Here is a 108801-nt window from a genome sequence, read left to right on the forward strand (position 1 = left end):
ATGGCGACGGGGAACAGGCGCGCGAGGCGCAGTAGGTGGCGGCGGCGAAGTGTGGGCAGTCCGGCGAGCATGGGCAGGCGCGCGGCCTCCGGCGAGGTCACGCCGGTGAGCGCAGGTCGGAGGAGCAGGCGCGCTTCGGGCCAGGCGGCGGCCGGATCTGGGCCCGCGTGGGCCCTGGATGGGCTCCGCGTGCCGTGGCGGCGCGGGGAGAGAGAGGGCGCGGGTGCGGTTGAGGTGGCGCGCCGTGGTTGGGCGAGGCGGCGGTGGAGCTGACGAAGCGGCGCGCGATTGCCCGGGGTGAGGTGGCCGGCGGACATGTCCGGCGGCAGAGTGGAAATGTCCGGCACGCGGAGGAGGAAGAAGACTAGGGTTTCAACCGTGAATTTTGGAGGGGATCACATATATATAGGTAGAGGGAGCTAGGAGAGTCCAAATGAGGTGCGGTTTTTGGCCACGCGATTGTGATCGAACGACCGAGATGATGGAGGGGGTTTTGGTGGGTTTTGGGCCACTTTGGAAGGGTGTTGGGCTACAACACACACGAGGCCTTTTCGGTACCTCGGTTAACCGTTGGAGTATCAAACGAAGTCCAAATGGTACGAAACTTGACATGCGGTCTACCGGTAGTAAGCCAAGGTCGCATGACAAGTCTCAGTCCAATACGAAAACGTTTAACACCCGCACACGAAAATAGGTAGAAAAGGACACCGGATGACAGAGAAGCGCCGGATTGCAAAACGGACAACGGGGAAAATGCTCGGATGCATGAGACGAACATGTATGCGAATGCAATGCACATGATGACATGATATGCGATGCATGACACACAAGCAATGACAAGGCAACAACAGCGAATAACTGGAGGACACCTGGCACATCGGTCTCGGGGCGTTACAACACTCCACCACTACGAGAGGATCTCGTCCCGAGATCTAGAATGGCACCGGAGGGAAAACGGAAGAGAAAGAGAATAGGTAAAACTAAGTTGCTTCTTTGACAAACGAGTGAAACCACGAGCCTTGAGAGGTTGAAAAAATTGAAAAAAAGAATGCAACGAGAATGAGCGAAGTTGAAAACACTCCGTTAGGACAAAGAACAAGGAATAACAAATTCGGGTAACACTCTGGTTGAAAAGAGATGCAAGGCTTGATAAGGTGAAAAGAACTTGTGCAAAAGGGGTACAACACTCCGGTTTAATGGATAGGCATGAAAAGAACATGATATTTTCCAAAACGAGATGACGGGTGAAAGAACAACAACACAATGCCTATGGAACGAAAGAATAGAAGATAGATAATTGAAATAGGAGAAATGAGGAGAAAATGCCAACTTCTGCCAAAAAAGAGCTTGAGAAGGCATCCTTAGGAGAAGGGTCGAACAGAGTTGTTGGAACACCAACAATGAAAAGAGTAAGCTTGTTGTGGGCTTATGGAAAACATCTCAACACTGGGATGAAATTCTGCCACTGACAAAAAACGATAGATTGGATTGATATACACAAAGAGACTAGACTATTTCGCCGGGAGGATAAATGAAGAACTTGGGTCGCTTATAATCACCATAAATAGCAGCAATCCTTAGTGAAGGCTTTAGGTGGAATATAACCCAAGATAGCTCCAACGAAGAGGTTGATGGATTTAAAATACCCCATTCTTAACAACCTGTGAATCATGAAACATGAACTCAACTTATCAAGAATGACATAATACCATCTCAAGAAGATAAGAGAGAACAAATGCACTCCGGATTGCCAGAAGAAGAATGCTTGAGGTCATTAGAAAAGAATCTCGATGACAACTTCGAGAAGGAAATAAATCCTTTATGAACCATCATGTAGAACCTCCATGATGGTGTCCGGTAAGAAAAGAATAGTCAAACGAAAGGAAAGAGAAATTGAAAACACAAGGTGAAACCTTGCGATGATTTAGATGGATCTTCATGATGAGAAAATTTAGAGAGCTTCGAACTCCGGGAAAAGAAAGATGAATCCATTGAAACCGAGAATTAGATGAACCTCCGGAATAAGGAATTAACATATGGATGAAACCACCGGTAGGATTGGAAAGAACGAATGAATTGATATGATAACCAAGGAAGAGAGATCTTGAACGAACCACCGTAAGAATAGAAAATGAACGAAGAAAAGATAAAGAAACACCGGGAAGAATAAGCAAGTGAACGAAAATGTTTGCTAGGATTTAGATACATGAGAACGAAGAGATCGAGAATTGATTAGAGAATATTTGAATGATGCACCGGTGAGATTTTGAGAACAATAGCTGAAAGCTGAGAATGAAAAATTATGATATGATGGCCTCCGGAGAATCAAACTGAAAAGAATCTTGAATTACTCCGGATAGGGTGAAAAGAATTCTCACAATCGAATACAATGATGAGATAATGGCAATAAGCTAGAATCATGAATCTTTGAGGGAAACGGATAAGATTTGAGAGAAAACAAAATCTTCTTTAGTCTTCAAATGTTGAGAATGACGATGAGAAACACCACCATTAATTGTTGAGATACTCCGGGATGACGAATAGAAAGGTTGAACCAACGGTTAAAAGAATTTGACAGATCTTGGAGAAATACATATGACTTATGATAATTCATTCTTACGTCAAACTTTGAGATGAATTTGAAAAGCTACGGGAGAATAAGAAGAGTCAGGTAAGATCCTGGAAAAAGACCTGTGGGTTAGGGCCCACTCAAAAGAAACACCATTGAAAAGATTACTTTAAAAGAGAGATTGCACCGGTTGAATTAAATGGCTTGAATGAGATAACATCCTCGAACTAGGTTGAATGGATCTTGAATGACAAGACGAGCCTTTTGCGATATCTTGAGTACTCCGAAACAAATGAATAGCGGGAAGTGAATTATTATGAGGTGCACCGGTATGAGAAGGCATTTGAAACGAGGAAAGGAATATGATCAATACCAAAAGCTTAATTTGAATCCACCGGAGAAGAAAAAGAATGAAGTATGATGAACTTGTAGAGCATCTTCATGATAATCACCGGATAAGAATATTGACGGAAAAGAATGGAGAGACTTCACGTCAATAGAAAAGGATACTTGATTTAAAAAAATCCGAGTCCTTGAAGAAAAGGGTGGGAGGGAGGGACAACAAAGACAACGTGGGACAGATGAAACGAACACCGTTGAGAAGACTTGAGTTGATCTTGCGGATGTTGAAATGATTGGATCCACTTGAGGAGGAGCACGTCGGTCGAAAAGGATTGTCATGACAATCTCGATTATCATGAAGGATTAGTATTCACATAGGAGTATGAGAACACCACTTAGGAAAGGTATGGAATCAACATTTGACTTTGAAGCAACTCGAATACCACAATCAAAACAAAACAAGGATTGGCTTGCAAACTAAGCCGGAACAAACATATGATAGAGATTTCGTCCGAAGTTTTCGTGGTGGGGCCTACACGGGCTCGATCGTACAGCACGATCATGTACAAGGCAGTGCACATGACATACAAAGCGTCCCCGAGTCAGCATAGCCAAGGACTCTTTAAGACACAACGAGACCACTGTAAAACCAACCATGGATAGGCGGACCACTAGACGTCGAACCCCAATTTCATATCATACATCTGTCGGAAGGATATACTAAGAGCTACTTGAATTCCCACTTATAAACTCCCGAAATTTTCCGGTTATGCAATCAGGTGTTGGGGATACAGGGGAAGCATAATATCTCACCCAAAACTAGCAAATCCTACATCCAGCTGTATCCATCCTTCAACACATAACCAAGAAACCTTCGGAAATCGGTTACCTCAACCTTCGAAAAGCATCCGTTATACGAGTTATGGCAATACTCCCGAACTCCCGCCCCAGTACTGGGTGGCATCGAGGTTATCTCACCAACAACTGCATAAAAGAGATTTTCGATGTCGGCGAAACTCAGGTATTCCAGAACTGCAATGATAAAATTGTGACGAGAACACCTCGGAGCTCAACTCCCCGGGACACTGCCAAAATCCCTAAATGTCAGGAGGCACCAAGAACAATGTTCTCGTCACAAAACCATCGGAACGATTCCAAGATACCCGCGTGATCCTAAAAAAAATTAGTGAAATTTTAGAAGAGAAGAGTCAAAACTCTACGTCAGGATGCCTCACAGAGCGACGAAGGGACTGAGGAGTAAAAAGAATTCCTAACTCTCCGATATATATAATCCTAAATGACTCAAAGCATTTTTCTAGACTCAACAACACGAGCGATTCGATCAAGCAGGGGGCTCCTAAAGTCGGGGAAGGCTCTGATACCAACTTGTAATGCCCACGATGCGGCTATATCGCCCACGTGTCGAAGCACGACTTAGAGGCATGACCGCATTGTAAGCAATGTCGCAAGTGAGATAATCTTCACACGACCCATGTAATACATAAGGGAAAAAGATACATAGTTGGCTTACAATCGCCACTTCACACAATTACATGAATAAAGCATTACATCATCCAGATACACTCAAGGTCCGACAATGGAACCAAAATAAAAGAAGACTACCCCCAAGCTACACAGATCCCCGATCGTCCCAACTGGTCTCCACTACTGATCAACTGGAAAACGGAACAACACAAAGGACAAGATCTTCATCCAGCTCCTCCTTGAGCTTGGTTGCGTCACCTGCTCGGTAACATCGGCACCTGCAAACTGGTTTTGGAAGTATCTGTGAGTCACGGGGACTCAGCAATCTCACACCCTCGCGATCAAGACTATTTAAGCTTATAGGAAGGGTAAAGGTATGTGAGGTAGAGCTGCAACAAGCGACTAGCATATATGGTGGCTAACAAACGCAAATGAGAGCGAGAAGAGAAGGCGAAGGCACGGTCGAACAACTATGATCAAGAAGTGATCCTAGAACAACCTACGTCAAGCATAACTCCAACACCGTGTTCACTTCCCGGACTTTGCTGAGAAGAGACCTTCACGGTTACACACGCGGTTGATGTATTTTAATTAAGATCAACTTCAGGTTTTCTACAACCGGACATTAACAAATTCCCATCCGCCCATAACCGCGGGCACGGCTTTCGAAAGTTCAAATCCCTGCAGGGGTGTCCCAACTTAGCCCATCACAAGCTCTCACGGTCAACGAAGGATATTCCTTCTCCCAAGACAATCCGATCAGGCTCGGCATCCCAGTTACAAGACATCCTCGACAATGGGAAAACAAGTCCAGCAAAGCCGCCCGAATGTGCCGACAAATCCCGATAGGAGCTGCACATATCTCGTTCTCAGGGCACACTCAGATGAGACTAGCTACGAGTAAAACCAACCCTCAAGTTTCCCCGAGGTGGCCCCGCAGGCAACTCAGTTCGGACCAACACTTAGAGAAGCACTGGCCCGGGGGGGTTAAAATAAAGATGACCCTTGAGCCGGCCGACTCAAGGGAAACAAAAGGCTAGGTGGCGAATGGTAAAAGCAATTTTGGGCATTGTTGGAGGAGTGTTATTAAAGGCGAACTATCAAGGGGTTCCCATTATAACCCAACCGTGTAAGGAACGCAAAATCCGGGAACATAACACCAATATGACGGAAACTAGGGCGACAAGAGTAGAACAAAACACCAGGCATAAGGCCGAGCCTTCCACCCTTTACAAAGTATATAGATGCATTAATTAAATAAGAGATATTGTGATATCCCAATAAAAATCCATGTTCCAACATGGAACAAACTCCAATCTTCAACTGCAACTAACAACGCTATAAGAGGGGCTGAGCAAAGCAGTAACATAGCCAAACAACGGTTTGCTAGGACAAGGTGGGTTAGAGGCTTGGTTTAACAATATGGGAGGCATGATAAGCAAGTGGTAGGTATCGCAGCATAGGCATAGCAAAAGAGCGAGCAACTAGCAAGCAAAGATAGAAGTGATTTCGAGGGTATGGTCATCTTGCCTGAGATCCCGCAAGGAAGAAGAACGAGTCCCTGAAGAAGACAAACGGACGTAGTCGAAGGGGTCCTCACAAACACGACATAATCGGAACCAACCCGAAGAAGCAACACCGGAAAGAAGCATACAACAAAGTAAACAACCAACACACGAACATGGTTTGATATGCGGGATGCGGTATGTGATGCATATGCATGATTTGGAAAGGAATGATTGAACCTGGCCTCAACTTGGAAAACCAAGAGTGCAACTAGAAAGGGGAGTTGATTTCAGTTGAAATCGATATAAAGATCACCGGATTCGGATGCACGGTTTGGAAATGGCAAGCAAAACAAATATGGCACCGGACTGCGATAATCAGCAAGTGACCATCTAAATGCATCAAGTAAAATATGCTACAGCACTCAAACATGGCAACAAAATACATGGTAGGGATCCACTCATGAAGCTTGACAAAATATGAACACTGAGCTACGGCTAATTCATCCATTAACAGGTTCAAACAAGCATGGCAAAAGTGCAATTCATAACAGGTTACAGACTTAGTGAAATAAACACAAGTCTGGAATTTATCATCAGGAGCAATCTTTAGAGCATGAAACCTACATGCTACAGGAACTTAACATGGCAAAGAAAGGCATGTCATGAAGCTACGCAAAGCACTTAACAAAAGTCCCTTAGTGACCTTGAGCCAAAAGGGATCAGAAAATACAATTGCAAGCATGTGATCATAGCAAAAACACAAACAGATTCAGACTTGGTGAAAAACTGGAGCATGCAAAACAGTTAACGAGTAGGCATGTTTACGAGCTCGATGCACTCACTACAGAGCATGGCATGACAAACTAAGCATACACCCATCAAGAAGACATAGCATAGAAGCTAGACATGGCAAGAACAATAACATAGCATGCACGGATCAATAGCAACATCCTCGGCAAATCGCTAAACATGTCAACAATCTGCCAGGATCATTTTATAGCAAAAGTAGAGCTCGATTGAATCAAGGTAGGGTGCTCCATAATTGCAAACAAAGACATGAATGGATAGAGCACCACAATATTAACAAAACTTCCTTACTGACCATCCTCAAAAGAGGCACAGATCACTAGGAAACAACATAAACATATGGCATAAAAACAGAAACAGGACAAGGGCTTAGAGAAATTCTAAGTCCCTGAAATCAGCATCAACGATTACGCTACATTGCAAGCTTGTGCTAGTCACCACAAATATCACAAAAATACATGGCAAGCACCTCTATAAAGATGACATGGCAATCTACAAAACACATGTAGAGCTCAGGGTCATAGCATGCACACATTAATCATGCCAAAAATGAGAAAATGCCATTTGCTGAAACAGATCTGAAATAATCATCACATAGCCCTCTTCCAACAGCATTTCGGGCATCAAGATGAGCTCAAATGAAAATGACGCAATGATATGAAATGATGTACTCGTCGAGACGAACATTTTGATATGCTACACGCTCAAAACGGAGCAACGGCGATGAAGTTATGATGCAATGAAGTACGCATAAAATTACTGGGACTTGGCAGATTTTTACCCCGCGAAAAAATCAACACAGCGCGGGGATCGAGGATGGCGGCGGATCTGGCCGGAACATCGCCGGAGTTGGACGGAGAGGGTCGGAGAGGTCGGATCTGGGGCTGGAGAGGAGGCCGGAGTGGAGGCGCGGTCGCCGGGGCGCGGACGAGCTCAGACGTTCGGCGGGCGGCGCAGCGAACTCCACGACGGAGCCGCGCCGGCGAAGGGCGGCGCCGACGGGAGGGAATCGCGGCGGCGGCGCTCGGGCATGGTGGCGGGGAACAGGCGCGCTAGGCGCGGTAGGTGGCGGCGGCGACGAAGTGTGGGTAGTCCGGCGAGCATGGGCGGGCGCGCGGCCTCTGGCGAGGTCACTCCGGCGAGGCGGCGGCCGGACGCCGTCGAAGGCACGGCGAGGCGTGCCGGGCACGCAGGGCGGAGGAGCAGACGTGCTTCGGGCCAAGCGGCGGCCGGATCTGGGCCCGCGCGGGCCCCGGATGGGCTCCGCGGGCCGCGGCGGCGGGGTGAAAGAGAGAGGGCGCGGGTGCGGGTGAGGTGGCGCACCGTGGTTGGGCGAGGCGGCGGTGGAGATGACGTGGCGGCGCGCGATTGGCCGGGGTGAGGTGGCCGGCGGACATGTCCGGCGGCGGAGTGGACATGTCCGGCGCGCGGAGGAGGAAGAAGACTAGGGTTTCAACCGCGAATTTTGGAGGGGATCACATATATATAGGTAGAGGGAGCTAGGAGAGTCCAAATGAGGTGCGGTTTTCAGCCACGCGATCATGATCGAACGACCGAGATGATGGAGGGGGTTTAGGTGGGTTTCGGGCCACTTTGGAAGGGTGTTGGGCTGCAACACACACAAGGCCTTTTCGGTACCTCGGTTAACCGTTGGACTATCAAACGAAGTCCAAATGGTATGAAACTTGACAGGCGGTCTACCGGTAGTAAACCAAGGCCGCATGACAAGTCTCGGTCCAATCTGAAAACGTTTAACACCCACACACGAAAAGAGGTAGAAAAGGACACCGGATGACATAGAAGCGCCGGATTGCAAAACGGACAACGGGGAAAATGCCCGGATGCATGAGACGAACATGTATGCGAATGCAATGCACATGATGACATGATATGCGATGCATGACACACAAGCAATGACAAGGCAACAACAGCGAATAACTGGAGGACATCTGGCACATCGGTCTCGGGGTGTTACACGGCTGCTCGAACGCTCTCGGGCGATTGACAACTCTTCGGCCATGGGTTGTCGACCATTGTCAGAGAAGCTTCGTTCGATTTGTGCGGTGAACGCCAGGAGCTGGGTGTGGCCGGCCTCAACATGGTGGGCAGCCTCCATTAGGGCTAAGGCCACGACTGCGGAATGGACAGATGTTGTGCCGTTCTCTCCAGTTGCTATCCCCGACGCTGATGTTGCTGCCACCACCTGAGCAGCAACATCGGCCATTTGGGCTGCCTTGGCTGCACGGTCACAGACTGCGGCCATGCTCACGCAGCTTGTTCACATGTGCATGATGGTTGTGGCCACGCTCTCGCCGGAGTGGGCTGCCGAAGTTGCCCTCAAGACGCGGGTCCACGTCCCCATCTTTCACCGGCAATGATTGAACAGTGAAATGATATTTGGGGACCGAGTTAGTGTGCTTGACGCACTGGTTGTGGGCTGTAGCCGATGAACCTTCCAGCGTAAGCTTATACGTACTACTCCAACGGTGCTCCAAGATATTTGTACTGCATCTCACAAAGTCTATGATAATAAACTGTGTGCGATCTACTTGATTTTTTGTCTTGATTTCAAATACATAATGGGGTCACAACGGCAAAGGAGGTTATTTGAATTGCTAGAACTTTTATCTGTAGCGAACATGCAACTATAGGTGTGTTGTCAAAAAATGGAATTATTCAGGGTTCGTTTTGGACATTTTTATACATTAACTTGGTTTTCTAGACATTTCAAGTGCACAATTCAAAATTAAATTATATGCACATGCTTCAGTGCATCAAAATGGGTTGTAAAACTCATATATGTGTCCATGGGTTGATGCTTATGACCCGTGCAAGAAAATGGGATGAATTTCAAACACCTCGGCACCGTGGCTCGCTGACAAACATTGAGATACTTGGTTTTGAAATTCTAGTAAATCAAATACTCCTCTGAAATTCATGAACCTTAGCATGCTATCATGGAATGGCATCAGCATGCTATGGTAAAAAAAATTGTCCCATTTGGGGAAGGTTTTCATATAAGCTTTTCACAAACCAGAGCTTCTCACAAGCCTCATGGTTCTAGTAAGAAATGTGCCACCTTTTTGGACGAATCAATATTCGTCGCCTCTTCTTGCTTTCAAATTTTTACTGGTGTCAACATAGAACGACAGGAGCATCATGTTAAATTTTGGAATTTTTCGGGGTCCGTTTGGACATTTTTATACGTTAACTGGGTTTTATAGGCATTTATGTGCATAATTCAAATTTGAACTGCAGGCACATGCTCCATTGCATAAAATGGGTTGAAAAAATCAAATGGGTGTCCTTGGTTGCATGCTTAGGTCCCATGCAAGAAATGGGAATGAATGTCAAACACCTCGGCACCGTCGCTTGGCCGCAAACATTGAGATACATGGTTTTAAAGTCTAGTAAATCCAAAACTCGTCTGAAATTCATGAAACTTGGCATGCTATCATGGAACAGCATCAACATGCTGTGGTAAAAATATTGTCCCATTTGGGGCAGGTTCGGGTATAAGCTTCTCACAAACCAGAGCTTCTTACAAGAAACCTCATGGTTCCGGTAGGGAACGTTTCACCTTTGTGGAAGAAACGATATTCATTGCCTCTTCTTGCTTTCAATTTTTTTCTAGTGTCAACACAGAACAACAGGAGTGTTGTGTTAAATTTTGGAATTTTTGGGGGTTCATTTGGACATTTTTATACATTAACTGAGTTTTCTATGCATTTATGTGCATAATTCAAATTTGAACTACATGCACATGATCCTATGCATATAAATGGGTTAAAAATCAAATGTGTGTCCTTGGTTGCATGCTTAGGTCCCATGCAAGAAATGAGAATGAATGTCAAACACCTTGCCACCGTCGTTCGGCCACAAACATTGAGATACATGGTTTTTAAATTCTAGTCAATCCAAAACTCGTCTGAAATTCATGAAACTTGGCATGTTATCATGGAATGGCATCAACATGATGTGGTAACAAAATTTTCCCATTTGGGACAAGTTTGGGTATAAGCTTCTCACAACAAGCCTCATGGTTCCAGTAGGTAATGTGCCTCCTTCATGGATGAAACGATATTCATTGCCCCTTCTTGTTTTCAAGTTTTCTCCTAGTGGCAACATAGAGCAACAGGAGTGCCTGTTAAAATTTGGAATTTTTTGGGGTTCTTTTGGATATTTTAATACATTAACTAAGTTCTCTAGGCATTTTATGTGCATAATTCAAATTTGAACTACAGGCACATGCTCCAGTGCAAAAATAATGGGTTGAAAATTCAACTGTGTGTCCTTGGGTGCATGCTTAGGTCCCATGCAAGAAATGGGAATGAATTTCAAACACCAGGGCACCGTTGCTTGCCGGCAAAACGTTGAGATACTTTGTTTTTAAATTCTACTAAATCCAAAACTCGTCTAAAATTCATGAAACTTAGCATGCTATCATGTAATGGCACCCGACATGATGTGGTATTCTTGTGTCCAATTTGAGAAAAGGCGCACTCGAATCAACAACCAACAAAGGCATTTTGAAACAAACAGCTGCCACCTTATCATCTCAAACATTTGTCTAATTTAAATCATGGGCGTTCTGTTAACCATTCACGTGACGCCACATGTCACACTTTTAATGGCTAGGAGGTGGCGTGCGGACATCTTCTTGAGTACACGGGAGGCGCGCGAGCGCAGTCCGCCGTGCAAGATGACAGGGAGGCGTGCAAGTTGTCCTCCAATGCACAGACTCATCGGGAAGCATGCGAGCTATATGCTGCGCAAGCTCACTTGGAAACGAGCCCTTTGACTTCCATGGCTGCCCGCCTTGCACGCATGATAACCCACAAGTATAGGGATTGTTTGTAGCCTTCTTCGATAAATAAGAGTGTCGAACCCAACAAGGAGCTAAAGGCAGAACAAATATTCCCTCAAGTTCTATCGACCACCGATACAACTCTACGCACACTTGACGTTTGCTTTACCGGGAACAAGTATGAAAATAGTTTGTAGGAGTGATGCTAGAACTACTTTGCAATAACAAAACTAGAAGTACTTTGTAAGATAATAAAAGTTAGGTGTTTAGTAAAAGGGTTTGTGTCAACAAGAAAGTTATTTGTCCCTAGGCAATCGATAACAAGTATCGGTAATCATTCTTGCAACTTTATATGAGGGAGAGGCATGAGCTAACATACTTTCTCAACTTGGATCATATGCACTTATGATTGGAACTCTAGCAAGCATCCGCAACTACTAAAGATCATTAATGTAGTGAAACCCAACCATAGCATTAAGTATCAAGTCCTCTTTACTCCCATACGCCATAACCCACCTATCCACGTTTAGGCTGCTGTCACCCCCGCGACACTAACAATAAGAAAACCATGAACATATTGCAACACCCTACAGCGAGAGCCCCTCATGTTTGCGCGAGACGGAGGGCACCGTAGGACAACACCATAAATATAATATACAATCATACCAACCAAGATCATGATTAACCCATAGGACAAAACGAATCTACTCAAACATCATAGGATAACCATAGATCATTGGGAAATAATATATGGAGTTGAGCACCATGTTTAAGTAGAGATTAGAGCGGGGGGAAGATGTGTTACACCGCTTCATTGAGGGGAGAAAGTTGGTGTTGACGGTAGCAAGACTTGTTTATGTAGATCGATGTCCCGATCGTTGCCCCAGTGGCACTCCGGCGCCACCGGAAGCAAGGGGGAGAGAGCCCCCTACTTCTTCTTCCTTGGCCTCCCCCTAGATGGGAGGAGAGTTCCCCCTCTGGTCCTTGGTATCCATGGCAGCAGAGGGGAGGGAGCCCCTCCGAGATCTCCTCTCTGTTCTCTTCTGTTTCACATTCCAGATCTGGCCGAAAACCGTTTCTTATATTCCCAAAGATCCATAACTCCGATTGCGTTGAGATTTTGATACGATTTTTTAGGATATAAGCTTCCTTGCGCCCGAAGTAGAGCTCCAACCGACGTATGAGGTGGGCACAACCCACCACCACGCGCCTGGTTCAGGGGTCGGATCCTGGTGGGTTGTGCCCACCATGGGACTCTGTTTGCGGTGATTCCAACTCCCAAAAATCACATATATTCCAAAATAATTCTTCGTAAATTTTTATCGCGTTTGGATTTTGTTTGATATGGATACTCAGCGATACAAAAAACATGCAGAAAACAGGAACTGGCACTGGGCACTGGATCAATAGGTTAGTCCAATAAATCATAAATAAAGTTGCCAAACGTATGTAAAAGTTGTATAATATTGGCATGAAACAATCAAAAATTATAGATACGACGGAGACGTATCAGCATCGCCAAGCTTAATTCCTGCTCGTCCTTGAGTAGGTACATGATAAAAAAGATAATTTTTGATGTGGAATGCTACCTAACAAAAACTTGATCATATGTCTAGTCATGGGATGAATATTAAGACATGAGTGATTCAAAGCAATAGTCTATAATTCGACATAAAGACATCAATACTCAGGCATCCCAACAAACAATCATGTCTTTCAAAATATCAATGCTAAAGAAAGATATCCCTACAAAATCATATAGTCTTGTCATGCTCTGTCTTCTTAACACAAAGTATTTATCATGCACAACCCCGATGACAAACCGAGCAATTGGTTCATACTTTTTAAAGCGCTTCAGCTTTTTCAACCCTCACGCAATACATGAGCGCAAGCCATGGATATAGCACTATGGGTGGAATGGAGTATAATGATAGGGGTAAAGATAGAGAAGATAAAAAGTAAGAAAGTCTCACACCGACGCAGGTAACCAACGGGCTATGGAGATGCCCATCAATTGATATCAACATGAGGAGTAGGGATTGCCATGCAATGAATGCACTAAGAGCTATAAGTGTATGAAATCTCAATATGAAAACTAAGTGGGTGTGCATCTAATCCTATAATGGAATATTCACACTAGTATATGAAAGTGACAACATAGGAGACTCTCCAAATGAAAAACATGGTGCTACTTTGAAGCACAAGTGTGGTAAAGGATACTAACAATGCCCCTTCTCTCTTTTATTATTATTTTTATTTTTAATTTTTTTCTTTTTCTTTTTTCTTTTTCTTTTTCTTTTTTTTCTCTCATTGTCCGGAGTCTCATCCCGACTTGTGGGGGAATCATAGTCTCCATCATCCTTTCCTCACTGGGGCATTGCTCTAAAAATGAATAATGATGATCATCACACTTCTATTTACTTATAACTCAAAAGGAAATAAAAATTACAACTCGATACCTATGACAAAGTATGACTCTATATGAATGCCTCTTGGCATGTACCAGGATGTGCAATGATCTAGCATAACATGTATGAAAAATGATGAACGGTGGCTGAGCCACAACTACTATGTCAGCTATATGATCATGCAAGGCAATATGACGATGAATGCTCAAGTCATCAGACGGAAGCGCTGGAAGTTGCATGGCAATATATCTCGGAATGGCCATGGAAAGCCACAATAGGTAGGTATGGTGGCTGTTTTGAGGAAGATATAATAAGGCTTATGTGTGATAGAGCATATCATATCATGGGGTTTGGATGCACCTGCGAAGTTTGCACCACGTCCCGATGTGAGAAAGGGCAATGCACGGTACCGTAGAGGCTAGAAAATTGCGGAAAGGTAAGAGTGCGTATAATCCTTGGACTCACATTAGTCATAAAGAAGTCATATACTTATTGCAAAAGTTTATTACCCCTCGAAGCAAAGTGCTACTAGGGGGATATATTTGTAGGAAAAGACCATTGCTCGTCCCCGACCGCCACTCATAAGGAAGACAATCAATAATAAATCATGCTCCAACTTCATAGCATAACGAGAGACTATACGTGCATGCTTCGGGAATCACAAACCTTAACACCAATATTCCTACTAACCACAACCATTTACTAGTACCTCCCACATATTATCATCTCTATATCACAAAACTATTGCAAGGAATCAAACATATCATATTCAGTGATCCATAAGTTTTATGTAGGATTTTATGACTAACCATGCAAATGACCAATTCCTGTTGACTCTCTAAATAGATCTAAGTGAAGAATGAGATTTTAATTCTTTCTACAAAAGAGCATGCTCTAATAAATATAAGTGAAGCAAAAGAGTATTCTTCAAACAACGGTTTTCTATGTGAAGAGAAACAGGCAATCCAAACTTCAAATGATAGAAGTGAAGCACATGAAGCATTCTATAAAGCCATACTCAAAAGATATAAGTGAAGTGCAATGAGCATTCTATAAATCAACCATGGACTATCTCATACCAGCATGGTGCATAAAGGAAAAGTGAAAACTAAATGCAAAAGACGCTCCAAGACTTGTACATATCACATGAACGAAACGAATCCCAAAACATACTGATACTTGTTGAAGAAAGATGGGATGCCTTCCGGGGCATCCCCAAGCCTAGACGCTTGAGTCTCCTTGAATATTTACTTGGGGTGCCTTGGGCATCCCCAAGCTTGAGCTCTTGCCTCTTCTCCTTCTCCTCGCATCGAGACCTCCTCGATCTTCGAACACTTCATCCACACAAAACTTAACCGAACTTTTAGTGGCGGGGTTAGTGAACATGGCAATGAAATCCCATCATGTACTTCTATAACATTATTGTATAATTATAAACAAACATTACCCACTGTATGCTATCACACATTCTATGAATCCCAAGTCAAGGAGGCTTCAACAAGAATTCAAACATACGCAAATAATGAAGCTATAACAGCAATTTGTGAAAGCAGGATAGTCTGTAAATATTTGAACATCTACCATACTTCTATAACTCAAAAAACTCTGAAAAAATAGGACAAAATAAAAAATTTGTATATAAATACAATGCAGAAAGTTTCAGAACCGTTTGACGTTCCAATAAAAAATGTAAAATCGAGCACTATAGTCAAAGTTTCTGTTTTGCACCGCACAAACCAACAAGCAATCTAATCATCCTAAAGGCAAACCTTGGCACATTATTTTTATAATACAATGGAACTGTACAAGGGGATAATTATTTTTGTGAGAATTTTCATGAAAAATTCTACATTGCTTCATGAGCATGAACACAAGTGTTTAAGGTCGACCCTCACTTCTCCAATGCATAACTTACAATCGCTTCTCTTTTGTGAAAAGGTTTTTAAGTTCCCCTCTATATCTTTTTGTTTTTAAACTTTATAAAAGCACTCAACAGAAATAAATGACTCTCTAAAACTTCCTGGTTGTCTCCCTGGCAGCACTTTCTTTAAAGCCATTAAGCTAGGCATAAAGTGCTCAAGTAATGAATCCACCCGGATCCCAAGGTATATCAAAGCCAATTTTAATTAGCAATGATTTGGCATTTAGTAGTGAGCACAAAACAACATATATCAAGCAATGACAAAGTCTAACTCTCTTCCTATGCATCGGCATGTCATACAAGAACAATTCATGCACATCAAGTAAAGGCCAATACATAGCATGAGTAGTTTCTTGCAATTTTATCGTGTTGGAAACATAGAGAGGTGGAGATATAGTTCCTCTATCATAATAATTGCAAGTAGGAGCAGCAAGCACATGCATATTATATTCATAAAAATCATCATGTGTAATGGTAGAATGCAACCCATCAATGTAATCCTTAACAAGTGCAACTTTCTCCGATATAGTGTAGTTGGGAGAATTCAAAAAGATAATAGGACTATCATGTGTGGGTGCAATAGCAACAATGTCATTCTTAACATAAGTAACTATAGCAAGTTAATCTCCATAAGCATAATTCATATTGGCATCTTGGCCACAAACATATCAATCATCAAGTTCATCAAAAAGGGATATTTCAAAAGAATCAACGAGATCATAGCAATTATCATAGCATTCATCCTTTGGTAAGAACGAAGGGGCATTAAATAATGTATGAGTTGAAGAGTTACTCTCATTAGAAGGTGGGAACGGGTAGCTAATCCGCTCTTCTTCCGTTTGTTCTTCGCTCTCCTCATCATCTTTTTCATCCAATGAGCTTACAGTTTCATCAACTTCTTCTTCCATAGACTCCTGCAAAATATTAATATCTTCTTAGACAGCGGAGGAGTCCTCAATATATGGTTTAACATAGGCATTAGAAGCATAATTATCATAACAATATTTAAGTATAGCAAAATTTTCAGATTTGTAAAGAGTAGCATCATACTTTTCAATCAAAGAAGTAATTTCATAAGCACCCTTAAAAGTAACAAATTCTTCAATTTGTTCGATATCAAAGTAATTATAAACACCTTTGCATAAGAAGATACGATTCCATTATCAATAAACTCACATTGGTAGGGAAGGTGTTTCTTAGAGTCTTCAGAACAACAAGTTACATCATATACTTCACATAAATTCCAAGCATAGCATTGCATAGTATTAATTTGATGCTGTAAAAGTTTCCCTTTTTCAGATAAACGATGCCACACAAAACAAGCATGCTCATCTAATGATTTTCCCTCAACTAAGCTAGTTGGGTTTTCAGCATGAGCACAAATGGATCGAAGATGATCCAAGTAGAAAGCTTCAGTAGTATGATATATTTTGGGTGGTTCTTCAACCATTGGTTTAGTAGGTACAACTATTTTTTTGGTATTTTGCGTTTCCTATCCATAACTAAAGATAGAAAACAAGAGCACAAAATAAATACTACTAAGTGATAAAGCAAACAAGCACACACGCGAATATTCACCCCACGCTATTGCTCCCCAGCAACGGCGCCAGAAAAAGGTCTTGATAACCCACAAGTATAGGGGATCGTTTGTAGCCTTCTTCAACAAATAAGAGTGTCCAACCCAACGAGGAGCTAAAGGCAGAACAAATATTCCCTCAAGTTCTATCGACCACTGATACTACTCTACGCACACTTAACGTTTGCTTTACCGGGAACAAGTATGAAAAATAGTTTGTAGGAGTGATGCTAGAACTACTTTGCAGGAACAAAACTAGAAGCACTTTGTAATATAATAAAATTTAGGTGTTTAGTAAAAGGGTTTGTGTCAACAAGAAAGTTATTTGTCCCTAGGCAATCGATAACAAGTATCGGTAATCATTCTTGCAACTTTATATGAGGGAGAGGCGTGAGCTAACATACTTTCTATACTTGGATCATATGCACTTATGATTGGAACTATAGCAAGCATCCGCAACCACAGAAGATCATTAAGGTCATGAAACCCAACCATAGCATTAAGTATCAAGTCCTCTTTACTCCCATACGCTATAACCCACCTATCCGCGTTTAGGCTGCTGTCACCCCCGCAACACTGACAATAAGCAAACCATTAACATATTGCAACACCCTACAGCGAGAGACCCTCACGTTTGTGCGAGACGGAGGGCACCATAGGACAGCACCATAAATAAAATATACAATCATACCAACCAAGATCACAATTAACCCATAGGACAAAACAGATCTACTCAAACATCATAGGATAACCATGGATCATTGGGAAATAATATATGGAGTTGAGCACCATGTTTAAGTAGAGATTACAGTGGGGGAAAGATGTGTTACACCGTTGCATGGAGGGGGAGAAAGTTGGTGTTGACAGTAGCAAGATTGTTGATGTAGATCGTCGTCCCGATCATTGCCCCGGTGGCACTCTGGCGCCACCGGAAGCGAGGGGGAGAGAGCCCCCTACTTATTCTTCCTTGGCCTCCCCCTAGATGGGAGGAGAGTTCCCCCTCTGGTCCTTGGTCTCCATGGCAGCAGAGGGGCGAGAGCCCCTCCGAGATTGGATTTCCTCCGTGTTCTCTTCTGTTTCACGTTCCCAGATCTGGCCGAAAATCGTTTCTTATATTCCCAAAGATCCGTAACTCCGATTGCGTTGAGATTTTAATACGATTTTTTCGGATATAAGCTTCCTTGCGCTCGAAGTAGAGCTCCAACCGACGTACGAGGTGGGCACAACCCACCACCACACGCCTGGTTCAGGGGTCGGATCCTGGTGGGTTGTGCCCACCACGGGACTCCGTTTGCAGTGATTCCAACTCCCAAAAACCACATATATTCCAAAATAATTCTTCGTAAATTTGTATCACATTTGGATTCCGTTTGATATGGATACTCTGTGATACAAAAACATGCAGAAAACAGGAACTGGCACTGGGCACTGGATCAGTAGGTTAGTCCAATAAATCATATAAGAAGTTGCCGAAAGTATGTAAAAGTTGTATAATATTGGCATGAAACAATCAAAAATTATAGATACGACGGAGACGTATCAATGCATCCTCTCCATTAATGGCGCCCGAGCCGCTGTTTATGACGTGCGACCTTATTGTTCGCCTCCCATTCCCCTACTTGGACCTCCACCAACACCATGGCGTAGAAGGATCATCTACCACTAGTCTTGGAGTTTAGTGAATTCGACTCCGAGCAGGACGAGATAGAAAATAAGGAGGAATGGGGCCTCATGGACATGGCCCTGAACGAGCTGGCCGAGGTGGTTTCTGCCCCCACGCCCACGCCAGCGACCATCCCCGTAGCATTGACGAGCTGGTCGTTGAGAACTATGTAGAGTTGGAAGCCGCGGGCGTCAGCAAGGTCCCCACAGACCCGCATGAGCTCGTGTACATGCCAGTGCCAGCGCTCGTGCCCGTGCATGCCCCTACACCCACCGTGGCACCGATCCTCGTGCGTTTGCCTGCACCCACTATGCACGTGTCCGTGCGCGCGCCCCCCTAAGTGTCATGGGACGTCGTCGTCGACCGCTACCTCACAGCGTCGTGAGTTGCCATCCTCCCGCACCCCATCCGTCGATCGCACAATGATGGGATGTTTGATTTCCAAGTGAAGAACATTATGTGCTGCCTTGAAGACTTCAACAAAGGCGTCCTAGAGGGCGAGCACGACAACACCGGCGCGGCACGCCGCCTCCGCCGCCATCGAAATTAGTTTTTTTGGGTTTAATAATGTATCTCGATTGTATAAATATAAAGTCGCAGTGTGACTGAATGAAACATATCGTTTGAACAAACTTGCATTTTTCTCTCTGAATGTACAGACTTATCAAATGACATTTTTTAAATGTCAATTTTTTTTAAATTTAAAACACTCATCACAAACATTTTAGATAGAACACTCGTATGCAAACCGATAGCTTCCCCAGTAAGCCAAGGGAAAATGTGCCGAGTGGGATTTGTGTAGCTCTTCATCGTAAACGTTTTAGATAGAACACCCGTATGCAAAGCGAGAGCTGTGGTTTTCCCCAGTAAGCCAAGGGAAAATTTTCCGCGCGGGATTTGTGCATCTCTTCATCACAAACAGTTCAGATTGAGGAAGCTATGCAAAGCGAGAGCTATGGTTCCTTCACCACTAAGTCAAGAGAAAGTTTGGTCCCTTCAACGCAAACGATTTTTTCGGATGACCCGTGTGCAACCACGTACAGACAATTTGGTAAAATTTGCATCTATCATATTGGGTATATTACCATTTGTCAAACTGGAAAGATTGACATTTGTCGATCTAGTAACATTGCCCTTTGTCAACTTGTAACACTGCCATTTATTAAAAATTGCAGCTAAAAGTCACTAACACTATCTAATTTTTGCAACTAAAATTCATTAAGTATAGATTTCATTCATAGATTAAGCAGTCGTTCTTTATACAAACGGTTCAACTTGACAGATGAATCGACCAAAATTTTCCCCAATTGTTGCCAACCACATACTGAAATAGCTATTCAACAATATATACTAGCTAATTTTAAGTATGTTGTATAGTTCAACCACATCTATAGTTAGACGAACTGAACAAAATAGCCCCTAAATATTACTACTATGGAGGGGCTTTGTACTACTTCCAGTAGCCTCTCCTCTGCCGAGCGTGCTCAGTAAGAGGCATAGAAGGAGGAGCCTACCGACGAGCTGGACAACTAGAATCTGGTGCCTGCCGCTGCTGCACCTTTAGCGACACTCACCTCAAACGCCCTCTATCGCTCCAGATGACCCCTCTCGAAGCGATGGGACTCCTCATAGATCTCCTCATTCCATGCCTCTGCGGCGGCATGTGCTACGGCCATAGTAGCGGTAAGACTCTTTGTGTGCTCGACGAGGCGCTCCTCCTCCTTCCGTAGGAACTTGATATAGCGTGCAAGGTCATTGACACACATGCAAGGCTCCACCTTCCCCCTTCGGGCGGTGGTGGCAGAGCGGGTGATGACCCCTATGTTCGACGGTGGGCTTGCCGCCTCGGCGGTCAATGGTGCAGTGGCGGCCATAACCTCCACCTCCCGCCTTTGGGCAACGGTGGCACAGTGGGTGATGGCCACGGTGGCTGACAGTGGGGTGGCAGCCACGACAGCCACCTCCGGCCTTCGGGCCATGGTGGCGGAGCGGGTAATGGCCCTGGCTTTCGATGGTGGTGTGGCGGCCACGGCGGCATACGGTAGGGTGGCGGCAATAGCGGCCGGCAATAGCTGCCGACGAGCAGTGGTGGCGGAGCATGTGGTGGGTTGCGCGCACACCCAACAGGGATGCCACACGCACTACACTATGTCAGGGACTTGATTGATTGTATCCGCATTGGTAATTCCCCAAAGAGGAGGGGATGATGTGGCACATCAACGGTATAAGTATTTCCCTCAGTTATGAAACCAAGGTTATCAATCCAGTAGGAGAACCAAGCAACACTATGTAAATAGCACCTGCACACAAACAACAAAAACTTGCAACCCAACGCGTTTGAGGGGTTGTCAATCCCTCCTCAGTATTGGGATAGATTAAGTTCTATGATATTTGATAAATAGATCTAACTAAAACACAAAATAAAATAATAAATATATAAAAGTGCAGCAAGGTATTCTTAGTTTTAATATGATAGGAAATAGACCCAGGGGCCGTAGATTTCACTAGAGGCTTATCTCAAGAAAATAGCATACGATGGATAGACAAATTACTGTTGGGCAATTGACAAAAGAGCAAATAATTATGACGATATCCAAGGCAATGATCATGTATATAGGCATCACATCCAAGATTAGTAGACCGACTCATGCATGCATCTACTACTATTACTCCACACATCGACCGCTATCCAGCATGCATCTAGTGTATTAAGTTCATTGAAAAATGGAGTAATGCAATAAGAATGATGACATGATGTAGAAAAGATCTATTCATGTAGGAATAGACCACATCTTGTTATCCTTAATAGAAACGGTACATGTCTGTCATGTCTCTTTCTGTCACTGAGGTTGAGCACCGCAAGATCGAACCCATCACAAAGCACCTCTTCCCATGGCAAGAAAAATCAATCTAGTTGGCCAAACCAAACCAAACTTTCGGAGAAGAAATACGAGGCTATAAAGACCATGCATAAAAGAGTTCAACAAAGACTGAAATAATATTCATGGATGGATCTAATCATAAACTCAAAATTCATCGGATCCCAACAAACACACCGCAAAAATTCATTACATCAAATAGATCTCCAAGAACATCGAGGAGAACATTGTATCGAAGATCAAAAATAGAGAAGAAGTCATCTTGCTACTACCTACAGACCCATAGGTCTATGGTAAACTACTCACGCATCGGAGGGGCAACAAGGATGGTGAAGAACGAAGCTGTGATCATTGCCCCCTCCGGCAAAGTGTCGGAAAAGGCCTCTAGATTGGATCTCGTGGTTTTGGAACTTGCGGCGACTGGAAAAGTATTTTGTTAACTCCCCTAGGGTTTGGGGGATTTTAGAGTATTTATAGAGGTGGAGGTCGATGGAGAAGCTTCCTATGGGCTCCACTACCCACCAGGGCGCTTGGGCCTCCTGGCACGCCTTGGTGCCTAGTGGGCCCCACTGGCCTCCTCCTGTGTGCTCCTTTGGCTCCCTGGGTGTCTTCTATCCAAAAAAAATCTCCAAAAAGTTTCATGGCATTTGGACTTCATTTGGTATTGATATTCTGCAAAGTAAAAAACAAGCAGAAAACAACAACTAGCACTGTGCACTATGTCAATAGGTTAGTCCCAAAAATGATATAAAGCTGCTAGTAAATGAGTATAAAACATTCAAGATTGATACTTTAATAGCATGGAACAATCAAAAATTATAGATACGTTGGAGACGTATCAACATCCCCAAGCTTAATTCCTGCTTGTCCTCGAGTAGGTAAATGATAAAAACAGAATTTTTGATGTGGAATGCTACCCATCATATTCATCACATATTATTTTCTTTTGTAGCATCACTACTACAGGATACTGCTAACTACGATCAGAGACCCTTTGCTGAAACTGTGCACGATGCAATAATCGCAAACAATGGTGTAAAAAACCGTCAAAAAGGTGCAAAACATTTGCAATGGCAAAGCCATCAAACACGGTTCAGATTTTAGTTGCGTGTGCGATGCAGGACACGCGGTTAATCTATTCAAACTGTCTGCGATGATGCAGATCAACAGAAACGGGCAGCCATAACAATGTGTGTGCGATGCATGACACACGGTTAATCCATTCGAACTATTTGCGATGAGGTAGAACAACAGAAATGGGCAGCCATATCAATGTGTGTGCGATATACGGCATACGGTTAACTCAGACGAACTGTTTTCGATTAGGGGACACAACAGAAATGGTTCAACTTAACAAGATGTGTGTGATATGCGGCATACAGTTCACATGGATGAACTGTTTGCGCTGAGCTAAAAGAACACAAACGAGTTGTGTAAACAAGATGTGTGTGATACGTGGCAAATAGCCGACTCAGATGAACTGTTTGCGATCAGAAATTACAACACAGACGGTTAATGCAGTTACTTCGTGTGTGATTCTGTGTGTACAAAAAACTTTGAAAATGCAAACTAGTTGCTTGCGGTGGCGGAGTATCACACACGGTGCGTCTGCGAGTACTCGTGTGCGATGATTAGTATGTTACACATATGTTTCCTTATGTTAACATGTGTGTGAATTTGCAATATGGACAGTTAATATGAAAATTCCTTCTGGACATCGAGCACACGCTTAATGTCAATAAACTGTGTACGATACTAAAACTTTCCATGAAAATTTATGAACTTGGGTAACAGTATTTGAGTAACATATATATAGTGTTTACACTATTCGACACAAGGAGGATCTTCATAACACGGTTTTGACAACCATATGGTCCATATCTACATACTTAACATAGTAACAACTATCACATTTTAAGAGGCTAAGGGCCAACAACCATATGGTCCATATCTACATACTTAACATATATAGTAACAGCTAGCACATTTTTAAGAGGCCGAGGGCCAACAACCACAACTATCCACTGGAAGCAGCTTGATCACGGTGACTCGGCATCTCGTCAATGAAAAGGAAGAGCCCTCCTGTGCCTTGGTAGAGCATGAGTAGAACAGTGTCTCCAATTTTCCTATATGGATGCATTGCCACGAAAAGCGAGAACTTGTTAATTTGAATGGTTCCATTTCTGCGGGAAATGCAGTACCTTGCAATCACTTTGGCATTATTAGCAGGCACAACTGTAATTCGACCACGCCGGGAAATCGATCCAGGAACTGCTACAGGGGGCAATTTCTGTTGACATGTAGAATAAAAAATAATTGTAACATATTGTTGAACATATATATAGTTTATGAGCATCAACATTAAAATAAGACTTTTTACCAGCATTTCGTGCACACTATTGGTCTTGTTCAGTGTGTGCACCATAGGTCTAATTAATCCCATCCAAAATCCAGCGTTCATACACTGTGCTATCTCTGTCAGATTATCAACAAAGTTTATGACATGCTTCAAGTCCTTCCAGTGAAATTTGGTACGCTTAGTAACATATAGATTGTTCACTATGCATCCAACATATCCTGCTTAAAAGGTGGAAAGGTATTATTTATTCAGAACATGGCAGAAGAATATATAGTGCGCATAAATTGGTAAATATAATTTGTTACTGCCTAGGAATGGAGTCAGAATATGATATCACAATTGGTTGTTTAAATAGTGATCAATTGGTTGCTTAAATAGTAATATGACAGCATGGAGAAAGTTGAAAGGACACTAACCTCGATCAGACTTTGATCGGCTGATGATGTTGGGGAATTAAACATCCATGTTAATTAGACCAGGCTATGGTGCATGCACTAGAATTTTATTGCCAACTTTCAGTTCATAAGACATTTTTCTCCAAAGGTCTGCATTAAAATAGGAGTGACCATCTTTATAAAGTTTTATGCTAACCGTCATTGTAAATCCATGTTGCGTTATCAATATGACATCCTGGGAGTCATCAGCAAAGTAAAGCCCAAGATTTCCTTCTACTCATGTTCTTGCAAAGCAAGGGATGTACTGCTTGAAATAAAAATTAAGATCGTAAATTAGATATATTGAAATAACAGAGCAAGATGCAAATATGGGAGTAACTGATAGAACAGATCCATATATATAGATGAAAGAAAAGTACAAAAATATAGAATTAAAAATAGATAAGTAATAAAGATTTGATGCAAATATATAGATAATGTAGCAACAGACAGTACGTACATGTTCACAAATTTAGGCCATGCCAACCATGGTAGGTTCAGATTGAACATACCGAGCACTCCCTGAGGTCATCCAGAATGATGAGATAGAACTTCGTTTCCGACTGGCCATGACCACAGTTGCCTGATTTGTGCTTGCACTGTGGACACATGCATGAACACCCACGAATCAGCTAGAACAAAACTGATTCCATGGCGATTTCCGCCGGTTGATTAACAACGACATACGGACTGCGATAAGAGATGACTGAATATTTTGCTAATTAAGTTGATTACCTTCTCCATGAGAAAAATCCCCGGCCCAATCCCGCAGAAAACCCCAGTCGACCAGAGTCTAGAATGTAGGTGTAGATAGGCGGCAGAAAGTGGTAGGGGCAAAATCCGGTGCCGTTTGGAGCGCGACCTACGCCCGCCGCCAACAATCGTCGAGCTTAGGGTGCAGAGCTACGGAGGAGTCTGCGGCGAGTGAGTGGGGATGAAGTGGGGAGGTTTTTTTTTTCCTTTTGCATGTGTGAGTGAACACACACGGTTCGCAGAGGCGACGGAGATGAATCTTGTGCAAGAGTAAATCACGGAGATCGAAGGGGAATCCAAATTTCTTTTGTCCTTCATCAATGAGTTTTTTTCTACGATGAACATAAACCCTGCTAATCCCTATGTTCAAATTTGACACTTTTCCGGGTTCATTTACAATATTAAGGGGATTATGTGCATTTTGTAGGTATTAATGCACGTAATTCAAATTCAAATAATCGGTGCATGAAAGGGTGCACAAGAACGGTCTGGAAAAACCATACTCGTGGTATTTAGTAATTTCTCAAGCCTTTTATAAGGAATGGGCAAAGATTTCAATGGAATGTGTGGCAAAATTCAACCACAAACCCGTCATTTACTTGGTTATCAACTATAGAACAATGAAATATGTGCTTGAAAAACATGACGGCTGGCATGGTGCCATGGTATGGCCTCACCGTGCCCTGGTTAAAAGCTGAGAAGGTTTGATTTATGTCATCATGCACACCCTTCATACATCGAACCATCACCGAGGAAGTTCAATGCTTTCGAGAGGGAACTCCCCAAGATTGAAGGGGGATCCAAATTTCCGCCCTGGTTTGTCATTCAGTTTTTTCCCAATGACCAACATACCGCCTCAAATGCAACGTGTTCAAATTTGACATTTTTCCGAACTCATTTACCATATTTAGGGGATTATGTGCATTTTCTAGGTATTAATTATACAAATAATTCAAATTCGAACAATCGGTGCATGAAAAGGTACACAAGAACAGTCTGGAAAACCATGCTCGTGCTATTTAGTACATTCTCATGCCTTTTACAAGGAATGGGAAGATATTTCAAGGAAATGTGTGGCAATAGTCAACCATAAACACATCGTTTACTGGGTTAACAACTATACAAAAATGAAATACATGCTTGGAAAACATGACGCCTGGTGTGGTGCCATGGTATGACCTCACCATGCCCTGGTAAATATGTTGTCATGCACGCCTTTCATAAAATGAACCATCACCGAGGAAGGTTTCATGGTTTCGAGGGGGAAATTACCAAGATTGAAGGGGGATCCAAATTTCCTTTGTCCTTTGTCCACGAGTTTTTTTCTATGATGAACACACAACCTGCAAATCACCACGTTCAAATTTGGCACTTTTCTGGGTTCATTTGCCATATTTAGGGGATTATGTGCATTTCCTATGCATTAATGCACATAATTCAAGTTCAAACAATCGGTGCATGAAAGGGTCCACAAGAACAGCCTGGAAAACCATGCTCGTGCCATTTAGTAAATTATCATGCCTTTTACAAGGAATAATGGACAGATATTTCGATGAAATGTGTGGCAATAGTCAACCACAAATGTTTCTTTGTTGGGTTTTCAACTATAGAAAAAATGAAATAAATGCTTAAAAAACATGATGCCTGGCATGGTGCCATCGTATGACCTCACCATGCCCTGGTAAAAATTTGAGAAGGTTTGGCTTATGTCGTCATGCACGCCCTTCATAAATCGAACCATCACCGAGGAAGTTCCATAATTTCGAGAGGGAAATCCCCAAGAATGAAGGGGAATCAAAATTTCCGTCCTAGTTTGTGATTCAGTTTTTTCTAACAATCAACATACTGCCTCAAATGCAACGTGTTCAAAATTGACATTTTCCCGGGTTCATTTGCCATATTTAGGAGATTGTGTGCATTTCCTAGGCATTAATGCACATAATTCAAGTTCAAACAATCGATGCATGAAAGGGTCCACAAGAACAGCCTGGAAAACCATGCTCGTGCCATTTAATAAATTCTCTTACCTTTTACAAGGAATAATGGACAGATATTTCGATGAAATGTGTGGCAATAGTCAACCACAAATGTTTGTTTGTTGGGTTTTCAACTATAGAAAAAATGAAATAAATGCTTAAAAACATGATGCCTGGCATGGTGCCATTGTATGACCTCACCATGCCCTGGTAAAAATTTGAGAAGGTTTAGTTTATGTCGTCATGCACGCCCTTCATAAATCGAACCAATACCAAGGAAGTTCCATGCTTTCGAGAGGGAAATCCCCAAGGTTGAAGGGGAATCCAAATTTCCGTCCTAGTTTGTCATTCAGTTTTTTTCCAACGATCAACATACCGCCTCAAATGCAACGTGTTCAAATTTGACATTTTCCCGGGCTCATTTACCATATTTAGGGGATTATGTGCATTTTCCAGGCATTAATGGACATAATTCAAATTCGAACAATCGCTGCATGAAAAGGTGCACAAGAACGGTCTGGAAAACCATGCTCGTGTTATTTAGTACATTCAGATGCCTTTTACGAGGAATGGCAGATATTTCAAGGAAATGTGTGGCAATAGTCTACCATAAACGCGTCATTTACTCGGTTAACAACTATACAAAAAATGAAACACATGGTTGGAAAACATGACACCTGACGTGGTGCCATGGTATGGCCTCACCATGCCCTGGTAAAATTTGGAGAATGTTTTCCTTATGTTGTGATGCGCGCCTTTCATAAGTCGAACCATCACCGAGGAAGTTTCATGGTTTCGAGGGGGAAATCACCAAGATTGAAGGGGGGGCCAAATTTCCTTTATCCTTTGTCCTTTGTCCATGAGTTTTTTTCTACGATGAACATACAACCTGCAAATCACCATGTTTAAATTTGGCACTTTCCCGGGTTCATTTGCCATATTTAGGGGATTATGTGCATTTCCTAGGCATTAATGCGCATAATGCAAGTTCAAACAATCGATGCATGAAAGGGTCCACAAGAACGGCCTAGAAAACCATGTTCGTGCCATTTAGTAAATTTGCATGCCTTTTACAAGGAATGGACAGATATTTTGATGAAATGTGTGGCAATAGTCAACCACAAATGTTTGTTTGTTGGGTTTTCAACTATATAAAAAATGAAATAAATGCTTAAAAAATAGGATGCCTGGCATGGTGCCATGGTATGACCTCACCATGCCCTGGCAAAAATTTGAGAAGGTTTGGCTTATGTCGTCATGCACGCCCTTCATAAATCGAACCATCACCGAGGAAGTTCCATGCTTTTCAGAGGGAAATCCCCAATTGAAGGGGAATTCAAATTTTCTTCGTTCTTTGCCCTGGAGTTGTTTTCTACGACGAACATACACCCTGCAAATCATCGTGTTCAAATTTGGCATTTCTGCGGGCTCATTTACCATATTTAGGGGATTATGTGCATTTTCTAGGCATTTAGCGTATATAAATCCAATCCAGCTACAGGTGCACGGGTGTGATATGAGGGACGTGGATTGTCATTCGATCATGGCCCATCCTACAGTGCACACGCGCGATCCGCGTGGCTGGGGTTCCGGCCAATCATAACGCAACACACAATAGGCTCAGCACACACTGTTTCCGGAAGCGACGGAGATGAACCGTGTGAGATAATGAACGAGCAAAATTGTAAGGGAAGCCGAATTTCTGTTGTCTTTTGCCGTTGAGCTCTTGAATACCACTGCATTGTAGGTTGCGCGGCGCCTCCGTCCCAGAGCTCTCTCCAGGTGTCGTCCATGGCACCATGGTGCACAGTAACTGGTAAGGAAGCGATGGCATCCTGCCGCCCGCGATCGCACACGTGGTAAGGAAGCGATGGCATCTCACCGCGCCGGTTCATCACCACCGGTGGCCAGACAGTTACATGCGGACTTTGAGGCTGCCATGGCCGAATGGGTGGTGGATCTAGAGCCAGCCAAAGCTGCACAGAAGGAACGGAAAAGGCAGAAAGCAGTCAAGAAAAGAGAGTTCTGCCGCCGCAAGAAAAAAGAGGCCACACGCCATGGTGAGGAGAGCTTGGCAGAGATCGAAGCACGGTGGGTTGCCGCCTACAAGGCCGGGAAGGAGAACGCCGGCGTCTGGCCAGCATGCCCTGATGGCAGCATGTGAGAAGTAGTTTAAGTTTGTAGTATTAGAGCATATTACCAGTAGTACTTTAAGTTTGTAGTATGAACGTACAATGTCGGTAAGAGCATCCTTTGAGGGCTTTGAGCGTTGATTAGCATGTGTGCCCATGTGCATTTTTTGTGTTAATCATTAGAAGATCACAAAACACATGGTTTCTATGTCATACCCGTCTGCATTTTTTGCGTTAATGACCCATAAGTCAGCTACTGTGCGATGTTTCCTAATAAACCAGGCGTACCATTGACCGAAAAAAATCAAGTACACGTGTACATTTTTTTGGAGATGGGATCTTCCAACTTTCTTTTTTCTTGCACACGAGTATTTTATGCGCTTCGTCCGGGTTGTGTGTTTCCCCCGCCCAAGTTTCAAGTTTTGCACCGAAATTTTCATTATGCGCGCGATTTTAGAATTTATTCCTCCAACCACATCCCTCTCCCCTCAGTATCCCCCCATCCCTCATGCCTCCCCGGCCCCTACCGGCATCTCAAACCGCCGCCGCCGCAACCACAGCTTCAACCACATCTACGTTCTGCTCGGATCTAGTCAGGTAACCCACAGATCTCTATCACGTCCCCGGCCTCATTACTTAAATGGCGCTTGCGAAACATCCTTATGCCTCCAAATCCCCCCGTCAGGAGCTTATGGCGATCCATGGCATGATGGCCGTTGTGCGTGTTGACCCGGAGGAACACCTCTCCTCTGCTGTCGCCGCCGACATGGTGCAGGCTCTGGCCCAGATGATGTCCCCCAGTGACTACCCCCCAGGACTTAACAGGTAAGATCTGACCAGCTAAATCTTACCAATACCACTTGCAACGGCTATGATTTGTATGGTTGATGTATTAAGCATGTTCGTGCCTTGTTTATTTCAGTACTACACACTATGTGATGTTCAAATATTACCATGTCCAGCTCAATTTCACCAATACCAGCAACAAACTTACAATACGCGACTCAAGATATCACTAGAGATGATGCCCACTTGCTATTTTTAGTGGATGCTAACCCTATTGTACTTAACATGCATGTCCATGTACTTACGCGGGGTCATAACGGCCGATGCTTCTGTTTGCCGTCGAGGTGAGCTGCATCCCATGTCTTACAGTATTTGACATAATTTGTGCAATTGTAGTTTAACTTCTACCATTTACTGGTTGCCTGTAGGTACACATGTCAGTGGCACTGATCCATGCTTCGACCCGGAGGAATAGCTCGCCTCCGTCGTCGCTGACTTTGGGCGAGCTCTGGCCAAGATGAAGTGCCCCAGCAACTACCTCTCAGGACTTACCAAGTATGTACTCACCAGTTCAATCTTACCAATACCAATTGCAATTAATGGCTATGTTCTGTACGGTCGATGTATTAAGCATGTTCTAGTAAACATGCCTAACATGTTTTTGCTACTTTCCCTACCTTTTTATAGACATCTGGGACATTCTCTGCTCTGGCAGCACCTGCCTTGTGGTGTTTAACTATGCCAATTGCATTTTCATCAGTACCGGTTTCAATGTCTATTAAACCTATTGGAATTAATAGTTGAATCAATTTTTAAACAATTGTATTTCAATGGCTACAAACTTACAAACCATGACTTAGGATGTTGTTAAGCCTTTGCAATTAACAGTTGTATCCATTTTTTAATCTGTCCATTTGCTACCATGCTACTCTCCGCAATGAAGATATACTTGAGATGTTGCCCATTTGCTATTTTTGGTGGATGCTAACCCTGTTGTACTTAACATGCTTGTCCATGTACTTACGCAGGGTCATAACAGCTGATGTTGTTGTTTGCCGTCGAGGTTAGCTGCATCCCATGTCTTACAGGATTTCACATCATTTGTGCAATTGCAGTTTAACTTCTACCATTTACTGGTTGCCTGTAGGTACACATGTCAGTGACACTGATCCATGCTTTGACCCAGAGGAACAGCTCACCTCCGCCGCCGCTGACTTTGGGCGGGCTCTGGCCAAGATGAAGTGCCCCAACAACTACTTCTCAGGACTTACCAAGTATGTACCCACCAGTTCAATCTTACCAATACCAATTGCAATTAATGGCTATGTTTTGTACGGTCAATGTATTAAGCATGTTGTAGTAAACATGCCTAACACATTTTACCTTTTTTCCCTACCTTTTTTATAGACAACTGGGCCATTATCTGCTCTGGCAGCACCTGCCCTGTGATGTTTAACTATGCCAATTGCATTTTTATCAGTACTGGTTTCAATGGCCATTAAGCATGTTGCAATTAACAGTTGTATCCATTTTTAGAGAGTTGTATTTCAAGGGCTACAAAATTACAAAACATGAATTAGGATGTTGTTAAGCCTGTTGCAATTAACAGTTGTATCCATTTTTTAATCCGTCCCTTTGCTACCATGCTACTCTTTTGAAATGAAGATATCACTACAGATGCTACCGTTTTATTACCATTTGCAATTTTTGGTGGATGTTAACCCTGTTGTAGTTAACATTGGCTTTCCATGTATTTACACAGGACTAAAATGGGCGATATTGTTGTTTGCCGTCGAGGTTAGCTGCATCCCATATCTTATACACCATCTATTCCTAAATATAAGTATTTTTAGAGATTCCAATATAGACTACATAAGGAGCGAAATGAGTGAATGTAGATTCTAATCTAAACTATATCTATAATTCTATATACATCTGTATGTAGTTCATATGGAAATCTCAAAAAAATACTTGTACTTAGGAACATAGGTAGTTGTATTTTACATCATTTGTGCAATCTCAGTTTATCTTCTAACATTTACTGGTTGCTTGTAGGTACATATATGAGCGGTAGATCCACGCTTCGATCCCTTTTGCGTATGGGGCAATGAGATATTCATGAACAAGCGTCAAGTGAGGAAACTAAGAAATATTGTTAAGCAAAAGAAATGGGTGATTGGAATTTAGCTCTTTATTTACACTTTGTCGAAGATAACAATGAACTTTAGGATGGTAAGTAATGTGTTGCCTTTTCCCCCTGCACACAACAAGTTACTCTATTAGACCTCAGTATCTGATATTTTTCTCTTTTCAGTGGTTTCTGAAGCTATTTACTGATGATTACCTTGCAAACTACATGACCGGAGTGGAGGCAACTAAGGTTAAAGTATATAATTCATGCTACCATGATAATGATCTAGAAGTCTTCCTGAAGGCAGTGAAGGATGGGTGGGCGATTGTCACAAGGGGTTGGACAAAAGTGGTTCGTGCCTATGGCATGCAGGAAGGCACATTATGGGCATTCCGCTTCTTCGACACCATCGGCAGTCAAAATGATTTACACTTGTCTCTTCACCTTTACTGCCTTTAAATACTGTGGTTCATCATAGTTAATCCTGTAATTACTGAACATATTGTACTGGCAATTTTATTTATGGATTCGTTGTTGAACCATTGTGCTGAGAATTTGAATTGCACGTTTCATATTTCAAAAATTCCAATTCGAATAATAAATTACAGGCAAAAATAAAAAGAGAACAAACGGTCATGGAACTTTGCAAACGGTTCTGCAGTAAAAGCGCTTGTGATGGATAGCCCAATGCCACACAGTTTTCTACATCAAATCACGTGTGATGTAGTTAATGGAAGCAAACACTTAACCAAGGCTGAGCATGTGTGATAGTTACACCTTTCACACACGAGCGTATACATAAAACTGTGTGGGATGTACATACGAACGGAAACGTTTTCCCTGGATTGAGTATGTGGGATGTACATAAGAACGGAAACGTGTTCCTTGGATTCACCGTGTGGGATGTACATACCTACGGAAATGATTTTCTGGGATTCACCGTGTGGGATGTACATACCTGCGAAAATGATTTGATCGGATTACCGTGTGGGATGTACATACCTACGGAAATGATTGGGTTTCGATGCCTCGCCCGATCGCACATGGCCCTAGCCTCTGTCCCAGGAGGTCCTATCCCCAACAATTTCTGGGTCGTGATGGGAAGGATCCCCTATCTCCCACACTCACTTGGTAGCGATTCCAAATGCCGTCGCGGAAAGGGGTTAAAAACTGTTTGTATAGCACTGATGCGTACTAGTGCATGGACATTTGGACTTTAGATGATTCAAAGAAATAGTCTATAATTTGACATGACGACCTCAATACTCAAGCATATCAACAAGCAACCATGTATTTCAAAATATCAACGCTAGAGAACGCTATCCCTATCCCATTATGCTCAGTCATTGATCCATTCATGAAACATACTCGAATATTAGCTAGATCCAATGCTCAAGTATGATAATAGTGTTCCCTAGTTGGTGCTTTATAAGAGAAGATGGAGACTCAATAAAAATAAAAAATGCGTAAAAGTAATTGATAGGCCCTTCGTAGAGGGAAGCAGAGATTTGTAGAGGTTCAAGAGCTCAAAGCTTAAACTGAAAGATAAAAATTGTTTTTAGAGGCATGCTTTTCCTGTCAACAAAAATGACCGAGAATTCCCAATATCTTCCATGCTAGGTAAATCGTAGGCGGTTCCCAAAATTAAAATAAATTTTATTCCTTTTTCCACCATTCTTTCACAATCCATGGCTAGCCGTATCCATGGGTGCCTTCCATACCAACACTTTCCAAGGAAGTTGCTAGTAAATGAGTATAAAACATCCAAGATTGATACTTTAATAGCATTGAACAATCAAAAATTATACATACGGTGGAGACATATCAGGACTGCACCACCACCGTCGTGTATCCTCCCAGCTGGAGTTGTCCTTTGATGATGGCGAAGTGGCTGAGCGACGACGAAGGTCCGGTGCCATTGGCGATTGTGGGAGAAGCAGACGAGATAAACCACAGGGAGCGAGGGGAAAATGTGATGCGGGACTCACCGGCCGTGAGGGTTTATATAGAAGGCTGGTAAGCATTGGGATTTTGGCGGATTTCACCGAGTCGGGAGGGAAGCTTGCGCGGCTATGTGCGGGAAACTGCGCGGTTGCGCGGGAACGGGCTCACCGATGATTCATTGGCGCCACTTTGAGCCACCGTTTGGCCAAAAGAACGCCTGTGCGCTGCTCAAGTTGAGCTCGAAGCCGTCTGCGGCAGCGGGGTGACAAGACGTGCGAGAGGAGGACGAAACGACATGTACACATACGATTAATAAAAAATATTTGCAATTTAATTACCTACTACCTCCGTCCTAGTTTATAAGTCCTCTTTGTATTTTTGTGCCAAATTTTGACTAGAGATTTAACTAATAAAATACGAATGCATGTCGCCAAAGATTATATTGTTGGATTCGAATTTGAACATAGTGTCCAATTATATTATTTTTATAACATGCATGAACATTTTGTTAGTTAACTTTAAGGTCAAAATATGGCACAGAATATAAAGGGGACTAATAGACCAAGACGGAGCTAGTAGCACACGGCCACTCTCTACGCAATGCCGCGAATGATTGTTCGACCGTCGTGTGATGTGGACCGCGATGTAGTTTCACATCATGCCGCCGGCTCGCAACTGTTGGCCGGCTTGTAGACGACCATTTCCTGCGTGTTCAACTGCTCTGTGCGTGTGGTTGCTCGTGGTTGAGGCGGTCGCGACGCACTCTGCTCTTGCATCCCTTCGTGCACTCTGCATGCGTCCCTCCACGCATGCTGCCAGTGTTTGGGGCCGGTGCATGATCACGTACGTTTGTTCTGCCATTATGCATGTGGTTGCGCTGGGCGCGGCACCACGATGTAGTTAGTTGCTGCAAAAACTGCCATGCGGACATGCCGATAATCCAGGTCGCTGGCCCCCACTTATTCCTATGACCATTTACCTTCATCTCTCGCGCCACATGACACAATAATCACACCCATGACGACACATATAGAGAGGATATCCAACGGTTCCAATGGCGCTCCTAACGGCCGACAATGACAACGGGGGGCAGTTCACCATGCATCACGTAGTGGACACCCACATGAGGGGGAAGGACCTCTCGGTGGTGTAGAAAAATGAGCCGGTCTCGGTGGAGAGCTCCATCCAAACTATGGAGCAATTGCTTGCCAAGGACAAGTACCAAGCAGTCAGCTTTGACCTCGAGTTCACAAGCGAGTGTGTCGTGCATGATCAAAAGGTTGCCGTTGCCCAGTTGTGTGTGTGAGTTGATGTCCTCAACTACCACTACCACATGGCCACAAGGCCTTGCGAGTGTTTCGCCAGGTTTATCAACAGCCCCGACTACAGTTTCACTACGGTGGACACCACCAATGATCAAAAAGCGCTCGAGGTTTCGGGCTTGGCCTGCCAGAACCTTGTTAACATCCGTGACCACTACAAGGTATGGGGCGGTACCAAGAACAAACAGAACTCCCTGGTTGACCTCGCCTCGGCCATCATCGACCCCTACTACATGAAGATGACATATGAGAGCAAGAAGGACAAGAACGCCTGGCACAGTGCCTGGGATCAGAGACTAGATGAAGAACATGTCAAGTATGCGGCCAAGGACGCATACACAAGCTATGAGATGTACAAGCGGGTCATTGACATGAAGAAGTGTCTTCATCCTGCCCCTGACGAGGGATCGAGCCACAGAGGAGTGGTGGAGCGTCACAAGAAGTAGATGACTAGATGATTGTTTCTCCTAGTTTAGAATGCATGCAATTGTTTATTGAGGTGTGTGTGAATGATTTGTACAGTCATTATGTAATCGGATGTTTATTTTAGTTATATATGTGTTGTTCTTCTATAGACAGAGCAAATCACACGGCTTATTAGCAACAACTATCTGTGTTATTATCGGTCTTCGCACACATTTCTGATTATGGACCCATTTGCCGCGTATCACACACATCTTGTTCTATTGAACTATTTTTGTTGTCTTCGTTCATCGGAAATAGTTCATCCGAGTGAACTGTATGCCCTCCATCGCACACACATTGATCTGGCTGACCGTTTCTGTTGTGTTGCGTAATCACAGACAGTTCATCCCAGTGGACTGTATGTCGTATATCACACACAACCTCATCTGGCTGATCATTTCTGTTGTTCTGGCTCATCACAAACAATTCATATGGATTAATCGCATGCCACACATCACACACGCAGCTCTGATTTTAATCATGTTTGATGTACGCGTCATCGCAAACAGTTCGTTTCATTTTTGACGGTTTTCTTACATCACCGTTTGCGATTAATACATCACACACAGTTTCGTTGAAGGGTCTCTGATTGTACTGTCGCGTTTGGACCATCCTGCAGTAGTGATTTCACTATCTTTGGGCCTAAGGGAAGGCTTTGTGGTGTAGTTATTAGATGATGGGTTGCTAGAGTGATAGAAGCTTAAACCCAGTTTATGCGCTATTTCATAAGGGGATGATTTGGATCCATATGTTTCATGTTATGGTTAGATTTATCTTAATTCATTTTTCATAGTTGTGGATGCTTGCGAGAAGGGGTAATCATAAGTGAGAGGCTTGTTCAAGTAAGAACAACATCCAAGCAGCGGTCCACCCACATATCAAATTATAAAAGTAGAGAACACAAATCAAACAAACATGATGAAAGTGACTAGATGAAATTTATGTGTGTCCTCAAGAACTCTTTGCTTATTATAAGAGACCGTTCTGTCATGTCCTTTGCTGCAAAAGGGATTGGGCTACCTTGCTGCAACTTTGTTACAATTGCTAGTTGTTACTCATTACAAATTACCTTGCTACCAAACTATTTGTTACCAATAAATTCAGTGCTTGCAGACAATACCTTGCTGAAAACTGCTTGTCATTTCCTTCTGCTCCTTATTGGGTTCGACACTATTACTTACCGAAAGGACTATGATTGATCCCCTATACTTGTGGGTCATCAGGCACCAACACCTAGCGGCTCCCGGCAGCTTGGGCAGGTGCTGGCGGTGTCAGACGCCACTGCTCGTGATGTCGCCTCGCCATGGACGACAAAGAGCGGGCAGGGTGGCATCGGGTCGCCACATAGGACGAGCTACCGGCATAGGAAGTTGAAGACACTGTCGAGGAGCAGCCCGCACTCCGCATTATGCTCTGATTCTTGCAGATGGACCCGGGCGCCAGAACACAATGCGGAGCGCGAGCTCCTTCTCGTCCATGTCGGACGAGCTTGACGAGTCACTAGCAACGAGCCCCACCAAGTCGATCTCTTCGGAGCCGGAGTCGGCCATGGCAAAGGGGCGATGGGGAGATTGGGTGGAAGGGGAGGAGACGCAGGAGAGCGGAGAGGGCAAGAGGATTGAAATAGAGTGGGGTTTGACTACGGTTTCTCGCTCGGATGTGGTTTTTGTGGGGACGGTGGTGGGTGAGGGAGTCCTGGACTAAGGGGTCCCCGGGTGTCCGGGCTATCTGATATGGGCCGGACTGATGGGATGTGAAGAAACAAGGCAGAAGATCTTCCCCCGTGTCCATATGTGGCTCTCCTTTGCGTGGATGGCAAGCCTAGCGTCTGGATGTATAATTTCCTATCTTTGTAAACCGACTCTGTACAACCCTAGGCCCCTCCGATGTCTATATAAACCGGAGGGTTTAGTCCATAGAGGCTAAGACAAATATATAGGCTAGACATCTAGGGTTTAGCCATTATGATCTCGAGGTAGATCAACTCTTGTAACCCCTATAATCATCAAATACAATCAAGCAAGACATAGGGTTTTACCTCCATTAAGAGGTCCCGGACCTGGGTAAACATCGTGTCTCCCTTGTCTCCTGTTACCTTCGATCCTTAGACGCACAGTTCGGGACCCCCTACCTAAGATCGACTGGTTTTGACACCGACATTGGTGCTTTCATTGAGAGTTCCACTGTGTCATCGACAGAAGGTTCGATGGCTCGTTCGATCGTCAACAACGATGCTGCTTCCAGGGAAACTTTCCTCCTCGGTCAAATTTTTGTGTTCAGCGGCTTCGCTCTGCGTGCCAACTAAAGTGGACACCTCGAACAAATCAATAGCTATGCCCCTGGTCATCAGATCAGTTTAGGGAACCTAAATTATGTCACTGATATCCGAGGAGACTTGATCTTCGAAGGTTTCGCGGCACCGACCACCGCTCTGGCCTTAGATCCGGAGCGAACTGTCGGGTCCGAAGATGGGAGTTTGGAGCCCACCGGACTCTCTGCTATGAAACTCACTATCGGGGATACGGAGGCGATTTTTTCCTCGGCCATCCCGGAGTCAGACTGGGTTCCCCCTATCATTGAAAGGCCGGACTTTCCCCTGGACTATAGCTCTGAACTCTCGAAGCCCGTGCGAAGCGAGCGTGGCCAGGAGGCCTTTGCCCTAGCCAGCCCCGCGGACTCTTGTTTCCCCGTCCAATCCTCGCTCTTAAACGAGGCTCTAGACTTAATGCAGTCCCTCGCCATTACAAAGCAATCACCTTCGAACTATGCCCAGCCCGGACTAGGGTCTGAGAGCAGGGAATTTTATGTCCCACCCACCATCCACTTCATAGCCACCGTCGAGGACTTAACCAACATGCGGGACTACTCATTCGAAGACATTGACGTCATGGACGACGATGCCGGAGATGAACAAGGCCAAGACCCATCGTTTACCGGACATTGGATAGCCACCTCCACATACGATGTGTATATGGTGGATACACCCAAAGAGGATGGCGAAGGCGGGAAGGATCCGGCTGAGGCCAAACCTGCTGAGGCACCACCGAAGTGTCGACGCCGACGATGCCACTCAAAATCGTGTCGTGAAAAAGATAGTAATACCGGCACCGGAGACAATAACACTCCAGAGAATGTTGAAGACCCCGAAGCCCCCGTCGAGCCCACATCCAAACAGGATGATGTGGAGGAGGGGCAAGTTAACCCCGACGATCCGGTCGGGAACGAGGATTTGGAAGATAGAAACTATCTACCACTCTCCGAGCATGATGTCAGCCTCAGCAACGAAGATTTCATCGTGCAAGAGAAACCCCTCTAGCTGGAGTGCTTTAAGCGTCAACTAATCGCCACTGCAAGAAGCCTAAAAAAGCAGCAGCAGCAGCTCCAAGCCGAACAGGATACATTCAACGACAGATGGACCCAAGTCCTAGCTGCCAAAGAATATGGCCTCCAACACCCAATAAAGAGTTATCTGAAGCGTCGGCTACTACCACAATTTGATGATGAGGCCTTCGAGCCAATACCGTCAAAACATGACCACGCTGATGAGCCAGACCGGCCACCACGTGGGCGAGATAAAGCGGCCACCTACGCCAAACACCAACCCGCACCACCTCGACGTAGGGGCAGAGAGACAGCGGCTCCAGGATACACCTACGACCTATGACAAGACATGAGCAATAGAGCAAGCCAAAATAGATCAATCTATCGATCAAGGGGGCGTGCCCCAACGCGAGAAGATGACTGTCAAGCTTGGCACGATAGGCATAACCTCACCATGGCCGAAAATCGCATACGGATGTCATCTGAACTCCGTGTGACGTTGCCCGATACAAAGGCGCCACACACCCCTTATGCTTTACCGACGAGGTAATGCAGCATGATTTCCCAAAAGGGTTTAAACCCGTAAACATTGAATCATATGATGGCATGACAGATCCCGCAGTATGGATTGAAGACTTCCTTCTTCATATCCATATGGCACGCGGTGACGATCTCCACGCCATTAAATATCTCCCCTTAAAACTGAAAGGACTAGCACGGCAGTGGCTAAATAGCCTCTGAGAGAACTCTATTGGTAGCTGGGAAGATTTGGAAGACGCCTTTAGAGACAACTTCCAAGGTACCTATGTCCAGCCTCCAGATGCTGATGACCTCAGTCATATAGTCCAGTAGCCCGGAGGGTCAGCCCAAAAACTCTGGACCAGGTTTTTAATTAAAAAGAACCAAATTGTCGATTGTCCAGATGCCGAAGCCCTCACGGCTTTTAAACACAGCGTCCGTGATGAATGGCTCGCCCGACACCTCGGCCAAGAAAAACCGAAGTCCATGGCAGCTCTTACCGCGCTCATGACCCGCTTTTGCGCAGGAGAAGATAGCTGGCTAGCTCGTAGAAGCAACAGCACCAGTGACCCTGGCACCTCCGAAGCCAGAGATGACAACGATAGGCCACGACGCAACAAACACAAGCGTCAAAGCAACAATGAAGATACCGAAGACACGATGGTCAACACCGGATTTAGTGGCTCTAAACCCGGTCAGCTGAAGAAGCCATTCAAAGGAACAAAGATGGTCCATCCAGTTTGGACAGAATACTCGATTGGCCTTGCCAGATTCATGGCACCCGTGACAAGCCTGCCAATCATACCAACGAAAATTGTAGGGTCTTTAAACAGGCCGGTAAGCTAAACACCAAACATAAGGGGAAAGGGCCGCCTAGCGAGGATGACGATGAGCCTCGCCCAACAAACACAGGGGGGCAAAAGAAATTTTCCCCTAATGTAAAAATAGTGAAAATGATCTACGTCACTCATATCCCTAAGCGGGAGCGCAAGCGCGCCCTAAGGGACATCTACGCCATAGAGCTAGATACCCCAAAATTCAACCCATGGTCGGCATGTCCGATCACTTTTGACCGCAGAGACCATTCGACCAGTATCCGTCATGGAGGTTCGGAAACTTTGTTCCTCGATCATATCATCGACGGATTCCATCTCACGCGAGTCCTCATGGACGGTGGCAGCAGCCTTAACCTTCTTTATCAGGACACTGTCCATAAAATGGGTATTGATCCGTCAAGGATCAAGCCCACTAAAACCACCTTTAAAGGAGTAATACCCGATGTAGAGGCCTGCTGCACATGGTCAATAATGCTGGAGGTAGTCTTTGGCTCACCAGAAAACTTCCAAAGCAAAGATTTGATCTTCGACATCGTCCCCTTCCATAGTGGTTATCATGCGTTGCTCAGATGAACTGCTTTTGCCCGCTTTAATGAAGTCCCGCACTATGCCAATCTAAAGATTAAGATGTGAAAGTGCAACTATCCATGGGTGGTTTTCGTAATTCCTAACAACATATAGCACATTGAGCTAATGCTATTTCAGGATAAATATTTCAGGAAAGCTCAATGTTTGGCATGGCATGGATTAGAAAGTGGACCCCTCAAAATACTAAGAACACATGTTGGATCAAGCTCAAGACTCTACATTTTACTTTTAGTGATCCAAGATCACATTGAGTCCATAGGAAAAGCCAATACTATTAAAAGGGGATGAGGTGTTGCTTAATGAGTTACTTGCTCAAAATGCTAAGTGATATGCTCCAAAACCCTAAACTACTTTCTCATATCCACATATGTTCCAAACCAAAATTCAAACTCGGCCCCACCAAAATTTCCTAGCTGGCGCCACCGAGTTCACTTGACATAGCCACTGCCACAAACCCTAGTCATTTCAGTCTCACCGATAGGGATCTCGGTCTCACTGACATGGGATTGCAACCTCTCTGTTTCCCTTCATAATGTTCAGGTCCAACCGAGATGAGCGATTGGTCCCACCGAGATTGCAATGCAAACTCTCCGTTTCCCCTTCGTAACATTTCGGTCTAAACGAAATGAGCGAATCGGTCCCACTGAGTTTGCCTGACCAACTATCTGTTTGCCTATTACCAAAATCGGTCCCACCGAGTTTTTGTAATCAGTCTCAGTGAGATTACGTTTTGCCCTAACCCTAATGGAATTGGTCCCACCGAGTTGACATGTCAGTCCCACCGAAAATCCTAACGTTCACATTTTGAACTAAATTGGTCTGACCGAGTTTCATGATTCGGTCCCACCGAGTTCGGTGATTTGTGTGTGACGGTTAGATTTTGTGTGGAGGCTATATATACCCCTCCACCCACTCTTCATTCATGGAGAGATCCATCAGAACATGCCTACACTTCCAACATACATTTTCTGAGAGAGAACCACCTACACTTGTGTTGAGGTCAAGATATTCCATTCCAACCACATAAATCTTGATCTCTAGCCTTCCCCAAGTTGCTTTCCACTCAAACCCTCTTTCCACCAAATCCAATCTATGAGAGAGAGCTGAGTGTTGGAGAGACTATCATTTGAATCACAAGAGCAAGGAGTTCATCATCAACACACCATCTATTACCTTTTGGAGAGTGGTGTCTCCTAGATTAGCTAGGTGTCACTTGGGAGCCTCCGTCAAGATTGTGGAGTTGAACCAAGGAGTTTGTATGGGCAAGGAGATCGCCTACTTCGTGAAGATCTACCCTAGTAAGCCAAGTCCTTCATGGGCAATGTCCATGGTGGGATAGACAAGGTTGCTTCTTCATGGACCCTTTGTGGGTGGAACCCTCCGTGGACTCGCGCAACCGTTACCCTTCGTGGGTTGAAGTCTCCATCAAAGTGGATGTACGATAGCACCACCTATCAGAACCACGCCAAAAATCTCCGTGTCTACATTGTGTTTGCTTCCTCAAACTCCTCCCTTTACCTTCATATGCAATTGTTTTACATTCCGCTTCTATACTCTTAGAATTGCATGTGTAGGTTAATTACTTGACTTGTGCTAAGTTGTTAAAATCTGCCAAGACTTAAAATTGGGGAAAAGCTAGATTTTTATTTGGTCAAGTAGTCTAATCACCCCCCTAGACATACTTTCGATCCTACAAGTGGAATCAGAGCTTTGGTCTCCATTTGCTTTGATTTCCATAGCTTTTGGTGATCATAGCCTTGGTTTCACAACCTATGAGAGTATGGCGTCTAGCGAGGGAAATTACCACCATAGAGGTCCTTACTTTGATGGTACTAATTTTTCTAGTTGGAAGCATAAGATCAAAATGCATATTCTTGGATATAACCCCGCCGTTTGGGCTATTGTGTGTATTGTCTTTCAAGGTGAATTCTTTGATGTGAGAGAACCGAACCGTGAAGCTACCGTGGAAGAGTTGAAGATGCTGCAATACAATGCTCAATCTTGTGATATTCTCTTCAACAGATTGTGCCCCGAAGAATTCAACAAAATCAGCCGTCTTGAGAATGCAAAGGAAATTTGGGATACTTTGATTGATATGCACGAAGGTACCGACTCCGTCAAGGAATCCAAATTGGATGTGCTCCAAAGTCAACTTGACAAGTTCAAAAAGAAGGTTGGTGAAGGTGTTGCTGAAATGTACTCTAGGCTTGCTCTCATCACAAATGAGATTGCCGACTTAGGAAGTGAAGAGATGACCGACAGATTCATTATCAAGAAGATCCTAAGTGCCTTGGATGGAAAATATGATATGGTGTGCACATTGATCCAAATGATGCCCAATTACAAAGATCTCAAGCTAACGGAAGTCATTGGAAGAATTGTTGCTCATGAGATGTCACTTAAGGATAAGTAAGAGCTCCACAACAAGTCAAGTGGTGCTTACAAAGCCTCATGTGATGCTCCCACATCATCAAGTGAGAAACAAACCTTCAATGAAGAATTGAGCCTAATGATGAAGAACTTCAACAAGTTCTACAAGAGTAGAAGCAAGGAAAGAAGTTCCAAGTCAAGGTCCTAAAATGAAAAAAGATCTTGAAGTCGTGAATGTAATTGCTACAATTGTGGAAGACCCGGACACTACTCCAATGAGTGTATGGCTCCCTACAAAAGAAGAGAAGATTCTCCCAAAAGAAGAAGTAGAAGAGAAGAATCACCACCTAGAGAGAGAAGGAGTAGAGATGATCGTTATGAGCGAAGACCCTCTCGGAGAAGCAAGGATTCGGAAAGGAAGGACAAGTCATCAAAGAGCTACACAAAACAAAGACATCAAGCTCATGTTGGTGAATGGGTATCCGGCTCCGACTCCGACAATCACTCCGAAAGAAGTTACCACTTCGACTCCGTATACACTCAAGATGAAGGTGTTTCCGGTCTATCACTTGTGTCAACCGAATCCTGTGACATATTTGACTCACCAAATGAAGGAATTGGAAGATGCTTCATGGCTAAAGGCCCAAAGGTATCACACCCCGAGTATGTTGATTTCAATAGTGAAGAAGATGATTTGCTAGGCGATGGTGATTTACTTGTTGACAACTCTAGTTATGAAAACTATGATGAACTTTCTATTAATCATGCTAAACAAGATAAAACGAATGACAATGATAAGAAGGAGATTGAGCGTCTAACTAAAGAACTAAACACTCTTAAGTTAGCTCATGAAACTACCTTGGAAGATCATCGAGAACTTTTAAGGACTCATGAGAAGCTACGCTTTGAAAAGCTCAACCTTGAGCAAGAGCATGAGTTCTTAAAGGCAATCAATGATGATCTTCGCAAGAAAAGTTCTTCTTACATTGCCAAGCATTTACTCTTGTCTACTTACATGCCACAAGTTAAATCTAGCAACAAGAACAAGAAAGATTCTTCTTCTAGTAGTAACAATAATTATGCTAAAACCAATGTTGTTGCTTCTAGTAGTTCTCTTGATTCCACTAATGATTCTCTTAGCCAAGTTAGACTTGAGCAAGAAAATAGCTTATTGAAGGGAATTATAGAGAAAGGTGTTTACAAGAGTCTTGTCAGAAGTAAGCAATTTGAGGAAATTGTACGCAAGCAAGGAAGACACCAGAAGAATCAAGGTGTTGGTTTTGAACGAAAGTTCGATGCCAATGGAGTTGAGTGGTAATAAGATCAATACCCCAAGATGAAGTTTGTTCCCCAACAAGATAAGTATGATCCAACTTCTTTCCAAGGAACACAAGCTCAAGATGATCTTCCACCACAAGACCAAAAGCTAAAGGGCAAGGACAAGCTTCAAGAGGAGATTGATGCATTTGAAGAAGCCCCTAAGGCATTGGTCAAGTGGGTTCCCAAGACTTTATCAAGTACGACTACAACTCCAAGGGTTCCCTTCAAGATGGTGTGGATCCCAAAGAATAAGAACTAGAGAGTTCTTGAGGGTGACTCTGCCAACATACTTCACTCATATCATTTTGGCAAGGACAAGTGCAAATAACTTCCATATCTTGCCCTAGTTCAAGGAGTCACAAACCCTCTTGTTGGTAAGACATGGGACAAGGTAACCTAATGCATTCATGGACATCATCTCATATGGATATCCTTGTTTGTTCCTTGTGGGACTAACCCGTGTAGGTATTGAAAGTGCAACTCACAACAAAGGATTGCTCCAAATGATCTACATCAACTTTGAGGACCTACATCTTCAACACCTACATGAAGTCATCATCGACAAAACACAAGGTTAGTTCATCCCTCCTAGGGGGGATATCACATCTAGGGGGAGCTTTACTCTAATCAATTAAGCTAAAGCAACTCTAACGATGTGAACACAACAATGCATTATGTAAAGTGGTAACCCCACTTGTGCTTAAACGATGAGTATGACCTACGATCAAATGTTCTCATTTGACTCCTCAGTCAATTTACTCATATATAGATGACCTAGTCATCGCCAAATTGCCTAATAGATGCTAGAGTGATTGTGCATGCTTTGCCACATATTTCATTTGCCATCTTATTGTGTGAGCATGTTGGTTGCATATTTTACTCATTCGAGGACATCCATTTGTTGCCTTGATTGTTTGGATTTTTCTCTTTTGCGAAATGGATGGACAAGAACGCCTAAGGACTTCCTCTAGCTATCTATGCTTTTCTCGTATGAAACTCTATTCATGCTACATCACAAAGTTTGATCAAGTCAGATTCGAACCACTCTGAGTGAGGAGCACTCGGAGTCCCCGATTCGTCATAGACTTAAACTTCCAAAACCTCTTTGTGCATTTCGGTATGACCGAGTCATCCATTTCGGTCACACCGAGATCACTAAGTTGATCTAGGTTTTCAATCTCGGTGCAAGAGCAGGACACGATCGGCGGGAGGTCGCAAGAGCAGGACACTAAGTTGATCTAGGTTTTCAATCTCCGGATCGTCAAGGAGTCACACCGAGTTACAGTAACCGCTTGCAATTCTGCATCTCGATGCCACCGAGTTGTTCCACTCGGTCACACCGACAGGGTCGGGATATATATACCCACGGGTGAGATTTTGGAAATTTCTTCAAACTCCTCAGGCCGCGTCTGTGTCCTGCTCTGCCTCCTCGGGTCTCCGGATCGCCTCCTCACCGCCAGCGACCTCCCGCCGCTAGTTTCCATCGCCGTCAACGGAAATCCGCTCCGCCGTTGTCGCGGTAGCGAACTCTCGTCGGACTAGGGTATGGGTTCGACCCTTGTGCTATTCTTTTACCTCTGATTCATAGCACATTATTTTGCCATGATCCTTACCACATATGCAAACACTCTATCCATTAAAAACATCCTTTAGGTTAGATTTCATTTGAAAATTTAGGGTTAGATCTCCGCCGAACTCATCTCGGACCGACCGAGTTGTATAAATTGGTCTCACCGATGTGGCTTAGGCCATAGCACTTGCAATTCTCGGTCTGATCGAAAACTGCAAATCGTTGTGGCTGAGTTCGATTCTCTGTGAAACCCTAGCAGTCTCGGTGCCACCGAACTGTGACTCGGTCTGACCGAGTTCACTAGTTTAGGTTCCAAAAGCTGCTTTGGTATCACCGAGTTTACAAATCGGTAGCTCCAAAATGCTTTCTATGGAGAACTAAAGCTAAGTTTTAAAGTCATCTATTTTGCAAAAAGTCTGCACTTTGTGATGCTCATCCACTCTATCTCATCTACATCTATTCACAGGGTTTGCTGTCAGTGAGTTTGCAGAGATGTCTGATCAGAGTGACAGTCAGAACAGGTCTGAGGAACATGTGCAGCTGAGTGAGGGTTCAGATCCCTCGAGCACTTCTGATGATGGCAGCAGGAGCACTCCAAGCAACTTGCCAAAGGCAGCCACCAGATCTAGGAAGAAGAGAACCACAGAATCTGAGGATGAGGATTATGTTGCCACTAAGGAGGAAGTAAGCTCCAAGAATAAGGTGCTGAAAAAGGAGTATGGCACAACTGCTACAGTTAAGCTAGGAATGAATAAGAAAGCTCCAGCAAAGAGAATTCCTATGTCTAAGGCCAGAGCCTCTACTCAAGAGACAATGGAGTTCACTCTTGAACCCAAAGAAGGTGGAGAAGGCAAGAAAAGGAAGGAGAGGGTCAAGAAGACCATTGTCAGAGTCATTGGCAAGCCCTCCATGATGAGAGATCCCTCTGACGAAGAGGAAGAGGAAGAGGATGCTGGACCAGCACCTAAAGCTCAGAAGCTTATGGGAGATGCTATAAAGTCAGGGGCTGCTCCATCACAGCCCAAGACAGCTCCCAAAGCAACAGCTCAGAATCCCAGTAAGCCCAGGAGGAACACCAGAAGTATACCTGCTGAAGAAAAGAACAAGGCCCTAGTGCCTCAGGCTGAAGAAGAAGATGATGAGTCTCTTATTTTGAGAAAATTGAAACCCAAGATTCTAGACCACAGTGATGCTCATCCAGTCGCTGAGAACATGCACATCAGGAAAGATTCAGGACTGAGATTGTGGAGAGAGTCTGATCCTTATGCTGTGAGGAGGAGGACTGCAGTTGACTACCGGTTTCATACAAATGAACAACAAGACTTTTATGAAACTATTTTCCTTGACAAGAAGCCCATTGTCTGTGACATGAGGTGGGTTGATTGGGAATACATCTAGGAGAATGAAGATCGCTTTCCAGGAGTTTATGATAGCTTCAAAGCATGTGGATCAGATAAGTTTGTTGGACAGAAGCTCACAAAATGGAATGATGAGCTGATCATGCAGTTATACTCCACTGCTCACTTTTACCCAGATGGGAAGATTATATGGATGTCAGAAGGTACTAGGTACCAATCCACAGTTGAAGAATGGGCGAAATTCATAAATGCCCCATAAGAACATGAAGATGACTTGGATGTGTATGCCAAGAAGAAGAAGGACCACAACACTATGGCTAACATGTACAAGGAGATCCCAGATAAAGCTTTGGAGACTCACAAGCTTGGATCTATACATTTCTTGTTGTCTGGTCTGCCTACTATCAACTTGACCCTAAGGCACACTCTGCTACCCAAGTCAGGAGATCACAAGATGATCAGAGGGTACTCTATCAACCTGGTATAGCTTTTTGATGTCCCTCAGAAGTTCAAGGTCATGAGTCTGATTATAGAGATAATCAAGAGGACTGTTGCTGACCAGAAGAGAAGCTGTGGGTATGCTCCACACATTCAGGAGCTCATCAACTCCAATATGGGCACATAAACATATCTGTTGGATAAGGAGAATCTACCCCTGTATCCTGATTTTGAAGATAATATTGTTGTGATGAATGAGGAGGAACCATCATCAGTTCAAGCACAGGAGAAGAGAGCCAAAGCAAAGGCTAAGAAAGCTGCCAAGATGCCAAGTGTTGAAGAGGCATCTCAAGTTTTCCTGAAGAGAAAGCAAGATCAACTTGCATATCTGATCTAGTCTACACTGAGGATTGAGAAGGGCTTGGTGTCGGTGTCAAAACCGGCGGATCTCGGGTAGGGGGTCCCGAACTGTGTGTCTAAGGCGGATGGTAACAGGAGGCGGGGGACACGATGTTTACCCAGGTTCGGGCCCTCTTGATGGAGGTAATACCCTACGTCCTGCTTGATTGATATTGATGATATGAGTATTACAAGAGTTGATCTACCACGAGATCGTAGAGGCTAAACCCTAGAAGCTAGCCTATGGTATGATTGTTGTTGTCCTACAGACTAAACCCTCCGGTTTATATAGACACCAGAGGGGGCTAGGGTTACACAGAGTCGGTTACAAGGGAGGAGATCTACATATCCGTGTTGCCAAGCTTGCCTTCCACGCCAAGGAAAGTCCCATCCGGACACGGGACGAAGTCTTCAATCTTGTATCTTCATAGTCCAACAGTCCGGTTGTCCGGAGACCCCCTAATCCAGGACTCGCTCAGTAGCCCCCGAACCAGGCTTCAATGACGATGAGTCCGGCGCGCAAATTGTCTTCAGCATTGCAAGGCGGGTTCTTCTCCAAATTCTGAATATCTGCTGAGTAGTGTCCGGCTCCCCATAAATGTTTGCGCTTGGCTTTTGCGCCCAATAAGGGCTATCCTCCACGTGTCGAGCGAATGTGAGGAGCCAGGGCATTTTTACATTTGCCACCCTAGCCATGTAGGTAAACTGTCTATTTAAGGAGACGGGGATTCTTAGATCCAGACCACACCATCCTCCCACGGCGAGTATCCATCGGAGCACGCTCAGGAAAATCCATTCCAACATGGCCATCCCTCGCCGCTCCTCCTCTCGCTCCCGTAGTCCTAAGCCAGGTGATTGGGAGAAGTGTTTCGTCCCGCACAGCCAATTAGTAGGGTTACAGACCCATGGATTTCTCCCTCCAGCGTATATGGTCCCCGTTCGAGCCGGGCTCGCCACCTATAATGGCGGGGAGCAAGCGGAGAGCTTCCCCAATCCCTCCAAGGGGGATCGGGTATGCCTTGTCCCTTATTTACTAAGGGGACTTGGATTTCCAATCCATCCATTCCTCTGCGGGCTCCTGGAGTTTTACGGCCTCTAGTTGCATAATTTCACCCTGCTTCCATATTACACATTGCTGGTTATGTTGCCTTTTGTGAGCTGTTTCTGGGCTGCAAAGCTCATTTCGAGCTATGGAAGAGGCTATTTTGCCTTGTGCCCTGTACGCAGAAGGGGTCCATATATCAAGTGGGCGGAGCCAAAATATGGCGCATCACCAAGACCGGATACCTGTCCGATACCCCGAAGAAGATGTCCGAAGACTGGCCTTCGGAGTGGTTTTACATGGAGGACATCCCCCTTCTGGATCCTGTTCGTATGGGTCTTCCCGAGTTTGACAATGCCCCTTTGAAGAAACGCCGAAGCTGGCGCCCACGGAGCCCTCAGGAGGAAGATAACGGAGAAGTCCTTTACCTGATGGGCCGGATAAAAGCGCTCGCTCAATCAGGACTGACAATAATCGAGGTTATGTCAGTATGTATAATGCGGGGGGTGCAGCCACTTCAATATCGAGGGCGCCCCATGTGGCACTTTAACGGGGAAGATGATGCCACCCGCTGCGGGCGTAAGGGACCGGACTCAGTTGCTACTCTAGCGAAAATTCTGTCTGATTTATACAAGGGAGAGGAAGAGGAGTTCATCCGTATTAGACCACGGGATGGATTCTCCATGTGCAACCCCCCAAGCTGGGTGAGCTGTCACTTTTTACTCCCAAAATTCCCGCATTCTTTGTCATAAATACTCACCTTGCCGTTCCATGGCAGGAACTGCAAAAATCTGTAAGGGAGATCAACAGCCCACCTCCACAACCGGAGGACCCTGACCGGGCCCTCGATCCCGGACTCGAAGAGGATCCGTAAATATTTGTGTAGCTGATCGACGGGACATTCTATCAATTGAGCTGCGATGATGCCATGGTGGCCATCATAGCCGACTATCCTGGGCTACTCCCTGCATCGCATGTAAGAAAAACCGGAGTCCCAACTTCCGAGAAGGATCCCCTATTAGGCACTTCACCCACCGTACACATATGGTGTTTTACAGGGAAGGCCCTCGGGATGCCATGCCGCACCCGCAGTGACTCGCCAACAAGGGGCACCGGAGCCGGGTAGGCTAAAAAGGAAGGCTGTCAGGACTAAGACGCCAGCGCAGAGGTATGATATAGAACCTCACTCCATGGTTGCTGTCTTGCTTAAAATATAGTGACACCCCTGTTTCCTAGTAGGAAAAACGCTCGCCGGACTATATCCGGAGAGGTTGTCGATCACGCATCCACCAGTCGGGCTCCAGGGCCGGACATAGAGGCGGAAGCTAACACGGGGCGAACGCCGGATGCTCCTCCTACAGAGGATGCGGATAGGCTATCCGCTACAAATTCCAAAGTGGAGAGCGCCATGAATCACAGGCATCGCCGGGCCGTACTCCATGACGCTTGTATCTCCCAAGAGGCGTTCGATGCCTTCAACTCAGGAGATGCGTACATCCGTGCTGCTCAAAACGGTCTTGCCAGAGCCACGGCCCAGTATGTAAAGGATATACGGGTAAGAAAATCTGACGGTTATATATATCAGTAGCCCCTGAGACTTGAAACAGTTGACACAACTGATTTAAGGATCATTAATTGTGCAGGTTCTTACATAGAAGAATACCCAATTGTCTCAAGAGCTAGAAGAGTGCAAAGCCCAGCTACGGGCCGCGGTTGCCGCGTTGAAGGAGTCCGAGAAGGCCCCCTCTGGTAACACTTGTTTCCATTGCAAATAATGACAGGTACCAGATAGTATGCGGCGGGCATGCAAATCTAACAATAGATGTTGCAGATGACTCCGGAGTGAATCCGGAGGCCGTGCCGGAGAATGCGCAACGTTCTAATCGACAGCTAAATGCTGGCGAGCGCGTGCTTATGCGGGTCAGGCAGGAGAAAAATAATCTCCAGGACACCAATATCCGGCTGGGCGTGGAACTGAAAGATGTCCGAGCCCAGCTTGCAGACTCCATGAAGGAGAACAAGCGGCTTCGACGCGGCATTTTTAGTAAGTGCTTGAATGAACTTTTGAACGAGTTCGGCGAAGAAGCCAGCTAATAGAGTTATGTCTACAGGTATGCTGACGGGTCGTCCCGCGGAGGAGATGCCCGGGTCTGCGGGTGATCTTCTACCAGAGCTCTCACAACTGCACGGACAAGTTCGGTAGGTGATGCAGGGTATTACCTAAGCCTTGTGGCCATCCGCCTCCCCGCCAGGAGGCATGGGGGAGCTTATAGAGAAGCTCAAGGGAGCGCGGCGGTGCTTCCGATTATGGAAGATATCAGCCTGCCGACAAGGTGCAAGGGAAGCCTGGGCCATGGTGAAGACGTGATATACCAAAGCTGACCCAAACCACATGGCCGAGGTCGGACCTGTGGGGCCCGATGGGAAAGAGATCCCCGTCAGTTTGGTGTATAACCAAGTAGAATTAGCCGCAAAGTATTCCCAACAGGATTGTAGGCTAGACAGCCTGTTGGATGGTATAGAAGAAGAATTTAGTCAGTCTTAGTGACTGTGTACTTTAAGTGACAGATATAATGTCCCTAGCCGGATTGTAAATTATTTGTCATGGCGGACCTTTTCGCTTCGACCTCTGGACCTGATAGTCTGGGGTGTAGACCATAACGTAGGACCTTTTCGCCATTATATGCATCGATAGGACCAAAACTTAAGTCATATCGATGCATATAATGGCGAAAAAGGTACATGCGGAAGAATAACACATGTGTGGGGCATAAAGCCCCGAAAAATAGTTATATTAAGCTTCTATATAAGAAGCCCCCAGGTATAGTGAGCGCGGTTAGCGCGTCAAGATTGTGTAGTCAAGACACAAGTTAGTCGTTTAAGGCCTGGAGGAAAATAAAAAAGAAGAGAGAAAAGACAGATAATGGATATACAAAAATTTGACGTGGGTAAGGAGACGAACATAGAGTCCGGCGCTAGGCGTAGAATCTTCGGAGTCTGACTACGTTCCATGGGTTTGGCTCGAGTCGATTGTCCGATGCATCCCGCAGATGGTACGCTCCACCGGTCAGAACCTGGTCAATAATGAAGGGACCTTCCCATTTGTGCTTGAGCTTGTTCTTTTTCTTCTCCGGCAGGCGTAGAACTAGTTCGCCAACGTTATAGGTTTTGGCTTGTACTTCTTTGCTTTGATACCTTCGAGCCTGTTGCTGATAGAATGCGGAACGGGATTTTGCCACGTCGTGCTCGTCCTCTAGGGTGCCCAAACTGTCCTGCCGATCGAGCTCGGCCTCTTTCTCTTCGTACATGCGCACTCGAGGTGAGTCATGAATTATGTTGCAGGGTAGAACCGCATCTGCGTCGTACACCATAAAAACGGTGTGTATCCGGTAGTATGATTCGGCGTGGTCCGCAGCCCCCATAGTACGGAGTCGAGCTCCTCTACCCAGTGCATGTTTGATTCCTTTAGGGACTGCACTAATATGGGTTTGATGCCGCTCATGATAAGACCATTTGCTTGTTCGACTTGACCATTAGTTTGCGGGTGATAGACAGAAGCATAATCGAGCTTGATGCCCATGTTGTTGCACCAAAGTTTTACCTTGTCGGCTGTAAAGTTCGTGCCGTTGTCAGTGATGATGCTGTGGGGGATGCCATAATGGTGTACAACCCCGGATATGAAGTCTATCACTGGTCCGGATTCAGCCGTTTTAACGGGTTTGGCTTCTATCCATTTGGTGAATTTATCCACCATGACCAGTAAGTATTTTTTCTTATGGGTTCCCCCTTTGAGGGGTCCTACCATATCAAGCCCCCAGACTGCGAAGGGCCAAGTAATGGGGATTGTTTGGAGAGCGGTAGGCGGCATATGGCTTTGGTTTTCAAAAAGCTGGCAACCGATGCAACGTTGGACCAGATCTTGTGCATATGCTCAGGCCGTCGGCCAATAGAAACTTGTACGGAAGGCCTTGTTTACAAGGGCCCGGGCTGCGGCGTGGTGGCCACCGAGTCCAGCATGGATTTCTGCCAAAAGCTTCCGCCCTTCCTCTTCGGAGATGCACCTTTGAAGGACTCCGGTAGTGCTTTTCTTATAAAGCTCTCCCTCGTGGACCTTGTAGGCTTTAGATCGCCGCACTATGCAGTGTGCCTCGTTTTGGTCCTCGGGTAGTTCCTGCCTGGTTAGGTAGGCCAGGAATGGTTCTGTCCACGGGGCGGTTACAGCCATTATCACGTGGGCTGAAGGTGTTATTTCGGTGGCGGAGCCTCCGATTGTGTCAGAGTGTTCAGTATCTAGTGTTGTGGTCGGGTCCGGACTATTGTTACCGGTTTCCCCTTCCCATACGGCGGATGTCTTAAACAACTTTTCCAAGAAGATGTTAGGTGGGACAGGGTCGCGCCTAGCGCCGATACGGGCGGTGATATCCGCTGCCTGATTGTTTTTCGGAGCCACATGGTGGAATTCAAGCCCCTCGAACGGAGATGACATTTTGAGGACGGCATTGCAATATGTTGCCATTTTCGGATCCTTGGCATCGAAGTCTCCATTTATTTGAGATATTGCGAGGTTCGAATCCCCACGCACCTCCAGGCGTTGAATGCCCATGGAAACTGCCATCCGGAGACCATGTAATAGGGCCTCGTATTCGGCTGCGTAGTTGGAGTCTGTGTATAGTATTTGGAGTACGTATTGGACTGTATCTCCGGTGGGGGACGTCGGGACGACGCCAGCCCCCAGACTAGCCAGCATTTTAGAGCCATCAAAGTGCATGATCCAATTGGAGTACGCGCCGTACTCTTTAGGGAGTTCGGCTTCTATCCACTCGGCGATGAAATCGGCCAGTACTTGCGACTTAATGGCTCATCGTGGTCTATATGTTATGTCGAACGGGAGGAGCTCGATGGCCCATTTGGCAATCCGGCCCGTGGCATCGCGGTTGTTTATTATGTCGTTGAGTGGTACTTCTGAGGCCACCGTAATTGAACACTCTTGAAAGTAGTGTCGTAATTTCCAGGATGCCATAAATACCGCGTATGCTATCTTTTGATAATGTGGGTACCGTGATTTGCATGGAGTGAGGACAGTGGATACATAACATACCGGCTTTTGAAGTGGGAATTTATGTTCGTACGTCTCTCGTTCGACGACGAGCACTGCGCTTACAACTTGGTGAGTTGCCGCTATATATAACAGCATTGGTTCGCTGATATTTGGCGCGGCCAAGATTGAGTTAGTGGCTAGGATGGCTTTTATTTCTTCCAGTCTGGCCGTGGCTGCGTCCGTCCACTCGAAGTGTTCGGTGCGCCGAAGAAGGCGATAAAGGGGAAGTGCCTTTTCTCCTAATCGGGCGATAAAGCGGCTTATGGCCGCCACACATCCAGTTAACTTCTGCATTTGCTTGAGGTCAGTTGGGATAGCCAACTACGACAGAGCTTGGATTTTAGCCGGATTTTCTTCAATTCCTCTACTGGAGGCGATGAAGCCGAGGAGCTTTCCAGCGGGCACACCGAAAACGCATTTTTCCGGATTGAGCTTAATGTCGTATGTTCGGAGATTGTCGAACGTGAGCCTCAAGTTGTCTATTAAGGAGTCGATGTGTCTGGTTTTAACGACCACATCGTCTATGTATGTCTCCACTGTTTTGCCAATCTGCTTTTCCAGACATGTCTGAATCATGCGCTGTTATGTTGCGCCGACGTTTTTGAGCAGGAAGGGCATTGTGTTAAAACAGAAGGGGTCGTATGGAGTGATAAATGTCGTTGCGGCCTGATCGGAGTCCGCCATCTTGATTTGGTGGTAACCAGAGTATGCATCGAGGAAGCACATTGAGTCGTGTCCTGCGGTAGCGTCGATAATTTGATCGATGCGAGGGAGGGGGAAGGGATCCTTTGGGCAAGCCTTATTAAGGTCCTTGAAGTTGACGCATAGGCGCCAGGATTTGTCCTTCTTTGGTACCATCACCAGGTTTGCTAGCCAGTCCGGATGTTTTATTTCTCTAATGAATCCGGCCTCCAGTAACTTCGCTAGCTCCTCTCCCATGGCCTGATACTTAGGTTCAGAGAAACCCCGAAGAGTCTGCTTGACCGGCTTGAATCCTTTTAGAATGTTAAGGCTATGCTCGGCCAACCTGCGTGGGATTCCTGGCATGTCTGAAGGATGCCAGGCGAATATGTCCCAATTCTCGCGTAGGAACTCCCGTAGTGCGGCGTCTACAACGGGGCTTAACTGTGCCCCGATGGATGCTGTTTTTGTGGGGTCCGTTGGATGGACTTGGAATTTGACTATTTCATCCGCTGGTTTAAAAGATGTTGACTTGGATCTTTTGTCGAGTATCACATCATCCCTTGCTACCTCTTGAGCTTGTGTTGGATTTCCCCGAAGAGGAAGGGATGATGCAGCAGAGTAGCGTAAGTATTTCCCTCAGTTTTTGAGAACCAAGGTATCAATCCAGTAAGAGGCCACGCTCAAGTCCCTCGTACCTGCACAAAATGATAGCTACTCGCAACCAACGCGATTAGGGGTTGTCAATCACTTCACAGTCACTTACGAGAGTGAGATCTGATAGATATAATATTTTTGGTATTTTTGGTATAAAGATGCAAAGTAAAAAGTAAAGGCAAAGTAAAAAAGCAAAGCAAGATTAAAGTGATGGAGATTGATACGATGAGAATAGTCCCGGGGGCCATAGGTTTCACTAGTGGCTTCTCTCAAGAGCATAAGTATTCTACGGTGGGTGAACAAATTACTGTTGAGCAATTGACAGAATTGAGCATAGTTATGAGAATATCTAGGCATGATCATGTATATAGGCATCACACCGTGACAAGTAGACCGAAATGATTCTGCATCTACTACTATTACTCCACTCATCAACCGCTATCCAGCATGCATCTAGAGTATTAAGTTAAAAACAGAGTAACACCTTAAGCAAGATTACATGATGTAAAGAGATAAATTCTTGCAATATGAAATAAACCCCATCTTGTTATCCTCGATGGCAATGATGCAATACGTGCCTTGCTGCCCCTTCTGTCACTGAGAAAGGACACCGCAAGATCGAACCCAAAGCTAAGCACTTCTCCCATGGCAAGAACTACCAATCTAGTTGGCTAAACCAAACGGATAATTCGAAGAGACTTGCAAAGATAACCAATCATACATAAAAGAATTCAGAGAAGATTCAAATATTATTCATAGATAGACTTGATCATAAACCCACAATTCATCAGTCTCAACAAACACACCGCAAAAAGAAGATTACATCGAATAGATCTCCACAAGAGAGGGGGAGAACTTTGTATTGAGATCCAAAAAGAGAGAAGAAGCCATCTTGCTACTAACTATGGACCCGAAGGTCTGAGGTAAACTACTCACACTTCATCGGAGAGGCTATGATGATATAGAAGTCCTCTGTGATGACGGCCCTCTCCGGCGGAGCTCCGGAACAGGCCCCAAGATGGGATCTCATGGATACAGAAAGTTGCGGCGGTGGAATTAGGTTTTTGGCTCTGTATCTGTTCGTTTGGGGGTACGTAGGTATATATAGGAGGAAGGAGTACGTCGGTGGAGCTCCGAGGGGCCCACGAGGCAGGGGGCACGCCCTAGGGGGGCGCGCCCCCCACCCTCGTGACCGCTTCTCTGATGCCTTGGCGTAGGGTCCAAGTCTCCTGGATCACGTTCGGTGAGAAGATCACGTTCCCGAAGGTTTCATTCCATTTGGACTCCGTTTGATATTCCGTTTCTTCGAAACACTGAAATAGGCAAAAAAAACAGCAATTCTGGGCTGGGCCTCCGGTTAGTAGGTTAGTCCCAAAATAATATAAAAGTGGAAAATAAAGCCCAATATAGTCCAAAACAGTAGATAATATAGCATGGAGCTATCAAAAATTATAGATACGTTGCAAACGTATCAGGCAACCCCAAGCTTAATTCCTGCTCGTCCTCGAGTAGGTAAATGATAAAAAGAGAATTTTTGATGCGGAGTGCTACTTGGCATAATTTCAATGCAAATCTTCTTAATTGTGATATGAATATTCAGATTCGAAAGATTCAAGACAAAAGTTTATATTGACATAAAAATAATAATACTTCAAGCATACTAACAAAGCAATTATGTCTTCTCAAAATAACATGGCCAAAGAAAGTTATCCCTACAAAATCATATAGTCTGGCTATGCTCTATCTTCACCACACAAAGTATTTAAGTCATGCACAACCCCGATGACAAGCCAAGCAATTGTTTCATGCTCTAACTTTTTCAAAACTTTTTCAATCTTCACGCAATACATGAGCGTGAGCCATGGATATAGCACTATAGGTGGAATAGAATGGTGGTTGTGGAGAAGACAAAAAGGAGAAGATAGTCTCACATGAACTAGGCGTATCAACGGGCTATGGAGATGCCCATCAATAGATATCAATGTGAGTGAGTAGGGATTGCCAGGCAACGGATGCACTAGAGCTATAAGTATATGAAAGCTCAAAAAGAAACTAAGTGGGTGTGCATCCATCTTGCTTGCTCATGAAGACCTAGGGCAATTTGAGGAAGCCCATCATTGGAATATACAAGCCAAGTTATATAATGAAAGATTCCCACTAGTATATGAAAGTGATAACATGAGAGACTCTCTACTATGAAGATCATGGTGCTACTTTGAAGCACAAGTGTGGTAAAAGGATAGTAACATTGTCCCTTCTCTATTTTTCTCTCATTTTTTTTATTTGGGCCTTTTCTCCTTTTTTATGGCCTCTTTTTATTTGGGCTTCTTTGGCCTCTTTTTTTATTTTTTTATTTTTCGTCCGGAGTCTCATCCTGACTTATGGGGGAATCATAGTCTCCATCATTCTTTCCTCACTTGGGACAATGCTCTAATAATGATGATCATCACACTTTTATTTTTCTTACAACTCAACAATTACAACTCGATACTTAGAACAAAATATGACTCTATATGAATGCCTCCGGCGGTGTACCGGGATATGCAATATGACAATGATGGAGTGTCTCATAATAAACGGAACGGTGGAAAGTTGCATGGCAATATATCTCGGAATGGCCATGGAAATGCCATTATAGGTAGGTATGGTGGCTGTTTTGAGGAAGGTATATGGTAGGTGTATGATACCGGCGAAAAGTGTGCGGTATTAGAGAGGCTAGCAAAGGTGGAAGGGTGAGAGTGCATATAATCCATGGACTCAACATTAGTCATAAAGAACTCATATAATTATTGCAAAAATCTAGAAGTTATCAAAGCAATGTATTACGCGCATGCTCCTAGGGGGATAGATTGGTAGGAAAAGACCATCGCTCATCCCCGACCGCCACTCATAAGGAAGACAATCAATAAATAAATCATGCTCCGACTTCATCACATAACGGTTCACCATACGTGCATGCTACAGGAATCACAAACTTTAACACAAGTATTATTTAAATTCCCAACTACTCAACTAGCATGACTTTAATATTATCACCTCCATATCTCAAAACAATTATCATGCTTCAATCTTTTCTTAGTATTCAACACACTCAAAAGAAAGTTTCACAAATCTTGAATACCAAGCATATTATTATTAAGCAAATTACCATGGTATTAAGAGACTCTCAAAATAATTTAAGTGAAGCATGACCGTGCTCTAAAAGATCTAAGTGAAGCACATAGAGCAAAATTATAATGCTCAAAAGATATAAGTGAAGCACATAGAGCAAAACTACATAGCTCAAAAGATATAAGTGAAGCACATAGAGTATTCTATCAAATTTTAATTCATGTATGGCTCTCTCAAAAGGTGTGTACAGCAAGGATGATTGTGTCATACTAAAACACAAAGACACAAATAATACAAGACGCTCCAAGCAAAACACATATCATGTTGGTGAATAAAAATATAGCTCCAAGTAAATTACCGATGGAAGTGGACGAAAGAGGGGATGCCTTCCGGGGCATCCCCAAGCTTTGACTTTTTGGTGTCCTTGGATTATCTTGGGGGTGCCATGGGCATCCCCAATCTTATGCTCTTGCCACTCCTTGTTCCATAATCCATCACAAGAATTCACCCAAAACTTGAAAACTTCACAACACAAAACTTAAAGTAGAAAACTCGTGAGCTCCGTTAGCGAAAGAAAACAAAAGACTACTTCAAGGTACTGTAATGAACTCATTATTTATTTATATTTGTGTTAAACCTACTGTATTCAAACTTCTCTATGGATTATAAACTATTTTACTAACCATAGATTCATCAAAATAAGCAAACAACACATGAAAAACAGAATCTGTCAAAAACAGACCAGTCTGTAGTAATCTGTAGCTAGCGCAAGATCTGGAACCCCAAAAATTCTAAAATAAATTGCGGGCCATGAGGAATTTATCTATTAATAATCTGCAAAAAGAATTAACTAAATAGCACTCTTAAAATAAAAATGACATCAGTTCTCGTGAGCGCTAAAGTTTCTGTTTTTTACAGCAAGTTCAAGAAGACTTCCCCAAGTCTTCCCAACGGTTCTACTTCGCACAAACACTAACTAAACACAAAAACACAACAAAAACATAGGCTAAATAATTTATTTATTACTAAGCAGGGGAAAAAATCAAGGAATAAAAATAAAATTGGGTTGCCTCCCAACAAGCGCTATCGTTTAACGCCCCTAGCTAGGCATAAAAGCGAGGATAGATCTAGGTATTGCCATCTTTAGTAGGCAATTCTTCGATGAGGCATCTATTTCCCTTAGGAATTTCTTTCTTTCTAGTGATTATCAAACTTTTAGGAACAAGATCGAAAAATTCATTTGTAGCAATTGGTTCCTTAGTGATAGCAAAAAGATTGGGATGAATACTTATAGATTTAAGATCCGCAGTTTCCTTACTAGATGATTCACCCTTATTTTTAGGAACATACATAAGCTTGGCAATTTTAGTAGGAGGACTTGGAGTATTCTTTACGGAAGAAAAAGCGGTTCCCAAGTTTGTAATGATACCCTCAAGTTTATCAATTCTAGTAGAATCTAAGTTTATGTTCTCATTAACTATGGGTTCCTTTTCCTTAATATTTTTCAAAGTCATTCCTACCTTAGATCCATATTGAGTAATTTGATTGTGGATCTTTTTATCTATATTTTCAGTTAATTCAATAGTAGCAACTTTATTTTCAATAATTTCAAGTCTTTGCATAACATGCTCCAAAGTTAACATGGTTCCATTAACAAAAAGAGGTGGTGAGCCAAATAAATTTAACATAGCATTATAAGAATCAAAAGTATGGCAACCCAAGAAGTTCCCTCTAGTAATGGTATCGAGGATATATCTATACCAAGGATTAACACCTACATAAAAATTGCGGAGAAGAACTAAGGTAGGTTGCTTCCTGGTAGATCTATTTTGAGCATTGCAAATTCTATACCAAGCATCTTTTAGATTTTCTCCCTCCCTTTGTTTAAAATTTAGAACTTCACTCTCGGGAGACAACGGAGAAGATATGAGACTAGCCATGATGACAAGCAAACAAACTAGCACACAAGCAAATGAAAAGGAAAGTGAGAAAAGAGAGGGAGGATAGAGAGAGAGGGCGAATAAAACGGCAAGGGTGAAGTGGGGGAGAGGAAAACGAGAGGCAAATGGCAAATAATGTAGTGCGAGAGATAGGGATTGTGATGGGTACTTGGTATGTTGACATTTTCTGTAGACTCCCCGGCAACGGTGCCAGAAATCCTTCTTGCTACCTCTTGAGCATGCGTTGGATTTCCCCGAAGAGGAAGGGATGATGCAGCAGAGTAGTGTAAGTATTTCCCTCAGTTTTTGAGAACCAAGGTATCAATCCAGTAGGAGGCCACGCTCAAGTCCCTCGTACCTGCACAAAACGATAGCTACTCGCAACCAACGCGATTAGCGATTGTCAATCCCTTCATGGTCCCTTACGAGAGTGATATCTGATAGATATAATATTTTTGGTATTTTTGGTATAAAGATGCAAACTAAGAAGTAAAGGAAAAGTAAAAAAGCAAAGCAAGATTAAAGTGATGGAGATTGATATGATGAGAATAGACCCGGGGGTTTCACTGGTGGCTTCTCTCAAGAGCATAAGTATTCTACGGTGGGTGAACAAATTACTGTTGAGCAATTGACAGAATTGAGCACAGTTATGAGAATATCTAGGCATGATCATGTATATAGGCATCACGTCCATGACAAGTAGACCGAAACGATTCTGCATCTACTACTATTACTCCACTCATCGACCGCTATCTAGCATGCATCTAGAGTATTAAGTTAAAAACAGACTAACGCCTTAAGCAAGATGACATGATGTAGAGAGATAAATTCATGCAATATGAAGTAAACCCCATCTTGTTATCCTCGATGGCAATGATGCAATACGTGCCTTGTTGCCCCTTCTGTCACTGAGAAAGGACACCGCAAGATCTAACCCGAAGCTAAGCACTTCTCCCATGGCAAGAACTACCAATCTAGTCGGCCAAACCAAACGGATAATTCGAAGAGACTTGCAAAGATAACCAATCATACATAAAATAATTCAAAGAAGATTCAAATATTATTCATAGATAGACTTGATCATAAACCCAAAATTCATTGGTGTCAACAAACACACTGCAAAAAGAAGATTATATCGAATAGATCTCCACAAGAGAGGGGGAGAACTTTGTATTGAGATCCAAAAAGAGAGAAGAAGCCATCTAGCTACTAACTATGGACCCGAAGGTCTGAGGTAAACTACTCACACTTCATCGAAGAGGCTATGATGGCGTAGAAGCCCTCCGTGATGACGGCCCTCTCCGGCAGAGCTCCGGAACAGGCCCCAAGATGGGATCTCATGGATACAAAAAGTTGCGGCAGTGGAATTAGGTTTTTGGCTCCATATCTGTTCGTTTGGGGGTACGTAGGTATATATAGGAGGAAGGAGTACGTCGGTGGAGCTCCGAGGGGTGCACGAGGCAGGGGGCGCGCCCCCACCCTCGTGACCGCCTCTCTGATGCTTTGGCGTAGGGTCCAAGTCTCCTGGATCACATTCGGTGAGAAAATCACGTTCCCGAAGGTTTGGACTCCGTTTGATATTCTGTTTCTTCGAAACACTGAAATAGGCAAAAAAACAGCAATTCTGTGCTGGGCCTCCGGTTAATAGGTTAGTCCCAAAAATAATATAAAAGTGGAAAATAAAGCCCAATATAGTCCAAAACAGTAGATAATATAGCATGGAGCAATCAAAAATTATAGATACGTTGGAGACATATCATCCCTGTCCACTGTGGAGCGCAGCGCAGTTAATTCCTCCGCTGCAAGGGCTTCGTATAAGGCCTCGAGGGCTAGTGCGGCTGTTTTGTTTTCGGCACGGAGTGCTATGTCCGGATCACTAGCTAGAGTGATGATTCCATTGGGACCGGGCATTTTGTGCTTCATGTACCCGTAATGGGGTATGGCTTGGAAGATTGTGAATGCCTCCCGCCCTAGAAGGGCGTGGTATCCGCTACTGAACGGGGCCACTTGCAATGTAATTTCTTCGGACCTGTAGTTCTCCGGAGTGCCGAATACCACATCTAGTGTGATTTTCCCAACGCAACGTGCCTCCCGACTGGGGATGATTCCTCGGAAGGTCGTGCTGCTTTGCTCAATACGGTTTCTGTCTATTTCCATTTTTTGAAGAGTCTCCTCATAAATGAGGTTTAATCCGCTGCCATCGTCCATGAGCACTTTAGTAAGCCGAAAGCCTTCCACAATTGGACTGAGGACCAAGCCGGCTGGTGCTTTCTACCTCTTGAGCACTGTGTTGGTTTTCCCCGAAGAGGAAGGGATGATGCAGCAAAGTAGCGTAAGTATTTCCCTCAGTTTTTGAGAACCAAGGTATCAATCCAGTAGGAGGCTACGCGCGAGTCCCTCGCACCTGCAAAAAACAAATAAATCCTCAGAACCAACACAAATAGGGGTTTTCAATCCCTATAAGGCCACTTACGAGAGTGAGATCTGATAGATATGATAAGATAATATTTTTGGTATTTTTATGATAAAAGATGCAAAGTAAAATAAAGGCAAAGGAAATAGCAAAGGAAATAACTATGTAATAGGAGATCAATATGATAAAGATAGACCCGGGGGCCATAGGTTTCACTAGTGGCTTCTCTCAAGAGCATAAGTATTCTACGGTGGGTGAACAAATTACTGTTGAGCAATTGACAGAATTGAGCATAGTTATGAGAATATCTAGGTTGATCATGTATATAGGCATCAAGTCTGAGACAAGTAGACCGAATCCTTCCTGCATCTACTACTATTACTCCACTCATCGACCGCTATCCAGCATGCATCTAGAGTATTAAGTTAAAAACAGAGTAACGCCTTAAGCAAGATGACATGATGTAGAGGGATAGACTCATGCAGTATGAAGAAAACCCCATCTTGTTATCCTCGATGGCAACAATACAATACGTGCCTTGCTGCCCTTACTGTCACCGGGAAAGGACACTGCAAGATTGAACCCAAAGCTAAGCACTTCTCCCATTGCAAGAAAGATCAATCTAGTAGGCCAAACCAAACTGATAATTCGAAGAAACTTGCAAAGATAACAAATCATACATAAAATAATTCAGAGAAGATTCAAATATGATTCATAGATAGACTTGATCATAAACCCACAATTCATCAGTCTTAACAAACACAGCGCAAAAAGAAGATTACATCGAATAGATCTCCACAAGAGAGGGGGAGAACATTGTATTGAGATCCAAAAAGAGAGAAGAAGCCATCTAGCTACTAACTATGGACCCGTAGGTCTGAGGTGAACTACTCACACTTCATCGGAGGGGCTATGGTGTTGATGTAGAAGCCCTCCGTGATCGTTGCCCCCTCCGGTGGAGCTCCGGAACAGGCCCCAAGATGGGATCTCATGGATACAAAAAGTTACGGCGCTGGAATTAGGGTTTTGGCTCCGTATCTGATCGTTTGGGGGTACGTAGGTATATATAGGAGGAAGGAGTACGTCGATGGAACAACAGGGGGCCCACGAGGGTGGAGGGCGCGCCTGGTGGGGGTGGGTGCCCCCCTACCTCGTGGCCTCCTCTTTCCTTTCTTGACGTAGGGTCCAAGTCTCTCTGGTCTTATTCGTTGAGAAAATCACGTTCCCGAAGGTTTCATGCCGTTTGGACTCCGTTTGATATTCCTTTTCTTCGAAACCCTAAAACAGGCAAAAAACAGCAATTCTGGGCTGGGCCTCCGGTTAATAGGTTAGTCCCAAAAATAATATAAAAGTGGATAATAAAGCCCAATAATGTCCAAAACAGTAGATAATATAGCATGGAGCAATCAAAAATTATAGATACGTTGGAGACGTATCAAGCATCCCCAAGCTTAATTCCTGCTCATCCTCGAGTAGGTAAATGATAAAAATAGAATTTTTGATGCGGAGTGCTACTTGGCATAATTTTAATGTAATTCTTCTTAATTGTGGTATGAATATTCAGATCCGAAAGATTCAAGACAAAAGTTCATATTGACATAAAAATAATAATACTTCAAGCATACTAACTAAGCAATTATGTCTTCTCAAAATAACATGGCCAAAGAAAGTTCAACCCTACAAAATCATATGGTTTAGTCATGTTTCATTTTCGTCACACAAGAATGCTCTCATCATGCACAACCCTGATGACAAGCCAAGAAATTGTTTCATACTTTAGTAATCTCAAACCTATAAACTTTCACGCAATATATGAGCGCGAGCCATGGACATAGCACTATGGGTGGAATAGAATATAATGAGGGGGGTTATGTGGAGAAGATAAAAAAGGAGAAAGTCTCACATCAACAAGGCTAATCAATGGGCTATGGAGATGCCCATCGATTGATGTTAATGCAAGGAGTAGGGATTGCCATGCAACGGATGCACTAGAGCTATAAATGTATGAAAGCTCAACAAAAAAAACTAGTGGGTGTGCATCCAACTTGCTTGCTCACGAAGACCTAGGGCACTTGAGGAGGCCCATTGTTGGAATATACAAGCCAAGTTCTATAATGAAAAATTCCCACTAGTATATGAAAGTGACAAAACAAGAGACTCTCTAACATGAAGATTAAGGTGCTACTTTGAAGCACAAGTGTGGCAAAGGATAGTAACATTGTCCCTTCTCTCTTTTTCTCTCATTTTTTCTTTTTTTTGGGTTCTTCTCTTTTTTTTATGGCCTTTCTTTTTTTATGGCCTTTCTCTTTTTTATATAATTACTCACTTGGGACAATGCTCTAGAAAATGATGATCATCACACTTCTATTTATTTACAACTCAATGATTACAACTCGATACTAGAACAAAAGATGACTCTATATGAATGCCTCCGACGGTGTACCGGGATATGCAATGGACCAAGAGTGACATGTATGAAAGCATTATGGTGGCTTTGCCACAAATACTATGTCAACTACATGATCATGCTAAGCAATATGACAATGATGAATGTGTCATGATGAACGGAATGATGGAAAGTTGCATGGCAATATATCTCGGAATGGCTACGAAAATGCCATAATAGGTAGGTATGGTGGCTCTTTTGAGGAAGATATAAGGAGGTTTATGTGTGAAAGAGTGTATCATATCACGGGGTTTGGATGCACCGGCGAAGTTTGCGCCAACTCTCAATGTGAGAAAGGGCAATGCACGGTACCGAAGGGGCTAGCAAGGATGGAAGGGTAAGAGTGTGTATAATCCATGGACTCAACATTAGTCATAAAGAACTCACATACTTATTGCAAAAATCTACAAGTCATCAAAAACCTCGGTACTACGTGCATGCTCCTAGGGGGATAGATTGGTAGGAAAAGACCATCGCTCGTCCCCGACCGCCACTGATAAGGAAGACAATCAAATAACACCTCATGTTTCAAATTTGTTGCATAACATTTACCATACGTGCATGCTACGGGACTTGCAAACTTCAACACAAGTATTTCTCAATTTCACAACTACTCAACTAGCACGACTTTGATATTATTACCTCCATATCTCAAAACAATCATCAAGCATCAAACTTCTCTTAGTATTCAAAACACGCTTCAGAAAATTTTACTAACTTTGAATACCTAGAATATTAGGATTTTAAGCAAATTACCATGCTATTAAGACTCTCAAAATAATCTAAGTGAAGCATAGAGATCAATAGTTTCTATAAAACAAATCCACCACCGTGCTCTAAAAGATATAAGTGAAGTACTAGAGCAAAAATTGACTAAGGCATAGCCTAGTGGTGGGAAGGGGGCTGATGCCTTCCCACCCACCCAGGTTCAAGGCACGGTACATGCAATTTGGGTTTGTTGCACCAATTATACTGTAGGGGCTTCCCTTACAGTCTTTCTATCAAAAAAATTATGTAACTCAAAAGATATAAACGAAGCACATAGAGTATTCTAACAAATTCCAAATCATGTATGGCTCTCTCAAAAGGTGTGTACAGCAAGGATGATTGTGGTAAACTAAAAATCAAAGACTCAAATAATACAAGACGCTCCAAGTAAAACACATATCATGTGGCGAATAAAAATATAGCTCCAAGTAAAGTTACCGATAGAAGTAGACGAAAGAGGTGATACCTTCCGGGGCATCCCCAAGCTTTGGGTTTTAGGTGTCCTTAGATTATATTGGGGGTGCCATGGGCATCCCCAAGCTTAGGCTCTTGCCACTCCTTGTTCCATAATCCATCAAATCTTTACCCAAAACTTGAAAACTTCACAACACAAAACTTAAAGTAGAAAATCTCGTGAGCTCCGTTAGCGAAAGAAAATAAAAGATCACTTCAAGGTACTGTAATGAACTCATTCTTTATTTATATTGGTATACCTACTGTATTCCAACTTCTCTATGGTTTATAAACTATTTTACTAGCAATAGATTCATCGAAATAAGCAAACAACACATGAAAAACAGAATCTGTCAAAAACAGAACAGTCTGTAGTAATCTGTAGCTAGCGCAAGATCTGGAACCCCAAAAATTATAAACTAAATTGCTGGACGTGAGGAATTTATATATTAATCATCTTCAAAAAGAATGAACTAAATAGCACTCTCCAAATAAAAATGACAGCAGTTCTCGTGAGCGCTAAGGTTTCTGTTTTTTACAGCAAGTTCAACAAGACTTTCCCCAAGTCTTCCCAACGGTTCTACTTGGCACCAACACTAATTAAACACAAAAAACACAACCAAAACAGAGGCTAGATAAATTATTTATTACTAAACAGAAGCAAAAAGCAAGGAATAAAAATAAAATTGGGTTGCCTCCCAACAAGCGCTATCATTTAACGCCCCTAGCTAGGCATAAAAGCAAGAATAGATCTAGATATTGCCATCTTTGGTTTTCAACATTTTAGCGGAATCAAGCTCGAATCCAGGAGGTTCTTTACGTTTCCCTTCATATTCTGAAATTTTTAGATGTAATGAATCTAAACGCTTATTGCAAAGGGTAATCAACATATTCATGCGGTGAATATTTCCACTAATGTTCTTAAGAGGTTCAAGAGATTTCTGCAAGATTTTAGTAACTTCACAAATTTTTTCAGAAACTTGTGTCTCTTCCTGAGTAGGATGAGGCCCCTTTTTTGAGGTAGTGTTCCCACTATACCTTCTATAATTTCAAGTGCAATATGGGGATCAATTTCAATAAAATTGCCATTGGCAACGCAATCCAAGAGTTGTCTATGAGACATATTTAATCCAACATAAAAATTGCGAAGCAAAATTCTCAGGTTTATTTCAGAGGTACAATTACGATAAGACTCCATTATTCTCAACCAGGCATCTTTTAACTTTTCTCCTAGTCTCTGTTTAAAGTGAAAATTTTCGAACTCAGGAGTCAACGGAGAAGATAAGGGACTGGCCATAACGACAAGCAAACAAACTAACACACAAGCAAACAAAAAGCAAGAGGGAAAAAAGAGGCAAATAGAGAGGGAGGAAAGAGAGAGAGGGCAAATAAAATGGCAAGGGTGAAGTGGGGGAGAGGAAAACGAGAGGCAAATGGCAAATAATGTAATGCGGGAGATAAGGGTATGTGATGGGTACTTGGTATGTTGACTTTTGCGTAGACCTCCCTGGCAACAGCGCCAGAAATCCTTCTTGCTACCTCTTGAGAACTGCGTTGGTTTTCCCCAAAGAGGAAGGGATGATGCATCAAAGTAGTGTAAGTATTTCCCTCAGTTTTTGAGAACCAAGGTATCAATCCAGTAGGAGGCTATGCACGAGTCCCTCGCACCTGCACAAAACAAATAAATCCTCGCAACCAACGCAAATAGGGGTTGTCAATCCCTATAAGGCCACTTACGAGAGTGAGATCTGATAGATATGATAAGATAAGATTTTTGTTATTTTTATGATAAAAGATGCAAAGTAAAATAAAGGCAAAGTAAATAGCAAAGCAAATAACTAACTAATAGGAGATCAATATGGTAAAGATAGACCCGGGGGCCATAGTTTTCACTAGTGGCTTCTCTCAAGAGCATAAGTATTCTATAGTGGGTGAACAAATTATTGTTGAGCAATTGACAGAATTGAGCATAGTTATGAGAATATCTAGGTATGATCATGTATATAGGCATCACGTCCGAGACAAGTAGACTGACTCCTGCCTGCATCTACTACTATTACTCCACTCATCGACCGCTATCCATCATGCATCTAGAGTATTAAGTTAAAAACAGAGTAACGCCTTAAGCAAGATGACATGATGTAGAGGGATAGACTCATGCAATATGAAGAAACCCCATCTTGCTATCCTCGATGGCAACAATACAATACGTGCCTTGCTGCCCTTACTGCCACCGGGAAAGGACACCGCAAGATTGAACCCAAAGCTAAGCACTTCTCCCATTGCAAGAAAGATCAATCTAGTAGGCCAAACCAAACTGATAATTCGAAGAGACTTGCAAAGATAACCAATCATACATAAAAGAATTCAGAGAAGATTCAAATATTATTCATAGATAGACTTGATCATAAACCCACAATTCATCGGTCTCAACAAACACACCACAAAAAGAAGATTACATCGAATAGATCTCCACAAGAGAGGGGGAGAACATTGTATTGAGATCCGAGAGAAGAAGCCATATATCTACTAACTATGGACCCGTAGATCTGAGGTGAACTACTCACACTTCATCGGAGGGGCTATGGTGTTGATGTAGAAGCCCTCCGTGATCGATGCCCCCTCCGGCGGAGCTCCGGAACAGGCCCCAAGATGGGATCTCGTGGATAGAGGAAGTTACGGCGGTGGAATTAGGGTTTGGCTTCGTATCTGATCGTTTGGGGGTACGTAGGTATATATAGGAGGAAGGAGTACGTCGGTAGAGCAACAGGGGCCCACGAGCGTGGAGGGCGTGCCTGGTGGGGGTGGGCGCGCCCCCCTACCTCGTGGCCTCCTGTTTCCTTTCTTGACGTAGGGTCCAAGTCTCTTTGGTCTTACTCGTTGAGAAAATCACGTTCCCGAAGGTTTCATTCCGTTTGGACTCCATTTGATATTCCTTTTCTTTGAAACCCTAAAACAGGCAAAAAACAGCAATTCTGGTTTGGGCCTCCGGTTAATAGGTTAGTCCCAAAAATAATATAAAAGTGGATAATAAAGCCCAATAATGTCCAAAACAGTAGATAATATAGCATGGAGCAATCAAAAATTATAGATACGTTGGAGACGTATCAGTGCTCGGGCTGTTCGGAATTTAGGTTCATCGCTGGCATTGAAGGTGATAGCCGTGTTGCTCCATGGATTTATTGCTGCCATGTGGCAGACTTCGGCAAGGTTGCGGAGTGCTCGCTTACGCCTATTATTTGAGGCGAAGGTCTCGAAGACTGTCAATTGTATTGTTATCCACGGTATGGTGCTCTACGGTGTTTTGAATGAGGAGATCCTCACCGCTCTTGGCCACCTGCCGGAGTACCCAACATGCTCTAAGGTTGTGTGTTGGTATGGTATCCGCTGTACTATGAATTTTGCAGGGCCCATTAAGCCATCCCTCCAATACGGTTCCATGCCCTGTAGTGGGCTTTTGCTTCTTTGTAATTGAGTCGGGTGACTTATGAGAGTGCACCCTTTTAGTTCGGACTGGGGGTTTTGTCAGAGCCGGATTATCCCAAAATTTTGTTTGGGTTTTCCAGGCGCTTTCCATCACACAGTATTTCCGTACTATGGCCGCCAAGTCGGCTAAGTGTGCTATGTCACGGCGACTTATGGCGTTGAGGATTCCCTTGTCCATGCAATTGTTGCAAAAGAACGAAATTGCATCTTCCTCGCGACAGTCCTTGACCTTGTTCATTACAAGGAGGAATCTGTGCCAATAGTGATGTACTGTCTCTTGGGGCTCTTGCCTAATGTGGGAAAGATCGTTTATATCTGGGTGGGTGGGTGGATTTAAGTCCAGACCTTGACCCAATCTGAGACCCAGGGGCAAGGGAGTTTCCGATCTTGGAAGTTCGGGCTCCGGGATGTTGCCCCGCAGGTTCAGGATGCTGCCTGATTCTAGGTTCAGGGTTAGGGCGATGTCCTCCCGTGGATGGGTATCCGGCTCAGATAGCTCGGAAGTCCGGACATAGTTCGTCCTCAGGATAGAGGAAGAATCACCGCATTGCTCCTCCACCACCGCTATCTGATGGGTGACCGGCGGAGAGTTAATCTCCCTTTGGTCGGGTTTAAGCCCAATCCGATCATAGTCCGTAGCGACTCCCAGAGCGGTGATGCAATCCAAGAGCTCGTTCAAAGAGGAGAGCTCCATTAGATCCATCTGCTCGGTGAATTTCGAGCCGATGTGGAGGCTATTTTCGATGACCCGAGAAGTCATCGTCGGCGCCGCGGCCGAGCGGGCGGTCATGACGAAGCCGCCTAGTCGGAGAGTTTGGCCTACAGCCAGGGCTCCCCCAAAGGTGATGTTGTTCTTGACAACAAGACGAGCCATCCCTCCTTATGATGACGACACAGTGGAACTCTCAATGAGAGCACCAATGTCGGTGTCAAAACCGGCGGATCTCGGGTAGGGCGTCTCGAACTGTGTGTCTAAGGCGGATGGTAACAGGAGGCGGGGGACACGATGTTTACCCAGGTTTGGGCCCTCTTGATGGAGGCAATACCCTACGTCCTGCTTGATTGATATTGATGATATGAGTATTACAAGAGTTGATCTACCACGAGATCGTAGAGGCTAAACCCTAGAAGCTAGCCTATGGTATGATTGTTGTTGTCCTACGGACTAAACCCTCCGGTTTATATAGACACCGGAGGGGGCTAGGGTTACACAGAGTCAGTTACAAGGGAGGAGATCTACATATCCGTGTTGCCTAGCTTGCCTTCCACACCAAGGAAAGTCCCATCCGGACACGTGACGAAGTCTTCAATCTTGTATCTTCATAGTCCAATAGTCCGGCCAAAGGATATAGTCTGGCTGTCCGGAGACCCCCTAATCCAGGACTCCCTCACTTGGCCACCCTGACTCAAAACCAGGAGAGCTTGGAGAGGATCATAGAGACCAAATTTTCTGATCTTGATCTGAAGGTAACTGAGATTCAAATAGCAGTTGAGCAGCTTCAGGAGGAAGCGGAAGAGAAGAGAGGCAAGGCAACCACAGATGCATTTCAGCGAGTGCCAAGGAGTCAGAGGTCTGCTGCCGTGCCGGTGACAGATTCTAGAGCTACAACATCAGCACCAGCAGCTACAGCTCCAGTGCCACCTCCAGCAGCCACTCCACCAGCTCCAACTACATCAATAGATGCCTTCGTCCTTGGAGTTCTCTCTACACCACCTCCTGAAGACCAAGCCTGAGAGATGCATAGCACTATGCATATTTGAACTTTTTGGTAACTTGTTGCCAAAGGGGGAGAAATATGTATAGATCATAGGCTTCGAGAGAGTGTTTTGCGTCTTTGTCTTTGGTTGAACTTTTTATTGTGTGAGATACTTTATGTCCTTGTGTGAGATACTTGTGTGATCATGTGATTGATCATTTGCTACCTTAATGCTTGTTTAGATGATACTATCTTTTATATCCATATATGATCATTCACTTGCTTGGTGATGAGTGCATGTGTCACAACCCTAGTCAGTGCATGCATTAGAGTGATGCATCATGTTTAAAATTTCTAGAAACTTGAAATGGGGATGAACCAAACCCCCAGCACCACTTAAACCAACTAGGGTTACTAAAATATATTCTCAATGAACCTGAAATGCCCTTCAAAAATGTTCATCACTTTTGTCTTCGTCTAGAACCTCTGCCAATATTGGTTCACATTTTCCTAGGACACCTAAGGTCACTGGATTAAATCATTAGCTATTTGCATTTGGACATTTGAATGCTATAAAATATTTTAAATGTCCAAATAATTCTGAACTTAAGTGAGGGCTGTTGGAAATATTCCAAACAAAGCCCACAATTAATTTTCAGGATTTTTGAGAGTTTTCTGGCATTTTAAATAAAGCCAAAAACATTGCAGAAAATAGAAAACTGAAATAAATAGAAAAGAGAGAGAGAAAGGCCAGACGCCACTTACCTGCACTGGGTCGGCCCACCTGGCCCGTGCCAGTCATCACCCACCTCTGCCAGTAGGCAGAGGAGGGGGCGGTGCATGCGCGCCGAGCTTGCCACGCACCTCCTTGCTCGCCTGCATCGCCTGGACAGCGCGATGACGCCTCGAAACACCTCCTCGGTGCCGCCCCGACCTCACCGACACCTCACTTTTCCCCATGCCCTCTCTCTTTCCCTCTCTTCGCCATGGCCGACGCAGCCACGTCGCGCCGTCGTGAAGCTTGCAGCCACCGTTGTCCATTCGTTGCCTCATCGTGTCCAAGATCTCTATCGTTGTCCGCTTCGTCGAGCAGGCCGAGCCCCGAGCGTTCACACGCTCTGCACCGTCCTCACCAACCTCATCCCCGACCGCCATCGTCGGAGATCCCCATCGCCGCCCCGACCGCTCCAGCTCTTCCCCGACCTCACTGACTCACTCGTCGAGACCGCTGTGAGCTGCTGGCCATCTCCCCCCTCTACATTCTCTTCCTAGCACGCTGTAGCAACCACAACGAGCTCACCCGCACCCACCGCCACATGTGCTCACCGCCGACGTGTCTCCGGCCACGCAATGGCCCAGCTGACATGTCCACCTTGCTCACCGCACAACATAGAGCACGTAGGTGCCAACCCCACTCCGCCTTGCTCGTCGTAGCAACGACCCCGAGCTCACCCGAGCTCCGGCAGCCGCCAAGGTCATCACCGGCGATGTTTCCAGACACCCCGAGCCCAACCACCGCCACCACTCGATGCGACTCGTCCCCAGCTTCAAGTAGATGGGCCCCGCCGTCCTTTTGGTCGCTAGAGCACGAAGCCCGCGCCCCTCTGCCGCGTCTGCTGCCGCCGGCGGCTAAACGCTGGTGGTTAGCCCCGGTTTGACCATGGGTTTGACCTCCCCTGGGTCTATGACAGGTAGGGCCCAGCCCTGCTAATTAACCTAGGTTATGGCTAACTAAATTTAGTTAGTTTAGTTAACCACTGACACGCGGGACCCACTGGTCAGTTTGACCTAGACCGGCCCCGTTGACCTGGTGACGTCACAGTGAGGCAATGCTGATGCTGTAAAGAATTTTCTGGATTTAAACTTATTCAGAAAATTCCAGAAATTGTTACAAACTTCAAAAAATCACAGAAATTAATCTATAGCTCAGAATGCAAAGATTTATATATGAAAAATGATCAAAAAATCCAATCTATCCATTGGTACTGGTTTCATGCATGTCAAAGCAATTTAACCTTGATGATTAAATGAAATATGATAATGCACTTATATGAGCTCATAACTTGAGTCGGGATTTGAATCTTTGATTCAAATAAGCTCAAACCACCCTGGTTTTAGTTGCATTAGCCCAACACACTCATTTTGCCATGTCATTTTCATGCATCATAATGTTGCATATTGCCATGTATTGATTGTGTTACTGGTGTGATCTGCGTGGTAGGTTCTGCTCCCGAGGATATTCACGAGTATCCAGTTGAAGGGCAGTACCCCTCGACCACTCTGTCAGGCAAGCAACCCCACCCCCAATTGATCATATCGATACAATCCCATCTTCTTGCTCCTGCTCTCATTTACTGCATTTAAGACAACAACATTTCAAACTGTTGTGTGCTGCGGTAGTTGAACCCATTTCCTCTGCATGACCTGTCTTTGCCACAGTAACTAGATGAAACTCACTAGCATGTGTAGGAGTTGTTTGAGCCATGTTTGCGTTTCCTACCATGCTATGCCTGCTATGCTTAGATTCGTGTTAGGTATGGTTCATCTGGGTGGTGGGCTAGAGTGAAATGGTTGTGTCGGTGATGAGAGTGAAGTGTTGAACATGTTTTGGTAAAGGTATCGATGAGAGGCTATGTAGGAGTACATGGTGGGTTGTTTCATTGGAACCGTCCCTAAGAACTGAGATCTGTATGTGTGATTTAAGATCAGCTACTACCATGCATTGGGCCCTGAAATATGACCCCGCTTGACTTATTAACCCCCATGTCCTATGTCCAGGAGTTGCAAGTAGTTTCTAGTGTTTGTAGTTTACTGGAGGCCGTGCGCAGCGCTGACCCGCGGGGTGGGTTGTGATGCGGTGGGTACGTGGCACGGTGTACCGGGCGCCCGTTTGGTGTCTCGGGAACCCTGTACACATCGTTTGGGGCCGTTGAGGACACCCCGGCCGGATTTCCTTGCGGATGGAACCCGAATAGACGATAAACCTGGACTAGAGACTTGTGTGGTTAGTCAGGTCGTGGTCTTCACCCACGTCGGCTTTCGCTTGAAGTCTGCCGAGCACATGTCGTGTGCAGACGCTAAGTGGTGGAAACATGTGTGAAGAAGTACACCCCTGCATGGTTAACATCATCTATTCAAATAGCCGCGTCTGCGGTAATGGACTACTTGGTTGCCCATACAGTTCATAGACAAGTAAATGGAAACTACTAAAAGCCTCAAGACAAGTGTGAGTGTCGTGGATGGCCCTTCCGTAGGATGACGGAAGAGGGTCCGCGGTAGTGTATTGTTGTGGTGAGTAGTGGACTCGTGTGCGCAAAACATTTACAAGTTGTTGTCTCGTAAAATAGTTTAACCAAGAGTCAAAGCTAGCTTGCTGCAATAACCCCACCATCCCTTTATTGATAATGTTGCATGTATGTAGGATCTGATGTAAGTCTTGCTGAGTACCTTTGTACTCATGTTTGCTTAATAAACTGTTGCAGAAGAGAACATCGCCCCCTCCGATGGGTTCTATGTAAATACCGACGTTGACGAGTAACTTGCCACCCAGGTGGTGATCCTGAGCCGTGAAGGGCCTTGTAGATAGACAGGCTTCGTCAAGCCTTCTTGCTTTCTAGTTGTCTGTACCCAGACAAGTTTGCTTCCGCATGTGCTTGTATGTTTGTATGACTTGAGTGTTGGGTTGTGTGACCCCTACCTGTATGGATATGTTATGTATGGCTCTCCGGAGCCTTTTAAATAAAGTACTTGAGTTGTAGAGTTTTGTTGTGATGCCATGTTGTATTTGCACATATCGAGCATATTGTGTGTATGATTGAAATGCTTGGTATGTGTGGGATCCTACAACCTAGTTGTCTATCCTTGGTAGCCTCTCTTATGGGGAAATGTGGTCTGGTGCTTCCACTGAGCCATGGTAGTCTGCTATAGCCTGGTTTACCAGAGTCCTGTTAGCCCAGTTGCTACTGCTCCGGAACACTTAGACTGGCTGGCATGTGTCCTTGTTCGATCCTATGTCTCTCCCTTCAGGGAAATGTCACGCGATATCTTTCGGAGTCATGTTAGCCTGCTACAGCCCGGATTCCCAGAGTCCTACTTGCCTAGTTGCTACAGCCCGAATTCACGCGCTAATGACCGAAATGTTCGTTGTCGGGTTATGTATGCATGTCCCTGTAAGTTAGTGCCACTTTGGGTTCACGACTAGTCATGTCGGACCGGGTTCTCGATCATATGGATGCTAGCGACACTATCATATACGTGAGCCAAAAGGCGCAAATGGTCCCGGGCCAGGTAAGGTGGCACCCATGGGAATAGCGTGGATGAGGCCGCAAAGTGATATGATGTGTTACATGCTAGATCGATGTGGCTTAGAATCAGGGTCCTGACAGCGTTGGCATCAGAGCCGGACTACCTGTAGGTTCATCAAGCCAAACTGGTCGATATCGAGTCTAGAAATGCTTTAGTTATATGTAGGGGAATTGATTGTGGGAGGGAATGTAAGGCTCTATTTACTCCTTTACCTCATGACATTCTGATCTGAGTCAGTCCATTCTTTCCACGGGGGTTAAGGACTAGGATCTCATTTTTCTATCAGGTTCACGTGTTACTAATCCGTAGACTCTTATAGGATTGTTGGTTCTAGGCCTCAGTTCAGTTTCTACTACTTTTAGTATGTTGTCAGTTGAACCAAAACCTTGATATGATGTTGTTGAGTGACTATGCAAATCCTTGTGAATGTCTCAAATCTTTTTCTGAGCATTTACAGCCGTTATGTTGTCCGATTTCTCCTAGGAATTCTAATGCCTTTGCATTACTTCGTGTTTCAGATGGCTTCCCGCACCCCACATCAGGTGATTCGTTTGACTCGGTGTCTTGATGTACTTGGTCACACGGCCATGTTGGTCCGTGTGATGATCGAGGCTGGCTACCGATGGTATCCTGAGTATAACGTCGAGGAGCAGTATCGAGATTTCAACCAGAGCCAGTATCTTTGTATAGTCAGGATATACCTTTCCTATCCTAGAGCCACTGAACCCCTCCATTGCTCATATGGACTTGGGGTTACCATCAAGATGTCCGTGTAGGACACTGCTTACTTGATGATGACTATTATGCGGGCTAGGCTTGCCTTGCTTCGGAACACTGAGTTCCGTTATATGCCAGCGTCACTCCCTGGAGCAGAAGGTTACTACTCGGCTGTTTACACCGACTCTGCTCATGAGGATTCGCTACTCCGCACTACCATAGATTTGCTTGAGGATAAGGACAGCGAGAATCGTGCCTTGCGAATGGAGCTCTTCAACACTTGATCTGACCACTGGGCCACTCTGACACGGTTTGCACCTGCTGTGCAGGCTGGGTATATGGATATGCGGGATTTGTACCCCGTGCAGTCTGGTCTGCCGAATCATATGGATTGGCGTGATGTAGGAGGCATCACTCCTCCCCGTGGACCTTGTCTGGCACCGTTCGTTGGACCCAGGCCACATCCGGGTCCTTATGGACTACAAGCTCCATAGGACCCACTGTTTCCAGATGATCACGTCCAGCTTCCAGGACATGGGGGTAATCTCTATGAAGATTACTACGGAGACGTCTGAGTTGGTAGTAGCAGCACCAGTATTGTAACAGTTGTATCTTCCAAAGTCCTGCGTGACGTGGGATACAACTTGGTGTGTACTAAATTTCGGAGGCGTGGATAAATAATGTAATGGAGCTTGGAATGCCTCTGATGAGATGTATCGCCTTTCACAGCAGTTGTACTTTAGCCTGGGCTTGTACTAAACTATGTATGGTGTGTATGACCGATGGTATATATATGGCAGTTTCTATGTTACCATGTCATACAGATGAACATCTCTGCATTCTGTGTCATCCATTACATTCTGCACTTCCTTGCCAGAATTTTGCCATCCTTGTCTAAACCGTTGTTTTGTTTTCCGAGGATGGCCAATACTCGAAGCAACCCTGCTGCCCAGGAGTAGGGTGAAGCCAGTGGAGCTAGGGATGGGAATCTGCCTCATCCACCTTCCTTGGCTGAAGTCATGTTGGAGGCAGAAAGGAATAAACACGAGACCAACCGTCTGCTGGAACGCATTGAGCAGAACACTGCACATCACCAAAGGAATGACTTAGTGTCTCTCAATGATTTCATCAAGCTGACCCCACCAACCTTCCATCATTCCGTCAAGCCCCTCGATGCGGATGATTGGCTCTGCAACATCACCCATAAGCTACGTTCTGCACGCGTAGCCAAATCTGACAAGGTCACTTACGCTGCTTATCGCCTTGAGTGCCCCGCTAGCTTTTGGTGGGAAAACTATGAGGCTATGCGCCCAGCTGGCCAGATTACCACTTGGGCAGAGTTCATCGAGGCTTTTCGTGAGCACCATATTCCGGAAGGTCTTATGGATCGTAAGAGGGAGGAGTTCTGCAACTTCACCCAGGGCAGGCTAACCGTGGATGCATACAGTAGAGAGTTTGGAAATCTAGCATGTTATGCTCCTGAAGAAGTATCCACCAACGCTAAGAAGCAAGCAAGGTTCCAGAAGGGACTTAGCCCCGAGATTCTCTATGACCTCTGTCTGCACGAGTGAACCTCCTTCCAGAAGCTTGTGAACAAGGCCATCAGTGCTGAAACTGGTCAGACTGACTATGAAGCTACACGCAAGCACTCCCGTGATTTTGGTTCTTCATCCAGTTCTGGCTCTCAGAAGCGCCGTGTGTGGGTTCCAAACACTGCTCTGCCACCTAGATTCACTCCAAGGCCATCCTATGAGGCGCCTCGCCCAACCCAGCAGCATGCACCGCCTAAGGCTTATGGCGGACCAGCCGCTAATGTTGCCCCGTGCACTAACACTGTGACATGCTTCAAGTGCGGAGAGCCGGGTCACTACATTCGAGAGTGTCCCCATAAAAACAACCCCAACCAGTCTGGGAATCCGTTGGTCGTGGTAAGCCAGCGGGAATGGTGTACTATGCCAAGCCAACCACCACTGCACGTGGCCATGTCAACTATGTCTCGGCTGAGGAGGCTCATGATGATCCCAACGTCGTCCTTGGTACGCTCCTTATTAACTACCATCCGGCATCTGTTCTTTTCGATACTGGTGCATCTCATTCATTCATATCTGAGAGCTATGCTCGACTGCATAATACCAATTTTTTTGATATGCCCACTTCCATGGTAATTCAAACTCCGGGTTCCAAATGGAAAACTTCTAGAGTAAGCCATGGGAATGAAATTCTTATCGATAGACTTGTCTTCCTTGCATCCTTAATAGCTCTCAAGTCCTCAGACATAAATATCATCTTAGGTATGGACTGGATGTCAGCCCATTATGCTACGACTGATTCCGCCACTAGAACTGTTCAACTTACTCACCCATCGGGCAAGACAGTGAATGTTTTGACCCAAGTGTCCAAGCGTCAGCTCTACTCTCTTAATGCCAGTCCTCTTCCTGACCTCGAAGACATACCGGTAGTCCGTGACTTTCCGGATGTCCTTCCAGAAGAACTGCCAGGTGTTCCACCTGACAGAGATGTGGAGTTTGTGATAGATCTAGTTTCAGGAGCGGTCCCAATCTCTAGAAGACCCTACAAAATGGCACCCTTAGAACTAGTTGAGCTTAAGAAACAACTCAATGAGTCCTTGAAAAAGGGTTTCATCCATCCTAGTTCTTCTCCTTGGGCTTGTCCCATCCTCTTTGTCAAGAAGAAGTATGATATGGATCGGATGGTTGTAGATTATCGACCTGTCAACTTGGTCACCATAAAGAACAAGTATCCGCTCCCCAGGATCAATGACCTGTATGACCATCTCACTGGATCCTCGGTATTCTCCAAAATGGTTTTGAGTTGGGCTACCATCAAATCAAAATCAAGAACGGGGACATTCCCAAAACGACCTTTGTTACTCGTTATGGCCAATACGAGTACACCGTTATGTCCTTCGGTTTAACCAATGCCCCAGCCACCTTCTCTCGGTTAATGAACTCGATCTTCATGGAGTATTTGGATAAATTCGTCATGGTATACCTCGATGATATACTCATCTACTCCAAGAATGAGGAAGAACATGCCGAACATCTGAGGCTGGTATTGATGAAACTTCGAGAGCATCGCCTTTATGCCAAATTCTCCAAATGTGAATTTTGGTTGCCAGAAGTGACCTACCTAGGCCATGTAATCTCTGGTAAGGGTATTGATGTCAATCCCGAGCGAGTTCAGGCCATTCCTAATTGGACTCCACCTGAATCGGTCAAGCAAGTTCGGAGTTTCCTTGGCTTAGCAAGCTACTGTCGTCGCTTCATCGAAAACTTCTCCAAGGTTTCTAAACCTCTAACTGAACTCCTCAAGAAAGATAAAAAGTTCGAGTGGACCCCACAGTGCGAGAACAGTTTTCAGGAACTGAAAAGACGCCTGACATCTGCTCCCGTACTGGTACCACCAGATTTCTCCAAGGACTTTGTTATCTATTGCGACGCCTCGTGAAAAGGACTATGTTGCATACTCATGCAAGATCGTCATGTGATTGCCTATGCTTCACGACAGTTGCATCCACATGAGGAAAACTATCCCACACATGATCTGGAGCTTGCAGCTGTAGTCCATGCACTCAAAACATGGCGACATTACCTTCTTGGTAATCGTTGTGTAATCTTCACCGATCACCAAAGTCTGAAATACATCTTCACCCCACCATATTTGAATCACAGGCAAAGACGTTGGGTCGAGTTGATCTCAGATTATGACTTAGGGATAACTTACACCCCAGGGAAAGCCAATGTTATGGCTGATGCACTAAGTCGTAAATCCTACTGTAACAACCTGATGTTACAACAAGGTCAACCACTTCTCCATGAGGAATTTCGGAAGCTTAACCTTCACATTGTTCCCCAAGGATTCCAATCTACCTTGGTGGTGAAACCTATCCTTACGGATCAAATCATAGCTGCCCAGAAGCGTGATAAAGGTATATTCTGCATCCAAGAGAACATTGCTAGCGGAGCCACTAAATGTTTCTCTATGGATGACCGAGGTGTTGTTTTCTTTGAGAACCGTCTAGTGGTTCCCAAGAACCAGGATCTACGGCAGTTGATCCTTAAGGAGGCTCATGAATCTCCTCTCACAATTCATCCCGGCAGTACCAAAATGTATCAGGACCTACGCCAGAGGTTCTGGTCGACTAGGATGAAGAGAGAAATTGCTTAATATATTGATAATTGCGAAGTCTGTCATCGTGTTGAAGCAGAGCATCAACGGCCTGCTGGCACCCTTCAACCCTTAGCTATTCCTGAATGGAAATGGGATAAAATCGGTATGGATTTCATCACCGGGTTTCCTAGGACCAAGAAAGGGAACAATGCTATATTCGTTGTCATCGATCGTCTTTCTAAAGTAGCCCACTTCCTGCTTGTTCGAAAGAATATAACCCCTAGCCAGCTAGCAGATTGTATATCTCTCAAATAGTGTCTCTTCATGGTGTTCCATTGGAGATTAACTCAGACTGTGGAAGTCTCTTCACCTCTCGATTTTGGGAAAGTTTCCAAAATGCTATGGGGACTCGTCTCTCCTTCAGCACCGCCTTCCACCCTCAATCAAGTGGTCAAGTAGAATGCGTCAACCAAATTCTGGAAGATATGCTCCAAGCTTCTGTTATCTCATTCGGAATGGATTGCGAGAAATGCCTTCCATTTGCCGAATTTGCCTATAACAATAGCTATCAATCTAGCTTGGGCAAAGCTCCTTTTGAAGCTCTCTATGGACGAAGGTGCTGAACGTCTCTTAACTGGTCAGAAACCGGGGAAAGACAATTTGTTGGCCCGGATATGATCCAGGAAGCAGAAGAGCAAGTTCACGTTGTTCGTGAAAAGTTGAAAATAGCCCAATCTCGTCAAAAGAGCCAATATGATCGCAAACATAAGGCCATGACTTTTGAAGTCGACGAGAAGGCTTACCTTCGGGTTACTCCTCTGAAGGGAACCCATCGATTCGGTATCAAGGGCAAATTGGCTCCTCACTACATTGGACCCTTTCGCATTCTTGCCAAACAAGGAGAAGTTGCCTACCAATTGGAACTACCTCCACATCTCTCCAGAGTTCATGATGTCTTCCACGTTTCTCAACTCCGGCGTTGCTTCTCGGATCCTATCCGTGGAGTGGACCATGAAACGCTTGATCTCCAAGATAATCTCACATATCGGGAATATCTCGTTCGTATCCTTGATCAAGCCAAGCGTACCACTCGATGCCACAACATCAAGTTTCTCAAGGTTCAATGGTCACACCATTCCGAGAAAGAATCTACTTGGGAAAGGGAGGATCATCTTCGACCTGAGTACCCCACTTTCTTTCCGACGGGCCATGAATCTCGACACGAGATTTTTCTGAGTGGGGGTGAGTTGTCACAACCCTATTCAGTGCTTGCATTAGAGTGATGCATTATGTTTAAAATTTCCAGAAACTTGAAATAGCGATGAACCAAACCCCCAGCACCACTTAAACCAACTAGGGTTACTAAAATATATTCTCAGTGAACCTCAAATGCCCTTCAAAAGTGTTCATCACTTTTGTCTTGGTCTAGAACCTCTACCAAAATTAGTTCACATTTTTCTAGGACACCTAAGGTCACTGGATTAAATCATTAGCTATTTGCATTTGGACATCTGAATGCTATAAAATATTTTAAATGTCCAAATAATTCTGAACTTAAGTGAGGGCTGTTGGAAATATTCCAAATAGAGCCCACAATTATTTTCAGGATTTTTGAGAGTTTTCTGGCATTTTAAATAAAGCCAAAAACATTGCAGAAAATAGAAAACTGAAATAAATAGAAAAGAGAGAGAGAGAAAGGCCAGAGGCCACTTACCTGCACTGGGTCGGCCCACCTGGCCCGTGCCAGTCATCACCCACCTATGCCAGTACACAGGGGAGGGGCGGTGCATGCGCGCCGAGCCCGCCACGCAGCTCCCTGCTCGCCTGCGTCGCCTGGACAGCACGGCGATGCCTCGAAATGCCTCCTCGGTGCTGCCCCGACCTCACCACCTCACTTTTCCCCCTTGCCCTCTCTCTCACCCTCTCTTCGCCATGGACGATGCAGCCGTGCTCGCGCCGTCGTGAAGCTCATAGCCACCGCCGTCCATTCATCGCCTCGCCGTGTCCAGGATCTCTGTCGTCGTCCGCTTCATCGAGCAGGCCGAGCCCCGAGCGCTCGCATGCTCTGCACCGTCCTCACCAAGCTCATCCCCGGCCACCATTGCCGGAGATCCCCATCGCCGCCCCGACCGCTCCAGCTCTTCCCCGGCCTCGCTGACTCGCTCGTCGAAATCGACGTGAGCTGCTGGCCATCTCCCCCTCCCTGTTCTCTTCCTAGCACGCGTAGCGACCGCAACAAGCTCACCCGCACCCGCCGCCGCCTATGCTCGCCGTCGACGTGTCTCCAGCCACGCAACAGCCCGGCTGACATGTCCACCTTGCTCACCGCGCCGCATAGAGCACGTAGGTGCTAACTACCACGCCGCCTCTCTTGTCGTAGCAACGACCCCGAGCTCACCCGAGCTCCGTCAGCCGCCAAGATCGTCGCCGGCGACATTTCTGGCCAACCCGAGCCCAACCATCGCCACCACTGGATGCGGCTCGTCCCCAACTTCAAGTAGATGGCCTCCGCCGTCCTATTGGTCGCCAGAGCGCGAAGCCCGTGCCCCTCCGCTGCGTCTGCCGCCGCCGCCGGCTAAACACCGGTGGTTAGCCCCGGTTTGACTATGGGTTTGACCTCCCATAGGTCTATGACAGGTGGGGCCCAGCCCTGCTAATTAACCTAGGTTAGGGCTAACTAAATTTAGTTAGTTTAGTTAACCACTGACATGCGGGACCCACTGGTCAGTTTGACCTGGACCAGTCCCGTTGACCTGGTGACATCACAGTGACGCAATGCTGATGCTGTAAAGAATTTTCTGGATTTAAACTTATTCAGAAAATTCCAGAAATTGTTACAAACTTCAAAAAATCACAAATTAATCTATAGCTCAGAATGCAAAGATTTATATATGAAAAATGATCAAAAAATACAATCTATCCATTGGTACTGGTTTCATGCATGTCAAAGCAATTTAACCTTGCTGATTAAATGAAATATGATAATGCACTTATATGAGCTCATAACTTGAGTCGGGATTTGAATCTTTGATTCAAATAAGCTCAAACCACCCTGGTTTTAGTTGCATTAGCCCAACACACTCATTTTGCCATGTCATTTTCATGCATCATAATGTTGCATATTGCCATGTATTGATTGTGTTACCGGTGTGATCTGCGTGGTAGGTTCTACTCCCGAGGATATTCACGAGTATCCAGTTGAAGGGCAGTACCCCTCGACCACTCTGTCAGGCAAGCAACCCCACCCCCAATTGATCATATCGATACAATCCCATCTTCTTGCTCCTGCTCTCATTTACTGCATTTAAGACAACAACATTTCAAATTGTTGTGTGCTGCGGTAGTTGAACCCATTTCCTCTGCATGACCTGTCTTTGCCACAGTAACTAGATGAAACTCACTAGCATGTGTAGGAGTTGTTTGAGCCATGTTTGCGTTTCCTACCATGCTATGCCTGCTATGCTTAGATTCGTGTTAGGTATGGTTCATCTGGGTGGTGGGCTAGAGTGAAATGGTTGTGTCGGTGATGAGAGTGAAGTGTTGAACATGTTTTGGTAAAGGTATCGATGAGAGGCTATGTAGGAGTACATGGTGGGTTGTTTCATTGGAACCGTCCCTAAGAACTGAGATCTGTATGTGTGATTTAAGATCAGCTACTACCACGCATAGGGCCCTGAAATATGACCCCGCTCGACTTGGTAACCCCCCTGTCCATTGTCCAGGAGTTGCAAGTAGTTTCTGGTGTTTGTAGTTTACTGGACGCCGTGCGTAGCGCTGACCCATGGGGTGGGCTGTGATGCAGTAGGTACGTGGCACGGTCTACCGGGCGCACGCTTGGTGTCTCGGGAACCCTGTACACATTGTTTGGGGCCGTTGAGAACACCCCGGCTGGATTTCCTTGCGGATGGAACCGGAATAGGCGATAAACCTGGACTAGAGACTTGTGTGGTTAGTCAGGTCATGGTCTACACCCACGTCAGCTTTCGCTTGAAGTCTGCCAAGCACAGGTCGTGTGCAGACGCTAAGTGGTGGAAACATGTGTGAAGAAGTACACCTGAGGGAGTCCTGGATTAGGGGGTGTTCGGGTAGCCGGACTATACCTTCAGCCGGACTCCAGGACTATGAAGATAGAAGATTGAAGACTTCGCCCCGTGTCCGGATGGGACTTTCCTTGGCGTGGAAGGCAAGCTTGGCAATGCGGATATTCAAGATCTCCTACCATTGTAACCGACTTTGTGTAACCCTAACCCTCTCCGGTGTCTATATAAACCGGAGGGTTTTAGTCCGTAGGACAACTTCATCATACAACAATCATACCATAGGCTAGCTTCTAGGGTTTAGCCTCCTTGATCTCGTGATAGATCTACTCTTGTACTACCCATATCATCAACATTAATCGAGCAGGACATAGGGTTTTACCTCCATTAAGAGGGCCCGAACCTGGGTAAAACATTGTGTCCCTTGTCTCATGTTACCATCCGGCCTAGACGCACAGTTCGGGACCCCCTACCCGAGATCCGCCGGTTTTGACACCAACATTGGTGCTTTCATTGAGAGTTCCTCTGTGTCGTCGCTTTTAGGCCCGATGGCTCCTTCGATCATCAACAACGATGCAGTCCAGGGTGAGACTTTTCTCCTCGAACAGATCTTCGTCTTCGGTGGCTTCGCACTGCGGGCCAATTCGCTTGGCCACCTTGAGCAGATCGAAAGCTATGCCCCTGGCCATCAGGTCAGGTTTGGAAGCCTAAACTACACGGCTGACATCCGCGGGGACTTGATCTTCGACGGATTCGAGCCACAGCCAAGCGCGCTGCACTGTCTCAATGGGCATGATATAGCTCTGCCGCCGAACAGCGCTTTGGAGGCCGCACACGCACCGGTTCCGACCATTGATTTGGAGCCTACTACGCCGATCGAGGATCAGCGGTTGGATGCTGCCTCAGGGGCTGCGATCTCAGAGGCGATCGAGCCCAACTCCAGCCCTGCACCCCGCATGGCCCGTGACTCCGAGGAGCCGGATTCCTCTCCGAACTCCGAGCCCCCCGCGCCCCTGCCAATCGAATCCAATTGGGCGCTGACAATGGAGTTAACTGCCACGGACATCTTTCAGCACTCGCCCTTCGGCGACATCCCTAATTCTCTAAAGTCTCTTTCTTTATCAAGAGAGCCCTGGCCGGACTACGGTCAGCAAGGTTGGGATACGGGCGATGAAGAAATTCAAAACCCACCCACCACCCACTTCGTAGCCATTGTCGACGACTTAACCGACATGCTTGACTTCGACTCCGAAGACATCGACGACATGGACGACGATGCAGGAGACAAACAAGAACCAGCACCTGTAGGGCGCTGGAAGGCCACCTCGTCATATGACATATATATGGTGGACACTCCAAAGGATGGAGATGGCGATGGAACAGCAGGGGACGATACCTCTAAGAAACAACCCAAGCGCCGGTGTCAGCGGCGCCGCTCTAAATTCCGCCAAAGCAAAAACGGTGATTCCAGCACGGGAGATAATACTACTCCGAATAGCACCGAAGAACACCCCCTCCAGCAAGATTCAGCACAGGAGGACAGAGAAGCCAGCCCTCACGAGAGGGCGGCGGACCAAGAGGTTGAGGACGATAATTATATGCCTCCCTCCGAAGACGAGGCAAGCCTCGACGACGACGAGTTCGTCGTGCCAGAGGATCTCGCCGAACAAGAGCGTTTTAAACGCAAGCTTATGGCCACGGCAAGAAGCCTCAAGAAAAAGCAGCAACAACTTAGAGCTGATCAGGATTTGCTAGCTGACAGATGGACTGAAGTCCTTGCGGCCGAAGAGTATGAACTCGAACGCCCCTCCAGGAGTTACCCAAAGCGCAGGTTGCTACCCCGACTAGAGGAGGAAGCACCTACATCACCAGTGCATGACATGGCCGACCGGCCACCCCGTGGCCGCGACAGAGAGGCCTCTTGGCCCTCCACTCAAGCCATGTCCCGACGCCGCGTCAAGCATACTAAGGCACGGGAAAATGCGCCCGACCTGCGCGACATACTGGAGGACAAGGCAAGGCAAACAAGATCGATCTACGGATCGCGCAGGTGCCCCACGGCACGTGACGATGATCGTCACTCCGGATGCAATAAATCCGGCCGGGCCGAACTCAACAGACAAAGCTCCTTCGAGCTGCGTCGTGATATAGCCCAATACAGAGGCGCCGCACACCCACTATGCATCACAGATGAAGTAATGGATCATAAAATCCCTGAGGGCTTCAAACCCGTAAACATCGAATCGTACGATGGCACAACAGATCCTGCGGTATGGATCGAGGATTATCTCCTTCATATCCACATGGCCCGCGGTGATGATCTACACGCCATCAAATACCTCCCACTCAAACTTAAGGGACCGGCCCGGCATTGGCTTAATAGCTTGCCAGCAGACTCAATCGGTTCTTGGGAGGACCTGGAAGCCGCATTCCTTGATAACTTCCAGGGCACTTATGTGCGACCGCCGGACGCCGATGACCTAAGCCACATAATTCAGCAGCCAGAGGAATCGGTCAGGCAATTTTGGACACGGTTCCTAACAAAGAAAAACCAGATAGTCGACTGTCCGGACGCAGAGGCCTTAGCGGCCTTCAAGCATAATATCCTTGACGAGTGGCTTGCCCGGCACCTGGGACAGGAAAAGCCGAAATCTATGGCAGCCCTCATGACACTCATGACCCGCTTTTGCACGGGAGAAGACAGCTGGCTAGCTCGCAGCAATAATTTAACCAAGAACCCTGATAATTCGAATACCAAGGACAAAAGCGACAGGTCGCGTCGGAACAAACAAAAGCGCCGCGTTAACAGCGACAGCAACGAGGATACAGCAGTTAATGACGGATTCCGAGGCTACAAATCTGGTCAACAGAAAAAGCCATTCAAAAGAAATACTCAGGGCCCGTCCAGTTTGGACCGAATACTCGACCGCTTGTGCCAGATACATGGCACCCCCAAAAATCCAGCCAATCACACCAACAGGGATTGTTGGGTGTTCAAGCAGGCAGGCAAGTTAAGAGCCGAAAACAAAGACAAGGGGCTGCTTAGCGACAACGAGGAGGAGCCCAGGCCGCCGAACAATAGTGGACAGAAGGGATTTCCCCCGCAAGTGCGGACGGTGAACATGATATACGCAACCCACATCCCCAAGAGGGAGCGGAAGCGTGCGTTACGGGACGTATATGCGATGGAGCCAGTCGCCCCAAAGTTCAACCCATGGTCCTCCTGCCCGATCACCTTTGATCGAAGGGACCACCCCACTAGCATCCGTCACGGCGGCTTCGCCGCATTGGTTCTCGACCCAATCATTGATGGATTTCATCCCACAAGAGTCCTCATGGACGGCGGCAGCAGCCTGAACCTACTCTACCAGGATACAGTGCGAAAAATGGGCATAGATCCCTCGAGGATCAAGCCCACCAAAACGACCTTTAAAGGCGTCATACCAGGTGTAGAAGCCAACTGTACAGGCTCAGTCACACTGGAAGTGGTCTTCGGATCTCCGGATAACTTCCAAAGCGAGGAGTTAATCTTCGACATAGTCCCGTTCCGTAGTGGCTATCACGCACTGCTCGGGCGAACCGCATTCGCAAAATTCAACGCGGTACCGCACTATGCATACCTCAAGCTCAAGATGCCAGGCCCTAGAGGAGTAATCACGGTCAATGGGAACACTGAACGCTCCCTCCGAATGGAGGAGCACACGGCAGCGCTCGCAGCAGAAGTACAAAGCAGCCTCTCTAGGCAGTTCTCCAGTTCGGCCTTCAAAAAGCCGGACACTATCAAGCGCGCCGGGAGTACCCTACAACAAGACTACCTGGCACGTTCTGAGCTAGCATAGCAATGCGGCCCCAACCCTAGCCCTCGCGATATAGCGAAACCAGTGCTTCGCGTACATAACTACGCTCTTGAAATACCATGGGCACAGGGGAAGGGGCACTATCACGGCACGCCCGAAATACGGCTTAAACCGCACCAGGGGCCGCCGGATTCCTTTTTTCTTTTTTTCTCTTACTCTCAGGACTCCATACTTCGGATGACCCATTCGGCAATTCAACTGCCGCACAAACGATGCAAGATCCAGGAAAGCAGACAAGCCACGCCGCATTATGGAACTCCTAGGTGGTCTCTATTGCGAGCAGTATACCTGTTTTTTAATACAATTCTGCGGCCTGCCCCTGGCCAGGACATGTTAAATAGTCCAATTTCTTTTGCTTATCGCACTATTTGTATCGTTCCGCTTTCATAACAGCCTTTCTATAAACAATGCATAGCTTTTTGTCTATTTTTTGCATTATCCTCCTTTTTATATATATGTTTATTAATAACATGTCGCATCCGTACATTGTGGTACGGCAAAATACGCCAGGGGCTTCAGTACCCATCTATATGGCGTGAGAAGTACGTACACTTTCACAAGTGCGGCACCCCGAACTTATAGCACTATATGCATCGGCTCCGAATCATGATTTGGGTCAATGGTTGGGTTTGCCCGGCTCCTATGTTTTGGTGCCTTACGTTCCGCTATATCGGCTAAGGTAGCACTAGGAGAACTACTGCGATTGTGCCCCAGTTGAGCTGGGCTGAGCACCTCAGTAGAGAAAGCTAAAACCGACTGTCATGATGAAGCGAGAGACCGGTCGCTGTTCGAGAGGTTTTTCGAGTCCTTAAAGACGTATGCCACTTCGAGCGAGGAACCGGCTTTGTCCGGCCAAGGCGTGGATAGCGCCCCGAACTCGGTCTTCCGAATACTAGGGGCTTTGCCGAAATTTAAAATTATAGAGTTCTATGGCTAAGTGAGAGTGTTCAAGCATTATAGTCCGATTGCCTTGTTCGTTGTGCTGATCGCCTTCCTCGACGGACCCAATCATGGGAAAAAGAGCGCTCAGGTTTATCCCGAACACCCCAGCACTAGTGGCATCGGGGCAGAAGCCGACGACTGGCCATCTCTCAATTTTTTGATAAACGGCCGCACAGAAAGTAATATTTAAATTCAACAAGCATTGCTTAGCGCATATGAACAAGTTTTCAGCACACAGGATAACACGAGCGAGTTCATTCAAAAATTACATCCTTGGTACATTCATCCGCCATAAGGCGGGCACCAGCCAGAACATCCTTGCAATAGTTCTCGGGCTTGCGATGCTCCTTCCCCGGCGGCGGCCCGTCCCTCACAAGCTTCTCACTGTCCCGCTTACCCCAGTGCACCTTTGCACGGGCAAGGGCCCTACGGGCACCTTCGATGCAGACGGAGCGCTTGATGACCTCGAGCCTTGGACAAGCCTCCACCAGCTGCCGCACCAGTCCGAAGTAGCTCCCAGGCAGGGCCTCTCCAGGCCACAACCGAACTATGAAGCCCTTCAGGGCCTGTTTGGCCGCCTTATGGAGCTCGACCAGCTGCTTCAGCTGGTTGCTCAAGGGCACAGGGTGTCCGGCCTCAGCGTACTGAGACCATGACACCTTCTCCGTTGAGCTGCCTTCCTCGGCTCGGTAGAATGCGGCGGCATCGGATACGCCGCGGGGAAGATCTACGAATGCCCCTGGAGAGCTCCGGATTCGGGTAAGTAACAAGTAGTTTACTTTTATATGTCTGCTTTGCATAGAGAATGCCTTACCCGCCGCTATCTTTTTCACCGCATCCAATTCCTGGAGGGCCTTCTGGGCTTCGACCTTGGCAGATTTGGCAGTTTTAAGGGCCGCAGCAAGCTCGGACGCTCGCGTCTTCGAGTCGAGCTCCAAACTCTCATGTTTTTTCATGAGAGCCTGAAGCTCTTGCTGCACCTCGCCGACCTGCGCCTCAAATTTCTCCCGCTCGGTGCGCTCCGTGGCCGCTTTCTTCTCGGCCTCGGACAGCGCCTGCTTGAGGGTCGCCACCTCAGTTGTGGCCCCTACAATAAGCAGTGTACTCCTGTCATTTTTTGCAATTGCGTCTTCTTATAGGCATTTTTTCTATAAGGTATCTCTTACCTTCTTTCTCCTCGAGCTGCCGTTTGGCAAGGCCGAGCTCTTGCTCGGTCCGCTCGAGGCCCTGCTTCAGGGCACCCACCTCCGCAGTCAGTGCGGCGGTGGCCAGCAGCGAAGCCTGCATACGTATATTGACTTCTTTTTAGTTAGACTCATGCGATATTTAATAGATCCTCTATTCGGCTTTTCTTTCCGAATGCCAAACAGAGCATCAGGGGCTACTGTCTATGCGGTAATATTTTTACATATTTTTTACTTACCTCGAAGCCTGTTAGAAGGCTAGAACAAGATTCAGTTAGTCCGCTTTTGGCGGACCGAACCTTCTGGACCACCGTACTCATGATGGTACGGTGCTCCTCGTCGATGGAGGCGCCCTTAAGCACCTCCAGCAGATTGTCCAGCGCCTCCGGTTGGACGGAGGACGCCGGCTCAATAGGCTTGCTCCTCTTGGCAGGAGTTCGCCTGTCGCGGTCCGGAACCGTTGATGATTCCGGTGCGGTGTCTGGCTTAAAGCCGGACTTGGAGCCCTGGGGGGTCTGGTCCCCTTTACTCCTGGAGTTCGGGAGGTCGCCTCGCGGTTCCTCCTGGACCACCTCCTCTTGCCCTGGAGCTTGTCGCGATGCCACTTCGGCGTCATCCGCAGCACAGGGGGAGGCAGCGGGCGGAACTAAATTCACATTCGATGAATCCAGGGAGCCGCTCGACGACTCGTCGAGCCCGTCCTTGGGCGGGCTGCATGATTATATTCGACATTAGGGAAAGCTGCGCAACAAAAGGAATATCATGAGTTACCCTGGTATTCGAACACTTATGATTTCGCCGGACGCTTGGCCCTGTCCGGTCACTCCTCTTCGTCCTCGTCGGCGTCGGGGGCGTAGTCCGGCGGAGGGGTTCTCCTCTTCTTGGACCCATCGGCCTCCCCTACTGGGGCGGCCTTCCTCTTCTTTCCTCCCCCCGCTGGAGGGGGAGAGGTCTCTTCTTCCTCCTCCTCGTCTTCACGGGAGGAGTGCGTCTCAGACTCGTCAGACGACGAGTCCGACACCACCATATGCCGGGAACTCTTTCGAGTCCCTGTGGCCTTCTTCTTCTTGGCCTTCTTCTCCGGCACCACATAAGGTGCCGGAACCAGCAGCTTCACTAGGAGAGCAGGGTTGGGTCTTCGGGCAAGGGAGCCGGATAGTTAATCAGTCAGGACTTCGCCCGCCAATCTTGTAAAAGGTGAGGGAGTTTAGATCCCGCATAGAGTCAAACTATGAAGAAAACTTAACATCCTGTAAAAGATGAAAATATTTTACCTCGCCAGCAGGACGCTGCGAGCTGAATCCGCGGTCTTCGGAGGCGGATGTGGGAGCCTTGGCGCCTTTGGTTAGCCCCTCCAGACATCTTCATACGTCGTGTCGAAGAGCCTGTTCAGAGTTCGGTGCTGCGCCGGGTTGAACTCCCACAAATTGAAGTCCCGTTCTTGACACGGAAGGATCCGGCGGACGAGCATGACCTGGACTACGTTGACAAGCTTGAGCTGCTTGTTCACCAGGGACTGGATGCATTTTTGCATTCCGGTCACCTCTTCTTCGTCGCCCCACGACAAGCCTGTCTCCTTCCAGGACGAGAGCCGCATAGGGGGTCCGGATCAGAATTCAGGGGCTGCGATCCACTTCGGATCGCGTGGCTCGGTGATGTAAAACCACCCTGACTGCCACCCCTTCAAGGTCTCCACAAAGGAGCCCTCGAGCCATAGGACGTTGGCTATTTTGCTCGCCATGGCACCTCTGCACTCCGCCTAGTTGCCGCGCACCACCTTTGGCTTGACGTTGAAGGTCTTGAGCCAGAGGTCGAAATGGGGATGGATGCAGAGGAAAGCCTCGCACACGACGATAAACGCCGAGATATTGAGGATGAAGTTCGGGGCCAGATCGTGGAAATCTAGGCCATAGTAAAACATGAGCCCACGGAAAAATGGGTGGAGAGGAAAACCCAGTCCGCGGAGGAAGCGGGGAAGAAATACTACCCTCTCATGGGGCCTTGGGGTGGGGAGAAGCTGCCCCTCCTCAGGAAGCCGGTGCGCGATGTCTTTGGACAGTTATCCGGCCTTCCTTAGCTTTTTAACATGGCCCTCCGTGACGGAGGAGACCATCCACTTGCCTCCCGCTCCGGACATTGTTGGAGAAGGTTGAGGTAGGAAGTGCGGGCTTGGGCGCTGTAGCTCGGGTGCGCAGAAGATGGATAGGCAAAGGAGGAAGAAGGCGTAGGTATAAAGGTGGATCCTTATCCCCTTATATGGGCGGATGCGACTATTCGTCCCCACCAGCCTAGTAAAACTCGCTTGCCTCCCAAGTGCCATGATAAATGGCGCGGTTGGGTTACCCACGTCCGTATTGATGAGAATCCCGTAAATGGGGAACACGATCTCTGCTTTGACAAGACGTGCCAAGGAAACCGCCTCGCAAAACACGCTGAGGTGGAAAAGTGAAAACGATTCGAATAAAGGCTTGGCCATGGTGTGATGTCACACTGCGGAATACGTCAGCAGATTAGATTTGTGTTAATATTATTCTCTCTGTGGCAATACGTGGAAACTTATTTTGCAGAGCCAGACACTACTCTTGGTGTTTACAAACTTTTATGAAGAATTTGGAGGAGGAACCCGCCTTGCAATGCCGAAGACAATCTACACGCCGGACTTGTCGTCATTGAAGCCTGGTTCAGGGGCTACTGAGGGAGTCCTGGATTAGGGGGTGTTCGGGTAGCCGGACTATACCTTCAGCCGTACTCCAGGACTATGAAGATACAAGATTGAAGACTTCGTCCCGTGTCCGGATGGGACTTTCCTTGGCGTGGAAGGCAAGCTTGGCGATGCGGATATTCAAGATCTCCTACCATTGTAACCGACTTTGTGTAACCCTAACCCTCTCCGGTGTCTATATAAACCGGAGGGTTTTAGTCCGTAGGACAAATTCATCATACAACAATCATACCATAGGCTAGCTTCTAGGGTTTAGCCTCCTTGATCTCATGGTAGATCTACTCTTGTACTACCCATATCATAAATATTAATCGAGCAGGATGTAGGGTTTTACCTCCATCAAGAGGGCCTGAACCTGGGTAAAACATTGTGTCCCTTGTCTCCTGTTACCATCCGGCCTAGACGCACAATTCGGGACCGCCTACCCGAGATCCACCGGTTTTGACACCAACAACACCCCTGCAATGTTAACATCATCTATTCGAATAGCCGCGTCCGCGGTAAAGGACTACTTGGTTGTCCATACAGTTCATAGACAAGTAAATGGAAACTACTAAAAGCCTCAAGAAAAGTGTGAGTGCCGTGGATGGCCCTTCCGTAGGATGACGGAAGAGGATCCGCGGTAGTGTATTGTTGTGGTGAGTAGTGGACTCGTGTGCGCAAAACATTTACAAGTTGATGTCTCGTAAGATAGTTTAACCAAGAGTCAAAGTTGGCTTGCCGCAATAACCCCACCATCCCTTTGTTGATAATGTTGCATGTATGTAGGATTTGAGGTAAGTCTTGCTGTGTACCTTTGTACTCATGTTTGCTTAATAAACTATTGCAGAAGAGAACACCGCCCCCTTTGATGGGTTCTATGTAGATATTGACGTTGACGAGTGACTTGCCACCCAGGTGGTGATCTTGAGCCGTGAAGGGCCTTGTAGATAGACAGGCTTTGTCAAGCCTTGTTGCTTTCAAGTTGTCTGTACTCAGACAAGTTTGCTTCCGCATGTGCTTGTATGTTTGTATGACTTGAGTGTTGGGTCGTGTGACCCCTACCTGTATGGATATGTTATGTATGGCTCTCCGGAGCCTTTTAAATAAAGTACTTGAGCTGTAGAGTTGATACCATGTTGTATTTGCACATATCGAGCATATTGTGTGTATGATTGAAATGCTTGGTATGTGTGGGATCCTACAACCTAGTTGTCTATCCTTGGTAGCCTCTCTTATGGGGAAATGTGGTCTGGTGCTTCCACTGAGCCATGGTAGTCTGCTCCAGCCCGGTTCACCGGAGTCCTGTTAGCCCAGTTGCTACTACTCTGGAACACTTAGACTGGCCGGCATGTGTCCTTCTTCGATCCTGTGTCTCTCCCTTCGGGGAAATGTCACGCGATATCTTTCGGACTCCTGTTAGCCTGCTACAGCCCGGATTCCCAGAGTCCTGCTTGCCCAGTTGCTACAACCTGAATTCACTCGCTGATGACCGACACATTCGTTGTTGGGTCATGTATGCCTGTCCCTGTAAGTTAGTGCCACTTTGGGTTCACGACTAGTCATGTCAGTCCGGGTTCTCTGTCATATGGATGCTAGCGACACTATCATATATGTGAGCCAAAAGGCGCAAGCGGTCCCGGGCCAGGTAAGGTGGCATCCGTGGGAATACCGTGCGTGAGGCCGCAAAGTTATATGATGTGTTACATGCTAGATCAATGTGGCTTAGAATCGGGGTCCTGACATAGCCACTGCCACAAACCCTAGTCATTTCGGTCTCACTGATAGGGATCTCGGTCTCACCGAGATGGCATTGCAACCTCTATGTTTCCCTTCGTAACGTTTCGGTCCAACCGAGATGAGCGATCGGTCCCACCGAGATTGCAATGCAAACCCTCTGTTTCCCCTTCGTAATGTTTCGGTCTAACCGAAATGACCGAATCGGTCTCACCGAGTTTGCCTGACCAACTCTCTGTTTGCCTATTACCAAAATCGGTCCCACCGAGTTTGTGTAATCAGTCTCACCGAGATTACGTTATGCCCTAACCCTAATGGAATCGGTCCCACCGAGTTGACATGTCGGTCCCACCAAAAATCCTAACATTCACATTTTGAACTAAATCGGTCTGGCCAAGTTTCATGATTCGGTCCCACCGAGTTCGGTGATTTGTGTGTAACGGTTAGATTTTGTGTGGAGGCTATATATACCCCTCCACCCACTCTTCATTCATGGAGAGAGCCATCAGAACATGCCTACACTTCCAACATACATTTTTTGAGAGAGAACCACCTACACTTCTGTTGAGGTCAAGATATTCCATTCAACATAAATCTTGATCTCTAGCCTTCCCCAAGTTGCTTTCCACTCAAACCCTATTTCCACCAAATCCAATCCTATGAGAGAGAGAGCTGAGTGTTGGGGAGACTATCATTTGAAGCACAAGAGCAAGGAGTACATCATCAACACACCATGTATTACCTTTTGGAGAGTGGTGTCTCCTAGATTAGCTAGGTGTCACTTGGGAGCTTCCGTCAAGATTGTGGAGTTGAACCAAGGAGTTTGTACGGGCAAGGAGATCGCCTACTTCGTGAAGATCTACTCTAGTGAGGCAAGTCCTTCATGGGCGATGGCCATGGTGGGATAGACAAGGTTGCTTCTTCGTGGACCCTTCGTGGGTGGAGCCCTCCGTGGACTCGCGCAACCGTTACCCTTCGTGGCTTGAAGTCTCCATCAACGTGGATGTACGATAGCACCACCTATCGGAACCATGCCAAAAATCTCTGTGTCTACATTGTGTTTGCTCCCTCAAACTCCTCACTTTACCTTCATATGCAATTGTTTTACATTCCGCTGCTATACTCTTAGAATTGCATGTGTAGGTTAATTACTTGACTTGTGCTAAGTTGTTAAAATCTGCCAAGACTTAAAATTGGGAAAAGGCTAGATTTTTATTTGGTCAAGTAGTCTAATCACCCCCACCCCCCTCTAGACATACTTTCGATCATACAAGATGCCCGGACCACGCGGTGTTATAACAGCCAATGGAAACATGGAGCGCTCCCTCCGTACTGAGGAGCATACCGCGGCCCTCATAGCTGAGGTACAGGGCGGCCTTATCAAACCAAATACTTCATCGGCCATCAAGCCCTCGGACACTGTCAAATGAGTCCGGTCTACCCTGCAGAACAATAGTTCGGTTCATCTAGAACTTGATTAGAAATTCAGTCTCCATCAAAACCCCCACCTAATTGTGGCATACGTACCGCGCGTACATAACTATGCATTAAAAATACCATGGGCAAAGACGGAGGCACACTAAGGACAAAGTCCTCAATACGGCTCGACCCTATTTGAACCTTAATATTCTTGCTTTCCTCTCTTTTTTATTTTCCAGGTTCTTTAAAACCCAAGTCACTTTTTCGGTAGTACAAAAGGGCCCTTTCCTAGGCCCCTTCTGTCTACTCAATCGTTGATCCTCTCAAAGGATCCTACACCAAGGTGAAAAGTGGCGCAGACGTGCGACAGGGTGTCCAAAGGATCTTCAAGACCACATTTTTAGGACCTGTATACAGGATTCCCTTGTTCTCAAATTCTTGGCATGCAAAATAGCCTTGATGAGTATGGCATTCTCTATAAAAGCATGTTTGACGTATCAATCAGACTATAGCAGAAACAGTTTTGTCCAACCTTATTCGGTATTGTCTTATTTCATAATTTGTATTCCGTCTTTACGACAGATTGACATATACACCTCGACATAAATTACTAGGGGCTCTATTCGGCCACATATATTTTTCAAAACAAAAGTCCGAACACTTTTATAGTATACTTCAGCGTCCCGAATACCGCACTATATGCATCGGCTCTGAATCATGTCTTTGGTCAATAGTTGGGTTACCCGGCTCCTATGGTTACCACCTTATGTTCCGCTTGTTCGGCTAAGGTAGTAAAGGGAGAACTACTATGATTGTATTTCTGTCTCATCCGGTCAAACACCTCAGTAGAGAAAGCTGAAAAGTAATTGTCATGATATAGTGAGAGCTGGTCAGCAGTTCAATGACTTACTAAATCTTTTGCGATTTTTCCATATTATATGAAGGACTGGCCTCCACCCGGTCACGCGCCTAAAACATCCAAGTTCGGATAGTCGAACAAACACCAGGGGCTAACCTATAGTCCCATTGTCAAACTCATATGGCTAAGTGAGAGTGATAAAGCCACATAGTCTGATTGCCTGGTTCGCTGCACTAACGCCTCCTTCACGGACCAAGACGTTGGGTCAAGTGTGCTCATGTGCTACTCCGAACACCCTCATAGTATCTACATGGGGGCTGAAGCTGATGACTGGCAAACTTTGAGAAATAAATACGGCTGCACTGGAGGAAAATAATTTCAGATAAAAGCACAAGTATATTACAAAGGCCTTGTTTCATAATAGAAAGTCTGGGCAGCTCGGATACACTCATTCAAACATAATATCCTTCGAGCATTGACCCTCTATTAAACGGGCACCCTCCAGGACGTCCTCGAAGTATTGCTCTGGCTTGCGGTAGTTCTTGCCCTCGGGTGGACCCTCAACTGCCACGACGGCGGCCTTCATCTTTGCCCAATGCATCTTGACACGGGCAAAGGCCATCCGTGCACCCTCTATGCACGTCGAGCGCTTCACAGCTTCAACTCGGGGCAGGGCTTCGCCAAGTCACTTGACTAAGCCGAAGTAGCTGCTCAGAATGGGTCCGACTGGCCATAGCCGGACTATGATGTCCTTCATGGACAAACCAGGCATCCTATGCAGCTCCGTTAACTGCATCATCTGTTTGTTCAGCAGCGCTGGCCTTTCTGGTGCCAGGTACTAGGACCAGAAGAGCTTCTCCATGGTGTTTCACTCCTAAGATCGGACGAATTGCGCGGTGTCGGCCACACTACTTGGGAGATCTGTAAAGGCGTCTGGAGAACTCCATAGTCGATTAAGCAAGGCATATCTTCGACCGCCAAATATACTCTATAAAAGAAAGGGCTTACCAACCGCTATCTGTTCGGTTTGCTTGATCTCCTCGCGAGACGCCCGGGACTCGGTCCGCGCCTCCTTAGCCTCCTGAAGAGCCTTGGTGAGATTGTCCGCTTGGGCCTTATTCTTCTCCTCCAAGGCCTCACACTTGTTGGCGGCATCCTGGAGCTCCTACTCCACTTCGGTCACCCGCTCCTCATACTTGCGGCGGGTGACCTGCTCGGCCTCTAAGTCCACAGCCGCTCTGTCAGCAGCCGCTTGACTCACCTGTGCCTGCTCCTTGGCTTAGGCAAGGGCTCTCTTCAGGTTCTCCTCCTCGGCCGCACTACCTGGAAATATGATCAGGAAAACACAAGAGATTAGACCCCGCATTGGCATATTACTTTAGGTGTGTAAATAATTTTTTCAAAACATACCTTACGCCTCATCAAACCGCTTGTTGATGCGGACGAGGTCCTCATCGGTCTGTTCCAGCTCCCACTTGAGCTTGGACACTTCGGTGGCCTGGGCGGTTGCCGTTGACAGTGAAGCATGTTTATCAAAATAAAAATGTATGTCCAGGATGCTGCTAACGCAACAATATGATCGAAGACCCTTCGATGAAACAGTGTGCAATGCCATAATCACAAACGGTGGTGTAAAACCCGTCGAACAAGGTGCAAAACATTTGCGATGGTGGAGCCATCAAACACGGTTCAGATTTTAGTTGCGTGTGCGATGTAGGGCATATGCGTCAGTTCAATTAACTGTTTGCGATGAGGAGGAACAAAAGAAACGGGCAGCCAGATGGAGGTGTGTGTGATATACAACATACGGTTCACTCGGATGAACTGTTTGTGATTAGGCAACACAAAAGAAACGGTTAGCCAGATGAAGGTGTGTGTGATATACGACATCGGTTCACTCGGATGCACTATTTGCATTGAGACATGAGAACAAAAATGGTTCAACTTAAGAAGATGTGTGTGATACGCGGCAAACAGGTCTGTAATCAGAAATGTGTGTGAAGACCGATAATAACATAGACGGTTGCTGCTAATAAGACATGTGTGTTGTGCGATGGGATTGCATACAGAACAACATATATATATATAAACACTATTTTGATCACGGGATCAGAATAATATTCTGATCACAACCTAAACTGCCTGAGTAACGCTCCTGAACTTCCCTCTGTAGGACCCCGACCTTCGAGCTATCTTCGCAACCGTGGCTTCCCCCGCGAATTATTCTGGTTAGTCGTGTTCTATACGATGTTAGTGTAATCTAGAAACATTTTTTAGCAACTAAATACCGGTTTTAAATAGGGATCTCGCTCTTGACAAATTTTGCTCTCGGGTCGTGATGAATTTGTGTTTTTTGTAATTCTACTGCCTGAGTTGTTCGACCTGAACTTGTCCGAGTGCTAGGTTAAACTTCCGACAACATTGCCCAAATGGGGCTTGCGATATACCGTTGGAAAGCTATGGACACCAGTATCATGACCCAAGTTAATTTTTTCGCAAAATGTAAGCGGTTTAAGAGTAGTTTTGAAAATCATTTTGTTCTTCATACAAAAAAGTGAATCGTATTTTCGATCGCATTTTAAAACTTTTTATCAGAATAAGGCAAATAATATGGCGTTGGAAAGCTGCTGCAAAACCGCTCATTCCACATGTTGAAAGTTTTCTCTAATTCCCTATGGTTAAAGAGTAATTTGAAAATTTTGAAAATTCGGCAAACCGAACAGCCGACTTCGTATTCTCAATGTCATTTATAAATGGCTAATCCAACTGAGGCAAATGATATAGAGTTGGAAAGCTTATGAAAATGCGCTAATTTTTCATGTTGAAAGTTTTTTCTAATTTTGAATGGTTTAAAAGTGATTTATAAAACAATCCAAGTTGCACCGAGTTCGTATTTTTGAGCTAATTTTTTAACCGTACGCCCGAATGTAGAAAATGATATGGAGTTGGAAAGCTTGTGGAATTGCAAAACTTTTTGGTATATATTGTTTCTCCCAATTCCTTACTGTTTTAAGTCACTTCTGAAAATGGCTAAAAACATATTTTCGCCATAATTTCGACAAACTTTATCGGAATGGGGCAAATAATATGCCGTTGAAACGCTAAGGAAAATGCAAAACTTTTTCATGTTGATAGTTTTCTCTGAGTCCTAGCCGTTTTCAAGTAATTTCAAAAATAGCGAGATCATTCATTCTACCTTTCTCACGAAATAGATTCTTCGAAAATGCACAACGTAAAGAACCTGAACTTCTCGACATGTCTACTTGAACTTCACTCTGTTTTTCACATGTTTTTTGCCTGTAGCTCTCCATCCACTCACCGGAATTGAGCAAGTGATATACCAATGGAAAGTTGTTGTAAACACGCAACTTTCCCATGTTGATCGTCTTTTCATACTCGTGATGGTTTAAATTTTTTCATCTGAAATTCATTCAGTGTAGTAGTTGAACTTCCTGCTGTTTTCACGTTGAACTTCTGTGACATATTTTTCGTTTGTAATTTTTCCATCCATTCGTCAGTGGTACACAAATAATATTCCTTTTGTACAAACCTCTCTCACAATAATTTTTTTAACTTTCTCCGATGGAGGACTTGAACTTATAACAAAAAAATGGACCTTGCCTTTTAATTCATTTTTCTCATATTAAACACACATCATGTAGTACATGAACTTTTTCATTCTTATAATTTGAATTTTTTTTATTTTCTTTTTGAAACCAAATTGCTCCTAAATAATAACTGAACTTCTTTGTATATCAAGAGAATTATTTTAAAATGCAAAAAACAATTTCTTTTTTGTGTTCTCGAACATGGAAATACAAGGCGAACCTCTCTCGCAAGAATTTTTGAAATTCCCCGAACAGAGCACTGGAACTTCTTTCAACAAACCTTTTAAGCATTTATTTGTCTATACTTTTATTTTCTCACCGGAAACGCATTCCTTGTAGTACTTGAACTTCTCGTTGTTTTCACTATGAACTTCTGTCGCATTTTTATGTATACATCGAATTACACATAATTGAAGGTCGGACATCATTTTTGCCATTTTAAAACATGTAATTGGAGTTCAGACACCCTGCAATATAAATTCTGAACCATGCACAGAGGTGCACGTGAACTTCTTGCAACAAATCTGAGTTCTTTATATACTTCGAACTTCTCTATTATTTTGACTTGAACTTCTTAGTCTTATTCTTAGAAAAAAATATGTTTTCGAATAAGCATCAAACATTTTCTTAAAATTGAACCTCAGACATTTATTTTTCCTGGAAATGGAAAGAATTTGAGTTTTCCGTAAATATCAAACTACTCCTTTTATTTTAATTTGAACTCATTTAATTTTATTCTTTAGTAACGAATAGAAACTTGTCTTTTTTTATAAATATTGAACTTCTCTACTTTTATAATTCGGACTTCTTGGTTTATTTGAAATACTTTCTTTTTCCATTTGAACATCTAAATACATGGTGAACCTATTTCAAAAGAATTTTTGAACTTTCCCGGGCCAAGCACTTGAACTTCTAGCAACAAAACTTTTAGACTTTGCCTTTTATTGTATTTTTCTCATACGAAACACACCATCCAGTACGTGAACTTCTGGCAGTTATCACTTTGGACTTCTCTTTATTTTTCTTTAGTAATGGAAAAAATCTGACTTTTTTATTGACATTGACCCGCTCTAACTTTTTACAAAATAAAATTAGAGTTTTTTCCATTTTCTATGATTTTTTTGGCCTCACGACATTTTTAGGCATTTTTTTGTTGTCAGTGAAATGGCCTAGATGGTCCTTTTTTCATTGATGAATTTCTTCAGTATATGTTACACATGAACTTATGAATTTCTAAAATATGAACTTCACATTTATATCTAAAACATGAATTTCTAAAACATAACGGTTAAGCTTTTGTTTCGACCAACATGCACCATTTTGTTTTAACCGTTCTTCAGAATAATAATATTTATACACCTTTGGAAAGTTGTTCAATAGGGGAAACTTTTTAATGTAGAGCATTTTTGTTTCAAATTGGTAATGGATTGAGAGAATTACTTTAATTCACAAACAAAAAAGAATTTTTTGTGTTTTTGCACATGTAAATACACGGTGAACCTCTCTCACAATTTATTTTGAACTTCCCCGGGGTGACCACTTGAACTTCTAGCAACAATTTTTTTTAGTTTTTCTTTTTATTCTTTTTTTTCTCTCACGAAACACACACCATGCAGTACGTAAACTTCGGGCTATTATCAATTTGAAATTTCTTTATGTTTCACTTTTAGTAAGAGAATTTTTTGAGTTTTTTATAGACATCTAACCGCTCTAACTTTTTTATTTGAACTTCTTTTGTGTATGTTTATAAATGTGAAAATTGGAGTTTTGTTAGAAACTTCGAACTTCTTCATTATTTCGAATTGAACTTATTGGTTTTATTCTTTAGTAACCAAAAAATCTGATTTTTCAAATAAATATCAAACTGCTCCACTTTTTTTCAAATCGAACATCTTGGTTTTATTCTCTATTAACGAGAGAACCTGAGTTTTATTATATACATTGAACTACTCCCTTTTTAAAATTGAACTTAATTTCAATCTTTAGTATTGGGGAAAATATGAGTTTTTTATAAACATCAAAAAAACTTCATTTTTTAATTACGACTTCTTGGTGTTATTCATTAGTAACACGAAAAGTCCTAGTTATGTAAGAAATATCAAACTGCTCAATTATTTAAAGTTGAACTTCTAGGTCTTATTTTTAAAAAAGGGAAATATTTTTATAAACTTTTTGAACTGCTCAGTTTTTTTCAATTTGACCTTCTTGGTATTGTAATAAACATTAAACTTCCCCATTATTTAAATTTGAACCTCACGGTTTTTTTGTAGAACGGAGAAATTCCATTTTCACTATAAGTTTTGAGCTTCTCTATTTTTTAATTTAGCCTTCTTGCATTATTCTTTAGTAACAGAAAAAATCCTAATGTAGTAATAAGCATTGAACCACTTCGTTATTTATATTTGAACTTCTTGGTTTATTATTTAGTAACCGAAGAAATCCGGCTTTTGTAATTAGCATCGAACCGACCCGCTATTTAGATTTGAATCTGTAGGTTTTTTTAAACATGGAAAATCCATTTTTATAAAAAAATGAACTGCTCTATTATTTTAATTTGACCTTCTTGGGGTTTTTTTTGAAACATCAAAAATATGTTTTTTTACACAAATACAAACAAATAGCCACTTTTGGCAAGTGTTTAAAAAAGGCACGAATACATAATGTAAGTCTGAAGAATCTGTGCGGTCTAGGAAAAGCATCAAAAAGTTGGCTTGCTTGTTTTCTCACACATCCACACAAGGGTAAATCCATCCGGAGGACATTGGCTGAACACGGCCTCACGAGATGGAAACACTACAACCCACCAAAAAACAGTGATCCCCACAAACGGCGACAATCTTCCACACGAACGGCGACAACCATGTTCTCTCCACCTCATGTGACCTTCTCCGCGCCGCGTGGTGTGACCTTCTTCCTTCCTCTATTAGTGCGGGTAGCGGGCAGCAGAGAAGCACATAGGATGCTGGAGACACAAACTTTTTTAGCATAACCAAGAGAAAAAAGCACAAAACAACTAAATAGTTGGACATCAAACAAAACAAGCCGCCAGCTAAATAGAGGGACCAATAGATGTTGGGTTTTTATATGAAGCAACTAGTAGTACTAGTGAAGGGCTCATTAACAAGGACAGGCCCTCTGTATAGAACATGGATGGAAATTAGTTCTATAATTATATGTTGGGTCGTTTTGCTTACTCTACAAGAATAATAATATTAACACACACAGAGACATAGACACGTCGAGTCTATCCATCCGCCGATATTTCCACAAATGATACTACGTCTAATCTCAACTAATTATGTAGTGGCACCATATCAATAAAAAATTAAGATGTGATCAGTATGTGTGCACACGCACGACAGCTCGCCATGATAGTGGAAGATGAGTTGCACTAGCATTAATCAAGTTGGCCTGCTGAAAATCAACACAGTGGACTACATCCATACTAATTACTACAGAAAATGTTCAAGAACAGTTGACCATGTGCAGCCATACTATTCTTTTGTGGCATAAACACAAGCAACTTAGAGGCATACTTTTTGTTCTTACTCGATGATCTACAGAGCATGTAGAAAAAATGGGACATCTAGGGGAAGGACTGATCAATATTGAGCTTGAGCGACCATCTGAGCAATAAATCCAACAGTGGCAGACGCATATATCTGGCTACGCTACACCTAAAGGGAAATCACATCCCATGATGAATAGCATCCCAACAACAGCAAGGTTCAGACAGTATAGGGCATTCTAACATTATCTAAATTGTCACCCCTTAGATGTTCATATCGAAAATCTTCCTCTCATTCAGGTCCACCTTAGCACCATGGGATGTCTGTGTTTTAGCATAGGGCACTGTCAGTGAATTTTAAAGACAACGGAATGCATCACTGTAGCATGATAGTAGAGATTCCGAACTGAATCAATATGCGTCTAACAAGAAATACTTGAAGAAAGCAGTGGCATACTGCATTCCATTAGTGTGTCTAATAGGAAGTTGACCGAAGTTTAAATACTGCATTGTATTAGTGTGCCATACTACATTTGCACAAATTATATTTTAAAGATAGGTGTTCCTTGCTCCTAGTTTGATGTGATAGACTATGCACAGGCCATAAGCATCATAAAAGGGGTGGCAAAGCTTGCATTTTTCAAAGAAAAAAAGGCATGCACTTCTTCATTCTGAAGCCTGAATGCTCCATCCTAGTGACACTGGCCTTTAAAATTTGAAGCCATCCTCTGACTATTGTAATGTGCACTACCAGGTCCATAACAAAAGAAGCCTGCATTTTTCACATGTCGTCAACATGCAGTCCAAAGCTGCTCAAAGCCTCAAACGAATTCATCCATCACATATTAAAATTGCCCTCAAGTTCATTTGTGAGAAGCCAAAAAACCAGAGCCGACTGTAATTGGTGGCACCAACTGCAGGTCGAGACCTCCTGCAGCTGCAGGTCGAGACCACCCATCTAATTCCAGGATTAGCACTCCGGTTTGACCTGCCACGAACTGCCTCCTTTTTTGCTCCAACTTCTTGAGTCGACCAGCCATGAACTTTGTGTTTGACCTGCTGATGAGTGCAATCCGGGAGGAGCAGACCACCGCGGCTGCCGGTGACGTAGGGGGTAGTCAGGAGGTATTGTAGTAGTGGTGGGGGAAGCCGGTCAGAGGAGGATCCGCCGTGGAGCAGAGTAGTGAGGAGTGACCTGTCGGTGAGGACTAGCAGTGGGGGTAGCCATCATGGCAGCAGAAGGAAGGGAGAATCCATGGTGGCTACGATGGCAACCAGTGAAAGAGGAAGATGGCGACAGCGCGTGGGGAGGAAGATGGCGGCGACATGTGGGGAAGGGGTGTATGGGAAGCTGGAGGCCACGGCGGGACCTAGACTTGGAGGTCTCCGGCGGTGTTTGGACAACCACGGCCCGACAGCTACATGTGGGATCCACAGCCGGCGCCGAGCAGGATCCTCGATCGGCGGGGTGGGGATCTAGGGCCGGTGATGGCGCATGCGAATCCATGGGTGGTGGGGGCGCGTGGTGATCCATGACTGGCGGTGGCGCGTGGGGATCTTTGGCCGGTGGCGGCGGGTGCCACACCAGGGGGACGGGTGTGGTTCCGGGACGGGTGTGGTTCCGGGGACGGGTGTGGGTGTGGTTGTGGCGGCGGGGGATCGGGGGAAGAGGAGGAAGGTGCAGGAGGTTGGGGGTGGGTCGGCCTTTTTTCTTTTCTTGTACCGATCGGGTCGTGTGGGTTTTTAGCTATCTCAGGACCGTACTGTCGGGCCCTCATAGGGCCGATCATGATCCAAATAACTATTATGATCCTGGGATCATCCACTTACATAGGTGGCTACTACAACCATGGCATTTGCACACACCAAAGTAAACTATTACATGCATAATTACATAGGTGGCTACTACACACATGACATGTCCACACACCAATAAAGTAAACTATATATTACATGCATGATTAACTAGCATAAACGATCATCTTATCATCATCTACTTCTTGTGGCGCTTGCTCTGCTTGTGGCTCGATCCGGCCTCGTCGATTTGGGTAACAAGGCACTTCCTCATGTCAACGATCTGCATGTGCATCTCGTAGCATGTGTGCACGCTCTTGGCCACAAACCTGAGGTGAGGTTCATCCAGTTGCTGCATCTAGGCCCTGTGCCAGGATAGGGGACTTGTTCTCTGGGCATCATGCTTCATCTTTTCGTAGTAGGGGTCAATGATGGCCAAGGCGAGTTCGACCAGGGAGTCCTTCTTCGTGCTGCCCCAGACCCTGTAGTGGTCATAGATTTCGACAAGGTTCTTGCAGGCCAAGCCCGTAACACTAAGCGTGTTTACATCGTCGGTGGTTTTCACTGTGGCGAACTTGTAGTCGGTACTGTTGACAAACCTGTTGAAATGGTCGCAAGGCTCTGTGGCCATGCAGTAGTGGTAGATGAGGACATGATGGCCCATGCACAACTGGGCGACGGCAACCTTCTGATCTATGCCGGGACGACCGGTGGTGTACTGGAGGTCGATGCTGACCACCTTGTACTTGTCTCGAGCAAGCAACTACTCAACGCTGTTAATGTAGTCGTCCACCACGGATGGGTCGATGGTGAACACCACCGAGAGATCTGTCTCCCTTGCATGGGTATCCACTCTATGCTCGCCGAACTCCATTGGAGCGCCGCTGGACATCCCCTCTCTATGTGTCGTCGTGGGTGTTCTTGTTCTATTGTGGGGCGCGATCGAAAGCTTGAAGAGACTAAGGTTATAATGGCCACGAAAATTAAAGGGGAACCCGGACGCCCAGGAATATCGGCAGGCCCTGATGGTAGTTCTAATTTGCAGCGCGTAACTCCATCGTGCCGCACGTAACTGCATCGTGTGGCAACGCGCGTGACGCAACCGCATGCATATGGGGCCCCCCGACGTGATCGTGCGCATGCTCAACCGCTGGCAGAGCACGCGCGGAGGGACGCGAGCAGAGCGCTCTGCGGTCGCCTCAAAGGTGACCAACCACACACACA

The 108801-nt window shown here is 45.2% G+C and overlaps 1 pseudogene; it reads right to left on the bottom strand.

Annotated features, from left to right (window-relative positions):
- Positions 1–29447: 29447 nt before the first annotated feature.
- LOC119357861 lies at positions 29448–94088 on the bottom strand (annotated as a pseudogene).
- Positions 94089–108801: the final 14713 nt, after the last annotated feature.

Source organism: Triticum dicoccoides, chromosome 2A, assembly GCF_002162155.2.
Source record: "Triticum dicoccoides isolate Atlit2015 ecotype Zavitan chromosome 2A, WEW_v2.0, whole genome shotgun sequence".
In the NCBI taxonomy this organism is placed as follows: Eukaryota; Viridiplantae; Streptophyta; class Magnoliopsida; order Poales; family Poaceae; genus Triticum; species Triticum dicoccoides.